This window comes from Diplotaxodon limnothrissa, linkage group LG7, assembly GCF_057381915.1.
Source record: "Diplotaxodon limnothrissa isolate DT_005_m linkage group LG7, D_limnothrissa_male_GT1.1, whole genome shotgun sequence".
Lineage (NCBI taxonomy): Eukaryota > Metazoa > Chordata > Actinopteri > Cichliformes > Cichlidae > Diplotaxodon > Diplotaxodon limnothrissa.
Genome location: NC_140602.1, coordinates 40,880,976 through 41,025,154, shown reverse-complemented (window position 1 = coordinate 41,025,154; position 144,179 = coordinate 40,880,976). Strand labels below are relative to the sequence as shown.

General features: G+C 40.5%; 2 protein-coding genes across 2 annotated transcripts; one reads left to right on the top strand and one right to left on the bottom strand.

The window, feature by feature from the left end:
• Positions 1-2,748: 2,748 nt before the first annotated feature.
• Positions 2,749-12,668, bottom strand: dusp4 (dual specificity phosphatase 4). Its single transcript, XM_085359701.1, has 4 exons — positions 12,039-12,668; positions 10,641-10,768; positions 8,697-8,916; positions 2,749-5,312 (listed from the first exon to the last, which is right to left on the bottom strand). Exons 1-4 carry the CDS (start codon positions 12,406-12,408, stop codon positions 4,924-4,926), a joined length of 1,107 nt encoding a protein of 368 aa, XP_085215827.1. The 5' UTR covers positions 12,409-12,668; the 3' UTR covers positions 2,749-4,923.
• Positions 12,669-72,536: 59,868 nt separating this feature from the next.
• On the top strand, positions 72,537-136,459 carry LOC146628785 (5-hydroxytryptamine receptor 4). The gene is made up of 7 exons (XM_085359700.1): positions 72,537-72,600; positions 88,488-88,569; positions 92,110-92,286; positions 92,967-93,167; positions 94,268-94,421; positions 97,980-98,644; positions 136,366-136,459. The coding sequence occupies exons 2-7, from the start codon at positions 88,547-88,549 to the stop codon at positions 136,457-136,459; spliced, it is 1,314 nt and encodes a 437-aa protein (XP_085215826.1). The 5' UTR covers positions 72,537-72,600; positions 88,488-88,546.
• Positions 136,460-144,179: the final 7,720 nt, after the last annotated feature.

The following is a 144,179-nucleotide window of genomic DNA, read 5'->3' as shown; positions in this document are numbered from 1 at the left end:
TCTGATTTGGGCAGTAATGCTCTCAGGGACAATAATTAGATAGTACTGTCTTTTCTGAGTTAAGCTGAAAAAAGTTATAGGCCGAGCTTATAGACCAACAGGTATCAGGCCTAACATTGGTCCAAAGGAAATTGCATTATTTGACAGGGTTTTCGTGGAGTGATTGGAACCATTAAATGTCTAACCTTTGAGGTCTGATTGTATATATTTTGTATAGATGGGTACTAGTCCCAGCAGTTTTACCTCCATAACCTGTTTGTGTCCCGTCACTGGTTCATAATCTTTCACAGTGTACTGCATCCCGTCAGTGTGAATCAGTGTTTTTAGCAGTAGGTGGCACTGCAAGATCATTTTCACACCAGTTGAACAAGTGAAGGGGTAAACAATGAAGAATACAGGCAGCTCTCATTTATTGCTCTCATTTTTTATACATTTAGACAAGTTTACTGACTAAACTTGATCTGAGTTTAACTGATCCTCATCATGTCTCATTAACAGAAGAATTTAAACACCATGGCAGTAACAATGGACTGTATCACATTAGATTTACAAGAACCTACTAATGTTCTGGTTCCCTTTCACTTTCTCACTCTAATAGTTTAAAGCAAGTTTAGAGGTTCAACAGTGTCATCAATATGTGTTTATGACAATTAGTTACTGATATCACCCCTTTGCTAAGTCATTGCTGCCCTTACACCTGTGTATATGCATTCATTCCTGTTCTTACATACTCTAGAGTGCTTCCCAACTTTTTTCATCTGACCAACATCTAAAGCCCTCTGGAATCAAAAATCCCTTCATCAACACCCTCTTTCATGTTCAGATGTGTTCATTTGAGCCCATTTTAAAGCGTTTTGCTTTTGCTCTTAATGGTTTTCATTTAGCTTAATCAGTCAGTGTCACTGAACCTTCTCGGTCATTTAGCCGTAACCACTGGCAACCATTTGTCCACTAATGACTTACTACTAGATTTAACAGCTATGCATTCAGTTAAATGTATATAGCACCACATAACAACAACAAGTCGAGGTGCTTTATGCAATAATAGAGAGAAAACCCCAATAATCAGACGACCCCCTGTGAGCAAGCGCTTGCCAGCTGTGGGAAAGTACTGATATGGCACCATGAGGTCTTTAATGATACGATGGAGCCTGGTTATTCAAGACCTTGTATGTAGGGAGAAGGATTTTCAATTTCATTTTGAATTTAACAGTGAAGAAAAGACAGCATGTGAGAAATATGCTCTCGCTTTCTAGTGCCTGTCAGTAATCTCGCTGCAGCATTTCGGATTAACTGAAAGGTAAGCCTGATAAAAGTCCAGTCCAATCTAGAAGTAATAAATGCTTGAACTAGATTTTTTAGCATCACTCTGAGAAAGGATGTTTTCTAATTTTAGAGATATTCCACAAATGCAGGAAAGTAGTCCTACATATTCGTTTGATATGTGTACTAAAGGAATTATGCTTGTCAAAAATGACTCCAACGTTCCTCATGTTCAAAGTAATCTCCCTGTGCACCTTTCAACCTCTTAGTGGAAATCTCAATATGCCCCCTGGCACCAACATGAGCTGTCTTGCCCATCCAGGCAGTGGAAAAAGATCATCTCTAACGTCGGATTTGGTGGGCAGCCCACCTCCAAAGTCTTCCACTGCCCACCGTCTCAATACGCCGAGGCTGAAGAAACTGACTGCTCTGTCTCCATGAACACACCAATGAGTCAATATGTTGTTCAGGGCATTTTCTGTGTGTAAGTCTCTCTCCCTCCCTGTTTGGCTAACAAGTCTCTTAAAAATAAGCAATTAAAAAACTCCTGTGTTTTTAGTATGAGAGTTCAGATCATTCTCTTTGACTGTTCACAGCCGGACTTTACAATCTCATCTGAAAACTGCTCGTTTTGATCGCAAAACTGTGTTCTCGTCACCAGAAATGATCCTTCACACAAAATTTGCTGATGTTTCCTCTCTGAACAAGCGTGAAGGGCCGTGGTGAAATCGCAGAGCTAAACACTGTCGGGACAGGACGCAGAAGTTGACTTCAAATGTGAGATCAGTCAAACACATGAAAATATTTTGACGGCTCCTTTTTTTCTATTTTTTAAAATCATCTGTAAATTTGCTTTTACATGCCTGTTTCTACTTTTTATCCATTATTTTTAATCAAGTTTTAACTTTTCTGCTCAAGCCTGTTCCGGTCCACTTAATTCCTAGATTACATTATAATTTCTGCCTTTTCTGAACACTAATTAACTAAGATAATCTCTCAACCTGCATCCTCTGGAGTATAACCTTTGGGTGGGAATTAACACACTAAAATGCCAAGTACAGTAAGGTTGTTATAATTAACCTAAACTAAAAACTAAAACTAGATGTGAAAAAGCATTTTACCCATGTAAAATATTTATAAAACTACAGTTTGGGGAAAACTAATTATATATTTCCTCTATTTTAAATTTTTTTTAAATTAGTTTTCAGTTTTAGTATTGCTAATTTGGTCGAATTTATAATCCCAATTTGCCTTATGAAGCTCTGATGGACATGTTTTCAAGTCAAAGTCAAAATGAAATAAAAATGAAAACCAACTACAAAATATAAAACACAAACCAATAATAAATTTCACCATAAGCTGCTACAAATGCTAAGTGGCAAATTGTATGCTTTAATAGATTGGAGATTATAGTAGTCAATCCCATCATTAAAAAACCCACAAAACTTTAATTAAGAACATTATTTATTCAACAGTGAAGCTTCAGTAATAAATAAATGCACAGATCATTTATTCCACAATAAAACCAAAGGAAATTTGTTTTGCTTTATATATGAGGATTGATATTGCCATTATGAGTGAACAGCACTGACCAGAGACAATCAAGACGAGACACTTAACACAGAGAGGCGTACAGACAGACAGATGTGTATGGATTACACAGATGTGTACAAAGTATTGCATTTTTCACTGATTGGCTGTTTTCTTTCTCTCTCTCTTTCTCTCTCTTCACAGTCTAGTCAGTTGAGCATCGCCATGACGTGCAAATCAGTCAAAGATTACAAATACAGTATTGCATCATTTCAAAGTGCTACAGAGATAAGTGTCGACAATCTTTTGAAACAGTCCAAATTTTCTTTTTTTTTTTGGTTTCTTCTGGTGAATGTAGTTGGATTTGGATTTTTTTTTTGCCTTTGCTTGTCTGGCACAGTGTAGAGCTCAGCCTGGTCAGAAGCAAACATAATATAAAATATTATCTCAAATTGTGATATAATAAAGCTCAAATTTTTTTAAAAAAAGAGGTAAATTTTATGTTTATTATAAAATATATAAATAAATCAAACGAATAAGTAATTTTTTAAAAACCTGGATTCTACTTTTTATGATCTTCAATGGTGAGTGGAAAAAGCACCCATGGTTTAATGTCCTACCTTTAACATTTCTCCCATTGTCATCATTGTGTTGTCCATTCAAGCATGTTTGCGTGTTTTCGTGGATTGGGAAATCTTTTGCACATATAAATCTACTTGTGTGTTTTTGTGTGTGTGCTTGTGTGAGTCTGGCAAATGATGAACGGAGACAGTTTTGCTCTTTCGATGCTGCGGCGTAAGAGTGAACAGAAAACAATGCTCCACTGGCAAATCCATAGGATACCCTTGTGAACAAGGCACAAACATCTCAAAGGACCATTTGGTGATGATGCACATTTTAGCCTGTTATATAAACAAACGACAGCTTCCCAAAATACCTCATATGAGGCGGTGTTCGCTTTATTTCAGTACTCTATAAAAAAAAATACTGAGAAGATTCGAAGCCAGTGTCTTGTGTATGTTTTGGAACATTATCAGTAGTAAAAAATTCATGACAAATGATGGTTTAAAAAAGTACAAAACCACCACGATGGCCCTTTAAATGTCTGTCGTCCAAAACTACTATGCTCTAAAATCTGCACTCTGATCTAAAAGGAGACTCCAGGAAATTTGGAAGATGTTGCCACAAAATGTCCCAAAAAGCGTGTATGTATGACACCAGTAGAGGGGTTTCCCCAGTCTATTGACACAGACCCTGGCCTATTCATTTATTTGGCATCTTATTACATTTATTTAGCCTCTCCAGTGTTAAGATAAAGGGCGGATGAGGGGGGTGGGGGCAGACGGGAGAGGGCGAGATGAGAGAGGAGAAGGATGGAAGGAGTGGGCAATATAAAAGGATGAAAAGGAAAGGAGAGGAAGGTGTGGGGAGGGGGAGAGACAGGGAGAGGAAGAGGACGTATGAAAGACAGGAAGCTCCGGTCGGAACGCCGGCAGAGCACCTGTCACTGAAGAGGCTCCTGCTTTCTATCACCGTCTCCTCCCCTCGTTTTTTTCATCTATCTCTTTTGTCTGGCAGAAGGAGGGACACCCAAAGGGGGAAAGAGCGGGTGCTTAAAATTCTTCCTTCCTTCCTGTGTCCATCTCCTCTCCTAAAGACCTGTCGTCTCCATAGCAACAGATCCTGTCTTCATACTGAGCTTATTCAGTTGGCAGTCATGAATGTGTGTGTGTGTGGGAGAGACGTAGAGAGAGGGGCAGAAAAAGAGAGAGAAAGACAGTTTTGCTGCTGTTCATGCCTCTCTGTGTCAGGGTTGTGTGTCAGTGTGCCTCTGTCGGCGTGATTGTTTTGTTTTTTTTCTTTTCCAAGGAAGAGTTTGTATCTTTAGTAAACATCAGTCCAACACTCCATCTGAACTCAAAAGCCAGTTCATTTTTGGTTGATTTAAATAAATGTCAATGACATGAAAGGAGCATTGGCTGGTTTTTAAACTGTAAAAAGTGTTTCAGTCTTTGAGTTCTGAATCAGGCACCATGACGCTTCTCACCTCCGTGCTCTAAAGCATACTACCAGCGGCAGCCCCAGTCTGTGCTCGCTTTGTATTGAGGGAAGGCTTGGATTGTCTGTCTATCAGCAGCCGGGGGAGGTCGTGATGGGGCTGTGGTGCAGGTAAGCAGGGTTCACAACAGAAACTGGGAAGTTGAAAATGAACGGCGAGGTGGGCGTGGCTGCCGTTGAGGTGGTGGTTGTCGTGGTCTTGGGTCCGAGCAGCGGGCTTGCCGTGGCGGCGGCTTCGGCGGCGCACGAGGTGGCGAGGAGCTGCGACTCGAACTGCAGCAGTTGGCCCATGAAGCTGAAGTTGGGGGAGATGATGCTGCGGCGCCGCCGTACAAACTCGAACGCTTCGTCCAAACGTACCCGCTTTCGCTTCATCAGGTAGGCCAGGCAGATGGTGGCAGAGCGGGAGATGCCTGCTTGACAGTGCACCAGCACTCGCCCACTGGAGTCCCGTACTGAATCTGAGAAGACAGAGGAGAGCGGGTCGGCAAGGTCAGTAAAAAATAAAAGATTATTTTTTAAGTGAATACATAAAAGACTGAAATCTCTTGACAACTGTGAGAGGGATTGCCATGGAATCTGTGAAGATGTCCATAGTTTTCATAGAATGACTGTTATGGACCCAGTTAAATGTCTCAACAAGTACTGAATGAATTGGAAACATCCAGCAAACAGTTCAATGTTGACTAATCACTGGCCGGTGGACTTTTATCAACATCTATTCATGGTTGAAAAATAGTTGCAAATGGCAAGGACAATTCCCTGGATATTCTTGTAAGCTTTCTACTAAGATAAAGTATGTGTTCAACAATTATTTTTTTTACTGTCTTGAGGCTTTCTGGTCCAACTTTATTTTGAGGCAACGTTTATATTAGTCTGACACTTTAACTATGCTCAAATAAGACAGAAATTAGACAGAAACATAAGTGGCTTAAAAATTGTATTTTTTGTACAAAAAAAAAAAATGCGGCTGTCTATTCAATATCATGTTCTAACCAGATTAGTCATTGTTTAAAAAAAATTTAATTTCTTCATTGTCACAATATGATTAATATGTCTCACTTTGTAAAGAAATATTGCTTAGACCTCTATTCTACATGGAGATAATGTCAACATCTGTTCCTCTACAAATTAGTTTTCACAGTCTTACCATTGTCAGTTTTGACCGGGGATATGATGCCAGAGTTTCAGGCATGTTTGCTGGGTACGTTTATACAGGCCTAAATAATTAACAAGCATGTACCCTAAGATGAAGCATCAGTCTCTGAACCCTTTTTTAGTGTAAGCATGAGGTCATGTTTGATTTGTTTTTATTGAATTGGTATTTAGGAAAACTAACTAAATGTTAACAATGTTTTCAATATTTTGTAATCTGCACATGCTAGCATGCTATCACCAAGCTAGCTTAGTAGCACACTTTTTATTTTGTTTTGTTTTATTTTGTTTTGGGGGATTGCTATAAATTCAAATACCTAGATTGTTCTGTTTTTATTTTTCTCTGAGCACTAAGCTTGTGTAATTTGTTGTAGTTAATTTAAGTTTGAGCTTTCCATCTTTATATTTAGTTTACTGGCCCCAATTAGCATTCAAGAGTCAAATAACGTAGTTTTAAATAAGCTACATTTACATTTTATAACATATTAACATTATGCCATGTTTGATGTAACATAATACTTACATTGTCACTAATGTAACCATGATTTTCTATAGTAATTTTGTATTTATCTGGAAAAGTTAGTTACCAAGTTATGACCAAATACAGCACTGTCTTTATCTATAGCTAAACTTGCTTGTTTCTGTTGTAATGACACTTTTATAATTTTAAGTTGTAAGTGTTTGTGGAATCTGTAGCACTTTATTTAAGAGTGAGCTTTCCATCCTATTATTTAGGTGACTGGTTAGCAATGAGATAATGTAAATCTAATTTTACATTAAAAATAAATGAAATGTCACTAGTTCCTTCTGAATAGAATTAGCACTTTCAACATAAAGTTTATCAGCAACAATTTGATATTTTAATAATTTTTTAAAGAAAAATTGGAAAAATCAAAAGGTCTCCAATTCTCAAATACACATTTTTTTCTCTCTCTCATTACTGTAAAAACAATATATTTTGGTTTTAAACAAGACAGAAGAGGAAATTATGACATGTTGTGCTTTTTTGTAAGCTGAATTATTATCAACTGATTAGAAAAAAATATTTTATTCATGATTTATAATGAAGAAAATGAAATAACTATCAGTCACCAATCATCACTTAGTACATACACTGTGAACAAAGTGTCACATGAATCTACAGTTTGTTTACAGCCACCAAGTATTTTTAAACACAGCAGATGTACAGTGAGGCTTTGCCTGTTTTCATTTCCTGTCCTCCACACTTTAACGCCTTCTCCTCGCTGCACAGTCAAACCGATAACTAACCTCAAAGTGAGAAAGCAGCGAATCACATTTTACTGACACGCACAAGTGCAAAATTTGAGTCATCAGCCTTTCTTTCACACTTCCTCCCCCAACCTATTTCTGCTTCTACTTCTTGAAGTATGTTTAGATGCATGCCATTACTCCATTAAGGAGAATAACCAGATTTAGGTAACAATTTAAGCCAAGCATTTACAGTTTCTCCTCTCCCCTAAAGCCTCAGTTAGTGTGAATAGTGGGACATCGTGTTAATTCTTGTATAATGTGTATGGCTACCTCCAGGAAGTCAGATGCACAGTATGAGAAGAAAACAGAGTGAATTTATGTAATGTGTTGTCCTGAGTTCTCACTCCACAACCTCTTGGGCACATGAGCAGAATTACACAACATCAGATGTTTACTGGCCTTTCTTTAAATGCATAGATTGCCTGATTGCTAACAACCAGCTTCCTGATCTCTCACATCAAATATCTGTAATTTTTCTCCCTCAGTTATTCACACACAGACAGACTTCAGGTAACTCCACCACAGTGCCTGTTCACTCAGTAACACTGGATGAGTCAGACTCGACTCTGGTCCCACAGCATCTAACTATGACGCATACCAGCACCTACACAAACACACGCTCACAACACAGAAATCACACACACCGTGCCTTATGCACAGCATGGATATTCCAAGGAAAAGCAAAGCTTAGACTCGCCTAGAACACACACACACACACACACACACACACACACACACACACACACACACACACACACAAAATAAGATTATGGCGCAGAGAAATTACTGATGGTAATATTTCATCATTCCAAATAATCTGTCTTATCTCTCAGTGCTTCTGCAGTGTCTGCTGAGATGTATACGATTAACCTGGAAATAACAATTGGTGACAGAGTCCCATGAATAAATGTCTGAATTGTCATCATCATCATCATCATCATCGCTGGAGCTTAAAAGCTTTTCCATGACAGGTCTCTGAACAAATAAAAGCTCCTTTATGGGAAAAAATTCTCAAACTCTAGACAAGAAGTGATGTTTTAGATAAAGAGGAAAGGAGAACTGCATCAGCATGAACAGTGAAAAGCCACCATTTTCCGGATACTCGAAACTACTGAATCCACAAAGAAAGAAGGAACATCGCAGTCCAACCCACGCTGCTCGATGGAGGAGGCATACTGGTTAAAAATGCCAGCTCAGTCTACTTAAAGTAGACATGTAATATGTTGACCTGCAACTATTCTGATGTTCTATTAGTCTTTTCCTATAGCTTTAGACACATTATCAGAAAAATAATAAGTGCATTAATCAATAATGAGAACAAATCTTTAACGTGTATCAGCAAACACTGCAAAAACTCAAAATATTCACCCAAAATAAACAAAACTCTTCTCATGCATACGACACACTTACACACTGACCTATGAACTCGATAGCCTCCAGGAACCAGGAGCTGATTTCTTCCTTGTGGTTGTCCTCCACAGGGATACATTTGTACTGGTAAGCCCCCTCGAAGTGGTTGGGACAGTCAGCTGACACGTTCAGCAAGGCAGAGATCCCTATACTATCCAAAACCTCCTTCTTCGAGGCGTGAAGGGCGCTGCCAAGGTAAAGGAAGGGGAGGATCTCAACCGGGCCACCCTGGGAAAAAAGGACAACGGCAAGTTGATCATTTATTATCCATCCATCCATGCGTTTTCTTCCGCTTATTCAATTCAGGGTCGCAGGAGGGTGCTGGAGCCTATCCCAGCTGTTCTAGGGCGAGAAGCGGGGTACACCCTGGATAGGGCCATCATTTATTATTATATTTTAATAATCAGCAGTAAAGGCAAAGATTTACTGTTATGAGGCAGCTTGTAGGAACATTTCCTGACCCGAGCAGCATGTGGAGCTACACTGAAGAATTGTCCTTAGGTGAAAGCCAGTGTGCATGGCAAGACAAAGAATTCATTGTCTCGGTAAGTCGCAGAGGCCAGATACCAGATGACTTCAGTATAAGCGTGACCGCCCTTAAATATTTTGTTAATCACATTAGCCATGCTTCTCAGCTTAATATCTGTGTGAATAATGCGAAACTCATTTGATATGGGCCATTTAGTTTGTCACTTTCTCTCTTCAGCTGATTTATATTTTCACATCTGGAGACAGAGTTTACTGTTGGAGCTGAGCGTCTCATCGACTGGCTTATAATTATGAGCACAAAACCACCGTATTCAGCGTGAATATCTGTGCGTCTTTATTGTATCAGCATATGGAAAACCTTCTTTCAGAAGCTCTACTGGGGAAAAACATCCTCCGCGACAGCATTTTCACAGAATGTGATTCTGTAAGCACACGAAAAAATCGTTCAAGGAAAACAGGCAATTTCGCTGTGATTGACACTGCACTGGTGCAAGTTACATGCACGCATATCGCACATTTAATAACACGTATATTCCCAGTTTAGAGCCAGATTATGTCACTGCTCAGCCACATCTCAGAGGACATGTTAAAGTAAGAGCTGACGTGCCGTTTCCCCTTTTACTGGATCTGAAAGGTCAGCTGATCAGCAGTCTATACCGGCGCTTATTGACAAGAGCTGCGGCTGTTTGTGTCAGTGCTGCTGACGAACTCGGTAGTGACACAGCGTCAGGAAATGATCGATACTGCTAAGAGGTGTAATGTGAGGAGGGGGATGTTTGTGGTGGTGGCGAGCAGCCCGCTAAATCTATACTGCCGCTGCTGCTCGTGCAGGAAGTGGAAGCATTTCTTGAATTAAAAATGCATCTGATGGTTGAGCAGAGACAATCAGACGTTTTTCTTATAAAACACACAGAGGCTGGCTTGTCTGTGCCGCTCCCCTCGTGGGTTCCAGGGGAATTAAACCCTGACCACATGTGACTGTGAGCATTGCGTAAACTCTGCAGACTCGAACAACAGCTTACTAACCAGCAAAACAAGGCCAACCAGGTCACAGGAAGTGCTACAGAGGTGAATCAATGCCCATCTATGACATCCAGGCCAGCGTGTTATTATGCACCAAAAGACTTATAAATTGAATATCTTCTTGTTATTTAAATGTGTTCATAATTATTATTTTCTCTTGTGTTGTTTTCTGGCAGTCAGAATGGCAGCTGACTTGCCCCTGAGCAAAGCAAATAACTGTCAGGGTGCTCTGTGTCAGTGTGATACATAAAAAAGGACGTTTTCTTTTGCATGTTTTTATAAACTGAATGCTGAAACACATTAACATGCACACTACTTGCAGCACAGAGAGGACTTCCATCAGTCTGACACTGGCGGATGTTAATCATGTTATTACAGGCAGATGTTATTTTAAAGGTGAGGTGCGTTTAACACTTTTTCTGTGTCGCGTTGCATTTTACCTGGTCATTGTGCGGCGTTCCACACGACGAGCAGGCAGAGTCGATGCTCGACTGGCTGGTGAGGGACGGTAAGGACTTGGCCTTTAAACAAAACTCTGGATACTCTGTGAAAAATTTGTCATATCCCCCTATAACACACAAAAACAACAAAATACATGTCACAATCACATATGCAGTGCTTTGCTGTAGGACATTAATAAGTGGTGCAAAATAGCACGCAAAACATGCAAGAATGAGTACCACGGGAAAATATTACAGAAATACCAGCTTCCTTTTTTAGGGGTGGGGGTGGGGGGTTGTTTACTTCTCAAAACACACCACAGATGCACATATGAGGACAAAAGAAGCCTGCATTCACATCGCAGCACAATCTACAACAGGATTTCTAGTCTGCATTCAGGTAGCTTGACGCAAAGTCTATTAAACCCCTGACGGGCTGTCCTGTGTCTGCTTGCTGTGGATTTGAAAACAGTTTCATAAGTTTTGTTTTTTTCATATATCTGTAGGCAGTATGTTGCTCTCTGCACCTCAAGGATCAAATCAGATCAACTGAAATGTGTCAGATTTACAATCTGCAAGCATACATTTATGTTATTCGAGGCATCAGCATCAAGAGGATGCACAAAAAAAGAAAGAGTGAAAAAAGGAATACGCCACAGCTTGCAACAGCCTCGAGATTTTTCAGCAGTCTATATATAGGGTGTGTAAATCAACTGCTGATTTTAATATTTCGCTGCTTCCTGTGGGTGATTTACCCGAAGCAGACTCTGTGTAAAAAGATTATGTGTGTGTCCTGTAAGTCCCTCCGGTTTGATGTGGCTTCTACGCATCAGCATTACCTCATTCACTCAGCTCACAGCCATTGGTCTGTGTGTGAATGTGTGTAGATGTGAATGAGTGAGTGAGAGTGTGTGTTGTTTAAAAAAAAAAACACCAGTGCATTTGAAGGGAGAACACACTGAGCAGGATATTTCTAGTTTATTGAATAACAAATAGTTACACACATAAAATTTTTAAATATCCAATATCTCTAAGAACTGGTGAAAAATAAAATATCTGGTGGCCTAGAGAGGATTGTAGGTTAGCCACTGGAAAATAGCAATTCATTAAAATGTGGTCATTATTATTATTAATGGATGTCAGTACATATATTCCAATTCTTATCTTATTTTACTGTTTTTTAAAAATTAATTGTTAAAAAAAATATAATTTATTGCTAAGCATAATGCCTACTGCTTACACATGTATCAGTTATTATAATTATACCCAGCCATTCATCAGTTACATTACATTTACTGCTCTAATTGAAATAATTAATGTCAGTCATTAAACTTTTTGATGTAACTGGCGCTGCTACACATCACAGGCTAGGATTAAAGAGTAAACGACATAATTTACCTTTGAGCAGATATATGCGCGTGTCGGAGGCGTCCCTGCACAGCGCGTGGAGCACCAGCGTCAAGGTGCTGTCCTCCTTCACCGTTTCCGAGTCCGGCGTCCTCTCGTCGTACAGCACTGCGGCGGAGTACATCCCGGAACGCAGGCGGACTCGGACCTCCTCGTCCCCGGCCAGGATCTGGTCCAGGCTCAGCACGGAGCCCCTCGCCCTGCGGCGGACGATGGTGTTGCAGCGGGCGTTGACGGCGCCCCGTATGTGCCCCGCGCTGAACGCGAGGAAAGAGCGGCAGTCCAGCAGCAGGCACTTGGCACTGTCCTCCTTCAGGAGCCGCTTCAGCACCGTGCAGTCCATCTCGTATAGCTCCTCCATTGGCACGTCGTTTCGGGCTGTTAGGCTGTGCTTCACGGTCGTTAAATCTCCTCTCTCGCTCTTTCTAAGCCCCCTCACGATCACCGGACCCCTCGGAACTCGGAGAAGGCGCACGGATCCTGCGGTGGATTCCCCTTGCGCTTCTCCTCTATCTGCGCATCAACACCGTCATGATCATCATCATCATCATCGTTGTAACCGCACTACTTCTTAAGCTCAGTCCGGTCACTTCTGTCTCTTTCTCCTCTCTGCCTCTCCGAGTATTTTCTCCACAGGACTCTTTCTCTTTTTTCCTGTTTTTATGAATGGGTGCATCGCGTCACGGCGGAGGTGACGTCAACCAACCAGCAGCCTATCGCAACGCGTCCAGTTTCCCGTGCCCTTTCCTCCTCTACCGTTCATTCATAAAAAAACACACACACACACACACACACACACACATCAATGAAACGAGAGGCCATGGGACCGAAGATTAAGCGCAGGAGAGCTTGGCTTCATACCATAACAAGCTCTTCTTCATAACTTAAGGATCATTTTTTAGATAAAAAATAAATAAATAGGAAATTAAAGATATTTTAAAAGTCGTGTCAAAGTAAGCAAAGCAGTGCAAATAAATGTAAGTGTTATAGAAGTAAATTTGAACTATAAATTTTTTTATATCTTACTGATATTTTACAGTTTAAACTTACAAATGATTTTTTTTTCATAATCAAATGAACCAAATAAGACTCATAATTTGTAAAGGATATCATTTGTCATCACAAATGTAGGCTACTATAAACTGTATTATATTCAGTCTACAAGTTTAAGGTCATAAAATAAATTAATCTAAATTTCAGGTTTTCGCATGTGTTGGAATTCAACTGACTGCATATGTAGCTCAGCTTAGCTCAGTTTCATATCATTCAAGGCTCAGTGTTAGAAATGCTGCTGGTGGACTGCAGGTGGGTGTGCGCTTACGTACAAGGGTCCGTGTGTGCGTGTGCATACGTCTGGGTGTGCATCTGTGTGTGTGGGTGTGTGTAATCCTACAAGCGGATGCAATTTGCATCTTCTATCGCACAGCCTTGGCGAGCGTGCTCAGGTATTTGCATGTTGATCTCATTTCCATGGTTACGAGAGGAAAGAGAGCAGCACGGCAGCGGATGACAGGAGGAAAATGCAGACACCCTGACACAAACAGGTGGAGAGAAGACATCTGAAAGAGACAAACAAACAGACAGCAGGGAAAAATGTTTAACACTTTTATGGGTGGGCTGCTGTGGGAGAAAATAATATGTTTGAGTTCCCGTGAGTGTTTGGATCTATGTTGTGGAGGCTGTCTCTTTCATTTTCATGACTTCATGTGTTCACTATAAGTAAAATCTGATGGTAAAGTTGAACAAACCCTTGAAATATCCTTACTCCTATACTGCTTGTTAAAAAAATGAGGCTGTCTTGGTGCAGCACCATAGCAATTTGGTACTATGGCAACTTCCTCAAGAGACAGAAAGGTATAGGCAGTGATGGAGCAAAGGCTGACTTTTATCCATAAACTGATGCCCACATTTCCCACAATGCAGCTGAACATGACTCCCTTTTTTAGTACAACAGGAAGAATAGTAATGCCCGGGATTACAAAAATGATCTGTAATTGCCTCACTGGGTGATGTTGGAAAATCCCAAAACTGTGCCTTTAAAGATGGATGACAGGAAGCAAATAATTAAGACAAATGGACTTCAGGCCTCACTCATTATTTCTGTAGTGATTATATGATAGAATAAGGTCATTCTCACTCCTGGTATTTGCTGTAGTTGCTCTTTAGTATTCACCTGACAAGGGATATATCCTTGGTTTGATTCCAGGAGAAGACAGAAATCCCTTTGGGGTTGCACGAGGAAGGCCATCTGATGTAAAATTGTGACAAACGTCATTGTTTGCCAATTTTCTACCAAGGTTTTTCCTCTTTATTTGTCACCTTATCAGACTTGATACTTTACATCTGATTTGCCCATTTTATATATAAAAAGAAACCGAGAGTTGGAACACCATGTTTAGCGTATGTGTATGGACTGCAATGGGCAAACAGCAGGAAAAAAATGAATGAAAGGACTGTGACTGTGAGCCGGAGAGTTGACAGAAGGTGAGATGGAAGCCGACACAAAGAAAGGCAGGGTGGGAAGGAAAACGGAGAAGGTGAGGAAGAGGAGGAGGAGGGCGGGAGGTAGAAGAACAAAAGAAGAGGTGTCTACTTGTGCTGGACTGCAGCCTCTGGCATCCCATATAAACACAGACACACACGCACAACACCGCACATTACTATCAAGCCTAAACAATGCCTCCAACAGACGGGATGGTGCTGCTGCCGTAGCAACAAGGGAGAGGTGTGGGAAGGCGGAGACAGAAGCCAGGGGGGCTGCGAGGGGATTGGCCGGAAATCAGTTCTGTGCTGATGTCATCCTCCCTCCCTTTGCGCTCTCATGTCCACCCATTCATCCCCTCACATCACATCCCTCGCTGGCATGCCGTCATCTGTCAATACAGCAGACGGGAGAGAGACAGAAACACAAAGAGGGAGGATATCTCCCGCTTCTGTTTACTCCGTTTCCATCTCACACATCTGACTCTGCCCATTCCACGTTTAATTTTTGCTTATTCACAAGCTCTCCTTGTGAATAAGCTCAGGAGGACAACAGGGCTGTGAATGCAGCAGAGGCAACCAAAGGGTTATTTATTTACCCTTGTTTTTAATTGTGCACTAATGAAAGTAACAACAATGCAATAATAATAAATGTCAGTGTAAATTATATATTCACATACACAGCACAAGTATACTGTTGACTGATAGCAAGATTACAACAGCATATAAGAACAAGGCACAAAAAAGGTCGCCTCTCACAGGCCCAGCTCCTTATGCCTGGATATCAAAGTGCCTTTGAGCAAAACACTGATTCCTTCTTTAGTGACAGTTTAGGTTCTGGAAAATTACTCATGGTCTTTCCTTGTCAATTCTGTGTGATATAATAAACTGGAATGTAGAGACCAGAAAATGAAGGAACACAGAAAAGAGTTTACATAAGAATGAAATAACTGAGTGTTTCAGAACAAACAAGTGGATAATGGCAATAAGACCTGTGACATTAGAGGAAAAAAAGAGTAGGAAAATTGTGGAATCTAAGATTTACAGAGTCTGTCTATGTGTGCAGCAAGCATTTTGTCACTGAGGAGTCAAATATCCAAATGTCAAAGGCCACTATGTATCTGTAAAATACACAAAAGCATTTGTGTTATAGTGCAGATCATTCAGAAAGTTGTTTGCAATTCTAGTCTTGTAGCAAAACGTTTTGGTGTTTAATAATTATCACCGAAATTCAAAATGATGCTTTAAGTTCACGGTTGGTTCAAGTTTTAATTTTAAGCTACCATGTACAGTACATCCTGAGACCAAAAGTTCTTTGGTTTGGTTGTGGAGACTTGCACAGACAGACATGCAGCTAAGTGATGAAACCAACATATCTACATGTCATAGTATTCAGGGTAACTGATGAAACTCCACACTACAGGTGAAATGTTATCATATCGAGCGACCATACACAGGTGTAGAATGTAAATATCTTGGAAATCAGTTATTGTAATTGACACATATTTGAAATCCAGAAAAACTAGCACATTTTTAGCAAATTTGTGAGCAGTGTAATTAATTGCATGAATGGACAAAAAAAAACAAAAAACGCTCTGTCTGGAAACAAAAATGACACAAAGCTTTCCAAATATCTGTGAACCTAGCATGCTAACCACTTTTATACACAATCTATGACCCTAACACAAAGCTAGCAGACAAAGAACTCTGGACCTAACATGACGGGTGCGCAACCAAGCAGCTAGAACTCAATTTACAACAACAGCAGAAATGAAAAAGGCTTGTGGGATTGTACATGTCCGCCTGTAGTCTTTCCTACACTAGAATCACTATCACCAAATTTGTTGTGACTTGCACCATGGCTTGTTTTTCTCTGACTTTGTGCCCAAACGATATTGTGCGACGTATCGAGTGATTTAAAAGTGTCGCTATTTTGAGATTACATTTTTTTATTGCATGTACATGCATGCTATGAGTAGTCAGCCATCGATGAGAGTGTGCTGAATTTCCCCATATATAGAATACAAAGTCCAAGATATGAGATAACTTAAACACCAGCATACTATAATAAAACAACACACACACACACACACACACACACACACACACACACACACACACACACACACACACACACACACACACACACGTATAGCCAAATCCATGCCTCCCTTTAATCCCATAATCCAGTGGTTAAGCCTTGACTGAGTGCTGCTACACTCTCATGAATGAGTTCGTGTTTTGTCATGTGTGACTTTGACAGAGGCAGAGAGGCAGATGTGTGTGCTTTTTTGAGAGTGAAAGTAACATGTAAGAAAAAAAATGTCCAAAATAAAGCACGAGGAAGCAATAAAGAAAGCAAAAGAATAAAGTAAAGAGAAAGGGTGAGGGAGAGAGGTGGCATGATTTAAGCAGCGGAAGTGGGCAAGCGATGAGGTGGGGGTTGTTCCTGTTTGCAGCTGATCTATTTTTTCTCTCAGAGACATGTTGATGCTTATGCAGTGGAGATATCGCTTTTTTTTAGCTACTAAGAAATTTAACCTTGCCAGAGGAATGCTTAAAAATGCTGATTTTTAAATCAGTCATAAAGTAGTGCCCCACCAAATAATGGCAGCAGTTTCAGAGGCCTAAAGGGGTAAATTATTTACTCCTCACAAGAGCAAATGGAAACCGTCTTGCTACGTAGGAGAATATTTCTTCTCTTTTGTAACCAGTAGTACCAACTCTGGCCTGAGTTTGTGATCAGCAATGAGTGAAGTGAGGAATTATCTCCAAATCTACATTTTAGTATTTAGAAAAGCTAAAAATGCAGTCTTGATTTTAAGGAACTGTTCTAATAAACTCATATTTTATAAGTTTGAACTATTTTAAGAAAAATAGTGAGCGTATTTTAAATTTGATGGCAGCAACAAGTCTCAAAAAAATCAAGATGGGGCAACAAAAAGTTGGAAAAGTAAGCGGTACTAAAACGAAACAGCAGGTGGAACTGGCAAAAGGTAAGTAAAATGATTGGGTATAACAATTTCACAATAATGTTTCACAATTAATAGATGCAGTAGTTTTTTTTTAAGCTTATTTAATTGCAAAGACTTTGAATATCTCATCCTCTACAGCACAAGGTTCAGAAAGTCTGGAGAAATCTTTGTGCGCAAGACAAAAAGCCAAAAATCAATACTGGACAATGGATCTCCCCGGGCCCTCAGGTGGCACTGCATTAAAACAGGCATGATTCTGTCATTGAACTCACTGCATAGACTCAGGAACACTTTCAGAAATCATTTTTTGTGATGCCGTGCCATCCACAACTGCAGGTTACAGCTCTATCATGCACAGAAGAAGGCATATGTGAACATGATCCAGAAACATCATCATCTTCTCGGGCTCATCAAAGCTCATTCAACATGAAATGAGGCAAAGTGGGAAACTGACCTATGGTCAGATGAACCAACATGGATGCCACTTTCCCCACAATGAAGAAGAGAGGGACCATCCAGCTCGTTCACAGTTTTCAGTTCAAAACACTGCATGGTATGGAGGTGCGTTAGTGCCTATGAAATTGGCATCTACATATCTAAAAGGCACATCAATGCTGGGAAGTATATACAGGTTTTAAAGCCACATATGTTCCTATCTTTTAGGCCATATTTTATTACTGCATCTATTCCAACAGCATGCGTCACAGTGGAAGAGTCCAGATGCTGAAGTTGCGTGACTGCAGTCCAGACCTTTCATCAGCTGAAAATATTCGGTAAATCATGAAATGAAAACATAACAAAGAAGACCAGAACTGTTGGAAAAGAAAACTTTTGTGAAAAGAATGTGAATAAGATGTTGGGTTTATGAGATTTACAAATGGTTGGATTCTGTTTGTATTTGCATTTTACACAGCAACCCAACTTTCTCAGGGTTGGGTTTGTATATTATAGATTTATCTGCATTTCTCTTGCTTGTCTGTCACAGACAACAAATGTTGCTTTTATACCTTCATTCTTCGTGATTGAGTTCAATGGCAAAATGCTTTGGGCTTTCGTGCCAGTGTAATGTTTGCCCAGCCCTGTTTGTGGAGACTGCATGCGTTAATGAGTAATACATCTAACAGGTCACCAGCTACTTATCCCCATTTCAATGCAACTTAGCAGGGACACACACACACACACACACACACACACACACACACACAGACACACTCCCACCAGTTTCCTTATTTGTTTTTTTTCTTGCCCACTTCCTTCTTAGCCTTAAGCACAAACAGCCTGACTTCTCCCATGAATGAGCCTCAGTTTGTGGAAACTATTTGTGCAATTTTCAGTTTTATCCTAAAGGCTGTTACTTTTAATTGAATGCAAACCCCCCCCAAACAATAAATACGATAACCACAGAAAATATAATAGAAGTAAAATTGTAGTTTTCAAAAGATTCATATAGAAATTGAACCCTTTTTGTAAAGTATCTTTGGACAGAGACTAGCTTTGTTTAGCTGCTGAGCACACTATCTCTGGTCATTGCTCCAGATTCACTGACAAGATGAGAAAGTGGTGACAAACAACTAAATGTTTTTTTCTAAGACGCTAAATAAATTAACCTCTGTGAGGAGCACTATGAATACCTACAATCCACATTACAGTGTGAATCAGCTTGGTTTCCCCTTTGCCTCTATCTCTTTCTCTCTCTGTCTTTCTCACACACACACACACACACACACAGAAAAACTCACTCGTCATTCAAATATCACTGCATATTTTGAATAGTCAAAGCAGCACAGGATGAAACAGTGAGATATATTCAAAGCTATTCACATTGTGTATGACTACAGCATTCAAACTACGTTTTTTAAATTACCGCATTAAGACAAATATTGTTTCAGTTGATGTGAACACGATTACGATCGTGGCCAAGATGAAGCTATTGCTCTTTTGTGGTACCTTCCTGTCATAAATACTGTCTCACAGCCTGGGCATGAGTCCAGAATGCTTTAATATTTGGCATTTGGCATAATATAAACAGTCTAGTGCGGAGGGGTGTACAGACAGTTGGACTGCCAAAGAGCAATGACGATAGGCAGTCATCATGTAGTGGAAGATATTAAACAGTGCCCACCAGAGTTTTGCATCACTTACTGTTAATGCTTACGTTCTATTGGAAGCTTTTCTCCTGTACTGAATACTTGTACTTGGTGTGTGTGAATGGGCTGTTACCTGACGTCAAAACTGAAGCCTTCTCCCACACCGAACAGTCCATTTGACTGTTTTTATATGAATAGCTTGGGTTAAATGCACCAACAGAGACATTAATGAATGCCCCGGTGACACTAGAGTGAAAACAGGAAAATCTATGGTTGCCTGTGGATTGCATTGATTTATTTTGCTAATGGAGAACAATTAAAAATAGTTGTGGTAACCAACTGGTTGCTCAGAGGTTGGCCATGCAAGACCCTCAACCTCTAAGCAACCATCTTTTGATCGTAATACGATTGCACAGGTCGCCTGGTGGGGGGCAGCCTATTTCCAAGCCTATTTGGAAGAGAGTTCCAACAGATTGTTCTGATTCAACTGGATGACAAATATTGCATGATACTAACCCCAGGTTGTTCTGCGGTGCATCCTTCTGAGTGTGAACATTAGATAGAAAGCACTTACGTGGAAAGAGCATAGAAAAAAAGTGCTTGGGTGAATGAGGCAAGTTGTGTAAAGCACTTTGAGTGCTCAGAGTAGAAAAGCACTATGTAAGAACCAGTCCATTTACCATTTAATTGTCAGCTTGAACCAAACTGATAGCAGACTGACTCTGTCTGACTGATAGACCAAAATTGCCCTGAAGATGATAAGTGGTCACAGACCTAGTCCCTGTCTTTGAAGCAACCATTTCAAAGACAAAGACACAGCAAGTTCATGGCGGCCATAGCTTTTATTGTGCCATAGTCTCTAACCATTATTTTCCCCAAAGTGACTGCAGCATAATTTTACGAGTAACTTTAATGGCGGCAACTATTCACTAGCGTTAAACTCAGACACACAGTTCACACAACAAGCTAACTGCAAGTTGTTTGTCAGCTAGCTGCTAAGCTAGGAAGCTTGTCTGCTTATGCGCCACATAAGCAGACAAGCTTCCCTTTGCTAAAATTTGCCAGAAGAACGAGTTAGGTCATGTTACATCTAGCGATGCCGGAATGTGACCAAAAAATGCAAAAAATCAAGTTCAACATCCGCAGGTCATTCAGTTCATGGAGGAAGCTTTATTTTGGTCTGCAGATCAAAAGAGTTCCCATAATCTTAAGTCAAATAATAAGGGATAAATAAACACTCACTGTCAACATGCCTTACTATTGGTACACAGCATGAGTTTGCCATTCAAAGTTCACCAGTCTTGATTGAGTCAATCCACTGGAATAAACGGCCTTTTACCTAGATTTGCAACTTGATATCCACCTATTTAAGACAATAAAACAAAATGAAACGAAATATACAGCATACAATAAACACTTGAATGTGTGCACAAAGTAAACCGTTTAATAACCGTTAAAAACCTTTACATTTTAATGGGTCATCTTCTTCTTCTTCTTTTTGTGACTGGCTCATCCACAGTGTATTTGTGAATGAATGACTGTGAGGATTATCTGCAGGTCAAAAAACAGGGAGGACTAACGCGTGACAGGCCGCATGTGTGTATGTGAGTGTGTGTGTGTCTGACATGTGGCAGTGTAAGCAGAACACAGACGCAGGGATTAAAGACAGGAAACAGCTTGCTGTTGAAACCCTTTCCACATCTGCACAACAACACACACACACACACACACACACACACACGCACACACACACACACACTGTTGGCTGTTTACGTGTCACTCTCTTGTAGTTTGTTTGTAAACGGTGCAATTAATTTGGAAATCTGTATGCAAAAGTTGTAAATTTTCCTACTGCACACAAACAAAGACACACACAACCAGGCACCACTCTCTGTGTTATGTGGCAGAGGTGCATCCGACCTGACACAGGTTGACGTCATTAGTCTGTCATATTTTTTTGTCTGAGAGTGTGACAGAGCAACAAACTGTGGTTACTAAGGCAACGACTGGGTGTGGTAGCAAGTATGACCAGAAATGACAGGTAGAGACGCAAAAATACGTATTTGTACATAGGTCCTCAAATGCATTTATAAAGAAAAGCAAACTACGCTGAACTCACGCTGACCTGTGTCTCCTATGACGTCCTGTTTATTTTCCTAGAAAACAACAAGAAGGCCAGCTGACCATGATACAGGATATAGGAGGAGGGGAGACAGGGGTAGGACGGGAGATTAATAGGGGAGGAACAGGAGGAAGTGGAGTGTCCTTGTTAATGTGACATTGTCACATTTAAGTGACTAGATTTCCTGTGTGTGACTGTGTGTGTTTGTGTATGAGTGCATTGAGTCAACTGCCCAATTGCTTGACAGCCAACATTACCAACACACAAGTGAAAATCTCCCTCCCCGCCTCCCTGGTGGCTCCTTGGTGGCTCAGAATGAAACTCTGGGTTTGAGGTGTTATCACAATCTGCCGCAGTACAGCATCGCTGAATCACTCTATGTACTGTCTGTGGTAAGATTTGACAAGCTATCATTTCCTGTCTGTTTCCTACAGTACTCATGTGTCTCCCTCAGCAGTAAAAATAAGCACCAACAAAGTCACGATGAAATGTAAGGTTTTAGTTGTTTCCACCCTTTTATTCAAACTCTGTGGTGCCCCATGAGATTTAAATAATAAAGCCGTTAACTGTTAAAACTAATGTTGCTTTTTAACTGTTTTTTGTTTTTTTTTGTTTTTTGTTTTTGTTTTTTTTTGCTATAGTCTGCAGTGTGGGAAGATTTCTTTTCACCTACGCTTCTTCAAAATGAATTCAAGACATGCAGATTTGAAAATTTGGTTGTATTATGCAATCATGTCAAAGTTTGGTTTAGTTCCAGTTAGTTTCCACTGTGGGTTTGTTTGGAACAATTATCACATTACAGACACAACATATAATCTGTAGCCAGTCACAAAAATACATATACATCAATGGATCCTAGAACATGTTGGGTTAAAAGATTTAACAACACTGACAAACACATGATTTTTAATAAACATGTTTCTCAGCAACTCTGTACTACACTGTAAGAAATTGTTAACTGTTACGAACTAACTACTTCTGTCAACTTTTCTATTTCAGCTAATTTAGTGACTCATATATGGTATATTTTTACATTAAAACCTTGGATAGTGCAACTCAAGATCAGAAAAAAGCAGTGAGAATTGGACTGGCTGCTAAAGACGACCAATTTAAATTCACGGAACGATAAAAATACTAAGTAGATGGAGGCGAGAGCAGTGCAATCATGACTCTGATGCATGCGTTTTATTTTTAATTCTATGAGTCAACGTTTCAGCAAATACTGCCCCGGAAAAACCCACAGTAGTGTATAGGGCATATTCACCTACAACTTGAATCACCACATAGGAAAAAACAAAAATCTAAACAGAGGTCATTAACAGCCAGACTTTTCAGTTCATATTGATGTTTATGCTCGGATAAATGAAAAACATAAAGGAAAAGATTTATTCCAATTAGTCAGTGATTTGCCCATACTGCATGACTACTATTATTGTTTGCACTGAAGCACCGCAGCAAATTCCTAATGTTGTAAACCTCAACATCTGGCAATAAACCCATTCTGATTCTGATTCTGATTCTAAATATAGACGATGGAGAAACTAACAACCAACACCACACTATCCAGTGGCCCTACCGATGAGGGCACTGCTGTTCTGAAAATGACTAATCACATTAGGATAGAAATGTTTATCTGCAACAATACAACTTTGTATGGAATCATGTGGGTCTAAATCACGACACCAAATGACTCCACGGCACAGCAGAGCCACTCATTCCTCACTGTAAGTCAAGGATTAAGATTTTTGTTTCATTTAACCCCATGATTATCATTTGGTATTTTACTGCTCAAACTTAGCAGCTTTTTAATTTAAATAACACGAACTTTTTCATGCTCTTTTGCCTAAGTTTGTTGTAACAACTGGCTAGTATAGTTACTGTTACCTTCCTATTCCATTTTCTCTGACCTCCGCAACACTTTTTTATTTTGCTCAAAGATTTATTCAAAACTTTTTTCCACACCTTAGCACTTTCACACACATTCACACTCCAATGAAAGAGAGCTGCTCATTGGATTCTTTCTTTTTTTTAGACAACTCTCTGTAAACGTAAAGATGGTTGTGCAGTGAAATCCCAGTAGATCAGCATTTTCTGACATACTCAACAACCAACAACAATACAAATGTGTATTCCCTTTCATGTGATTGGCTGATTAGATATTTGTCTTAATGAACAGTTGAACAAGTACACTTAATAAAGTCTGTGAGTGTATGTATCATAAAACCATGAGGGTAAACAAAGGCATAATTGATCTGAGTAAGTTAACCTCCATTAAGCTGTGTCATGTTCCTCATCACATGGGAAATTGTTAACACTATAACACATGTGCTTTTGTGTTTTTTCTTCAAATTTCTCTTTATGAGCAGGACCTGAAAACTTTGAAGTTTTAGTGACAAGCTTTTCTTAAAAGTTGCTGAACTTCCCGAGTCACCTGTAATGGTCAAACTGCTCTCTGCTGTAACAGGTTAGTGCAACTTCACATGGTTCTCATTCTGCTTAATCTAATCTGACGTATCCTTTTTTAGGATTAACTTCCAAGCAGGCCACAAAATAGCATTATATTTCAGAAGTGAGGGTCGAGTCACATTTACTGGACCTCTCCGCTGACCTTATTGTGTTGTGGCTGATATGACATGATATTTTGCTCTTTAAAAGCACACTCCATTATCCACTTTGACTTTGCCATGGATACCAATTGTATGTTTTCGCTGCAAGCCATTTTGCCTGTGCCCTTTGCTTTAACGTGTTGTCTATAAATACCTACCCCTTGGTAAGGGCAACTTTTGAACAATATTTATCGTGTTTTGCTGTGAGAATGTGAGGACCTTACGTAATTGGACCAGAGATTGGACCAAATTCAGGGAACCAAAGATAGTTAAAGGGATTTTCTTTAAAAAAAAAAAAAAAAAAAAAAAGATGACAGCATTGCTTGTTTCAGATACGTCCTACTAATCAGTGCCCACTCTCACCGCAGGGGAAATGCTTCCATACTGAAAATGTTTCCCATGAATTAAGCCTTGAGCAGCGTCACACAAATGCCTCAGGATTGTGCTTTAAAGGAACTGAAACTTGTGGTTGCCAGAAAACACTTGATAATATTTTAGGCCACTTCTCTCATTTGCTGTCTCCGGCTGGGAATTCTTCCCATCTGTGCTGCTCTTGAAATTCACCTTGTTTATCATATTCAGCAAAGACACTATTGTGGGTAGTTTACTTAATTATATCTTTAACTCTTGAAACCATTGAAACCCCAAGAGGGAAATACACTGAAGGTTTTGTTGGAAGTCAGTCCTACATCCACACAGAGGCCATCCTTCAGTCTCTAAAAATATATATTTTTGTGCAAGTATTTTCCCAGTGTTGAAACGGCTGTTATCCTTTCTAATTATCCAAAGACAAACATCTCCTCCTAAGCTCCCAATGGGATACATTTCCAAGGAAAAACAGGATGGGGAACACAGGGATGACACAATTAAAATAAGTCTAAATGTGTCTTATTCTGTCCAAAGACAGTTCTTACATAATAAAAACACAAATATTACATTTCACCACATGTGCTCAGATTGGACATTTTTAGATGGGCTAAACTAAAATCGAACTAAAAACTTGAAGAATTACTCTATGAGAGTTTGTTGTTTTTGATCTTCTGTATTTATCCCCTTTGTCGTGGTGGTGTTAAGTACTATTTTTGTTTGCTTCATTTTTTCTTAGCTTTTTTAATCTATAAAGTAAGTATGTCCACTTTCAGTCCTCTGATTATTATTACAGTGTATTTCTGCACTATAATGGCATATTTCTATATGTCATATAATGGTAAATTGTACTGTTCGTTTCTTGTGACCTTGCTTTGCTGCTTGTGGTCAATAGTGTGGTTAGACTCACTGCATTAGTCTAAAAACAAAATGTTGAAACAAGGAAACTGACCCTCCAAAAGTTGATTCTGTTCATCTGGACGTAGCGTTTTGTGGGAGAAACGTTTCGTCACGGAAACTGACATATTATTATCAATTTCCTAATAATATTGTATCAGTTCTGTGTTCCTGTTGACAACGCACTTCTTTAGGCAGTTAAATCACTGTACTTAACAGGGACATTGTGTTCATTCACATTACTTTAGTCTGCATGAACACATTTGCATGCCGATATTTTCACCTACTATGTGAAATACAATAGAGGCTCTTTCCAAAAAGAAAGAGTGCTGTCATTGGTCAGCTGTCTTTAGCACTAGGAGTGCAACTAAAGAAGATTTAGACGCCTACATGCTTAAGTTTTACATAATTTGCAATGCTTTCATCTTATGGATATGAACTTACTTATTAAACTGTGAAAACACTCAATTATCAACACAGCTCCAGTTCGATCTCTTCACATATTTATGTATATTGTTACAAACCCCCATTTTCTCACTTTTTTCATTATCAGTTGTGGACATCAGCTTAAAAATTTAAATTAACACTAACATAAACAGAATATTTGTAGGACGAACGCCAAGGTGTGAGGAAAAAAATGTGTATTCCCTATTCGTTTAGTAAGCGGTTGCTGGTAGTTTCTAAAATTGAAATTGGTTGCGAGATATTTGTGGTCTTGCAGGGTCTTTCTGTGTGGAGTGCATGTCCTCCCCGTGTTTGCGTGGGTTCTCCCCGGGTACTCCGGCTTCCTCCCACAGTCCAAAGACATGCACTTTGTGGGGATAGGTTAATTGAAAAATCTAAATTGTCCATAGGTGTGAATGCGGGAGTGAATGTGAGTGCGACTGGTTGTCTGTCCTGTGTGTTGGCCCTGCGACAGACTGGTGACCTGTCCAGGGCGTACCCCGCCTCTCGCCCTATGACAGCAGGGATAGGCTCCTGCGACCCTGAAAAGGATAAGCGGAAGCGAATGGATGGATATTTGTGGTCTTACACTGAAACCCTCCTAATTTCTTTGATTACTAGCAGAATATCGCAGTTGCCTGTTGCATGGAAGATGTCAAATTTTCTCTTAACCCTTACCAACTGTTCACTAAGCAGTACTGAAACAGTCAAAACTGCAACACAAACTGGAAACTGAGACAAATTCCCATCAAAGTAAAAGCTGTGCTTTCTGAAAGCTGTTGGCTGCAGCAGTAAGGCACAACTTCTACTTTGAAGATGAACATTCTTCATTTCTGGTTTCTGTTCTAACCCTTTTTTCAAGTTAGTTAGTAGCTGGCAAGTGTTTGCAAGACAAGTTAGCATTTTCAGTGGACACTGTTACTTTCCCCTATAAAAGGTCCAGGTGATGAGGGAAAGTAACAAACGGTGTCCAGGTTGAAAAAAGGAGACAGGGAGGCAAAATGGTTAGATTTAAAAAAAAAAAAGAAAAGAAAAGGATTTTATAAATGTTTCTATTACTAACTAAACGAAATGAGACGGAAAAGCCGCTAACACATTTTAAAGAAAGAAAACAACAAAGCTCAGATGTTGGTCAATAAAATGAAAAAAGGGGTTAGTACCAAAACACACTCCTCTCCACAGAGTCAGAGCAATCAACCACCATACACACAGCTAACTAGCTGCAACCCAACAAGGCTCTCTGGCAGTAAAGCTCACCTTTCTGTGGCCTTAAGTATTCTTAACTGCTGATGGGAGTCAGCTGTACAAAAAAATGTGGCAAAAAGGCAGGAGAGATGTCCATTTTTTTAAAACCTGTATCGCTTAACATCCATCAGGTCACTGGCAAAATGCTTTGATTAAACCCCGCACCCTTTTTCAGCCTCACAATTTACGTGTCACTTACACTACAGTGAGCTAAGCTGGCACTCTATAGTTTCCCCCTTTTAAAGAATTTACACTTTTTGCAATACCTAAATAGAACAACTTTTTGTGCAAACATTTTAATGCTAAAATGTACGAGACTTCATTTTAAATGTAACATTTTGTAATTTCTTACAATTTGCCTTTTCAGTATGCAGCTATAACAAAACCCAAGCCTGTCATGTGAGGCTGTATGCAGGAAGGAGTGGTGGTAAGGAGGACTCAATGTGCAGACGCTCGGAGGCAGAAAGTAAAGTCAAACTTAGATTTATTGCTAGATGGCAAATAGAGAACTGGTAAGAGCGAGCGGGCGGGCAGGCGGGCACAGCATGAAATGAGGGTAGATCACAACACAGACCAAAGAAAACACAGGGTTTAAATCCACAGAGGGAGCAATCGTGGAATGAGAGACAGGAGGGAAACACAGCTGGGGCAAATCAGGGCTAACGAGACAAAGGAAGCAAAACCAGACGCATTAACATGAGATACGGACTTTCAAAGTAAAACAGGAACCACAGACTGAACTCACAGACACAGACTCACAAGCAGGCACTGCAACAGAGGGAAGAGAGACGTGGGACCGGGGCAGGCACAGACACTGACTGGACACAGAATAGGGGGAGTATGGAAACCAAAACGTAAGAACTGCATAATCACACACCAAGAAGAACTGGGGAAAACAGAAATGCAAAACAGAAACCAAAACCATCGCAATAATAAACTAAGATCAGAACACAAATAAAGGTACAAAACTGAACGCTGAACGGAATGCTGTTGTTATTTGACACTATATAAATAATATTTAATTTACTTTAAATTTAGCAAGAGAAACTGCTCTGGCAATTACAAAAAGGTCAGACTATAATGCAGCTTCTCATTCTTTTTGTGAGGCATACCAAAGTACCTGTATGTTACATAGTGATGTGAATAAGTCACAGAAATAAAAGCTGGACTTCAAATGAGGTGGGTATTGGATAACTGGATACTGGGTTTTGCAACTACAGAATTTTTATCACGTGCAAAATAAACAGAAGTGAAAGTTGGACTCTTAGTGTCAGTGTCCTGACATTTTAATCTGAACTGTGTGAGCATGGTTAAAGCTGTAAAACAAACAAGCCTGGTATTGCTGTCTCTGTAACTCAGCGTGTTAGCAGGCGACTTTCCTAATGGCTAAGGATAAACATGCTTTTCAGAGGTGTAACTCCAAGGAAAACTGCACTGCACTGAGGGTAAAAAAACAGCAGTATTTGTGGATGCTGTTTCCTTGTTTCTTTTTACTCCTTGTCTGCTCAATTGCGTGCACACTGAGGGGAATGGGGCATGATCTGTTTTTTAAATATGAATATATATATCTCATATATATATATATATATATATATATATATCACTGTCTGAGCAAAAACATGGCTCTTTTCCTGGACAAATATCTTATTTTATGTAAAATGTTAACTCTAACTAACAACACAAAGGAACATATTTACCGTTAAACATGCATATCATTACCAAAATCCCAAACTTAAGCAAAAATTTCATTTTAGTAGCAATACTTAAGAGATTTTATATTCTTAGTAGACTCCCGTACACTTTCTCTGGCATCACAGATTCATGTTTTAGTGACAGTTTTAAAAGGTGGATCATTATAAATGATTATATAAGTATCTGCAACACCACATTGGAACATTTTGCCCTTTGCAACACTGTATAGCTCCTGGATGTTTTTAACAGTCCCCTCCAATTCCGCCTCCTCCTCTTTTTTCTTCTCGAGCGGACGTCACCAGAGACATAACTATTACCCCGGCAGCTAAAAACAGGTCAAGTGTTGCTCCGTGATGTTGGCTGCAGTCCCAAGGAGAGGAAAAGGTGGTGAGATGGAGGGCAGCGATATGGGAGCAGTAGAAAGTGTTTAAAAGACAGAGTGAGTACATGTCACAGAGAGAGCGAGGGGGGAGTCTAGAGAGCGATGCTTTTACTCAACTGTGTTCCCGGCCTGCAACTCCCCTGTTTCCTCTCTGGCTCTCCCACTCTCCCTCTCACATTACGACCGGAACATCATGGAACGACACTTTGATTTTGAAATCATAATGACAGTCACAACAGGATAGTGAGTCTTAAAATAGTCTCCATGCACAGTAGCCTACGATTTTCAAGGTCAAGGTATTGCCTATGCAAAGACTAAAAGCAGCAGGGCAGATTGGTTTAATTAATTCCTATCCACACATCAGAGTGATCATTTCAGTTCAATTTTGTTGATGCCAGAGGTCACAGGAGGATGGCCAGATTGATTCGTGCTGATAGGAAGGCAACAATAGCCCAAATACCCACTTGTTCCAACCAATGTATGCTGAATGCACAACACATGGGACCTTAAAGCAGATGGGCTACAGCGGCAGAAGACCACACTGTGTGTCACTCCTGTCAGCTAAGAACTGGAAATTGAGGCTACAGTTCACACTGGCTCACCAAAACTGGGCAACAGATGACTGGAACAATGTTGCCTGGTCTGATAAGTCTTGATTTCTGATGCAATATTCAGATGGTATGGTTCAAATCTGCCATAATATACATGAAAGCATGGACCTATCCTGCATTGTATTAATGGTTCAGGCTGCTGGTAGTCATGTAGTGGGATGTGGGGGATGTTTTCTTGGAACATTTTGGCCCCTTAGTACCAAATGAGCATTGTTTAAGCACCACAGCCTGCTTCCAACAGGATAAGACATCATGTCACAAAGCTCAAATCATCTCAGACTGGTTTCTTGAATATGACAATGAGTTCACTGTACTCCTCCGCAGTCACCAGATGTCAGTTTTATAGAGCACCTTTGGGATGGGGAGGTGTGAGGAGATTCGCATCATGGATGTGCAGCTGACAAATCTGCAGCAGCTGTGTGATATTGTCATTTCAGTATAGACAACAATCTCAGAGGAAGGCTGCAAACCACCTTATGGAATCTGGGCCACTAAGAATTAAGGCTAAAAGGGCATTTAAACCAGTCACAGGAAGATATACTTAATGAAGTGGCCAGTGGGCTTATTTGTAGTACACAGACATTGCAGACCTTTGGCTTTCTAGCTTTTTAGTTTGTTGAAGAATTTGAAGAAATACGACTACATGCTTTCCAAATCTCTTCACACAAGTTGGACTGGAATGATGGCAGGGTCACGTCAAGAGTAGGGCCTGGCCTTGGATAAGCCCCTCCACCAATGCCAATAAACTAGAATACTGTTAACCTTACAATGCGCAACTCTACTGGTCGAGAGCATGGGTAGGACCAGTGGTGAGTGTCACTGACTAAATTTGTTTGAGTAAAAGTACTAAAGTAGAGATTTAATATAGCTTATTTAAATATATCTATTTTATGCTTACTCCTAATTCTACTACACATTTGAAAGCAAATGTTATACTTTGTACTCTGTACCATTCATTTGAAAGCTTTAGGCACTTATTGTTTTGCAGATTTTAAAATATAATTCTGCTTTGGTTCTGTATTAGTATAAAGATACCCAGCAGTCTATAAGAAATTACAATCTCCAGCAGTTACCTTAGAGTGAGTACATTTACTTTAGATACTAATAATATTTAATAAATAATATAATCACATTCAGCACGGTGGCACGGTGGTTAGCACTGTTGCCGCACAGCAAGAAGGTCCTGAGTTCAATTCCAACATCAGGCCGGGGTCTTTCTGTGTGGAGTTTGCATGTTCTCCCCGTGTTTGCGTGGGTTCCCTCCGGGTACTCAGGCTTCCTCCCACCGTCCAAAGACATGCAGCTTGTGGGGATAGGTTAATTGGATAATCCAAATTGTCACTAGGTGTGAATGTGAGTGTGAATGGTTGTCTGTCCCTGTGTGTTGGCCCTGCGACAGACTGGCGACCTGTCCAGGGTGTACCCCGCCTTTCGCCCTATGACAGCTGGGATAGGCTCCAGCGCCCCCCGCGACCCTGAAAAGGATAAGCGGAAGCGGATGGATGGATAATCACATTCTGAATAAAGTTGGGGGGCTATGCCACAGGGCAGTTAGTAGGTCTGGGCCTGAATTCTTCTGAACGTCGAATCATCAGCAGAGCTCCTTTTTCATTTCATAAACATAACATATTAACTTGTGGACACGCCATTTAGAGTCAGGAAAAGGTGAGTCAATACCATGGAACTTGGCTTTTTGACATATTTGCACATGTATTTGCATATTTGCAAATCCATGACCCCTTGGAGGCAGTATGTGCAGATATAGGGGATGCACTGATGACAAACTGATCACACGAAAGTTCACTTTTCATAATCATTTTCATAAATACAACAAAACTGCATTCCCAAACAAAGCTGGTTTTGTGCTTTTGTTGACGGAGTGAAAAAGTCTGGCCGCAGTTACAGTAGACGGCTTTTCAGAGGAACCTTAAACCATCTGTGAATTGGTCGGGGTTTGGAGTTGCTTCGCTGCCTCAGGCACAACGCAGCTTGCAGTTATTGATCAACAATGAGTTGTACATCATGTGAAAGATTACTTGAAGATAAGGTGAGGACATCTGCCTGACAGTGAACCTGAATCAGAAGTGGACCTTTTGGCTCATATTCCTTCTTGAAAATTAGCAGAGAGTTACGTCCCGGTCAAAGCTTACATCTGAATCCCACTGACACTTTATGGAGTGATTTGAAACAGACATAAAAGACAAAAAAGCCCTCAAAACATCATTGAAATGAAGGAATTTTGCATGGGAGCAAATCAGAGACTGGTTGAATATTCCATCTGTAAATATTGAGTATACATATCAAGAAATGTCCAAATATGTCAAAAAAGCAAAAAGGTTTTCTACTGGACGTGCTAACTTTTTCTGCGTAGCTTGAACTAGTTAGATTACTTCTACACATGTTCAGCATAAAAGCTAAATATGAGCTTTTCCTCTTAATTAAAGAAAACATAATATAGGCACAATTTTAAATTCATACAGCTAAATCCTCTCATGAAGGCTTTCATTCTTTGAGCAACCTGAAACTACCACCTCAGTTTCTATCAGACACAGACTGGGATATTATATGAACAATTTTCTGTAATAAATGATGATCTACTTGTATCTGCTCCTGAGGCCTCCCAGGGTGAATTCGAGCGGCAGTGCAAGGTTTAGCAGCAAAGGGAAGATAAATGAGACAATTAAACAGGGCTCGATGGCACCTCTGTGACTAAAGGCTTTTCCTTCCTGCCTGCTTAAGTACAGACAAACAATAGTAAGCAGCAAAGGACAGTGTGTCCAACACTGACGGGCACACACTTAGGTGTTTATGTGCATGAGAGTGTGACTTCTCAGGTTTGCTGTAGGAATTCAGTCAGCAAACAGGCAAAGACCTGTAGACACCTAACAACACTGTGGCTGTACTGAAACATATCATCAGTAATGTATCAATTGATAATTTCTTACACATAGTATTACTGTGACAGAGCTCAGTCTTATCATTTTGTACTGAAGAACATTTGTTATTTTTGAATTCATCCAGAAGTTTGTTTTCAGTCTTTTCAAATATTATAAATAAAGCACCGAGAAATTCTATACTGAACTGCTTCAAGGACTGCCTGGTCCTTGATGGTGCTGTTTTTTAAAAACCCTCACAGAAGTAAACTGTTTTCAAAGCTTTGCAGCTAAGCGGCAACCGGAGAGCAAACAAAGTCAATGTTTTTTTCTCAATTTTTAGCAATTAAAGTCCTTACTAATGGCACTGCATCTGACAGGCTAGTAAATATGTTAGTTTACCTATGAATGTGCAGCCTAGAATGTACTCTATCAACCGCTATCAGCTTCAGAGTGATGCTGCCACTTGATCACGTCTTCACTGCACAGAAAGCCAATTTACGACCCTGACTTTTTCTCTATAGATCCACACTGTTGTTGCAGTGTGTAGTTTGGCATTTTCTTGGTCCAATAAGCAATGCATTACCTGAAAAATACGCTGAACCATTTTTGGCACCTCCACAGACGTTCTTGTTATCTGTGGCATGTGCACTGATCCATCCCCGCACCTCTCAGATGTTGAGTTTTGAACTGTCATAGCTGAAAATGGGTGCTTTTGGATAATCTTTATGTATGTATTATCTTTGCAAGTGGCAACTTTTGCAAAAAAGCAAAAAACTTGTTCAGCCTTCTTCTACTCGAACTTTAGCATTTAGCTAACTCGGGCCTGTACAGCCTGAGATGTGAGATGTGTTTTTTGCAGTTTCTCTGAGTGTTGCATTGCCTGACCTTGGGGTGAATCTGCTGGGATGTCCACTCCTGGGAAGACTGGAAACTGTCGACGTAGAATGATGGACTTAAAAATGTATGGAAAAGGCTTAATAACCCTTCCCAGATTGATGGGCAGCAACAGTTTTTTCTCTGAGATCAATTATTTCTGAGATCATTGCTGATGTCTTTCCTTCTTGGCATTGTGCTATCAAATACCTGAATTCTCCATGTCTTTCATAGAGGTGCTGATGCTCAATTAATCACTTGCACTTGATTAGAGTCCTATGAAAGCAGTAAGGGGCTAATTCGTTTTTTCACACACTGCTTCTGTTTTTGGTTTCTGTTATTGAAATAATGACACTGGTAATGTGTCATGTGTTGTTAATTTTAGAACCTGCTAACGACCAGCTGATCTTTATTATGTCCTGTTACATAAAATCTTGGGATTGAAAGAGGGTATACTTTCTTTGTTACCATGTACTCAGTTGCAAGATGTTTCAACAAACCTTTTTTTTAAATATTAAATGGCCTTCGAGCCTTTTAGTTTCTCTGTGCCAGCTTTAGTGAAATATTTTTGCAGCACCATATTCAAAATAAGAAAGAAAACTCTTAGTTTTGACATTGCTTATATTGCATTTCAATAAAATACTGAGTTTAAATGGTTCGCATATTTTCACATTCTCTTTAATTTCACACATCGGGTCAAATCTTATCATCTGACCATTTTATAATACATAACATGTCAGAGACAATGGAAACACTCTGTCTTTGGACAACAATAAGCCCTTAGTTTTAACTCTACAATCTGTGGATGTGATCTATCTGTTAGGACCTCCTTCACTCCAGTGTGCATGACAAACAGTGTACATTGTACTGCAAGATCCTTTCTACATAATGAACACTAGAGCTTTCACCTACTTCTGGATGAACTGAATGAACTTATCATTATCTAGCACATTCCTGAAAGTCACTCAATGCTGAATTCACAAAAACAGCTTAGAAGATCATTGTTTAAACTAGACCTAATTTTTAAATCACGTTTTAAAATATGATTATGTGGGCAACAAGACAGAGTGGTATGCAATAAAACTGCAGATATCTCAATAAGGCAAGTTAAAGGGTACACAAAGGTTGAATGACGAGAGAATTTCACCAATTTATTTTTCAGGCTATGAACTTTTATTTCTGTACAGACGGAAACATCAAGAAAATGACAAGTCTCTCTAAGTATATTTTCTACCATAATGACGTAAATTTAAAATAAGCCAGTGAAAGAATCTTTAGACTAACTGAGCATACTCTGAAAAATAAACTGCTGGACTTAAACAGGGAGCATTTTACCCAGCGCACTTGAACACTTTAGTCTGCCAGTATCTCGACGGTGTTTTAAACTAGAAGCAGAAAGTGGACGGTTAAATGACGAGGAAAAAAAAGCTCCAATAAATAAAACAGAGCCATATGTCCTTATGCATAAGAGGATACACTCTAAGTCGCTTTTGCCTGTCATAAACTGCGAGTAGGAGCGTCAGCTAATGGACAAGTGCAGGCAGAAGAGTGAGTCATACCAGTCTGCTCACAAGAACCTCATTTTCTGCCAGATCCTGTGTGATGTATGTCTGCAAGTGTGCGCGTTAGAGAGAAACAGTGAAAAACACGGAGACGAGCAACATGCATGGCGGCAGCTTAGCCGAGTGCGTGCGAGAGAGAGAGAGAGGAGTGCAGCAAAGAGAACAGTAGGTTTGTTGAGCAGCTCCCACAGGACAAGAACATCTTTCCGAGACGTGCTTTTAGCTGATTATGCAGACAGCGCAGCTTACATTCCACATGTTAGACAGCTTAGGTGTTACTTCACTGACAAATCTTTATTGGAACAAAACAAAACAAAAAAACAGAAAAAAGAGTGCTCTTGCAGCACCTCCAACACTTCATAAATTACAGCATTAATAACTTGTTTTTAAATTGGGACATTTTAACTGTATGTGTTTTTAATACACTTCAAAATGCTTTTAAAAATACTGGCCTGTAAACAGTCTTTTCCCTGTCACCATTTTTTGCTTGACGACCTCTTAGAACCATCCTGTGGAAAATCACTGCACAGTAAAACCTAAAATCTTGAGGTCAGAAAAATAAATACTAATATTTACTAATATAATGCATAAAAATACTACAAGAATTAAATTTTAAAGTTTTTTTCAGCCAATAAGATAACATTCAGATATTCAGAACATTGCATGAATCCTCTGTCAAACCTTACGATAACATAAAAACACTACTAAAGGCAAAATGCAAGTAACAACAAGGTATCTAAGTGATACAGCACAAGATGATGCATGTATACTTCAGCTGCACATTAATAAATATGACATTAAACTGATTCTTATAAATGTAGGAGGCACAGAATCGTTTCCATTTATGACTCAAATCATTCATGGTGCTTAAAATTCAGACGCGTGCTCTGAATTGCCTTCTGGCGTCATTTACATGGAATTCAGATGGCGTGCCAAGTGAACGCTTTCAAAAATAACCAGGTTAGTGTGTGTATGTGTGCGCGTGTGAGACTTGCATACTAAAAGGAGGCAAGTCGGTATGACGAACTGTTGCTAAGCACTGTTGGTTGCTAGGTGGTGGTGGTGGGGGAGACAGGTTTGCAGTCAGTGATGGAATCTGAGGGTTTACCTCGATTTTCATCCGTGCACGTGTCCCCCCTGGATGGATTTTTATTTTTTGGAGCTTTTTCACATTCTGCTCTCATATATACAAACACATAAATGAGCACAAGGGAATTTTAAGCAAGAGGCAATGTTCATATAAAGATTTTCTCGTCAAAAATCTGGTCAATGTTTTTAAAATGTTGCATATTACTCATTAAAAAAGGCAGAACACAAACATCCGTTTGGCAGTTTCAGAGTCAACAACTGAAGAATGACTCATTTATCTCGTCTCCCATTGCAGTCATCAAGGAAAGCTGCAGAATATCTGGCAGAGGAACAGACAGAGGGAAAACCAGCACTCTCTCCGGCTTTCCCCGGGATGATTACTGTATTATATACAGCGGGGGAAAGCCTCACAGTTTGCTGGCTTCCCTCGGCGTGTCTTAAGATATTCTCCAGCGTTTTCTGCACAGGCATGTGTGACTTTTAGTAGAGTTTTTAGGTGCATCATGGAGCATACTGTGCATCCCTAGCTGGTGTCACTTCTGCCAGATAGGGTGTGATCCCGCTGGGTAAAGGTGACGGTGGGGGGGTTGGCAGGGCGAGACACGGGCAGCCATTTGTACTCGAGGTTCTGCACTGGAGGGTCCAAACACCAGTCAAAGTTGTTTAACAGGTACACGCACGCTTCCTGGCAGCGAAACACAAAAATACTGTTTTCTGGTTGTGCTTGCTCCATTTTACATAAACGAAACTTATGTAGAGTGAAGAGCTACATGGGTGTAAGTGACAATTTTCTATTTTAAAGCCGAGCGAAAACAAAATGTTAAAACTGAAGGCACTTGGCAGACCTAGAGCATCCACCAACGCTGAATAAGTCTCCAACTTGCAAAGCTACAGCCTCCACATCACTTCAAGCCTGTTTTTGTGTGTTCCTTTCCAGGTTTGAAAATAGCAATGCAACAACTTTTACCAGGCAAGCTGTAATGGAACATTTGGTCCTTTAGACCTGGAATCAACAATGCTTACATTCAGACACAAAATCGTACAGTTAGAAACACATTTTCCTTTGAGCAACACAGAAATTTGCATAATTTGAGGAGAAGACCTTTATTTCATTCCATATCATTTCTCTCAGTGTCACTCCTTTGTATTCCCTTCTCTTTCACTCATTCAATATATTGTTCTAGTCATCATTCTGTTTTATATATAACTATTATTCCATTCTATTACTCTATTTTAATATTTTCCAAATAACTCTATTCTATTTTGTTTAATTACTTTTTGTGCTATTTGTATTATTTTCTATTTTACTGTATTTCAATTTTCACTTCTGTTCAGTTCGTCTAGATTCTTTGCTTTCCCTCCAATACCCCATCATTCTATTGTATTATATTTGTTGTATTTATTCTATTCTATTTCATTACTTTCTATTTTATTATGTTTTTTCTACTGTGTTTCATAGCATTTCACATAATTCTATTCTCTTGTATTCAATTCTATTACTTTTTTCATGTAATTATATATATTCCTATTTTAATCTATTTTCTTCTATTCCACATAATTCTACATTCTATTCTATTATTGCCAGTCTATTATTCTATATTATCCTATATTATGAAGCATTACTTTCCATTCTCGATTCTATTTCATTTTCCCCATACATATACTATTTTATTTTAGTGAGAGCACTGAGAGCTCAGAACTGGTGATGTCATAGACAACACTCCTTACCGGCTTATCCTCAGCCATGGACCTGTCTAACCAACACATATTTCCCCTGCGTCTCTCCACTTTATGAATGAAGATTTTCCTTGTGAGGGGGAGGATGAATGAACGGGGAAGGATCAAGGGAGTAACGGAGAGGAGAGGAGAGGGAATGAAGGGAGAATTATGAGAGGGGGGTGGGTAGCGAGGACGACAGGGGGAAGGATGAAGTGAGGCGATGAGTCACATCTCTGACCTAGATCCCTGCAGTCTACTTTTTACTCTGGTCATGCCCTCATCCTTCTGTGTGTCTGTGTGTGTGTGTGTGTGTGTATGTCTGTGTGTGTGTGTGTGCAAATGGTCACCCTGCTGAAAGCCAAGCAGATGTACTTTAATCTGCCAGTCTGATCTTTTCTGTAATTAAGCACGGTAAGAGACGTAATCAAACACATGCATCATTAAAGCAAAGCAGATAGCTCTGTTATAAATTTATCATAATTAACTATTTAAAGACAGGATTAACAACTTAAAAACTGAGATAAGGGAAGATTCTGTTTGAGCAGCAAAATAAAAGCAGTAAAAATATAGTGTACATTTGTGTTGTGAAGCAGCATCAAACACTGATTCAGTCCTCTCTAAACTAAGAGGCAACGCTGCTGATGGATGCCAGTCTGTATCATTTAATTTAGAATGTACTTAAAAATATCCAGTAAAGTCAAATAAAAGAAATTTTATTAAAACTGTACACATCAAAAGTAGAATAATTTTTATAAATGTAAATTAAATATATAAAAGTGTAAATAGTAAAACAGGAAGAGAACACCTGTGCGATCTATTCCGAGCTCTACATCTATACAGCTTTAATAAACTACATCATTTCTTAAGCATCTGCATTTAACACTTTTTCATTTTTTTAAGTATCAGAGAGGTGGTAATTCTACTTTGTGTATTCACTACTGTGGCCAAATATATCGATATCTCCAGAGACAGAGACAAATCATGACAATCGTAAATAATCCAAAACAAGCAACTGATTATCTATGATGAGTAATCCAATTTGAAACAATAACTGTCCTGCTGAAGAGGGACAATAGCCGAACGAGGAGAGACATTAAACTGCTTTGAACTACACCTGAGCTCCACTCAATCACACCCAACATTTTCAGTGACTCATAAGTGTGAGTGCAGGGTTGAGTCATCCCTCACTGTTGCATTTTAGATAGCGTGCATTAACACCCCCATGTATCTTGCTGTTTTTACTGTTAAATAATCTGAGAACAAAAACATATAAATGATGTCTTAGTGCAGTGGTTCCCAATCTTTTTTTGCTGGGCCCCCCTTTGTTTTACAAGAAAAATGTTTGCACATCCTCCAACCACACACACCCATATTTTGCTCCATTGCGGGTTTTTTTTCACACCTCAAACATTTAGTAAACAATTAAACAAATACAAGTAATCTGCAATAAATTACAGGTAGTAATAAAATAAACTACTAACTCTTTTAGGCTACGTCCGGACCTACACGGGTATTTTTGAAAATCACCGAAAATGGAGATTTTTTAAAACTCATTTTTTTGCTTTTACGTGTGGACGAGGAATACAGAGTTCGTCACGCAACATCAAAGGTATGTGCCTTTTTTCACGTCACGCTGTGCGCCCCGTTTACATGAGATGAATTGCAGAATGGCAGATAGAGACAAAATACTGTCAATCTTACTATCTTTAGGTTTTACACGCTTACATTTACACACGAAGTTACTGTCCCTCCATTTAGAAAGGCAGAGTCACGGTGTAATTATTTTTTTTTTTTTTTTTTTGAAACGATGATTTATTGATTTTGTCAGAACAACACGAACATCAACAAGTCAGCACAGCCAAGCACAAAAAAAAAGAAGAAAAAAAAAAAAAAAAAAAAAAGGGGGGGAAAACACAGACATTAATCAGTGTGTTTAAAAACAAACTGCGAGTCCCCTTTATGTAATAGCACAGTAAGGTCATGAGGTAGGTGATCGAGCAGAGGCTGCCATATGCTACAGAATGCATTACAATTGCCCTTTATGATGGCACTGAGGCGCTCCATCGGCAGCACCCTGAGCAGTTCTCTGTACCACTGTGTAACAGTAGGAGGCCGTCTCTGGATCCATTGAAACAGTACACATCGCCTCGCCAAATGTAAAAGTTTACTTAACAAAAGCATCTGTACAGAAGACAGAGAGAGCCCTTCTATAGATAGACCCAGAACGAACAGCATAGGGTTCAGTGGGATCGTTCGGTGGAAAATAGAGCAAAGCTCTATAGCAATATTCTTCCAAAATCTAGTAATTAAAGGACATTGCCATATGCAGTGGTAATAGGTCCCTACAGCCGTATTGCACTTCACACAAAGAGCAGAAATCTGAGGGTGAATTTTATTTAGGAACTCCGGCGTACGCTGTAGTCTATGTAAGATTCTGTACTGGCTTTCCTTTAGTCTGTTACAGGGAAACAATTTCATGGCAGATCTGAAAGTTTTGGACCATGCTTCCGCACCAACCTGAGCTTCGAGGTCGGTTTCCCACCGAACCCTGGCCTTATCAGTGGTTATAAAGTTCAAAGACAACAATTTCCCATAACAAAGAGAAATAAATTTCTTTTTTGTAGTCATTTCCTCGTTAACTTTGAGAAGAAAGCTTTCAACAGGGTTCAAAACTGGTTGATTGGCTGGAAATTTAAGGGAGTTCACATAATGCCTTACTTGCAGGAATCCAAAGAAGTGTTTCTGTGGTAAATTATACTTAACTTGAACTTGATTAAAGGCCATAAAACTACCCCTTTCGAACAGATCACAAATAAATCTTATACCTTTGGAATACCAATCATCAAATATATTAATGCCAATACCCGGGGGGAAAGCTTTATTCCTAGTTAGAGGCTGCAGTGCACTAGAGAAACCTCTTCTTCCGACGTGGGCAGTAATATCACGCCAAACCTTTAAAGTGGGCATCAAGACGGAATTAGTTCTGACACCAAGAGGGAGGTCCGCCAGGTCAGTGGATAAGAGACTAAGAGGTGAGAGAGGGTCACAGCACCAGGCATCTACCGATGGTTCGCCCCGGTGAAGGAAGGAATGTAACCACCCTGAGATTATTTGTGCATGGCAAGCCCAGTAGTAATATAAAAAGTTAGGCAGTGCCTGACCCCCCTCATCCGTGGGCAGTTGTAAAATCTGTATCTTTAGTCTAGATTTCTTCCCACGCCATATGAATTTAGAAAGACATCCCTCAATCTCTATGAATGTTTTTCTGTTGATCCTGAGAGGCAACATTTGAATGGGGTATAATATTCTGGGTAGCACATTCATCTTGATTAAACTTATTCTACCCGTCCAAGACAGGAGGAGGTCAAACCACCTATTGAGGTCATTCTTGATTGAGGCCACAATCGGCTTGAAGTTCAACTTGTACAACTCCGCTGTGTCTGCGGACACCCTGATACCTAAATATGTGAAACCCGTGGTCGACGACCTGAAAGGGAAATTAGGAGGAGCGTCCCACCTCCCCCCGTCACCCAGTGGCAAAGCTTCAGATTTATCATAATTTATCTTATACCCTGAGAAGAGGCCAAATTGGTTGATGATATGTGTCAGTGCAGGAATAGAAGTTTCTGGCTTAGTGAGAAAGAGCAACACGTCATCTGCATAAAGGGAAATCCTGTATTCAGTATTCGACAAGGTCACCCCACAGATCTCAGGATCAGTTCTTATAGCCTCTGCCAGTGGCTCCAAAGCAAGTGCAAACAACAGGGGAGAGAGGGGGCATCCTTGCCGCGTTCCCCTACCCAGTGGGAAGACATCCGAGACCGAGCCATTAACCAAGACCCTTGCAGCTGGGGCCCCATACAGCAGTTTGACCCACTTGACAAATTCAGATCCCAAACCAAACCTGTCCAAAACATCAAATAGATATTCCCACTCCACCCGATCAAATGCTTTCTCAGCATCCAAAGAGATCGCAAGAGCCCTATAATTGGTGTTCTGAGAGAACTGCGCAACATTTATGAGTCGGTGGACATTGGAGCGGGAGTATCTATTCTTGACGAATCCCGTCTGGTCAGGCTTTATCAGAACCGGCAGAACCTCCTCCAAACGTCTGGATAAAATTTTGGACAGAATCTTACAATCCACACTAAGTAGACTTATAGGTCTGTAGGATGTACACAGATCCGCGGGTTTATCCTTCTTTAAGATCAGGGATATATGGGCAAGGTTTAGGGTGGGTGGAAGCACGCCCCTCTCAAGAGATTCTGTATACATTCCCAACAAAGGACCCGCCACATGTTTGGCCATTTTTTTATAAAACTCTGGCCCAAACCCATCAGGGCCCGGAGCCTTCCCGCTCTGTAAGGATTTAATTGCATCCAAGACCTCCTGCACCCTGATAGGGCTGCAAAGATCCAATCGACTTTCCTCTGACAGTATAGGGAGGTTAACAGTGTCAAGAAACAGTTTCCTGGCGTCTACAGTATTTTGACACTCAGGGGAATATAAGTCTTGATAGAACTCTTTCATTATTTTGCTGATAAGTTTAGCCTCAAACTGTAAGACACCTGCCTTATCTTTTAGAGAGGGTATTGCATAAGAGCCCCGTTTCCCTTGGGCAAGTCGGGCGAGCAAGCGTCCAGGTTTGTTGCCTGATTCAAATAATCTATGCTTCGCATAGAATATTGCAGTTTCCGCTTTCTGAGTTAACAGTTGGTCCAGGGCCGATCTAGCTGCATCCAACTTCCGAAGCACAGAAATAGACGAGGATTTCTTAAACTCCCTCTCCAAGTCAGTGATATCGCGTTCAAGCACTAATTGTTTGGCTAAGTTGCTCTTCTTTTTTGCCGAGGTAAAAGAGATAACGGAGCCCCTGAGAAATGCCTTACCCGCCTCCCATAGAGTAGAAGCACTAACCCCCGGTAAGTCATTTGTAGAAAGATAGAGTTCCCACTGATCTTCTAAATACTTTACAAATTTAGGGTCACTAAGGAGAGCTGGGTTTAGCCGCCAATGTCTAGACGAAGGGTCATAATAAGGTGGTGATAGCTCCATTGAAACTGATGAGTGGTCCGAAAGCGCACATGTGCGGATCAAACAGCCCCGAGTTCTGTCAAGGACAGATCCAGAAACAAACATGTAGTCAATTCTGGAAAAGGAAAAATGGGGGCGTGAGAAAAATGTGAAGTCCTTCACATGTGGATTACAAACTCTCCAAGCATCAAAGAGACCAAGATCTGAACAGAGGTCCGTTGTAGCCTTTGCCATTTTTGAAGATGGTTGAGATTTTGGTGGATTATAATCAGTTTCAGGATCCAAGCCACAGTTAAAATCCCCACCAATTATTACGTGGTTCGGACACACAGGGGAGGTTTTTGCCAGAAAATTTGAATAGAACGATCTATCAAAAGTATTTGGTGCATAAACACTTCCCAATAGAATTAATTCCCCATATAGAAGCCCAGTAATCAAAATAAATCGTCCGTCCGTATCCCTTACAATAGTATGTAGCGTGAATGGTAGATTTTTATGGACCAATATTGCGACGCCTCTACTTTTAGAGTTAAAGGAGGAATAATAAATTTGTCCCACCCAATCACGTTTGAGTTTTAGGTGTTCGGAATCTGTGAGGTGAGTCTCTTGCAGTAATGCAATCTGCACTCTATCTTTTTTGAGTAAGGAAATTATCTTGCGCCTCTTAATGACGTGGTTAATTCCCTTGACATTAAGAGTAATAATTTTAGTGTTACTCATTGCAAAAGTAATCTGTCATTGGACAAGAATCGTCAACCCAAGGCAAACAGAAAGAGCCATCATAATAAAAGACATGTGAAAGACTTAACCCATGGCCTGAACCGGCCGTGCTGACATGAACAAAACCATCACAAAAAGATGGCAAAGGAACCTTCACCCACACAACAAATTGCATACAATAACAGAATTAAGATAAACGTCAAGGTATCACGGACTAAAAACAGACAAACAAGAAACAAACAAAAATGAAAATGCCACCCACCGGGTGGTGTCACAAGCCCAGTGCAGCCAAAAGAAGTTTCACTCCACGGGAGAGAAGGAGAGAGAAGACAAGAAAAAGAGAAAAAAAAAACCAAAGCAAAACCCCGCCCCCGCTCCCCAAACCTGAATGGAATCGGGTTACTGTCAGTTGTGAATCAAAATTAGAGACTGAGTAAACAATTAGGCTATTTTCCCCGTTAAACCGTCTCTGCCTCCTCAAACTGCGTTAAACGCTGCGGACTCAGGCGTCCAATGACACGGTCCCAGTTAAGTCCGGCAGTGCCACAGTTTGTACGGGGCAAGCATCTATTAATCCAGCGCATTGATGAAACTTTGTGCATCTTTAGGCGATTCAAACTTGTGCTCATTGCCATTGTAAGTCAGCACAAGCGTCGCTGGATAGCGCATCCTAAAGCGGATGCCCTTGTCGATTAAGGCACGGCAAGAAGCATTAAATCCCCGTCGTTTCTCACGGATCGCGTAGGAGAAATCCTGATGTATGAAGATCCGCTGCCCGTCGTGGTGGAGTTCGGGGGCCGCTTTCACTGCAGCCATAATCCGCTGTTTATCTCCGGAGTTGTGGAGCTTGATGATCACCGGCCTGGGGTGAGCACCCCGCGGGCCGAGGCCCCGGTGTGCGCGGTCAACTTTAATGCGGGCTTTACCCGCGGAGCTGTGTCTCAGCCCGAGTGTGGCAGGCAGCCAAGCCTCAAAAAACTGAGTAGGGCTCTCACCCTCCGCACCTTCTTTCAGGTTAATGATGCGAATATTGTCGCGCCTGCTGCGGTTCTCTAAGTCGTCCAAACCTTTTGCCATAACCTTAATCCTCCCCTCCGCTTCAGCCAGCCTCCCCGCGAGGTCAGTCACCCCATCTTCCATATCTGAGATTCTCTGCTCTGCCTCCGTGACGCGTTTGGAGACGTTTTCCAGCGAGGACGAAATTTTCTCCAGTGTCCCCGACAGTGCAGACAGTTTTTGGTCAATTACCTCACTGATGCTATCGGTCACCTCACGGACGAGAGTTGCGGTGTCCACCGGGGGCGAGGGCTGGTCGCCCATTGCTACTAGCATGTCAGTTTGGCTAGCATTGTTCATCACGACGGCCGTGGTCTTTCGAGATTGTATCTTCGTCTGCTTCGACATTATTTAACTTCCAAAAAGCGTATTTAGGACTGCTGAGTATTCCCAAAGCTCTCAGTCACTAGTTTAGGTAAAAATATAGACAGTAGTGCGCATTACACTGTGATAAGTACAGGTGGGAGCGGGAGCACAGTGAAAGCACGTCTTCTAGCCTACCATATTCACCGGAACTCCACGGTGTAATTATTTTACATGTAGTTTTTTTTTTCATGTGTAATAATATTCAACGTTGCTATCAATGCATTTTTCAAAAAATGCCTCTCTGTGCAAAATGGGTTTAAAAATATAAACAACTTTAGGATACTGTTAGTCCATGATTTGAACAGCCCAGCGCTGCTCGAGACACAGGGAAAACCAATTCTGCAGGGAGACCTACCTCGGCACTTGTGCAGGTGAAACCAAAGGGAAGACCTGCTTCACCATATTTTCTAGTCTTTGGCTTAGAATGAAGTTGGTTTGGAAGCATATTCAGCGATGCTTCATCTCCTGCTTTGCGTTTCTGTGGGCGCCCTGTGCTAGCAATGTCTTTCAGTGAAGAAAACAGGACAGCTCTTGACCTTGGGAGACTGCTGCCCACTGGCTAACAATAAAATGCAAAATATGAGCCCTGTCACCCATCCAAAGATTTTTCTTTTTTTCAGAAATGTGCTTGCTCTTTTAGATGTTTACTGGCAAAGTCTATTATTTTTGTTTGTTGGTTGGTTATAGACTTTGACAATGATGCACCTGCCTCCTCAAGAGCAGCGGTCCAAACCCCCGGGCCATGGATCGGTACTGGGCCGTGAGAGCTGAGGCTCGGGTGTGAAATTTATGGTTTTCATGTTTTTTACCATTAACTCGGTTTCCCTGGATCTTTTCCTGTGTTGCAGTTGTGTGTCTTATTTTGAAAGAAATATTTACGTGTTACCATTGCGACCAGAAAGCATTAAGGGGCAGAGAGGAGGATGTTACTCTTAATGTTGTTGGCACATTTCAGGAGGACGCTGCTAATAAAGTTACACAATTACACAGTGAATTCGCATTTATTATTATAGTTACAAAATACCACCGTTTTTGTCTTGGTGATATCATTTTATTTTGTTGTATTTATCCGCGACACCTTAAAGGCTGGCCCATGAAAATATTGTCTGACATTAAACTGGTCCATGGCACAAAAAGGTTGGGGACCGCTGCCCAAGAGGGTTCCTCACTTGGTGAGGTGTTGTGAAGCAGTTTTTCTCAACCATGAAAATAATTCTGTGATCATCCACATCAGTTGTCTTCTGTGGTCTTTCACTGAAGCAGTTTTTCTTTTTTGGTTTTTAGCCACTCCTGAAATTTTTGCTATCACTTTGATACGTTTGCTTTTCATCCTTTACTTGCATTCGATATATTTTTAGATTTTATATTGCCAGTACCAGCAAAAAGCTACCAAATGCAAGTTAAACAACTCCAAGGCTTAAATGTCCATGAAAATGCCGATCAGTCAATTGCACAATAAGTTTTCAGCCTCTGAAAATGGGCGATTATATCTATAAAGAATTTCCCCTAGGGATCAATAAAGTATTCTGATTCTGATTCTATAAAAATCGCTGTAATTCCTAAACAGTTAATGCAATACTTACTTTAAACCCCTTGAAATAAAGCTGAAAGCCTGCACATCAATAACATCCTGATTATTTAATTAAAAATAAACTGAGTAGGTGAACTAGTTTAACTAATTAGTTTTAGTAGATTTTAGTCTAAGTAGATTTATTAGCCAACTACATTTTGTACAGATATAGTTAAATACTAATCACACATATATGCTCTGCTTTTCCTGGGTGTGTGGGAGATATTCCTGTGTGTCCTTCATTGCGGTAATGTTAGCATCTGAGTACCTCTTTTGAGGAGGTTTAGAAAAAACTGAAACACCGTTCTAACAGTGCTCTGAGAATCCAGACTGAGTTATTACAGTCACACTAATATATGACAGAGCAATACAAGAACAAAAACGCTCCTTTACTTCAAAGTCTTGTACACAAGTAAGCGTTGTTGTCTTGTGAGCAAGGGGATTTTCTTTTCCTGAGGCATGCATGCATGCAGCTAGGCTTTTCATGGCCATCGAAACATTTAATTCATATTTATGAGTAATTTAACAGGACTCTTGTTTTGAAAAGAAACATTGTAATACATAAAAATTCATGGTGCTAACGTTATCAAATGACCTACTGGATAAAATCTGTAGCCATTTCAACCAAATCTTTGGCAAATATGCAGAAATAAGAAGCCTGCTTTCATCTACCACAGCCTAAAAACAAAGCTGGTCACAGATAAATCTGTAAATCAGTGACAACTGAAAGTCTGTAATATTTCCTGGAAATCCACTGGCTCACAGTATTTGTTGTTGACTTGGTGTCACCACTTTGACTTTCCAGTGTCAAGCTGACAACACATATGCACACGTTTATTTACGTGCCCTCCTCTTTCTAGAAGGAATGCCCCCACATGGGAAATTAAATCTCTTTGCTTCCTGTTGTCACACCTGTAACACACCTGTCTTGTTCTCATGGCTGCATGTGTATATGCGTGTGCCCAGTATATAGGCAACGGCAGCTATGGTGAATATGCCTTTGGGATTGTGAGGTGGTTAAAAGGGGACAGTCAGTGCCCGGATCTTTCCCTCTGGTATATCTAATAAACACACAGCCAGCCAAGCATTTCGTCATTCCCATGAGCAGTGCTCTATTTACTGAATGGTTGGGGGATGGTTTCCTTCTCTGACTGGTTTTTCCACTGTGTGTGTGGGCATGTGTGTTGGGGGGGTTGCACAGCCACAATCAGTTGAGCCGCAGCTGTCATCCACAGCTGGCTCGCTGTGAGCGTTTTTCCCAGTGCACTTCAGAGAAAGGTAAAGTAGTTGACCTGTTCTGCTAATGAAGCTCTGCTAACTCTGTGTTAAACTGTAGGCTATAAAAGAAAGATGCGGCCACCAGGTCTAAAAAAACCCCAAAACAATGAAGCCAATACAGAAGTGCTGCAAACCTGGACTCTAATGTCTAATGGCCAGCCGGGGGTTGAGTTCTTTGATTACCCAAGGAAAGAGGCCAGTTACATATCAGTCAATTACCTTTCTGCTCACATGGCATGCAATCTCAGTGGACTCTTTATTGGTAACTCTGTGGGCTCAATCACTGGTTTCACGTCTTAATATATATGTCATGATGTCTATGTTGTAACTTGTGGTCCTTGCTAGTATAGGGTTGGACCGTAGCCACAGTTTCTTGTTCTTAGCAGACAAAGTTCAATGTGTTGTGTGTTCAATACACATTAGTTGGAGCAAGTAGGTATTTAAGCTACTGCTACCTTTCTATCATCTTGAAGCAGTCTGGCCGGACTCTAGTCTTTTTTGGACGGTTCTCTATAAAACCTAGAGATGGTTGTGTGTGAAAATCCCAGCAGATCAGCAGTTTCTGGATTACTCAGACCAGCCCATCTGACGCCAACAACCTTACCACATTCAAAGTCACTTAAATCACCTTTCTTCCCCATTCTGATGCTCTGTCTGATCTAAGGAAGGTCATATTGACCATGTCCATACATTAATGAGTGTTTGAACAGGTATACCAAAATAAGTGGCCCCATGGTGTGGAGGTTTACACATTCGCTTAGCAAGCAATTCTCCTTTTGAATTGCGTCAGAAAGGAGATCCAACATAAAACTTTGCCAACTTTGCATGTGGAGCAACTTGCTGTGGTGACCCCTTGTCATTAAGGAGCAGCTTATCAAAGTAGCTTGATAAACTGCTATGCACAAGGTAGCATTATCCTCTGTTTCTCTGTTCTGACTCACACGTTTCATCTACGTTATATTTCCTCTAACTTTGAACAATAACAGCATCTGTCAGTTTACTAGCTTAAGCTATTACTGTAACCGCTACAAATAGCAACCTCTTTACAAATGACAGATATGGTTAGTTTAGACCCCCCTCCCCCATTTACATACACAATTAATTACAGTTAAAATAATATCTAAACATACAACAATAACTGAACCCTTTAATCACACTTAACACAGATGCAGTAAACAGGTTCACGCTTAGCTGTTTTTGCATTAAAGGATTGACATGAGAAGCTCGAATCAGATCTCAGTGCAGGAAAATTTAGTAAAGATGCTGTTATAGGTGCCGTATCTCTGTGGTTTGCATAACGTTTTAACGCATATGGCCTACATATTCCCCAAAAAACCCCAAACAAGACACTGAATTTTTGTTTGACTGCGGCAAACACAAATATCTTTTTAAGAGGATTATGAAGTTTCTATTTTTACATTTAATGATAACTCTTTAACTAATTTAACTAAACGTTTAAGACTTGTTTACACAACATCTAGAAATTATATTGCTGATGTTCAGCATCCGGAGTGTGAAAATCTAAATTAAGAACTTCTTGTCAATTCTTTTTTGAAAGATATTAGTTTTGTTAGTCAAATTATTGGGGACAACTACAGACAACCTAACTGGATGCCTCAGTCTCACATCAGTAATATTTCGCTCAACTGAGACCTTACTTCACATCTGATCAGCTGCATCGCTTGCTTCGTCTCTAAAGAGGATAAATCCATTGCAAGTAAACTTTCCATCGACTTTTCAGCCGATTTCCCTCCACATGTAACCCAGAAGCCCAAAATATAAAATGCAGAGCTGAGGCTCAGAGACCACAAATCTTTCAACAAGCCATTAAATGCACCAGAGTCTCAGAGAGGAAGTAAAAAAAAAACCCCAAACCCCCCCAGAACCCACATAAAAAACCTTTTATGTTAAAGAAGTCACTTTTACAGTGATAATTAAAGAGTGTGTGTCGATGTATTCTTTGTCACGCTTGTGTGTGAAGGTCACCTTCAGAAAGACGTTGGTAAGTTTAGCTCCGATGCAGCTCCTGGGCCCGTTGCCAAAGGAACACAGGAAGTGCTCATGGCCTTCGTTCCTGCATATGCAAAACACAAGAGCTACAATTAAATTTTGCATAGGGTAGACAAATCAGAGATGCAAAAATCAATCAATAATCTATCTTGAACAGACTTCACAAACGTCAATCAAAAGGTATATCTTGAAAAAATGATTTTAAAAAAAGATGCACGTTATGCAAACTTATCCCAAATGGTATTTGAGGTTGTTTAAAAAAAATAGCTATTTAAAGTTGTGTTTCATCCATGAGAAATTCACAGCATGGCATATGACCATATTTAAATCTGATATAGACCAACCAGAGATGTATCTTGTAGATTTTTTTGTCAATACAAAGTATTTTTTAAGTTAGTTGTTCAAACTAAAACACCCTGACTGTTTTTTTCAGGTCATTGTTTCACTTTATGTTTCACTTTACTAATGACAAAAAAAAGGGCACTAAGAGAAAGCAGGTCTCCCACCAAAGCCAATTCTCTCATCTCTCACTTTTAAAGACAATGAACTGCAGCTTCTCTGTGGGCTCTTCTTTTGCCCACACTCCACCTCTGCACCAAGTTTTATGGCTTTGTAGTTGTTTGTCTATCTGATAGAAATGCTGACAAATGGCACCAATCGCTTGCCTCCATCTCAGCTCTTGGCTGGGTGAAGAAAAAATGTGTACAAAGAATAAGGAGAGCATTGCTGCACGGTGATGCTCATCATCAAAAACTCTACAATGCATCATATAAAACACCCAGAATTCTCGATCAATCCAGCTGACCCCTCTCTCTTTGGCACAAAAGACAAATAAATTAGACCTCAAAGGAAACCAACCAAGAGTGCAGCTTAGAATGAAGTTCCACAAGACAAATGAACAAAAATCAGGGACCCAACTTTACTTCATCATGCCTGCTTTCTAATATTTCTTAAAAATATACTTAAGAAAGCAGGTCCTTTCCAACCATTACTCAATATCCATCTGATGCAGGCCGTGTCTTGCCTCTAATGGATCCTGTCTTCCTGAAACCTGAGCTCTGATTAAAAGCAAACAGGAAGCATTAGTGGTGCGTATAGTCTGGGTCCACTGTGTCAGATGGTTTGTGTGTGAGAGAAGTGTTATTATTAGTGTCCTCGCTAGCATCTGACTAATGGTTTAATGTACTATTAGGTACATCCTGAAACAGTAAGATGTGCGGCGTACACTATAGGAAGGGAAAGGAAGTCTTACCAAGCACTCCATCGTAATGCTATATCAAATATGTTGAGTGGATAGGAAGTGAATCAGAGCAGTATACTCTTGTGTGAAGTATAATTCATTTTTCTGCAATAAAGTATAATGAGAAAGCTCTGTGAGAGATCATGACTGAGGCCAAGAGGGCATCATCAGATTAATTATTAGATAGGGAAGACAGGGAAGAGGACGAACAAATAGCTGCAGATCACTTAAAAACTCTCATCATTTATTTTCATTTGCATCTTGTTGCATTTAAAGTTCAATGGCAAAAAAAACCCTACATCAAAGTTGCACTCACCAGTCACTTCATTAGGTACACCTGTTCAACTGCTTATTAACACAAATATTAACAGCATTAATGACCTGCTGAAGTTCTAAGTGAGAATCAGAATGAGGAAGAAAGGTGATTTAAGTGACTTAGAAGGTAGGATGGTCGTCGGCACCAGATGGGCTGGTCTGAGGATTTCAGAAACTCATGATCTACTGGGATTTTCCCACATAACCATCTCTAGGGTTTACAGAGAATGGACCAGAAATGAAAATATCCAATCCAAGAAGGCAGAGCAATGGTTCTCTGCCTTGTTGATGCCAGAGGTCAGAGGAGAATGGCCAGACTGGTTTGAGCTGACAGGGAGGCAACAGTAACCTTGCAACAGCAGAATAAGACCATGACAGATGCTACTTCTGTTGGCTAAAAACAGTAAATGTAGGCTACAGTTCACGCAAGCTCACCAAAACTGGACAACAGAAGACTGTAAACAGCAACAGTTCGGGCTGGTGGTGTGGGGAATATTTTTTTAGCACACTTTGCGCACCTTAGTACTAACTGAGCATTGTTTAATGTCCATCCCTTTATGACCAACACACCCATCTTCTGATGGCTGTTTCCAGCTTGATAACATGACAATGCAATTACTGTACTCAAATGGCTTCCAACACATCTCAATCCAATAGAGAACCTTTGGGATGTGGTGGAACGGGAGGGTCACATCATGGATGTGCAGCTGACAAATCTGCAGCAACTGTGTAAAACTATCATGTCAACATGGACCAAAATCTCTGAGGAATGTTTCCAGCACCTTGTTGCATCTACGCCATGAAGAATTAAAGCAGCTCTGAAAGCAAAAGTGGTCCAACACAGTACTAGCAAGGTGCATCTAAGAAAGTGAAGTGTGAGTTTATAGCCTAGCTCACGTGCCAAACTTGAGGCTTAGGAACACTAGTGCACAAACTAATGGGCAGCATCTTGAATTCTATGTGTCATTTATATGCAGTCTATTATTTTAAAACGTAAAGCCTATTATCAAAACTGTTATACTTAGTTCAACTAGACTATGACAAACTCCTGGCATTATCTTTATGAACTGGTGACTCTGGTTTGTGTCGTTTCTAAGAATTCATACAGTGGCTGACGTACGCAAACACAGACATTTCAGATAATTTCTACTTCAAATTAAAAAAAAGATGTCTCTCACTATTTTTGGAGACAAGAAGAAAAGTCCCTATTCTCGGATTTATGTGAAACTAGCAACACAGCCCACTGCAATAGCTAAGATTTTTATCTGTGCTTGGTAGCATTTCTGATTCACTTATCTAGGGCCAGAGTCTGTGTGGGCGTTGAGCTGATAGGATGTTAACTTGCCAGCTCCAATATTTGCCTCCAACAGGAAAAGCACACATACACAATATACGACGAGTATGAACGGGAACACACACGGTAGATAATACACCCAGCTACTGCCCAAAAAAATAAAAAATAAACAGATGAAACTGTGGTGATTGTAGGTGGGCTTGTTATGTAACAGGACTGCAGTCATTAAATTAAACAGCCAGGTGGCAAGAAAATGAGCTGGGCAACTATCAAGAGAGACAGGAAACCGGTCACCAGGAAGACTGGCAGATGGAAAACCAGAGACAGGAACAGTTGGGAGGAAAGGGAAACAAACACGGTGATAAATGAAAAATAAAGACAAGCAAAGACAGGCAGCAGAGGTTTGCACGGCAAGGATGAAAGATATATCAGCTTTGGTCGCACAGATCGCTTCTCAGGGTTCAATAAAATTTACTGACAGTAAGAAATATCAAAAAGGTGACCAGAATCATCCATACAAATATACACATCTTCTTAATGTGGATGACTCACACCTTTATTGAGGTATAGTCAAACTTCTAGCGCCTACACTCCACGTTTCATCTTTGTCTTTTGGTTTTTTTTGTGCAGTTTCTTATTAATGACTTTTCTAGAGTTTTCTTTTACATCAGACTATCTCAAGGAAAATCTCCTCTGACTCACTCCTTAACCCTGCACCATCTTACCTGATGCTCACACACGCACACACAAAGCATGCCATCTATTCATTCATAGATTTCTCTTCTCAGCTGAGTGCTCTGTTCACACACTTCAGAGTATTTAAAATGGTGTCCATTTCCAGGCTAAAAGTATCTGCCTGTTAGGCAGACTGAACAGATTTTTGACTCTTTTTTTTTTTTTTTTTGCGCTATAAGTATCTAGTTGGATCTACGTCTTAAGTTATTAAGCTGTTTTAGGATAATTTCTTTTTTGAGTTTGTGTACCATCTTCCATCTGTGTCTCCTTACTTCACAGATGGAAGACCCCCAGTTCGAGACCAGAAAGAAGCACAAACCCAGCCTCAGGGGGTAAGAAGCTAGTGTGCTCCCAGTGCTGGTTCCCAGCTCCGATAAATGGAAGGGCTGCATTAAGAGGGGCGTCTGGCATAAAATCTGTACCAAACCAAATATGTGGAATCGTCTGGTGTGACGACCCCTTGGGAAAAGGTAGAAAGTACCTTCTACCTTCTAATACCTGAGAGAGTTAATCTATGCTGTAAATGCAAACCCCTCTGAAATCCAATGCCGTAACCTGACTAAAGCTCGCACTGTGACTGTTGAATTCAGCACCATCAATTCCTCCTGAGCTTTTCCGGCTATTTCTTCTGCTTCCATTTTTCAAACCGATCGGAAGATAATGGATCAGCTCAAAGAGAGAAACTCCAAACTGCCAACTGTAACATTAGATTGCTTCATTTGGTGTGATGGTTTTATCTGGTTTAAAATAAAAGTCAACACGTAATTAGGTTAGTTTTAACAAGATAAGAGTGAAGAAGAGGTCTCTACACACACCTTCAAAAATGACAACTGATGGCAGTAGATTTCTCTGCTCAACAAAAAAGTAAATAAAGTAAATATATGCAGTATATATAAGAAATTCAACATTATTACTGTTTCATCGCAAAAAGGATGGGAGCTTCTCTGACTCATTCTTCTGTAACCCATCACACTCTTTCCCAGGGCATCATGGGAGAGAAAAAAGCTTCTCCCCCCACTCTACACACAGACACACACTCACAGAAATACACACAGGGGAATCCCTATTGGTGAAGATACTGACAGGTGACCAGTTTCCATGGCAGCAGCTTCCTTCCTACATACATACATTCATAGTTTTTTTCTCCACTCTCTGTCACATGAGAGAGAGAGCATGAATGACAATAAACAGTTGAATGAAGGAAGTGAATGAACAGATGAATGGCTGACAGAGAATGAGCCAGCTTGGGTTTCATTTTACCAGAGCAGGTAACAGACAGAGAGTCTTTATGCATCTCCTTTTGTATTCAGAAGGCTTTTTTATTTTACTTTCCCAGCAGACAGTCTGAGCAAGTACATGTAAAAGCGATGCAGTCAGACTTGTGTGCTCAGGCGCTGTTATCTATCTGCATTGGTTGCTATAGTAAAGACGTGGGCGTATGTATATAAAGTACTAACCAGCACTCTTTTCTGCTTTGCGGTCATAAAACAAGTTGTAGAACAGACTATTGATTTAATCTTGCTGTCATCTATTTTAAGAGTGCATTTCTATCCAGTAAAACTGTGCATTTTAGTCTGACCGCAGCAAATGTGGCCTAAACCCCCTCAGCTATTCTTAAAGTTATCATTGAAACAGGAAGTTATTGTGTGGTACCTGCTGCAATTAGTAATCCATTATCTGTGCCTATGTTAATACAGTATAACTTTGTCATTTAGTCACGTCATCAACAGCTTCAGAACCTCTTCAGCTGTTCATACTTTCTGTATAAGCATAATACTGTGCTATAAAGACTGAACATGGTGCATTTCCAACGGGGTGAAGAACCCAACACAGAGATAGTTTTTACAAGGTGCTGAACTGAAAATATAATCGACAACACAGGTATTCACCCTGCCTGCGCAGCAAGCCATTTGGCCATTATATAATGAAGCTAAAGCATTTTGGGGATATGTAAATTGTGACTAGCATTATATTTGCCATATGTGCACCCATCAGGTATAACATTATGACCACCTGCCTAACCGTGTGTTGGTCCCACTCCCAAAAAAGCCCTGACCCATCAAAGCATGGACTCCACCAGACCCCTGAGAGTGTGCTTTGCTATCTGGCACCAAGATGTTAGCAACAGATCCTTTACAGTCCTGTAAGCTCCGAGGTGGGGCCTCTGTGGGTCAGATTTGTTTGTCCTGCACATCCACAGATGCTCGATTGGACTTAGCTGGCGTTTGGGGTGGCTGAAGCTCGAGAGGTAGAGCAGATCATCTACTATTTGGAAGTCCATTTAACTCAACTCATTTTACTCAAACTATTCCCGAATCATTTTTGCTTTGTGGCATGCCTCAAAGCAGGGTCCATTACTATAATTCTTTCTTTTCAGATTTTATCGAGTGCCTTATAAATCACTATACGTATAAATGCACACGGAAGAAAATGCTCTATTATTTATTCTTTTATCTTTTTCTTTGTGTTTTTTTAAACATCTTTTTGTGACGCATTTCCTCGATCCCTGATGTGTCACAGCACTAAAAGCTTCCTCCCACTTACTCTTTCTAATGCTGATTGTGTTTGACTGTGCAAATGTGGCGTGTTTGTAAGTATGTATCAGTAAGGGAGTATAAACAGAACTGCCCGTTTGCTTCCTTCTTGTTTGATCTAAGAAATTTTCAGAATAACAAACAAAACAAAAAAAATTCACCATTTTTTTTAATTTTACCATTTTTTCCATTGGTCCACAAAGTCCTGTCCGTTCTTGAAGCTATTTTGTCAGTTTACAATTTTTTACTCTTTGGCTGTGTGTCAGTCACATTTATTTAATGTGCAGGTCAATCCAGCAACATCAAGAAAACCTATGTTTGAAAAAAAAGCCCATGAAATTAACACCTCATTTGAGGCACAACTCATATATTTTAAGTCTGTGGGAAAGCCTTGATTAATAATGTTTTTCCCTGAAAGACTGATACATTACCTTTTCAAGGCTGAAGTTCTAGGCATAATTGATTGCTTTTTCTAAAGACATTAATGACTAAATACTGCATGGTTTGCGACTTTCGGTGATGCTGGGAATGACTAGAAACCTTCGTTTTAACCCTCGTGCTTTTTCATGTTCTTGTACAATACTCCTCTTCATTGGTGCTAGGATACCAGAGACACTTTGGTCTATATCTGTAAAGAGCTGTTAACTCGATAATAGTGTTGTCAAAAAAGAAAGGAAAAGATACTAACTGGTCCTCAAAATTACTGTTGGATTATATACTCGTTTGCAACAGTACTGTTACCATTAGTGCTCTCCTCGTGCCCTCCAGTTGACACACAACTTCACACTGCACTGCTGTACTTTCACACTCTATGAGGAATTTTGAGAGGTCAGTAGCGCTCCTGTTTCATCAGCACTGAAGTATTAAACCGTTATCATAAATGTTTACCTGGCTGGCGCGTACATTAACATTTGCTGTTTAACTATTAGCAATTGACCATTTACTACTTAGTTAGCAGTTACAACTAAATAAAAAAACGATAACATTAATGTTGGAGTAAGTAGCAAAACATTATCTAATTTCCCTGACTGTAGTTTTAAAAGACAGCATAAGTTTTACAGTATAACATAATTATTTGGGTTTGAAAAGAGTTATTTTTCTCTTAAAGGCAGTCAGCAGATTGAATGTGAGAAAAGTTCATCAGCAACTACACAGAAACAATAGCAGTCTACTTTAACTGCTCTGTTTCATCAGCAACAAAAATATGGTACCAAGTCACCAGAAGCGCGGCACTACCTCACTGCCCCTCGTCCTTTTGTGTTTATGTGTTGGGTTTTTTTCACTACCATTTTACAATCTTTAAACATTTGTCATATCTACACTTTGCATTAGTGATGCAATTTTTTGCACCATATCAGGCAACTTAAAAAAATCGTGTTGTCATTGATGTTATTGTTTGCATTGTTCTAATTTCTGTTTTGTAATGACTCTATTTTCCCCCATAGTATTGACAATGGTATCAAGTATTTCCAAGGTGTCGACATCGAGTTTGAAATTCTACTACCACGATGACACTCCTTGACAACTAGAAAATAAAATAAAAGAATGAGAGAAAAGATCCTCACCTTCCGCTCCATCTCTCTGGCAGGAAGGCATCAGGCTCCTGAAACACCTCTGGGTCGCGATGGACGGCATGGCTGATATAAATCACACCAAAATCTTTAGGAACATGAAACCCCATGAGCGTGGAGTCCTACACAAACATACAGAGAGACATATTCACATTATTTTCATATTATTAAATATCATGTGGGTAACAAACTTGGCTTTGAAATGCTTTCCTGGTCTTTTACTGAACGCTTGTGTTACTTTACACTGCATTTTACATGTGTACATATGCACCTGACCTGCAGTGAAAATGGCACAATTGTAAGAAAGAAACTTTTGACTCTTTCCCCCATAAAGACAACATTTGGCAAAAAGGGGAAAGGGTTAAAAACCCTTTTAAACCACAGTGAATAGGCCCCACTTTTAATTCTGAATAAAAACTCAATTTTAAACAAAATATCCCGGGCCCAGTTTTCCATTAAGCCCTGGTGAAAAGAGCCACCTTGGGGCAAAAAGACCAATTGTTGCCCTTTTAAATCACCTTTTTCACTACATCCATTAGCAGCCGCACTAATGGACTGCCGGAGAACATGATCACTGTTTCTCTTTCCTGTGCACACTCATTTTTCTCTCTGCCTCTCTCTGGTGGAGTGGAAAATCTCTTTCATTCTCCCTCTTCTCATTGAGAAATGCCTCAGCACTTGGTTTCATTCTTTCTCCCTCCTCCCCTTTCTCTCATTCACTCTTGCACACAGGTTGTAAAACACCACTGCATATCTTAGTTCCACCTGATGGGAGGATCCACTTTTTTCCACCTGATTGTGAATACTAATGACCACTCATTCTCCTACACACTTCCCTGCACACATAAACATCTCATCAGTCCTTTCAGAGCAGGCACAGCACTTGCCTCTTGCATTTTCTGGCAGGGCATCAGCTATGGCACTGGCAATATGTCATTATTAACAGCCAGTTGTCTTCAAAGTACTGCTTTTCAAACTTTAGCTGGAGTATCTTTAAGTATACAAATATTCTCACAGCTGCTCGAGTCACTGTAGATATTCTAGCGCCCAGTCCTGTAAGTCTTGCTCGTGCATTTGTGTTTATCTTATTTATATCTCTGTATAAACCACTGACGCTGGCAAGAATGGTGCACTGGTATGTTTCACAGGAGTGACAAAACTTTCCACTCCGCTTCAGAGCATCACCAGTTCACTTTACCCTCACTCGAAAACACTGGCACCACCGTCCCCTCCCACACTCGCTTCCTTCCGGAGGGGAAGCGGAGGAAATCGATCACAGAGAGAGATCAATGTCTCTGATTGGACTGTTGCATAAGCCTGTTTGCTGAAGTCACAGGGTTCAAAGACTGCCACGGAGGGAAGAGGCGGACACACTGTTGAATTCCTCATCCTTGGGGTAAAAGCAGTCAGTAGGCGGTAAGTCGAGACGACGTGGGCTTTGACTATCAGGCAGATGTCTGATCAGTGTACAGATTACATTTTACTAGACTTTTCTCAGCAAACACGCCTACAAAATATCAGTTTACATAATCACATGAGAACCAACGGACCATGCACAGCAAACAGGGTGAAAGGAAAAATAATAATACAATTAAACTTTAAGATATTATAATAACTGACACGTGGAGTGGTTTACCTGTGGTAAACCTCACAGCTGGGCGAACCTTCACAGCTGTAGTTGTAAAAGCACACAAATAAAGGTTTCAAGAGGACTTTCACTAACACTGACTGCTACTGTGAGAGAACAGAAGAAGTCTCGAAACGACTGTAAAGTTGAATTACCGCATTTGAAGATATACAATATTTATTTACTAAGTCCTTCTGCAGGACAGCATACACAGACAACGCTCTTAGAAAAGTCTTTCATCTACAGTCAGCTGTCGCCATCTAGAGGAAGGCAGAGCAAGACAAAACAACTAATGCTTACTACAAGTACTACTACAACTACTTCTACCTCAGGATTAAAATTATAAACACAAATACAAACCATAAAATATCTGAAAACACAGGTTTGCTGGGAGGTATTTCAATAGCAACCTGTTCACATGCTGCTAGATTTATTTCCTTTGAATTCAGCAAGTTTTTATTGAAGTGCAAATTGTGCTGACCGGTGATGTCTGAGCAGGCTTTGGTTTCATGCAGGTGAAGAGTTCATGTGGACCAAAAACAGGAAAAGGATTTGCCAAAATGCAATCCACTGAAACTACTGGTCATCTGACAATGACTAGGCTTTTTAAAAATGCAACAATCCGCAACAGTAAACAATCTGTCCCAAAGATTAGTCATTACCCTAAAGGCTAAGTCACCAGACTAACCAATAAGTTCCCAATTTAAGTCATTACTGCTGCAGGGTTGTATTTTTTCAGTTGTTAAATATTCTCATGATGATGTTCACTTCCGCACTCATAAACTTTGGACCTCTGAATAGAACTAAATAGATTCTGCAAAAAGTTTTCTAACTGACCAGATGAGTGGTGGAAAAATCAGACGTGTTTGACATGGATACGAAATTAAAATCTTCATTCTCTTTCACTTTTAAGACATTACTCACGGTATAATTGTGCTAGATGAGGAGCACTGGCTCATTCACTGAAATTTACATAAAAACTACCTGATCAGCTATTCTGCGTCCACCAATGAAAGGAGGCCATAGCCTCTGCACCTCCAGCAGCACCCGGCACAGGTAATCAGGGTCTTCTGCTGCTTGACGACGGGCTTTCTCCTGAACATGGAGACAGAGACAACGAGCTGTATGTCAGAGCACAAAGATTTTTACTGAAAACTGAAACATTTTACATATAGAGCCTACATGAATCTCAAGTCCTGCTGATGCTGACGTTTGAGTTATACTGGTAAGGCTCAAAATTAGAGGCGTGGGATGACAGCTTTGATTGCTTTAGTTTTTTGTGTCTTTAAAAAAAAAAAAAAGTAATCAGGTAATGGCATGGTGGATGTCCATCGTTTATTTTCTTTAAGTTTCCTTGAAGACGTTTCACCTCTCATCCGCGAAGCTTCTTCAGCTCTTCAGAATTGAAGAAGCTTCTCGGATGAGAGGTGAAACCTCTTCAAGGACTCTTAAAGAAGTCCAAACATTTTCTTTCCAAGCTCCTTAGACCACTGCATGTTGATGTGTACAAATGGCTAGCAAACATCGCAGCTAGCTGGCTAACCGTAGCTTCAGGTTTGTTTTTTTGTCCCTGTGTAAACTGCATTTTTGAGTATGTTGAGCATTTTTGAGTCCTTCTTGACAGTATGATTGGTGGACTCCATTTCTACCTTAACACTGGCTTGTTTTGATCACTGTTAGTATTTTATGAGGCACTAAGACAATCAGCTTAACGGGGATTTTATACTTCAGTGTTAAATCTACGCCGTAGGAACACTGTAACCAGAAACCCTTCTGAAACACTACACTGTAACGTACTGTAATGCTATCCCTGACCTGACACACACCTCCCTGGAAAAGTAGCTAAATGTTGAGTCAATGCTATCTACAGCTTTTGTGACTGGCCTGTTTACTACCGTGGATTCCTCCTGCGCATTCATGGCTGCTTTTCCTGCAGTTGTTGAATAAACGTGAAAGAACAATAATCACTGCCTTTACAAAAAGATATAACAAGTTGGGTAACACTAATGTTCCCTCTTTTTATTGTAAACTCTTCTCCTGTATTTGTGTACCTGTCCATTCCCACCGAGTGCCAATGTGAAGGAGGTGAGCAGTGATGCCAGGGCTTTCGGGATCAGCGCTGAAATGAACAACAGGAGGTGCTGGGCTGCAGAACTTGAGTCAGGCAGCGGCAAAGAACCGAGAGAGCCAACAAAACTGGAGAGGGCCGCAGAGACAGAAAAGAAAGAGAAAGGATCCTTAATCAAGGGCCACTTATACAAATCAGAGCATCAGTATAGACCCAAGGCCTCCACTAGAGTCTGATTTATGTTTGAAAGGAGAGATTTATACATCATTTAACTTCAGTCAAGTCAAGTTTATTTGCGTAGCATTATTCAGACACAAGAGGAACAGAAAGTGGAATACAAAACATATAAAACATATCTGTCTTGATATAAAACGTGCACAAACAATCCGGATAGAAATGTAACTATTTAATTGAGAAAAACTTGTTTTTGTGAAAGCAGCAGTGGCAGATGAACTGAGGTGTGTGCAGTCTCACCCCTCTTTGTCATTCTCCAGTTTATCTTTGATGATGTCCATCAGTTTGTTCCTGGCATCGAGGGCAATGGAGAAACCCGACGACCACATAGGAACCTTCACATTTACTGGAGCAGAGATCAGGCCTGCAGGGTGAGGGGGAGGAGGGCAGAAGGCGCAGAACAAAAGAGTCAGAAACACACAGATGAATGTGTGCGGTCCCAGAATGAAAGAGGAAGTTGGAGATGTTGCAATAGTCTATTGCACAAAACTTGAAGTTGCCAAAAAAAGACAAAAGAAAAAATTGTCATGTTTTAACATTACCAGAGGTGTTAAGATTGATCACTTCTTAGTGTTATATTTAAATAAAAATACGTTGCAGAAAGAACATCAATGCAAAAGGCTGCAAAAAAATTAAAATAAAAAATTAGCACGAGGGTTTTTTTTTGTGTGTGTGTGTGTGTATGATTTATCTGTATGGCCCTACCGTGCCAGTGCTGGGTGCACAGCTGACTGATTTCCTGGAAAAGTTCAGGTTGCTTCTCAGCTCGTACGTTCAGAAAAAGGCCCAACACCAGCTCTGTCCCCAGAGACTTAAAAGCAGTGTATACACTCTCTGGCTGACCACTACACAGACACACACAAGTATACAATCGGAGACACATTGATGAGTTTATTCAATTAAATTATTCAATTCAACTTATTTATACAGCACCAAAACACGATAACAGTTTCCTCAAGGTGCCTCTATATTGTAAGGTGGACCCTACAGTAATACAACAGAGAACTGAACGATCAGATGAGCCCTTATGAGCAAGGACCTTGGTGTCAGTGGGAAGGAAAAACTCCCATTTAACAGGAAGAAACCTCCAGCAGAACCAGGCTCAGGGAGAGACTGTAATTTAAGCAAGTGACTTCAAGAAATACTGATAGAAACACACCATAAAGCTGTATATTCATATTTTCATACATACATATTATGTATGTATGAAAATATGAATATTATAAACATTGGACGTTTATATTTTAGTGTCCTAACAACTACATTTAAAAAGCTTCTGTACTTTTTTCACATGGTGATATTCATCTTCACAGCTTTGGTTTCAAAGTTAGGTTGGGTGTGTTTGGACAAAATATTGTCATTGTGGTTGTGTGAATTACATCTGCGGTGGGTGGTGTACACTGTATCTGTACATCAGCACAGTGTGTTTGTAGTGAAACAATCAGGATGTGACTGAAGTGCAGACCTTCAGCTTTACTTCAAGGGGTTCAAGGCGGTTACTTGTTTAGTTATTGCAGACATTGTTACACACAGTCTCCCATTTTCAGAGGCTAAAATAATCGGATACACTAACACATTTTTTATTCCAAGGATTCTTCTTCCTTTCTTTGTCTTTCAGTGACTTGGCCTTGATAAACTCTTGAGTTGCTTTTGCAGTTGGCTTTGAGTAATTATCCATTTGTACTGTAAAGCGCTGTCTGATCAGTTCTGCATCATTGCTCTGTGCCCTTCATAATTCATCCTGCTCCTTCTATAAACGTCATCAACAAACACGCGTGACCTGGTTACACTGGCAGCCATTCACGCCCGTGCCACAACATCATCTCCACCATGTTGACGGTGATGTCTCCTTCAGATCAGGAGATGTTTCTCTCCTTCTCTATAATTTCCTCTTCCCTTCAAGTTAATCTGGATTTCATCTGTCCAAAGACTTTTTTCCCTAGAACTGTACAGGCTCTTTTAGTTTTCTGGCAAACTCTACTTTGATCTTCTTGTTCCTGAGTGTAACCAGTGGTTTGCACCTTATGGTGAACCCTCTGTATTTATATTCATGATGGCATCCACCAAATGCACACATTAGACTGATACACCTATCTTCTACAGATTTCTTATTTCTTAAGTGATTTTTTTTCTTAAACAAGGTAAGAATCTGTGATGCTACACCTGAGTTCTTTTTTAAGATCTCTTAGTGCAGCTGAGCTGTGTGATCCTTTTGATCACACAGCTCATGAAACTGCTTGTCAGTAATTTGTCTGATTAATTTTGAGCCTCTGAAATAAAGGACTACATACACAGTAAAAATACTTATGGACCTAACTTTACTCTTGCTTATCAAAGAGTATCACTTTTTACTTATTCGGACTGTGAAACAATACTTGTTGTAAATCTCATTGTATTCTTTGAGCTACATTAATACATATAAATATATCCGTGAAAAAGGTAAATATGTGTGGATATAACTGGTGTAAGTGTTACCTGACAGAGAGGTCCTTCAGACAGCGCTCACATACACTACACAGACACAAACAGACAAGCACAGACATATTTTAGTCTTAAGTAAAAGTACAACTGTTTTTTTTGGAAAGAACTGTTGTTTCTCAAACAAACAGGGACTCAGCTCTTGCAAGAGAAACCTTTGACATGGATGGACACATTTCAACTGCTGCAGCAGTGAAAGGTTTGCAGTTGCGTCACATATATCTATGCAATTATTTCTGCCGCCAAATACTGCTGCAAACATTGTTGAGTGTGTTTAAGATGCCATTTATGTTTATTAGAGGACTATAAATAAAGTTTTGAGTTGCCGTAGTGGATGTATAGTAATTGACTGAGTTTGGATGTAGATATATAAATATATTGAGTGCACTGTATATACTTAAGACTAACACATTACTTTCAGTAGTAACTTTTCTCCAGCATTAGTTGCTGGTGTGGTTTATTTTTTCAATTTCTTGTGTGTGCGGTGAGGATTAATGGAGGTTTCAATTTTTCGTTTGTTTGTTTTTGACTTGCTCTTTCTGATTATGACAAGCATGTCTAAAATACTCTTAGGAAAGTGTGTTTTGAGTTATATTCCTCAACTCTGGTCACAGTTTAAGTGTGTGAATGCGGTGACTAGAAGGTTTTGAATGATGAATAAAGGTGTGAGAGGTATTTCTTTGGTGATGTAAAGTAGGATGTTTTAAAGTTTGAAAGTGTTTTTAATTTGAGAGAGGCATGAGTGATGTTATAAGAGTTTGAGTTTCTTTTTCTTTCAGTTTAAAAACACATAAGTACATACACTTGGTACACCTGTTTACTCTTTTACTTTATTAAAACAGACGGTGTATTTGAGTTTGAATTTCAGTAATTGTATGTTGATATGGTAATTTAGTTTTATGTTAGGTGAAGGAGATGTCCATCTCTGCGTCTTGCAGGATTGAAAGTGAAAGTTGAAGGTTGTGATGTGAATGCTGTGAGTACTCGATTTGAATGATTCTGTGTGAGGTGTACAAAATACTAAATAATAATAACACTATGAAAGTTGATAGTAGAGTGAGTGCAAGGTGGTGTGTGAACAGAGGAAGTCTGAGAGAGAAGTGTGTGCGTAGGCAAAATGCAGAGTGTGTGCGTGAAAGAAGGGAGTATTGTTTTTACATCAAGGTTTAGTAGAACGTTACAAACAGATAAAGAAGGTAAAATGAAGAGAGAAAATAACTGACAATTACATTAATGAATAGAAAACACACATACACAAAGTGCCATATGTGAAATTATTCTAGGAAGGAATCAGAAGTGAGATAGTTTAATATAAGATGCAATGAAGGAAGCAGCTTACACTCCTTTAATTTCCAGAGCCAGTGTGTTCCCTCCCCTGCCCACTTGGGCCCCGTATCAGGCGGGTATGGAAGGCTGGATAGCCCATGACGGGTAAGATCCCACCTCGAAACCCTGGGACAACCTAAGGCAGGCACAGTCACGATTACTCGGCCTCACTCAGTCCCTGTGAGCTCAGACTCACTGGTGAGATGAAGTGAAGAAGACGGGACCTTAAGGGTAAAGCCGCTGGGCTAAGGCGGAGGGGGTACGTGGCAAGTGGAGCCCTACCTTCTGGCTGAGGACAAGGAATGCTGCTATTTAAGGTAGGAATTCAGAATTTGGGTTAGTAAATTTGGGAAGGAGAAAATTGACTGTTTAAAGGCAAAATTATGAAGGAGTCTGACACACTGCAAAAGCAACATATGCAAATTCACACACACAAACAGAAAATGCATTAACCTTATAAAGACAAGACAAGCTCATGATGATTATTTGTATAGATACTGATTAAACCTGGCTTAGAACACAAAGATACGCAATGAAGATCAGCTTGCTACTTGTATGAGTGGTACAATGGTGTGAATGGTTAATGAAATACACTTGAGTTTGAAGCTGAGGAATAACTCAAAGAAGTTATATGACAAAGGGAGTGGGTTATGAAAACAAAAAAGTGTTTAAAGTAGTTTTAAAAGAGTGACTTAGGAGTGCTCTCGTACTGAGTGATCAACACTAGTGATCACTGTAGAAAGAAATAAAATAATTTAATAAGGAGATAATGTTTAAACATATGTTTCTCTTGTTACAGCAACTTCTTGAGATATGACTCAGTATGCAAATTAGTTGGAGTGAGTGGTGACGAAGGAGTTTCCTGTATGTGTGTGACTGAGGAAGTGACTTTCAGAAGAGGAAGCATGGCAGACAAGAGAAGTGCAGATTTGGGTAGGAAATTTATAGTTTAGTGATATGTTGTTGTGAGGGGGTCTTATGCTGAATGTAAGTATGTTACAGAGCATAAGGGGGTGATTTTTGTGTGCAAATTGTGTGGTTTTAATGAGACTTTCGGTGTATTGAGGAGGTGAAATTATGTGGTGGCAAGACTTGTGTGTTTAAGGTTGTTGAGGTTGTTGTGGTGATGGGTTGATTTTGTCAGTTAGGTTTGGGTTGTTGTTTTTGTTTTTAATAGAGGGAGTTTTAGGAAACATGGACATGTCTAAAATTGGGCCCATTATTTTGTAACAGTGCACTTAAAGAAAACCTGTCAGGTGATTTTGATTTTATGAGCTAACAATCAGCTCTATTTTTTCATTTCTGTTTTAAGGAGGCCTGCAACAGTGAATAACGGCGCTGAAAATTCTCGGGAAGAGCAAATATAAGGGGGCTTTCCAGATTACAATTGGCTGAGGAGAAAGCTACCTGTGGGGACTATTCATAGTCCCTGTAAAAAGGATTTTATGCGAGTCAATCCAGTCCAAAAGCATAAAGAAATATTTTCCTATGGAAAATAAAAAATGACTGAGCTCATTTTGCTGAGGGTGGAGAATCTGATCACTTGCTCCACTATTAGCAAATATATGGTGTGACTGCATGTGAATGTGTGACTGGATGAAGGTGTGGATGAATACATGTGGACAAACAATTTGCTTTTACCAGAGAAAATTTCTGTTTTGTTGACTGGGGTTAGATTATGGGATTATGGTATATTGTTGGGAGAAGGCCAAATGTTACGGGGGAGGCATTTTCTGATATAACTCAGTTACCATTAATTGTAGAAACACATGACTGATAATTGTTCTGTGTTAAGTTTATTTTTATGATATAGATTGGAACATGAGTGGGGAAAACTGAGCATTTTTAGTTTTGTATAGTAGTTTGACACATTTCATGTGTCAAGATAAAGGGGGGTTTAGGGTGTATTAATTTAATTGTTTAATAATTTAGGATCATTTTAGGACTTTTGGGGTTTTTGATCATTTGGATATGGTAAAACTGAAACTGTTATTTTTAAGTTAAGGTTAAAGGATTAAAGAACTGAATCCTGTTTAGAAGATACAATGCCAGTGTTTTAAAGCTGTGTACAAATCTTAGAGGGAAATTGTGGGACACGTTGACAAAAAGATATCCTTTGGGGAAAATTAGTGAGGGTTGAAGGAGGAGAACAGGTTTGATTTCTTTTGATTTCTAGAAGTAGTGGTTATAATGTAGGCTTACACAGACAGATATTACACAGAAACACACATGACAGTATTGATTCCAGGCAAAAGGCCTCAAATTCATTTAGCTTTTAACTGAATTTAAAGAAGGACCAAAGAGGAAGGAAAGCATATATTTTGGTTAAGTCTGATAAACTAGAATTAGAAGGTATTGTTAAATTAAAAGGAGCAAGAGGCTATACCAAAAACGGGTTATAACATAGGAAATGTGAGGTTAAAATGAAGTTAGTGTTAACACACAGGAGTTGTTTCAAGGCAGCATTTAGCTATGATGAAATGTATGCAGGAGTAATTGCTTATATGCTTAAACTTAATTGATTAAAGTGGTTGTTTTCTTTTGGATCTTTTAGTAGAATAGGCGTTTACGATGATTTTCTTGTTAAAAAGGTGACTTAAGATTAGAGTAGAGGCATTTGCAGCAGCGACAGTTTGTGCACAGGATGTTGATGATCATATAGGGAAAAATAGAGCGAGCAACCGGACGTGAAACCAGCGCTTAAAGAATTTTAAAGTGATGAGGAACGTTGAAGAATATATATAAATACAAGTCAATAAGTTAAGAGCATAATTAGGATCAGGCTTTTGATTACAGAGTCCCAAAAAGGATAAGTTAGGGAGATGCAGGAAAAGGTGTTTTGTTTCCTTTGCAGAAGATCTCGGCGACCACAGGAGGGGCGAGGATCCTGGAGATCTCGAGGCCTGCTGAACCACCAGAGAGGGACCGAGAAAACCTAAGCTTACACATGGAGTGTTCTCGAATGGGAGCTGGTTGAGCCAGAGGACGGCTAGAGAGGGTCTGAGCGAGGACACAATGTATTGCGACCTCTGGTGTTCCAGAGGTCGAGAGAGGGAGTGTGGAGCAGGGAAATTATTTTACTGCTATTGTTAAATAATCATCATTATTACCATTGCATTAATAATATAATCTGGAGTTTATATTGCATTCAGGGGTTGAACAGTGTGTGTCTTTCAGAAAGGCTAAAAGTCACAGGCTGACAGGAAACAGGCTTGCAGAGAGTTTGCAGAAGCAGGAAGTTATTTTGAGCAGCAGGCTAAGACGAGGCTTTAACAATGTAACAGATAGCTTTAAGATGGCCTTAAGATGTTTATGATGATGTTAATTTTGTATTTCAGATGCAGTTATAACTATTGTGTACACAATGCATATCTGTGCTTATTTGAGTTGATGTTCAGGTTCTTTAAAGGTCTTAAGCTTCACTGACGTGACTGTTCAGGTGATACATGCTGAGGGAAAACTAGAACATAGAAGGAATTGCAGTACATGCTTACAAAACACTTATATATCAGGTCATTTCATATTAAGGTTTTAGTAGAAGTTCTTGGTTAAAACATTTATTTAGTAGAAGACATACATATAGTCTCAGTGAGCCTCTGGTCTGGTGAAAGGTCAGAAGTGCAACAGGTGAATTGAGAAAGAGCATTTGAGGACGAGACACAGACAGTTAGTAGGTGAAGAGGTGACACAAAGAGCATGTGAGGTCAACACATACACACACATGAGTTAGATTTATTTAGAGGAGAGATTAGTCATGTCTCGGTAAGAAAGAGGAACAATTCACTTTAAGACAAGAACGGAAAGTACCAGCCATGAAAATAGAAGATGATCTTCTGGGTTAAAAGTCATTGTGGTGTTGATCTGATCTATGTATAAAATGTATCTGTGACGCATGAAGGGGCGTCAGTAAATCAAACCCTGATGCTATAAAATATCTGTTTATGCTTTGAGGAAGTCGAAGATTAATTCCTGTCTGTGTACAGATTATTCTTCCCACACGTGTGTATTCATTAAAAATCATTGTTTGACCAAGAGCTTCTGGACCAAGGGTGGTTTGTACTCTCCCTCCTCAATTTTTGAACCTTAACACCTGACAGAGAGGTCCTTCAGACAGCGCTCACATACACTACACAGACACAAACAGACAAGCACAGACATATTTTAGTCTTAAGTAAAAGTACAACTGTTTTTTTTGGAAAGAACTGTTGTTTCTCAAACAAACAGGGACTCAGCTCTTGCAAGAGAAACCTTTGACATGGATGGACACATTTCAACTGCTGCAGCAGTGAAAGGTTTGCAGTTGCGTCACATATATCTATGCAATTATTTCTGCCGCCACAACCCAAACTTCAGTCAGAGGCATCCCCCAGCTATCAAATACATGAATTACTGTTGTAACAATATTATGATTACCTTGCGATATAATCACTCCACGATCCCAAACAGCTTCCTGTAAAGAGGCTGGTAAGTGACAGGCGGAGAAGGCATGCCTCCTCACCTAAAATATACCAATGCAAGTCACTGTTTGCAAAGTTTTTTGCTTGTATTTAAAGCATGTGGAGTAGGGAAGGGAAAATTGATACTCAAATTGAATATACTTTAAGTGTGGGCCATCTTGTATGTGTGTGAGTGTTTACCATTAGTAGTAACAATGGTGTCACCATACATGTTTGTCATCAAGTCAGTTGGATCCTTAAGAAACAAACTGGACTTCTCTGAAACACATCACATAACATCTCTGCATACTCTTCAATCAAACGTCCACGTCACACTTTGCTTCATTTGTACTAAACACAACATGCATGGAAAATCTCTGCTTTTTCTCATGAGTGCTTCTGTGATCTCATTCCTATTTTACAGCATAACAAAAATATCATCACATCACGATGCATAAGTTGAATAAATCATGCCATGGGATATTTAAACTGTTTAAATGTGAGAGGCAGAAACGACTAAATTAAGGTTGGAGATATTTGTATTTAGGGGACTAAATTTGTTTACACAAATTCCTACCGCTAGCATGTGCTTTAAAATTTAAATTATAAAACTTTAATGTCCAGTAAGTCATGTATTAAAAAAAATCAAAATCACAAATAAATACAGTGTGTTAACATTAACGCTTTAAAAAAATCTATTTTCTCTCTCGGTATATTTTGGTCACTGAATAGGCCCTATCCTCATTTTAAGTGTGCAATATAATATGAGTAATTTATTAAAGTGCAAGTATTTAAATCATTTGTAAAAGTAAAAACAATTAAACTTCTATAATAATAATATTTTCCCCCAATACTATCCCGAGTCTCTCCCATGGACTACTCGAGGAAATTTTTTCCATATATCCCTTTGACTGTGGAAGCAAAGTTTAACTATGTGTCGTAAAAGAGAAAGTGTTCACTATACCACACAGCAGCTCTCTCATCCCTTGCACGGAGCAGATAAAGGCTGTCGGTCTGTTCATTAGGCGGCAGAGAAACATTCTGCTCCGGTGTTTTTCGATCCTCTGCTGGCAGAAGCTCACCGGGTCCCGGTAGAACTCCAGGGACTTGTCCCCGAGCAGCGATACACCTGCATTTCCTGGTAGTTTAGTCATTCAGAATCTGAGTGCAACGACGTTTATCTTCTGTTTGGCTTGTAAATGGCACTGTCAGAACACCAGGAACTCTCAACTTTTTAAAACCAGGTCCAGGTCCGAACTAATTCCTTATTTATCTGTGACTATCCACACGAGCGACCTTGCGAACTCTTGCCAGCTTAATGTTGTTTCTGTTTTCTCTGAGGTACCGTAAAGTGCCCACCTGCACCAGAGAGTGATGCGTTGAGGTGTTGCCCGTAATTTAGATTGACGTTGTAAAGACGGATTAGTCCAGGGATGTCAAACTCGTTTTACATCAGGGGCAGTCACCAAGTTCAGCTAACTGGTCAACATTAAATTTGGATCAGGTGTAGTGAAGAGGGAGGGTCACAGGGAGAACCTCTGTGTTCACATTTTGAGAGTGTGGAGTAGTGGGATATATAAGCAGGCAAACCACTGACTAACATGGGCACAAGAACTTTTTATGGGATGAAAAAATGTAATGGGACAGTTAGGGTCATTCAAGTTCATTCAGTGAACTTGATGAGAGAAACGGTGAGCAATATCCACAGTAAGGAGACCAGGGATCAGTTAATGGTTGTGTGTGTGTCGTTAAGCAATAGTGTGTATGTAAATGATGACATGTGTGCAAGTTTGTGTGTGTGAGAGAGGGTAAAGGGAAATGTAAGGTACCAGGATGCAATGATGCACCAAAAATCAGCTGACAAAAATGTGATATATAACCCTAACCCAGACACAACACAGAATCACTTTTTTCATTTGAATCTGAAAAACTTTAGGTAAAAGTCAGTGCTGAGGTGTTTGATTAAATATTTTCATCAAACACCTCAGCACTGAGCTGCACAAGACTGTAAACTTTACTGCATTTTGTCATCCACTTTGAAAAACATATATCCAAGTATGTTTCGTATATTTGCTGCACTACTGTTTTTTTTCCCACGTCTGATTTTGTTTTGATTAAATATTCTCGTTCTTGCCCCCCTCCCCGCCCCGTGCCACCCGGTCAAAAAAGAAAAATCTTAGAAACGCCCCTTCCCGTCGGGTGTGAAAACAGGTTAACCTTCTTTCGTCACATCAGCTGCGTAAAAAGCCTGACTTTAGAAGCATTCATATCCTACAGTGAAGGCTTTTGACCACTGCAAATGTGAAGTATCTTCTAATTATGTGGGATAGAGAGGTAAAATATGATGTCCACTCTCACATAAAGTGGGCCAGTTGGTCACCCGCAGCTGTACTATAGCATGCAGTTCCCCCCTTTGCCACGCGATGGCGGCAACGATCACCCCGCCTCTCTCTCTCTCTCTCTCTCTCTCTCTCTCTTGGTGGGACGGTCACTCCTCTGCAGCCCGTGCGTATCAGACTCGCCGGGCTCGCGGCAGCTTTCACACTTCTGTCATGTCAGTAGGAATATAAGGGGAATACACGCGCAGGGGGGAATATTTGACTGTGCGCAAGGGAGGCGTGGAGCCCGACACAGGTAAGAGCCTTACATGAACATTTTTTAAAAGTTTGGCAAAGAGAAACAGGGATACCGTGTGCTCACTGCAACTTCACACACACCTACTATCGAGAGCAAGCAAACACGACGAAATCAATAATAATAACAAAGAGAACAACGCAAATGTAAACTTTTTTTTTCTTATTTTGATGTTCTTTTTTTTGAGTTTCTTATCATCGTTATCACACTGACTGACATCTTGCAGGATTGCTTGACCAGCCAAGTAGCCTAATCCTGTCTCCAGCCTTAAAATTGATTTTAATTTGAATCTAAGCCTCTCTATAAGTGCTTGACTCTTGTGTGAATACCACTGCTTATCATCAATTATAATTTTCCCACACATTTGTTAGCCAAAAAGAATGAACAACTTGTGCCTCCACAGCTGTTTGTTTTAGTTTTTTGTTTAGTTTTTTTTTTACATGTATTACATACCTTCAGCTGCTTTTTTTCCCTCGTATTTTTCCACTCATGCACCCAAAGGAGAGACTTACCTCATCAACTTGTATTTTCTTATCCGTACTGTCAAGCTGAGTGATTGGCACATTGTGGGAATAGACTATGTGAGTGACAAAGTAACCAGTCCTGTCTCCATCATGAAAGAAGATGCATTTATGATTTCAGTAGCCTGTCTTTCACTCCTTGATTCATGCCTGATCACCATGCAGTGTCATGAATTATAATTTTTTTGCAGCTTATCACCTGCTTGTGAGCAAAAAAAAAGATGAGGCCACAGCTATTTTTTCCCATCTTGATTCTTTACCCATGCACATGCTCTAAGAATCTATTTGTTTTCTCAACTTGCTGTGTACTATTTTCTTGTGAATTAGCTTCTAACATTTAGTATGCCACCCTTCTTCTTCTTCTTCATTTTGCTGTAAGTTCATGCAGGGGAACTTCTTCTTCTTGGTCACCGCCGATCGCATGTTTTATGACCTAACATCTATTATTTGACTTAGAGGTGCGTCAGCTTTAGTGTATGGATGAGTAAACATGCACTCGATGTGCTTAATGAGGGGACATTGAAGCTTCAGTGCCTGTGTCGGGACACATGAAAAGGTCAAATGTTGTTCAGTTACTAAGGAACAGGGTGCTAATCAGTGACATTTCATCACAGAGGTGATGCACTAATTTCTCCTTTGCTGCTATATAACAACATGAGCCATGCACACATATAGATCTACTTGAGGCTGGACTCAAATACACACACCATCTACTGAATGCACTTTAGCATGCCAAGCAGCTGCTGGAGGCTGTTCTTCACTTGATTAAGCTTTTAATTGACTGTAAACAATGTAATAGTGCTCTACAGTAAAATGAGTGTTCTGATACACTGCGCTGGTTACACAAAGTGTGTGTCTGTGTGCCTTTGTTAACGAGAGTATTAAGAACAGGATTTTTTTTAAAGACATGAAAAGCTGACTTTCTAAAAGCCTCCCAGGCAGTAATTTAAAACAAAAGCAGATTATGTGCTTATGTAAATGACGAACATTCAGCCCAGTATCTACAGAAAATAGATCTGATGTGGTGTGAGGTGGTAGGAAGGTCTGGGTGGTGGAGGCAGGTCTAACTTTCATAAAGACCAGAGCCTACCTACTTTCACAGATGTGTGATCAACAATAGTCATAACCATAACATAACCTAGTGGGCAGTTTGTGTAGAAATGTTGAAAGGAAGAGTTTTAAAAATGCTGACACTGAGTGTAATCAAATTTCTTGCTTGGTGAAAAAATTATTTTGATTAACTACGTAAAACCTAACCAACAGCTACTGCTACTATAAAAGTTTTGTGAGGGTGTTTAATCATGTTTATGTGCCTTTTATTGTGGGAAAGTCTTTGTCAGCGGAGTATGTTGGATGCAGTTTAGTAAATCACTTTGTGACTTTTTATGAGGGCATAATGTTGCACTGGATTTGCCAAGCGGGGTTTTGTTTGATGAACTCACTTGAGGTATTTCCCGATTTGAGTGAGGGGATGTGTTTGATAATGTGGGTCAGTATAAAGAGTCATAATGCTCCACACTTCCTGAAAGTAGGGGTGTCAGATACATCTTCACTGAGTCCACACTGGGAACTGATATTCATATCAAGGTGGCAAACATTGACGTGGTTTATTGTCATGCCTTTATTTATTGTAAAATGCCAAGATCCAGTAGATTGTACTGTAGAACCACCCTGAGTATAGTTTCTTAATAGTTTTCTGTGTGACTTCAGTCTCTTATATTGTGGGGGCCATTGCAACACCATGATTCTCCCATTTTTCAGCCATTCTGCTATAGAGTTGCTGTTGTGCTTGGGATCATTGCCCTGTTGCATGACTTGGTTTCAGCCAACCTTTAGCTCTCGGAGAGATGGCCTTAGATTTGACTCTAGAATGTCGACATGGTCGACTGCAGTGACTGCAAGATGCTCAGATCCCGTGGCTGCTAAACAAGCCCAAATCAAATGTCAACTGACTTTGTTAATTGTTGTGTGGGGTTGGAAAAAGAGCTACCACTGACTGTACTTGAACTAGCATCTCAGTGAGTGCAAGTAGGGCTCCAAAGGTCGATCAAAGAACTTCTTTGAGAACTTTTCCAAACCCAAAAAATGTTGACAGTTTGGTATAAGGTATTTATGATAATGTAGTGTGCTTATGATAATGCAGCCTCCCTGGGAAAGTCTATGCCAGGGTGCTGGAAAGGAGAGTTCGTCCGCTAGTCGAACCTCGGATACAGGAGGAACAATGCGGTTTTCGTCCTGGTCGCGGAACACTGGACCAGCTCTTTATCCTCTCGAGGATACTTGAGGGTGCATGGGAGTTTGCCCAACCAGTCTACATGTGTTTTGTGGACTTGGAGAAGGCATTCGACCGAGTCCCTCGGGGTGTCCTGTGGGAGGTGTTGCGGGAGTATGGGGTGTCTGGCCCATTGCTACGGGCCATTCGATCCCTGTACAACCATTGTAAGAGCTTGGTTCGCATTGCCGGCAATAAGTCGGACTCGTTCCCGGTGGGTGATGGGCTCCGCCAGGGCTGCCCTTTGTCTCCGGTTCTGTTCATAATTTTTATGGACAGGATTTCTAGGCGCAGCCAAGTGGCGGAGGGCTTTCGCTTTGGTGGCCTCAGAATCTCATCTCTGATTTTTGCGGATGATGTGGTTCTGTTGGCTTCATCGGGTGAGGGCCTCCAGCTCGCACTGGAACGGTTCGCAGCCGAGTGTGAAGCAGCGGGAATGAGGATCAGCACCTCCAAATCTGAGGCCATCTTTCTCAGCCGGAAAAGGGTGGAGTGCCCACTCCGGGTCGGGGATGAGTTCCTGCCCCAAGTGGAGGAGTTCAAGTATCTCGGGGTCTTGTTCGCGAGTGATGGGAGAAGGGAGCCGGAGATCGACAGACGGATTGGGGCTGCGGCTGCAGTAATGCAATAAGATACGATAAGATAAGATAGAATAACATACTATACAAAATAGAATAAAATATTATATACAATAGATACAAATAGAATAAAATACTTTGTTATATTGGGAAAATTGCACTTGGTACTATTGCACATCAGGGAGACAGGGCAAAAGTGTGTGTGTCTGTGTGTGTGTTTCCAAGAAAAATTGAATGAGACTTTTTATTCTGTAGAGAGATGCAAAGTTACTCGGAAACAGCTTGTCACATGCTTCTATTCTTGGTGATATATACAGTTGATGGTATCGGTTTTTTAGTTAAATATTATCGCAGTAAAATTTCGTGAAAGAAGAACTTCAAATGGACCATCAGATAGGAGTTCAGCTTCAATAAATGGACCTTTGTTAAAAAGGAGGCCATGCAAAGCAAAGTGAAACATTAAACATCCTTGAATTAATGTCATTCAGCATGACTTTTAAATAGTTGTTTCCTTTATCACTTCTAATTTTAATTTGGTCTAATTTTTTTCTTGGTATTGTTATTCCTTTTATTGCATAATAGTTTCCTTGAGTGTCTTGTAAGTGTGAAGTCGACACTAGCGCTCTGAGAAAAACTAAGGTCCAAAGTAGGTGATAGCACTTGGTTGATCTTTGATTTCCATAGCCTGCCTGCCTTTTCCACACAGCCTCTGTGCATGCATGCTTATATGCTGCACATTGTACTGTATTATTTACTCATTGTCCATTCTTCCCCTTTTCATTTCTGAGCTTGCATGCTGATTGTGACGAGCACGCTCGATTACTCGCTCACAACCCATTACCCACATAGCTTTATCCACAATACACACTCCATGTGCTTAGACTTGCAGCTTGTTCCAGTCATGCATGTAGCACACTAGTGTGTGATTTAGGGGATCGCTGTGAGGACAGGGTTTGAATATTAGAATATTACTAGAATATCAGAATCGCATATAGATGTTAATTTGAGTGTTGTAACTGTGCTCCACAGATGATCAAAGAGTTTTTTTTCTTTATAGTATACCTCTGAAATCAAAGAGAGGAACTATGTACTCTCAAATGAATGTAAATCAATTGAGAACTGGAAGTTGACTGAGAGCTTAGTTTTTGTGAAACATGTAATTATAGTTATCAGTGGAGTTCATCTGTTTTCAGCTGTAGTTGATATTCTAACAATTTAGCGATCCTCTTATTTTTGGCTGCTAAGTGCGATGTTAAATTAAAAAAAAAAGCAAAAAGCGAATTGTTTGTAGATGTCAGCTGGTTATAAAAATACCAGACCAACTGTCCTGTTCTGACATCAGTGCTACATCTTTAGAGCTTTTGTTAACAGAGAAAGAAGCTTGTGAGTGGAGTATGCGTTGGATTTGATTTACTGCAGTCATCTCTAAATTGCTACCTAACACTGGAGCCTAGTTTGAGATGTTTTTCCTGTTTGACTGGTGTCAGTTGCTTTAGGTGACTAATACAGCAAAAGTAATTAATCTGTTTGTGTAAAAGTGAAATATTATACAGATTTTTGTTTCTTTCTGAATTTCTGAAGAACTGGGTACTGTATACTAGTGCTGTATAGCATGGTAAGTTATAGTTTAAAAATCAGGTGGTCCATTTAGTTTATAGCTCTCTAACAAAAGGAAAATTGTGGCTCTTGAAAATCTGACAATTCAACAGTCTATTAAAAGCCAGTAGTTCTGGAGTTCTAGAGAAACAATTGTCTCAGGAGGTAGAGCAGGTTGGTGGTTTGATCCCTTTGATCTTGGGTACGATACTGAACTCAGAGATGCTGTTGTTAGATAGAAAGCACGGGTAGGAAAAAGTGCTTGTGTGTATGTTGTATAAATCGCTTTCAGTGCTCACTTAGTTACAATAGTAAAACGCAATATAAGAACCAGTTCATTCTGAGTAGTTAATGTGATTTTCTGTGTATGTAAATGGCAACAGATTTGCGATTTTCATCTGTTTATCACAGTTAATCATTCTGTGGTCACAAACAGATTGCGTGTGATTGCCACCTTGAGCACATTCAATCACAAAGGAGCTTGCAAAGAAAAGCGTCTGGACTTCTTTAAGTTGCTTGAAGACGTTTCACCTCTCATCCGAGAAGCTTCTTCAGTTCTAAGGTCAAATGGTGGAGAGTCCCAGATATAAACCTAGTGGGAGTTTCCCCCCACAGAGGGACAAAAGGACCCCCTGATGTTCCTCTAATTGCCTGAGCCAAGGTGTGAAACTGGGTGTGGGTCCCAATCAGCCAAGGTTTCGGGTGAGCTCATTGTGAAATCTGGCCCCACCTTATCATGCGAATTTTTCTTTGCAAGCTCCTTTGACTACGATGACCTGGATGACTGAGAACCTTCACAGACATTCAATCACAAACTGATTTCAGATTGGTTCCATTTCGTTGCCATTTCACCATCTGACTGTGACAGGTCACAGACCTGATTCCTGTCTCTAAAACAACCGTTTTAACGGAAACCGGACTGCAAACTCATTGCACACCGATGCAATAATTTCGTTCTGCTGCGGTCCCCATTCACTGTTTTGCATAGCGTGACTATAGCGTTAGATGACAGGATTTATGAAGATCCGCTTGTAGTCACTGAAGCTGCCACAAGCTTTTCACAATGATTGTGTATAAAGTATGTGTACTAGTCATAATTCAGCTGAAAATTGTCCAGTAAACCACAGACTATGCCTCCTGCCTGCTTGCATGATGATACCAGTGCAGAAGTAGTTTTGTTTTGAAACAGTTTATAGCCTGTAAAAGCTAATGTCCTCAAAGCAAATGGCACAGTGACTCATAACAAAAGAAGTGCAACGAAACAGGGAAACAAAAGCAAGTTGGTACACTGGAATTTCTTTATTGCCATCAGTTAGCCCTAAACCACAGAATCAGAATGTAGAATCAGTATGTAGATCTCTCAGTGTCTTATTTCCTCCCATCAGCCCAAAGTTAATTAGTTTCCTAAAGCTTGCCATTATTGTATGCTTTTATTTTGAAAAAAAGAAAACTAGGGTAAATCTGAGGAATTCATTTATATGGTAGTGCTAAATTGGGTCACCAGAATCAGAGTTACCAGGTCCCAAAGCCACTCAATACCCAGAGTAACTGCTAATAAAACACCAAAGTACTAATTAACTAGCACAAATGGATCTACCGTGGATTTGCACCATTCATCCAAAAATATATTCACTTTTCATCTGTCATTTTTTGTCATTTTTTGTGTAAAATGCCTGTTATCCTGACTGGGTGTGAATTTATCCAGTTTACATTTCATTTCCAATTATTATGACACACACAAGTAGTATTGAGAGGGGGGAGCTGGGTGGCTCGGAGGATTACAGCACAGTGTGTGAGTGTGTGTGTAGGTGGCTGGCATGTTGGCGTTTATACTGTAAGCGCTGTTCTAGAATCACTTTGGTTGGATTTGGATACAGGCAAATGACTTAATTGGGAAAGATGAAACAAAATGATCTTTTTATAGATTTATGGATGTGTAATATGGAACTGAATTAATATAATGAATGCCAGAGCTGATATTTTCTTGCTATCGTTAGTATTAACTTGCACTCCACAGCTTCAGGTGGTGAGAAAAGCCTCCCCAGCAGCAGTTTGCTTACTCAGACCTTACTCTCAAACAATTAAAACTGCAGGATGAAGGACTGAAGATCATGATACGTGTCCTCGGCAATGGAGCGAGAGGCTGCTCCTCCACATGCAAGCAAGCAAACAAATGTGCATATGGGCACACACAAACGACTCAACAAGCTCACAATCAGAGGTGTGAGAATATGTGAGAAGTATTTAGGTCCCACCTGACAAGAGACAAGTGAGAATTAAGGAGGAATTAATTAGTTGCCTTTACTTCTTTATAAGCAGTACAATGGTCTCCACACACTGCTGTTGCTGTTTAGCAGAAAAAGAACATTTGCATCTTTCATATGTTTGACAAATAATAGCATTAGCTCACATTTGTCAGAACAAATTATTTGAATTTTATTACACATGCTGGGAAACCTTCACTTTTACAGAGTTTGTAAGTGTAGCATGAAGTAAATTTTACAGCTTACAGTGACAAAAGTGATTGCTTGATAAAGAAGACTATAGTTGTACATTGATTGTTCTAGATTGTCTTTACCTTACTGTCTTCCCATTGATATAGAGTTAGAGTTAGTTAACAAGCACATTTCCAAAAGTCTAATGAACCGCTAATTGTTTGTTGCATTTCTTATCTGTGCAGTCCCGTATTCTGGCCTTTGAAGAGGTGTTTTAGTATTTACACACATTTAATAGTGACTGTCAGCGTAAATCAAGAATCACAGAAGTGATTCTGTGTCTTTTAAGGCAGCGGTCCCCAACCTTTTTTGCGCCACGGACCGGTTTATGCCCGACAATATTGTCACGGACCGGCCTTTAAGGTGTCGCGGATAAATACAACAAAATAAAACTAGTACCGGCACCGAAAAAAAGAAAATTTATTCATAACACACATGAAAAGACCCAGGAAAACCGAGTAAACGATAAAAACGATAACAAAATAACACTGAAAACCGATAAAAACCCTGAAAACTATACATTTCACACCTGAGCCTCAACTCTCGCGGCCTGGTACCAAACGACTCACGGACCGGTACCGGTCCGAGGCCCGGGGGTTGGGGACCGCTGTTTTAAGGGATATCTTTGACTGGGGCACAAACCTGGTGGAAATTAATATCCACATATTCATTTTTTTTTCACTTTGTGCAGCCCAGCAGATCAGGAAGATGCCCAGATGGCGAGTGAGCATCTTCTAAATGCAGCTCAGTTCAGATGAGTCTGTCAGTTCTCCTGCATCATCTGACTGCCTGTTTGTTTTTGTTTGTCACTCAGCCTCTGTCTGCATCTATACAGTCTACATCTATTAAGACATAAAGGTCCTTGGCGGCCGCTTGTCGGGGCCTGGGGCCTGGGGCTCGCTCGGGCCCCTTTGGAGGTGGGGTGCCCCCGGCCTCTCGGCCTGGGGCTCGGTCACTCAGGCACAGCTGGGGGCCGGCGGAGCTCACGGGCGCGTCACTGCAACTCCCCCTGACTTCTGCTCCGCGGCTGCTGGGCGAGCCCTCATCTGGGACTCTCCTCAGCTCTTACTGGAACAGTGGCGCGGCTGCCCCTCTGTTGGTCTTCCATGGTCTCTTGTGTTCTGGGGGCCTCTGGATGTCTGGAGTTTTGATCTCCTCCATACCCGCTTCACACCCTGGAGGACGGGGCTGTGGCCCCCCCACACTCCCTAGCAGATCATTACATGGAGAAACCTTTGGAATGCAAGCATGCTGATCCACACAGGTATGCACACATGGGTATTCACAGACGCGGACTAAAGCTTTCTTGGCTGCTACCTCAAAGCACACTGTGCGCTGTCTATCTTGCGTGCTGCACAATATCGTTTATTATTTAGTAAATATTGATATCTATGACTAGCTAGTTTATTGTGATGGTGCTTTGTTTTCTCTATTATTATGTTGCTCTTTGTTGTTTGCTGTCTCCTCTGTTTGTTTTTTTTGTTTGTTTTTTTTTTTCTCCATACAGGTGACCCAGGAGTTCTTTTTTTTTTTTTCTCTCTCTTCCCCCCCCTTCTCACCGTCTCTTCTCCCCTTTGGTTTTCTTTCTTTCTCTCCCCCTCTTTCTCTCATTCATTCCCCCTGTCCTATTTATTAAAAAAAAAAAAAAAAAAAAAATGACAAAGGATGAACTGAAGCTCTGCCATCACGTAATGTCGCATACTGCTGTTTCTGATGTCATTTAGAAAAAAAAAAAAAAAAAAAAAAAAAAAAAAAAGACATAAAGGTGTTTGTATCGAGAAGATACGTGGATCTGTTTGAAGTTGTGCGTGTATATGATGTGATATTTATTTATCTTCATTTTCTACTGTATAGCTGTGCTATGATGTTGTAGGCCACACAGTGCTTGCATCTCAAAACCACCTGTGGGTACTGGGTTGATTTTTGAGTTAATTTTCCTTTTCTCTCACATTATTTTTTTTTTTCCGATTATTTCTTCTTCCATTTCAGCACAAATCTGTCTGTCTCAATCCTTCACTTTGAACTATCCAACAGAGTTTTGTCTGTTGATAACTACCTATATATTATCTAGTACACTACGGCACATAGTAGGCCTATTTCCACAGAACAGTTTGGTACTGTTACTACAACAAGTCTGGTCTACCAGTCCCTGGCTCGTCTAATGCACATGTTTAAGATAGGCTCTGAATTGTGCATCCATTACTGTCAGAGTGTAGACAGATAAAGCAATTAAAGTTCATGGAACAAAGTGTGAGTGTCAGAATAGTTGAACGTGGGCTGTAATATAAAAGTGCTTTGAGTGCTCTCATAAACAGCCCACTTCACTTCGAGTCCGAGTGACGCAAATTTTGTCTGCGCAGACATCTGTGGACCCTCCAACTTTTTTGTTTCTGTGTGGACTTTTCAGCTTGAGCACTACACTACAAAATACCGACTCATCGTACGCTCTCAACATGATGCTCTGAGTTCCGACACATGTAGCACTGTGCATCTCAGAAGTGGCTTTTCTCCCTTAAAAATAAAAAAAGTGTTTTGTTTTGGGGGGTTTTAAACAGAAGCTACATCGAGTTTCACAAAGCAATTGGGGGTGCCAGGAAGTTAAAAGCAGGAACAGCATACAGACAGTATAAAAGATGAGTGCCAGTCATTGGTTTTAAACTGTCAATTTTGGCTATAATTACCTTGTTTGGATGAAACGGTGGAGTGCTAATTTGTCAGCTAATGCTAGCTGGTTTGGTTAGCAAGCTGCACTCATAAATTGCCTAGGGGAACACACAACGCTCATACTGGCTAATTAGTGCTACTAAATGGACTAATAAAATGATAGCATTTTATATAGATAATCCATTAAAAATGCTGATGAAAACTCACTCTAATCAGAGTTTTTATCAGGGGTAAATTACCCATAAAGGTCAAAACTATATATTTCTTACTGCGCTGTAAATATGCCTTTTAGTGCTGTAAATTTAGACATTTTAACATGAGTCAGCTGACTGCCTTTTGGAGCCGGCTTCAAGCGGCACCCCAAGGAACAGTAGCTTTTTGTTTCTGCTTCCACCTTTTTCAACTCTGGAGTTTGCTCTGTGGAACTGCATAAAGAAGCTTTCTTTATTTTTTTTTAAAAAAAAGATCACATGTAGATCTAAACACTCTGCAGCTAAAACGCTCCTGGTGTATTTTGAAACCATGTGCAGGATAAAAAAATTGTATTGACATTCAAAGACATCCATTTATTCTGCTCTTATCGTTACTTGTCTATCTATTTAGGAGGATGTCCAGCAGATCCACATAACATTGCTCTTGTAAATCACAAACAGCTGCACTAAGTCAAGTCAGTTGCCCAGTTACTCCAGAACAAATGGAAAAATGAGAATGAGAAATGCTCTTTCTTTTGTGCACCATCTAGCCATCCATCTTCTACTACTTATCTAAGTCTGGGGCACAATTTAAGGTGTTCCCAAGTCAGCCAAGAGGTGTAATCCCTCCAGTGTGTCCTCGGTTTGCCTCAGGAAGTCCTCCTGGTTTGACATGCCTGGAACACCTGATCTAGAAGGTGCCCAGTAGGCATCCTGGTCAGATGCCCGAACCAGAGTAAACCAACGGGTCTACTCTATATTTCTATATTCTGTCTTTCTCTAACACATCCTCACTCTTCTTCCTTTTCCACTGATAAGTTGTTGGGGGTCATCAAATGTTGACCCTTGCAGCTCCTTCGTGTCCATGAATTGAACATATTTTAAAATGCTCAGTCTCCTGGCTTCACCTGTGTTGACCACAAAGAATCACGTGCATTACATTTCCTCAAATGTAGGAATGACACATTTTTTGTTATTGAGCCAAAGCAACTGAGATAAAGAGACATGGCGCACTGGTTTCCTGCCTTATTCCTTTTATTTAGGCTCAGAGCCTATGATGGCAGTGACGGTGATATTAACATTAAATAAATGTTAACATTGTCAACTGTTGAGTATGCTGCAGATAAAAAGGAGACATAAAAGCAATCTAGTGCCTTCGTGCTCTCTGCTTTCCAGAGTTCATCCTGTTCTGTTTGGCTGTCAGTCAGATGTGAAATGGACACGGTGAGCTGTGAAAACACACCCCCCTGGACTCACATCATACAAGAAAATTGCAGTCAGAAATATGGCTCATCTCTCCTCTCCCTTTCCTCCCTTTGTAGGAAATTCCAGATTAAGCAACTATTTTTCTCATTTCCGACATGTGAGTAACTGAGTGAGCAACGACTAGCAGGGTGGGTTGTGTTTGTTTTGTTGTTGTGGCGTTGATAGCGTATGAGTGTGTTTGTGGCTGAAAGAGGAAAAAATGCTGATTAGTTTGCTGTGAACACCATTTAAGATGCAAACAATAATCAGTAAATTTCAGCTGACTATTGAACACGGGCTGAATGTAAAGCTGAACACCATCCAATCTGTGCACCATTGTTTAGCTGAATTATTCCTTCAGGAACGTCACATTCACCTATTTTTACTGTGTTTGTAATCAGTGGTTTTGTGTTGTAATTGCTACAGATTACGGACAATCGGCTTAGCTAGAACGTGCTCAGATGTCTAATGAGCCGGGGGCCAGCTAAAGGTGTTAGTATACTTGTTTGAGCCTGTTGAATTGGCCAGGTGTGTGATTGTGAGCAAAGAAGCAGGGTTATAGGTATTTTCTCTTGAAAAGCTACGCTTTACAGGGCCTCTAAAGTTGACTTTTATTTCATTATTTATGCTTTATGGCCTGAAATGCCGCAGTTTTGATTTACACTGGCCATTTTGTTAGGTACAGCTGTTCAACTGCTCATATCTAACCAGCCAACCACATTGCAGCACCATGACCCAAACTCAAAAATACAATTTGTTGCAATCAAGGTATGCAGAAAAACGTCTCTGAACCCACAACACATCAGTTGTGAAGCAAATTGCCCAAAGCAGCAGAAGAGCACACTGGGTGCCGCTCTTGTAAGCTAAGAACGGGAAACTGAGGCTAAAATTAACGCAGGCACGCCAAAATGGACAAACAGAAGATTGAAAAAAAAAGGCTTCCTGTTTTGACAAGTCTCAATTTCTGCTGCGACCGTCAGATGGTAGCGTCAAGCACCATGAAAGCATGAATCCATCCTGCCTTGTATCAATGGTTCAGGCTGCCGGTGAAGCTATGATGTGGGGGATATTTAGTGGGCACACTTTCAGCTGATTAAAATGAATAAGCGTAGCTGTAGTTGTTGACCATGTCTATCTCTTTATGAGCCCCCAGAAGATTTACCTATCTTCTGATGTCAGAAATCTCAACTAATCTCAAACTGGTTTATTGAACATGTCCAGATGGGCTTTACAGTTACAAGATCTCACTGCAATAGAGCACCTTTGGGATGTGATGGAGGGGAGGTGCATTCTATGCATGATAGAGACAATCTGCAGCAACTGTGTGATGCTGTCATGTTAATATGGACCAAAAGATCTGAGGAATGTTTCCAGCGCCTGTGTCATGAAGAATTAAGGCAATGTTGAAGGCAACAGGGGGTCCAACCCCATACTAGCAAGGTACTTCAAATCAATGCCTGTATTTTTTTTTTAATAAAGACACAGTGATCGTGGAATCGTGGATTTAAAAAAATGCCTGTGAATACTGCCCAATATGGTGAACAACCCATTCAGGAACATTATGTTTTTAATAATCTATCCTCACGAGTCCCTTATGTGTTTGAAAAAAACCCTAAAACTTCTCGGCTCTTGTAAGTACAAATGGTATGCACTGTATGCTCTTAAGCAGGATGCAGCGGAGGTGGTGTACTCTACCTGGGTCATGTTATTTCTCTAATTGCTTTAAGGAAGTGGAGCATTTGATAAAAGACAGATTGAACTTTCTCTGTTTTGTTTCAGCCCACTTGTTCAGCGCCACTATATTTTTCATGTCTAGTAAATGTTATGTACAAGTACATACGTAAGTCTGGACAGGTCAGAGCGAGAAAAGCATTGCTTACTTTTTAAGCCAGGATTAAGACTCATTATGAATCAGAGGAAATAAATTAATATTAATTTTAAAATCTACACTATGTGTCTTATTATAGTCAACACAGGAACAGACACGAGTTCAAATTCAACTTAAAGCTGGATAATACACAGATATCGCATGCAGTAAACTGTAATCTGTCCACAGGAAGTAAGTACTGTTGACAGGAGCGTTGGCTTTCACAGTCTGTCAGGTAATGATACTGACCCTCAAGTGCAATAAGCTTGGACAGGGATCATAAAACGGCAGAAAAGCACATGTTGAAATAGGTGCTTAAAGCTGATAAGGCATCGGCAACTGTGCCAATGAAAGGTTGTTCCTCATGAACAGATGCTTAATGTCACATGTGAGAGCATATTCTCCAAGTATTTTTAGAGTTTTTTTTTGTCATTTCCAGTCAAATAGTATGCAAACACTATACAAACAAATAGTATGTACTTTTGTCCTGAGTTGGTGTAATATATTTATGAATCCTAACCTTAACATCAGCTGATAAGTCTGCCTCTTTGGTTTGACATGAAAAAGATTTCAATGGGAATCCAGTCACAAGAAAAAAATGTCTAATGTATCACATTTAGCTGTAGCTATGCTCCATGGTGTATTAGTTTTAAGTAACAGCTGTGAGACTCAGAGATTCCTCCTCTTTCTTTACTATATTTTTAACCCAGGGCTTGTGACTCTGGTATCCTAGCCAAACGTAAAATGGAACTCTAACATGCGCTTCATGTTGCAGAAGCATCATTTCCTAAACTTAACCAAGCAGTTCTGAATAGTAACACAAAACAGTGACTGAAAACAAAAAGAAATGTGACAGAGAAAGAAACTAAAATCTAAAATAATGATACAGCACTGGATACAGACCCCAGACCTTGTAGAACTTGTTAGTTTTTTTTTAAGGCAAATCACAATTTTCTTTGATGTAAAAGTGGTATATTTCTCACCAGCAGTAGGGAGTTGATACTGAGTTTTGTTGGGATTGCAGACACTGAGCCCAAAAATAAATTGGCCATCCCCAGAATTTTTCCATGGCCATAAAGTTGATATTTGTTGTCCAGAATGCATGTAGCCATCCATGCATCCATCCATCCATGCATCTATCCATGCATCTATCCATGCATCCATGCATGCATCCATCTATCCATGCATCCATCCATCTATGCATCTATCCATCCATCCATCCATCTATCCATGCATCCATGCATGCATCCATCTATCCATGCATCCATGCATGCATGCATGCATCCATCCATCTATCCATGCATCTATCCATCCATCCATCTATCCATCCTCTTCACCTTATCTGGGGTTCAGGGTTGTGGTTGTGCGCGAGTCTATCCCATCCCATATCTGTCATACACACTGGAGAGTTTGCCAATCTATCACAGATGCAGTAACATGAAAGATGTAACTATGACTACACTGATTTTTTTTCTGAAATCATTCTCTCATTCAGTCCTTCTTACTTCTTCTTTAGAGAGTTCAGGGTGTGTTAAAAGCACAATTCATTTAGCCTTTTATCAAAGTGTTTAAAGTGAACAGACGTTTTTTTCCCAAAATGAATACTTTTATGGCTGTTTATGCACTCTTTTCTCTCGTCCATCTGTTATTTCTCTTCCAGTGCCAAGCATGATTGTATACAGTGCTCGGATAGGGATAGTGCGGCCCTCATGGTACACTGCAGATTTACTACTTATTTGCACTACTACTGCTACAGAACTTTGGGTTGCATTAAGTGCGCTATATAAGGAAAAGGAGTAAGAACCATACATATGCAAAACACGAGAAAATGGCAAACTCACTATCTAATAGCAAGTGAAGAGCAATTTCTGACTCAGATGTTCAAAAAACATCCAAGATTCATGCTCGATAACTCTAAACCTTGATAATTCTTTGACTTTTAAAGTGGTCTCACTAGGATTGCTTTCTTCATTGGCATAATTAAGAGCAGCAAACGTAAACAGCATTTCTTTCAACGGGAGAAACAAAGGTTTTGATCTTTACCAGTCCCGGCAGTCCATCAGTAGATGGAATCCGACTTTTGACATTCATGAAAAGGAAGTAAGAAAGGAGAATTTCCCCTTGTGGTACTCACTCATGTATGATATTATTATTTCATTACCAAGATAAACTAACATGCTGATTTAATCTGGCAGCAACAGCTGCTGCCTGCCCGCTGCAGACTGTTTGCCCTATAAATATCACACGTTTTCAAGCTGTGATCTAATTACTTATTTGAGGTACAAGTACCACATTTTTGGCTCCTTAATGGGTGCCACAAGATGGACAAACAAGAATGTGAAATCCAGTCAGTTCAGATTCAAGAAGGTCAACTACCGTACTATTTTCAGAAAAATGCAGACTTACTTTAGGAGCCAGTAACATTACATCATGGTTGTGTGTGTGTGTGTTTCAACAGGGCTGTAGCATGGGGTGATGAGGACTCTCCTTTGCTAATCTCAATGCAGATGACTAGTGATGGCCACAGCATCACCTCAACAGTAAGTCATAACAATCATAAGCCAAGTATGTTAAGTCCCTGCTAACTTTAGCATGAATTTCACAGTTTGGGGCTTTTTGTGGTTTATTTCAATTGTTCTTTTTCCAGGATAGAATTACTGAATAGCATGCGACTTTAATTACTTTAAAGAACAAGAATTGAATGCACAAGTTTGAATATGTTTTGGATTTTTCTCTAATCCGAAGAGGATCAAAAGTATACACAGAGGTTCAAATATATACATACACCTCCACTAATATTTAGTTAAATGTTCCTTAGCAAGCTGCACCGCAACTAGATGCTTCAATATCCACTGGTCAGATGATTGAGCATTATTTCTGGCAGAATTAATAGAGTTCATTTAAATTGGTTTTTATGGCATGGACCTGAGTTTTTAGCACTAATTTTCAGTAGGGTTGAGGTTAGGGCTTTGGGAAAGCTGTTCCAGAAGCTTAATGTTAGCCTCCTTTATGTATTCCCAAGCCAGTGTTGTTGTGGTGAAGTCTAGAGTTTGAAGGTAGTCTTTCCTTTTCATTACTGCATCCACTTTGTGTACCAGTACAACTGGTAGTAAAACATCTCCAGAGCATGATGCTACCACCACCATGCTTGATAGTTGGCACAGTGTTTTTACCTTTACGTCTCCAAACCTGTGGCCAAAAAGCTCAGTTGTTTTCTAGTCTGACCATAAAGCTTTTCCCAAGAATGCATTTCGAACTTGAAGGTGTTCATTTTGGAGCAGGGGCTTCTTTCTTGGTTGGCACTCTCTCAGTCCATTAGTGAAGTAGTACCTGTGTTGATCCTGAACATCCTAACCAATTTCCTTTCATTTGAGGGGGGCAGTTTGGGTCTTCTTCCAGACCGTGTTTAAAGATGGCTCCAAGAGACCTTCCTAACTTGTGTAAACCTACAATTCTTCTTCTTAGATCTTCACTGACTTTTCCATTGTCAAACAAACACTTTTTCTGCTGCCAAAAAGAAACTACCAGTTGTTGCACTAATGAGCAGTGTTGGGACTAACGCGTTATTAAGTAACGCGTTACAGTAACTACGTTATTATTGTGGTAACGAGCACGGTAACTAGTTATTATGCCAAAACCGGGAACGCGTTACTCGTTACTGGGATTTAGATAGGGTCGTTACTCGTTACTTCGTGTGGCGGCTATCGCGGAGCTTCCACAGATTCAATAACATTAGCAAGTGGTGGAGGCCAGCAGGTGGATGAAGGAAAAGGGAGGCAGGAGGAGAGACCCGAAGCGGCCGCTGGTCCGAGTGTCAGGTGACCTGAACTTCAGGTAAGAAGTTATGACCTGCAGTCCATCTGGGTCAGATATGAACCAAGTTTAGTTGGAGTTTATTTTCGTTATGCTGACTTTTTCGTACTGCGTGCTAGCTAGCATGACGGGGTTTCTATACAGCTGGGTGGGTGCTATGTTACTGATGTTGAACTTTATTTTGTTCATAAGGTTAATTATTAGAGTTGCCAACCGTCTCGTAAAAAACTGAATCGTCTGGTATTCAGAGAAAATATTACGCGTTTCGTATTGAGGTGAAAAGGAACAGTTTGTCCCGGACTTCAGCTACAATGAAAAAGGCACAAAGCTGGAGTTATTCTGTGTTTACGCTGCACAGCTGCCTCTTCTTCTCTCATCCTCTCACCCTCCCTGTCCTGTTTCTACTTCAATCATGAAACTGATCAGTGATCAGCTGATCGGCTTTTCTCTCTTGTTTGTTTATCGCCCACTTTGCGCCAGAAAGAGGAAACCAGCGGATGTCGCGGTAAACAACAGCAGCACGTTTGATCAGCTGTTGTTAGAATTTATTTAATATTAATTTCTAGTATCAGCTGATGTTTGCTGGAGCCACAGCTGTAAAAGCTGCTGGTCATGATATCGGTTTGGTTATCTGGTGAGAGGGAAACATGAAGATGAAACCAGGAGATGTCCTGATGTTACTGAATCATCAGAGCTGAACAGGTGATGGAGAAACAGGTTTACCTTTTAGGTGACATGAATGAGTTGAAGGGAAGTTATGAACTGTTTCTGAGAGACAAATAACACCAGGATCCTTTTCTAAGTAGCTGACAGCTGGTAACTGTGCAGGGGCGGATCTAGTAAAGTGTTGCCAGGGGTCCATGTAGGGCATTAAAAGGGAAAGGGGGGCACAAGGAAATACTTTCTTATTCTCATTTAAAATGTCTCACTTTTAAAAAAAATTATTATCTGAGTCTTGCAACAAACAATTGATAGATTGATACATATATACCATCAGAACAGTGTACATCACTGTCACAACAGTGTTTATTTTCATTCAAAGGCTTTATGATTTTTCCTATAATTTTTCCTATCCAAAATGCCCGGGACGATTTTTTTGTCCCAGTCCAGCCCTGTATGCAGCTCATCTGCAGTCTGGTGTTACCTACATCTTCCTATTCAGAAGGCAGAATTTCCGAGTTCTGAGTACAATCGAACGCACCACGACTGCAGTTTTTGTGTTGGATGTAAAAAGCAGGCTAGGATAGAATCAGGTGTGGGATTTCTCTCGTGGAAATGTGCACATTATTTTTTCCTTTCTATTGGTAGGTGGCACAGTGCACTTGTGGCAAGTAAGCAAGCTAGAAGACTGGCAATCTTGCTGGGTATCCAGTTACGGAAGCAACACATTAACAAGAGAATTCTGAGTAAAACCAAAGTTACTTTCCCTAGTAACTAGTTACTCTGAAAGTAACGAGTAACTTGAAGTAACTGAGTTACTTTTGATAGAAGTAACTAGTAATGTAACTAAGTTACTAATTTAAAGTAACTTACCCAACACTGCTAATGAGAAGTATTTAATAGGCCTTGGCTTTATGAAGTTAAAAAACAATGTAGAAACTTCACTCATTACAACATCACTTATTAAAAGATTAATTGCGAGTATGTATGTATAATTTTGACCCTGTGTGGATTCAAGAAAGTACTAAATAAATTCAAATTTGTTGAAGTCATTAAAGATGTATGCTGTACCATCTTTACACACTGGAAAAAAAACAGTGCCTCTGTGATTAATACAATTTGATTCTGGTTCTGATTATCTGAATTGTCATGACAACCATGAGTGATTATAACCTTCTGATCACACTTACAGGTGTCAGCCCAACTATAATTACACAGTGTGCTAAATGAAAGCACCCCACAGCCATTTGATTGATTTTTTTTTTTTAATTTTCTGAGGGAACATGCACAAAAAGAAACATTTATCACATTTGGGGGAAAAATGTCTCGTCCCAGCTTAAGCTGTTAGCTGATTTTCATCTGCATTGTCTTGGTAGCTACATATAATATCAGTTGACCCATAAAATTCAGATACATGTCAGAGAGACAACATACAAGTAACATAATATAAAATAATCAAATTTGCATGCAAAGATAAACTAAGATAAATCTATCCATACCCATTGTAAAACTTACATCATGCATATCCCATTCAATAACCAGACTATAGCATATGCAACTAATAACTGATTTATTGGTCGGTTACTTGTTTTATTTTTCTCTTGCAGTTTGTTGGATGATATAAAAAACTCTGAAGAACAACAGCCAGGCCAACAGGAGCAGCAGGAATTCTTGAGCTCCCTGGAGACCATCGCTCTCTCTATCTTTCTCTCGCTCATCATTATCATGACAGTTTTTGGCAACCTGTTGGTCATGGTGGCGCTCTGCAAGGACCGACACTTGCGGTGAGCACTGTTGTCTTTCTCAGCAGCAGCTGTGTTTTTTGTGACTTCAGCAGAGAAGAAGGTTTAAATCTTCTGTCTGCAAATGCTCCCTAAAATCTTTTTTGAGAACGTCCAGAAAAGCCAAAATAAAAATCTAGTAATCTTAAAAATAAATACAATAAACCTGACATAATGTAGCAAAGTTTTTTTGAGTGAGATAATGACTTTCAGAATTTCTTTTTCCGTCTTTTAAAATTAAACCAGCATTTGAAGATCTGTTTTTTCTCAAACTACATGGTTCTCATTTTGGCAGTAATATTTAAACAAACCCATCAAATGTCAGAGCACTCAAATTTCATTCAGCCTGTCATGACAAACCCCGTCAGGTAGACAGAAAGATGGGCATTAATTTGTTTTGACATTTGGTAACTTCCCCAAAAATACATTTTTTGGATCTGTGCCTCAAAAGTTTTGAGACCTTATTAAAGACCTTTATTTAAGATAGACTTTACTGCAGGAATGGAAGTTAATACTATTTATTTATAAAACTATACTCAAAAACATGCCTGTCTTTCATATTTTTACAGAGTTGCGCCGACTAAGCCGCTTCCCTTTTTAAAGACAGAACATTTAGAGTAAATCAAACTTTTTCTGGATCTTTTTTTTTCTCCAACTTCTATATGGTTGTCTTCTTCTCCCAGAAAGAAAAAGACAAACTACTTTATTGTCTCGCTGGCGTTTGCTGACTTGCTGGTTGCTCTGGTTGTGATGCCCTTTGCTGCCATCGAACTGACTACTGGCCAGTGGCGCTATGGAGAGATTTTCTGCCTGGTGCGAACATCTCTGGACGTCCTGTTGACCACAGCATCCATCCTGCACCTCTGCTGCATTGCACTGGATAGGTTTGTGTTTGTGTAAAAAAGGCATATATTGATGGCACAATGTGTTTCCCCACTGAAAACATTTTTTTAAAATAGGGTTTGATTTAATGTTGAAGACAGTCAGTTACTTACGTTGCACACCTAACAAATGATCCGTCTGTATTTTTCTACCACTTATTTGGGTCGTAGGGGCTGCCCTCTAAGCAGGTACCCCAGACTATACTCTCTTCATCCAGAGCCTCCCACTCTTTGAGAAGAATACAAAACATTATCAAACTGGCAGAGACCTAATCTTTCGTGTGTGTCCAGGTCGGCCCTCGGGTAGTCCTCTTGGTAGGACATGCCCATGCAGTGCTGTTTGTAGATTTCAAACAGAGAATAATCATTTCTACTATTCTCACAATCCTCTTCAGCTTATGGCTATCCTCAGACCTGCTGTTTGCAAACCAAGAAGTGATCCAGTATGTAATAATGTTTTTGATGGCCCATCTGTATGAGACTGTCAGTGCTGAAGTGAGGAGGTCCGCTGTCTTCCTTCTGCAGAGGAGGGAGAGAAGCTGCTGTGCCTTCTTGATGACAGCTGTGGTGTTGTCGCTGGAGGTCAGCCCTCCAAAACTCAATGCCCTTTACCCTCTTTACCGCAAATTCGCTGACTGTCGGTGGTGGGAGATAACTGAAGGTAGCCCTCCTAAAATCTATGAGATCTCAGCAAAGGCTTCTGATGTCCCTTAGAGAGTCACAAACAAAAATACGACTTTGACAGGCAAAGCTAGCTGTTGCCTTATATTGCCTTTACTGGTGTAAGCAGATCCTGCAGCAAGCATTGGTCATGCCACCATGTTGAACCTAGTATTTCTGTCAGAAAAAGTGAACAGAATCAGCTATGAAGAGCAGCCAAACAGTTTAATATCACAGAAAGTCAGTAAGGTTTCCTACAAAAGTAGGAAAAAGTCTGATTTATTTCACAGCAATGGCTGCTCTACCGTCATACAGGGATCAAATAAGCCAGAATAGAGTATGGGCCCAATACCCCATACCTCTGAAGCACAACCCCCCATTCATTTTTAAATCTGTATGTTAGTGTAAAGTATGTGTGTGCTAGTGTCTGTGTCTTATTTCAGGTATTATGCCATCTGCTGCCAGCCATTGGTGTATCGACACAAGATGACCCCGATGAGAGTGGCAGTCATGCTCAGTGGCTGTTGGCTCATTCCCACATTTATCTCCTTTCTACCCATCATGCAAAGCTGGAACGCCATCGGGATCGAGGATATTGTAAGTCCTCATTAGCTCAGATCAGAAACCATCACTAATGAGATCAAAACAAGTGGCTACATAGTTCTAATGCTTACATTTCTTTACTACGACCCCTGAATCAAACCAAACAGACAGTATGTTTAAACAAAGTATCACAAAGAAAAGTTCATACCGCTCTCAAATGCCTAAAGAGAGGTATGTTCTTTCTTTGAGGGCAAAAGCGGCATTAACCTCTCCAGTCTAATATTCTTTGTTTCTTTTTTTTTTTTTTTTTTTTTTTTTTTGGCCTGTCCCGTTTGGCTCTTTTGCCATCAGAATTGTTGTCTAAAGGCAAAGAAAGATGCCCAACGGATTTACTTTACCAAACTGACCATCCCAGCCTTGCCGTAATGGTCCATTTGATTCACCTTTTATTGTTTATTTTATTTTCACTTACTGAATACGGGACAGACTTGACTGGGGGAAAGAAGGGGAGAAAGAAAGAGGGAAAGAGAAACAGCTGAGAAGAGGGACGGGGGAGAAGGGCAAAAGACAAAAACCAACAGAACGGGCAGAGAAAAAAATGCATATATCGATCACCTGGATCACCTGCTGAGAAAGAAAAAAGAAAGCAAGCAGAAGAGAACAAGAGTAATAGAATAAACAACATCACAATGATATATGGGAATATGACAGTAAATACTAAATGTTAAACATTATTGTGCAGCACATAAGATCAACAGAACACAGTGTGCTTTGAGGTAGGAGCCAAAAAGGGTGTAGTTTGTGGGTGTGATCACCCGTGTGTACACCTGTGAGCATGGACGCGCTTGTTTTTTGTTTTTTTAAAAGGTTCCTTCATGTAATAATCTGCTAGAGGGTGTGGGGGGGCCACAGCCCCGTCCTCCAGGGCGTGAAGCAGGTGTGGAGGAGATCAAAACTCCAGACATCCAGAGGCCCCCAGAACACAAGAGACCAAGGAAGACCAACAGAGGGGCAGCTGCGCCACTGTCCCGGAAAGAGCTGAGGAGAGTCCCAGATGAGAGCTCACTCAGCAGCCGCGGAGCAGAAGCCGGGGGGGGGGGGGGTTGCAGTGACGCGCCCGTGAGCTCCGCCGGCAGCCAGCTGCGCCTGAGTGTTTCTAATAACATTTTCAATCCCTGAAACAATGGCACAGTAAAAGAATGATCACAAAACAATTCCAGTCCCTGTGGAGGCTTTCTCGCTGCGAGCAAAGACAACACTTCAACAAGCATTTTCTTCTGGTTTAGGTATGTTCTGGCATGAGCTTGTTTCAGAGCTGCCTTGAAATGAGCAGCAGGACTCCCAGAGGCAGGCAGGGACAGATGAATTTATTCATCCAGACTTAATGAAAAGCTCTTTTCTCTTATCTTTCTGTCTGGCAGCGTACAAAGCCAGTGTTACTTTTTTAACGGCTGTCTCAATGGCTAGAAGTCATACACGGTATACAAAATTGCATAGGATTATTTTAAATGCTGTCTGTGTGTGTGCCGATGTGTTTTTCATTACGCTTCTGTTCTGTTTCAGAGGGATTGTTTGAAACTGAAATTTCTTCTCACTAAGCACAAGCTAAACCAAACAGTATTTGTCTGGTTGGTTTTAAAGGTGTCTGCTCAGGGATAGTGATCTGAAACTGATCTCTGTCTTGAAATGCTCAATTTGGGAGATACCGTCTGCAGCAAAGTTTTCTGTCAGTAGAATAAAATCTAATTAAATTGAGCTGGCCAAGTTGATTTCAGATAGAAATTTACCTTAGGGACTGGTTATCACCGTGGTCTATGCCATAAGCTACACGGAGCTTATACCTCAAGCACTTCTATGGAATAATAAACAACTCCCGAGCAGAGACAAACCAGATAACTGGGCAATGTGGCAGAAAGCTGGAAGTACTTATATTATTAATTTATTTGACATCAACTAGTAGAAATCTGTAAATTATTACAGTTCTAGAGGTTTGTCCAAATGAGTAGTGCTCTGTTTAAACGGTTGGGCCGTCCTTTCAACTATTCCACAGGTAGTCCACTCAAACAGCTACTAAAAAAATTACAATCAGGCAAAGGAAACACTTCCAAAATTTAGAATTAATTCCAGGATTCACATATCTCAGGTATGCGACCCTTTGCTCGAAGCTAAGAGGCAATGGATAGAGGATCTCTCAGTGCATATATCTGCCGATGGTCTGCATAATATTGAGGCATTGTACAAAGAAATGTATAATAAATGTATACGGCTGAAAATAAAACACAGTTGGCAACAGACAGCAAAACAATTACACAGATGAAAGTTACCTTTCGTGGACTTTTGCTGTAAGTGTGAGGCTCCTGTTCTGCATGTACTTGGACTTGTTGCAATCACAAGGCTGGAGGAATAATATCAAAAAGGCTAATTTTTTAAAGTATTAAAATAAAAATTTCACATCTCCGCAAAGTCAAGATTCAACTTCAAGACTCTGACATCTCATCCTTTGAAAAAAGCTAGATTATTCTGGCTCTTATCGCGACTAAGTGACACTGTGCTGTGGGAGTAAGCACCCACCTCCATATGGAGAATGGACAACAACAGCGGCACAGTTGGCTGTCTGTGACACGGTTACTTACAGTTTATTCAGTAGGCTTTGTGAATACATGTTTACCATGTGGCTGTTGTCAGCTTAAAGAACTTTTTGGTTACCTAGTAAATGTAACACAAAGATGAACGTCACATTCAATAATTAGGGAGGAAATCGATGTGATGGACTTCCTTTCTTTACTTTCTTTTGATAATTATGTAAGTGTGAAGCTTTGATTAAACCTAAATCTTTTTCCAATTAACACCCAGTTGCTCAAAAAGTATACAAACCTTATTGTGTGTAGTTTCATTTACAGGTAGGAACGATTATTGTTTTCATTTTTCACCAAACTATCAAATCAGAAACGTGTGACAAGAGGCTCGTGCTTCTTCCATCATTACTGAAATCTCCCCTCAGCTGAGTTTCTGCTAACTCTTGGATGTAGACAGTAGAAAGAATAATTATTCCTACATTAAACAGCTCACAACTGCAATTGTAGCAAGGTTGTCTTTTTTGGATAGAGACATTGCTATTTAGCTTTTCAAATGCATTATTTTGGCACTTTAAACACTAAAAGTCCATTAAGAGTGCATTTTCAATTCAAGATGAGTCACGCATTACTTTTTGTTCTGCTTTGACAATAGTTTGGTTTTATTCTAGTGTCCCAGGGTGCAGCATTACCTTACTGCACCCAAATGCTACATAGAGGGATGAGATAAAATTAATCTTTCAGCTCATTTTTAATTTACTTTGACCTACTCATGGTTTATATAGAGGACAAAGATATGGGCAACTGGCCAGACAAAGGATATTCCAAAGTACTTTATTATTACAATATGTAGCATTTACCTCTTTCTTTAGCCCGCCTTAACTAAAAGGCAGGAAGCAGAGGGAAACAGCTGGCCTAAGTCTTTCCATAGTTCCAGTTTTTTTTTGAATGTTTTTGTTTTTTGTTAAGTTAAACTAATCCCCTCCTGGGAGCCCCATATTTCACTTGTTTTTTCTTCCTGTGTCTTCTCTCTTTGCAGATTGAAGAGCGGCGAGCCTTGGCGGGAGGCTCGAACGACACAAGTTGTGTGTTTCTAGTTAACCGGCCGTACGCCCTGATCTGCTCTGCAGTGGCCTTCTACGTGCCGCTGGGCCTCATGGTCCTAGCCTACCAGCGTATCTATGTTACTGCCATGACCCACGTGCGGCAGATAGAGACACTTCAACGTGCCGGCTCTGCTCCAGTCACCGGCACAATTCCAGTCATTACCGTGAGGACATCCACTTCCTCAGATCCTTTGGAGCATTACCGCCTTAGGACACCAACAGGTTCCTCCTCCTCAGAGCAGGCTCCTGTAGGTCACAGCCGCATGCGCATTGAGACCAAGGCAGCAAAGACGTTGGCGGTTATAATGGGTTGTTTCTGCCTGTGCTGGGCTCCATTCTTTATCACCAACATAGTGGACCCTTTCATCCACTACTCGGTACCCTGGCAGCTGTGGACAGCCTGGTTGTGGCTTGGGTACATTAACTCAGGGCTAAACCCTTTCCTGTACGCCTTCCTAAACCGGGCTTTTCGGAGGGCGTTTCTGGTCATTCTCTGCTGCGGGGATGAGCGGTACGCACGGCAGGGGAGCTGCTCCTATGGACCAACCCACAGAGCATGCTCAGCTGCATCAGTCAATGGGACATCCATGGCACTGAGGTAAACACACAGGCAGGCACAAGTCACATTTGTACCAGTCTATCTATAACCAGTGGCCTAAGACATATTTGATCATGTAAGACTGATGGCAGACGTCCCTTAATGTTAATGTGAAGGGAAGTAATTTCAGTGAGTGAAGGGGTGTAAGTGGATCTGAGTGAGAGAGTGTATGTTTTTTTTGCTCAGCGATCAAGGCTTTGATTGTTCACAATAAACAAGAACCTGTTTCAGGTTAACATTAAGGTCACATTTGTCATTTTTCAGGGCAATAACTTGTGGATTGTAATAAATACCTAAGCCGGATGCGCTACTACGTCACTGATGTTCTGTTTTTGTCCTCACTGATTCAAAAAGAATTGAAGGCCTTGGGCAAGAATGAACTTTAATTTGTCATTTCCCGCGAAAAGACCTACACCTAAACCTTTCTGTGTCATCTGACTGAAAGATTGTTTGTTTTCCTTAGTCTTTGCCTGAAAAAAACTGAGACGAGGACGACACACTGGACTTTTATTAGTTCATTACTCCATCTATTTGACACACCAAAAAGATAATTTTTAATGTTTTTAATTAACTAGCAGCTGTTAAGAAGAAGAAGAAGAAGACCAGCAGATTAAAGATGTTCATCATCTTGAAAAGTGGAAAACTGGAATTGTCCCTTTGTTGACCTCCTCGGAGTGATCAGTTGCAATTAAGAAACACAGTTATGGTCCTACATGACACAGAAGAGACACTCACATCAGTCCCTGATGAATGTCAGGGACATTTTGAACATTTTGGACGATTACCTCAGTGCCCTTCACAAGAGAAATTTATTGCCACTAAGTCTCATTTGGAGTGTTATACTCGTGCACCTGGACGAAGATAATCCTGTGGCCTATTGTGAGCTGCCAAACTTTATTTTGTTGCATTATGTTGAGCCACATAACTCCTGCAGTTTTATGAAGGTAAAACAGGACTGCATCGCAAATCTGTAGAAGAGGGGGAACATAGTGAGTGTAGTTTGACATTGCTTCATGGAGCTGTGGAGGGAGAGAGGGAGTGCCAGCCAAGGACTTTAATCTGAGCAGTAAGAAGAAAAGTGGAGAAATCGCACTAATTGTGATAGAAAAGGGTTGTAGCTGCAGACATGTAACTGTGGGGAAGATTTTCATGGCCCGAATATTGCTAGCTGGCAAGGTATTACTCACTGAGGGAAATGGACATTTCTGTTGCTGTTTGAATCCAGTTTTATTCATCACACTGTTTGGATTCCTGCATCAGCTGACACAGAGATCATCCAAAGGACTGTGGCTGAATGAGCATGGACAAAAATGGATCTTGGTCAACCTTTGCACCACTTGCTGGACAAGCAGCTGAAGACTTTCTCTAACATCTGTTTCAGCTTTACCACCACAAGGATAAAACACAATTCCACATACCACAATCCATGTATCCACTGTGGATTTAAGCTCCTGAGTAAATCACATTTACATTTTGATTTATTGAGTGATTGTTTTGCACTGTGATATTTATTTAATCACAGTTCTTTTTCACATTTTGAGTACTGTAGCATTTCCCAACTTTGGGGATAAATAAGGTATTTCTTATTGGATCATATATCATTTTATCACATACTGTGTGCAGCTAGTTGCTATCCTAGGCTCACATTTGTGATAAAATGAATTTAATAATCATCCCTTCTTTTAATCCCTTGTTTTCTGATCATGAGATGTGTCAGATGCTTTTCATGGAACCGTTTGGGAAATTTTGAAAGAGAACATTCAGACTTTGACCCACACTTGCACTTGTGCTGTGTTTTTCTGCAGAAACTTCTTTAATGTTTAATCATGCCATTTAATGCAGCACGTGCACAGCAGCAGCTGGGGAGAATGATGAGGAGATAAACTTGTATGGACAGCAATAACAGAATGTAGCAACAGCAATATGAAGATCAGCCATTGTGTTTTTTCTCTTGGTAGTCACTGAAATAGAATTTACCACTAAAAGTTTTTTATTTGTAGTTTTTATTCATCATAAAGTGTAGTAAATAGAAAAAACTAGAGTCAAATCAATATTTACTGTGACTCACCTGCTGGTCTTAGTAAATTACAAGTTGTCCTTAATGTCTCCATCACAATAGGCTAAAAGTAGGATGACAACCACTCATTGATTTTTTTTTTTCCTTTTAATGATCACAATTAGTTTCAGTGATCGGTTTTGAGCCCAAAGAAATTGCAGTCTGACTGCAGTCACTCTCAGACAGATTGACGAAGGCTTGCAAATAATTGGCTTCCAATTTATGCAAAGCCTTTTGTCAATCCTTTTGCTGTCCTGCAAAAGGACATCACTATTTTTGGAGGAATTTCTATTTCAAATCTATGATTTCACCTGGCTATACTCTGAATATATTCTGGCTATACTGTGAATATATTAGTTCATGTAAATTTCTATAGAAGGCCAAATCTTTGCAGGTTGAATTTAATTACCAACTTCAGCTAATTCAGTGGTAAAATGAGAGCAGATAGACTCCATTTCTGTGACTGTCTTGATGCGCTAAAGTTGCTTTGACTATAGCATTTTGCACTTGGACAGTTCTTAAGATACTTGGCAGGCAGGTTACTTCAAGCATCTTGGAGAATTTCTCTCACTGTCTTCTTCATGTAATCTGAGACGGAGTCAGGCAATAGAGGCCCCCAGGGGACCAAACCATCTTCCTGTTGCTGGAGAATTTGTCTGGGTTTTGTTTAGGCAAACTAGCACCAATCTAACATGGTGAACTTTGTAAGTATTAAATTATAGAAAAGTGGAGCAAAAAGCACCCTTCAAAGAGCAGCTAAAATGCCCAAATCTGGCTAAATCTTGGTTCTTAGTGGTTAAATAGCACGGACAGTGGACAGTTTCATATTTGTCTTTTTTACAGATTGGATCTTCAATGTAATTATAATATATAATAACACTAAAAGTCCAGAAGGCTTTTCACACCAGGACATCTGTTGATGTTATGGTGCTGATTTAGTTGACGGCTGTGTTTGTGCTCTCAGCTTCCGCGAGCTGGGAGAAAGATGGAGGAGACCTGCTTGTGTCTGCACTGTTTAACTCTAATACAAGTACTTCACTGCTGAAGAGAAACAGTGAGAGTGCGTGTGCACTCATGCACACGTGTGACAAATGAATTCATACAAAATACATGCAAGCACAGGCAGTCACACCTTCTGAACGTGTCGAGAAACCTTCTGCGTGTGCATCATCTGTGCGTGTCTGTTATATGAAATAAGAAAAATGAAACACGCTTTCCTGATATCTCAGCTTATGGCATACTAGTTTTAGCTTTCACGTGTTTCCATGGATTTCTGCACGTCGGTGTGTAGGAAACAGAAAGGCAAACAGTGTTAACTCCAATCTGATGTCCTGTCTTAAATCTGTCTCCGATGGAAAACAGACTCGGACAATCAGATTAAGGCCGGCAGGATACTAGAAGCTGAAATTACTGGAGAAATCCTGTCGAATCTCATTTTTATTTCAGTGAGATGACGGCCTTTAAGGAAACTGTTTTTCAAAGTTACATTTAAGTGTCCTCTGCCTTTTTAAAATGTCTTTGTCCATGTGTGATGGCACATATGGAAAATGTTGGCAGAGTAGTAGGATATGAATCCAATGGAAAGCAGAATTGCTTTACAACAGATTCTAACATTGGTATTTCTTTGCTTTGGCCTGCTTTTAATGACATGCTTTATATTTTAAACACTTTAAACTGTTTGTTGTTGTGAATTGGTGCCATAAAAATCAAACTGACTTGAATTGAATTGGTGTTATTTAGAATACAGTCCATTCTTTTCTTACTTTGCCTAATTACTTTCTCCACCAGTCATTTCTTTAAATGTGCCACCGTCTTTTGTTTTTCTAAAATTGAAAACAAAAAAACAAAAAAAAAACATCCTAACAATTAATATTTCGTGCATATTTTTTGGTCATTTGGATTTTCCCTTACCCAGTATTTTTGTCCATCAGTAAAGCTTTAAATACTTCTGTAGAAAGAATAAAGTTACGTTGAAACCAAGCACACCATTGTTTTTCTTATGACATTACGAATAAGTTTGATGTGTCACATGGCCCTCTTCCTATTAAAAAAACAAAAGTTGTATCCAAGATGGCCGACTTCTAAATGGCCACCATGGTCACCACCCATCTTGAGGAGTTTGCCCTCTCACATATACTAATGTGCCACAAACAGGACTTTAATATCACCAACCATTCCCATGTTATTACGGTGTATGCATATAAATGACCCACCCTGTGGAGACAAAAGCATCTGGAGATTTGAAACAGGTTAAAAATGTTGAGTTGCTCCTTGTCTTGTGTCCTTGCGCCAGTATGGTGTTTACAGCATTTTATAAAGTATGTCTTTCTATAGACACACAATATGGACACGAGTATTGGGCCACAGTCCCATTACCACGGCTCCTTGCCATGCAGTTGGGAATGAATGGGTTGTTCGAAAAACTGTGCACTAGGAGACTCGTGGCATGGGTTTCCTTGGATGAGCTGTTCCTGCTTTTTTTTCCACAATTTTGCTTATATAGTATAATTTAAGTGTTGTTTTATTCGACCGGCACGTCAGTTGTCACAGCCAGATAACAGTTAACTTGAGCTAGCATAGCACGAGTGGATGCAGCTAAGCAGTCTGTTTTCAAGGACAGATTAACTGTCAGGACAGAAATTATTATTATTAATAATAAGTAATAGTTTTACTAGAAGTACGTATTTGAAATATATATATATATATATATATTGCATAGATATATTTGATTATTCAGTGTTTGTAGTTAAAGTGTTATGGTAAGCAATTTTTTTTAGCATATCACATACTATCTTCTTCTTATTATTATTATTCTTTCAACTTCAGGGGCCACCACAATGGGTCATGTGCCTCCATTTCACTGCATCCCTAGCATCCTGTCACACCAACCCTCTGCATGTCCTCTCTTCCTCTCCATATTCAACATCTCTTTGTCCAATATATCCCTCCTGTGCACATGACTGAACCATCTCAGCCTTACTACTACTCAGCCTGAGCTGTCCGTCATCTGTCCCTCTGATGTACTCAGATCTAATCTTTCCCATTCTGGTGACTCTCTTGTAAAACCTTAACATCTTCAGCTTTGTTAGGCCAAACAGGTGACGGTACTGTCTTGCTCCCCCCAACACTCACCTCAACTGCACGCTCTTCTTCGTGTAGTCTCTGTTACTTTGGATGGTGACCCAGGGAATTCAAACTCATATACCTTCACTGTCTCCACTCTTTGATTGTTACCCTTTCCACCCGTCTCAGTCTAATTCACACATATGTATTCTGTCTTATTTCCATTGATTTTCATTCTTCTTTTTTCCACCTCCACCTCTCCAGGCTCTCTTCCACTTGATCCTTACTCTCACTGAAGATCACAATGTCATCTTCAAACATCATGGTCCACAGTGACTCCTACCTGACCTCACCTGTCAACTAGCAAAAACCAGCTCAGAGCTAATCCCTGATGTAATCCCACCCCTACCTTGAACCCAAATGTCACTCCTATCGCACATCTCGCTACTGTCCTGCACCACCATCACATACATCTCTGTCGTACTTCCTCAAACAGTACCACAGTTCCTCTCTTGTCACCCTACTATATGCTTTCTCAAAATAAAGCCATACTGCAGCTTCCTAATCATGACCTTTCTTCTTAACCTATGTTTGTGATATGTCTTTTATTATTTCCCCCTTCTGTAAAACTACAGTATTGAGCTAGCCAGGAGTTGAACCTAAAATATTTTGATCTGTAATCAGATGTGTTTTCCATTGCCCCACTAGCCCTGTGGGTCATGTCACACTATGGGGTTCTCGTCACTGGTGATCTTTGATATTTTTTTCTATTCTGACCCATTGATACATGAAACACAGTGGACACGGGTAAATGGTCAAGTTTGTTTTGCTACAGTTGTAGGATAATGATACGTTTTCCAAGTTGAATCTCACCTCTCCTCTGCTCTTCTGTCATTCGCTCAGCTCTATCATCTTTACCTCCCTCAGAGCAGCTGTCATCAGTACTTAAAACAGTGTGGGCTGGATGTGTGAGCTTGAGTTAAAAAAGTAAAAGAAAAATAAAAGAAACAGAGTTAAACAAGAGTGAAAGGTGCAAGATGATGATGATGCATAGTGTGGTGAAGCCGCAGTCCAAGCTGCACATTATCCTCGGACATTTTACTGGAAGAAAAGAAGAAGAGAAAGTGTACATACTGAAGTACTGTGTAGTTTGATATTTTGGGGAAGCCAGATTCTTGTTCCCTTAAGTGTTGAATGTCTGGTATGAGAAATAACCAACAACTCAGAATATCATACCATTCCCGTAACACATAATCAGTTTGAGTGTGATGTAGCGATGATGTACTGTTGAATTCTGTTAATTCCGCTAAGTAGCGGATACTGTTATCAGCTGTGTGATTGTTATTGAGACTGAGCAGGATGATCTGCTGTAGCAGAGCACTTCTGTTTAGCCACTGAAAAACAGTAGAATTTGAAATCTCTCCGGAATGGAAGACATCTGGGACGAAAGATAGATCACTCTTTGGGTCAAAGCCACGCTGGCATGCCCTGCTGATATATGACTCTCTTATGTTGAGATAAGATGAAACTTTAGATTAGATTAGATTAGATTAGATTAGATAGAACTTTATTAATCACTCGGGTGGGTTCCTCTGGGAAATTCGATTTCCAAAAAAGCACAGCACCGACAGAAGTTACAGAGTTACAGAATATTATATATATATATACACACACACACACACACACACATATATAAATACAGAGACAAATATAAATAAAATATACAAAGGGGATAAATAGAATAAATAGGAATAAAAAATAAAAATACAAGTGAATTGCACATTTCAAGTATTGAGTCTATTGCACTGTTGACTATTTACAAAAAGTATTGCACAAAAGGTATTGCACAGTGAGGTGAAGAGGCACTACAGCTTAGTTGTTCCCCCCTCCTTTGTCCTCCTGTTTCCCCTCCCTCTCCCCTCCAGAGAGGAGTTAAACAGTCTGATGGCGTGTGGGACAAAGGAGTTTTTAAGTCTGTTAGTTCTTGTCTTTGGGAGAAGCAACCTGTCACTGAACAGACTCTTCTGGTTGTTAATGGCCGTGTGCAGAGGATGCCTGGCATTGTCCATAATGTCCATCAGTTTCTTTAATGTCCTTTTCTCTGCCACTGTCACCAGAGTGTCCAGCTTCATGCCGACCACAGAGCTAGCCCTCCTGATCAGTTTCTCCAGCCTGGATGAGTCCTTCTTTGCTGTGCTGCTCCCCCAGCACACCACAGCATAGAAAAGTACTCCAGCAACCACCGACTGGTAAAACATCCTCAGGAGCTTCCTGCAGATGTTAAAAGCTCTATATTGGAAAATGAAGTCTATTCCCAAGGATTTAGAAGACAAATAAGGAACGAGTGCAAAATGCAACACACAAATTCTACGATAATGACACCAGGAAGGTATTGAAAACAATTGTTAGGAATATTAAGGGGGAATTCCAGATTTTGTTTAACTTTTTTTTTTACATTCACAAGATGTATTTTGCAGTCAAGAGAAGTACCTCTCAGCCTATCAAAACACATGTATATCTTCCCCTGTGGGGCTTGTGTCAGATCACCCACAGTGATTACTTCTTTTAGATGCTATCATTATTAGCTCTGGCGGGTCTTAAAGACAGAAAGAAAAATGTAAAAAATAAAAGAAGCTGTGTTGGAAACTGGCACTTGTAGTGTTTGGAAGCACTCTCAAGCAGGGAAAGTTTAGCAAAGGGTTTTTTATTAATCCCTAAGAGCAAAGAACTAGACACTAGTGAGCAACTGTCTAGCAACCACTGGTTGCTAGTGCCATAAACTGGCTCAAAGTGGGTGACAAAGATGGAGGTGTACTAAAAGAAATGATGAGACAGAGAAGTTTATCTGGGCCTGCTTGTGTAGTTTGGAAGACTATCTATAATTGCAGGTCAGGACTTCTTTGAGGCAGTGAGAGGGTCTCGTCACACTAGGGAACAGTGAGTAATCCCCAGCTGATTGCAACAGGTTGCTAGCAGTCACTCTGGAATCAATCTCTAAAGCTCCAGTAACACAAGCCTAGACCCCCTGGCGACCACTATCGCTAGGGAAAAATCTGTGTTCCCCAACCGGTTGGCAAGTGTTTGCAAGAAGTGGGTAACTGTTGCCAGTTGAAACTTGTTGTGGAGAGATATGGTAAGAACAGGATTAAAGCATACCTGTCTTCAGGGATGTATTCAACTTTTGCACTCCATCCTGGCTGAAGAACTGTGAAATATTATTATTATTACTATACCCAGTAACATCAGGTGTATCGAATATGCATACATGAGTTTTTAAACCTGCATATAGGTTTAAAATATTATTAGTTAAAACTTTGAGGCCGAAACATTGAGGCTTTTTCTGGTTTTAAACATTCTTTGAAAAGATGATGTAATCACATCATCATTTCAAGAGAAAATGTGCCCTCCATCGCTGCAGACAATCAGACATTTCAAAACATAAGTGTTACATATTATGCATTGAACTCATTTTGAATGATCCCAACTTAAGTAACAGGGTTTGTTAAACATCTTCCCATCTTGTAGGCAAGTTGTGATTTCACCGTCTAGGACTGCATAAGATTTGGTATTTTCATGGATGAGCTTTTGTCAGTCTCTCACGGTTTTCTTTCATGTCATTAGAAGACTATAAAGCATGTTAAAATGTATTAAAGTCAAAGCATGATCACGAAAGTGTAAGAAACTTGTGGTTGTCAGTGTAATCCCCAGCTCCTCCTGCTTTGATATAAAACTTTCTCCAGGTGTGTCACTGTGAGGATGAGAAGAAGGTCAGTGGTGAAAGTGAGCGTGTTATGACTAACCACAGACAGTTTAGACAGGCGAGGCAGGACAGTATAAACACTCCAGTCTGTGATTTATTATGAGACTAGTATGATTTATTATTGTTTGATCGAAACGTCAGATCCTCCAGCAGCTCCTCTCTGTGTCTCACTGCTCTCGCTCTGGGTTCCTTACTCAGATTTCTATCTTTTCCTTTGTTCCTTCGTCTTGTTAAACATAACAATGTAAAAATGTTGGACTGTGTTGCGATTATCACCTCTTTTATCTAATCTCCAGCCGCAGCCTACTACTTCCTATTCTATTTTGTTATCCTTGACTTCTGCATTTATCTAAACGGATCGTTTCCCTTAAATTGAGAGTGAAGGAGGGAAAAGTACGAGAAAGACAAATTACATGCAGTGCACTATTTGTGCCGTTTGTTATGATACATGTAATTGAAAAGCAAGACACTGGGTGAGTAAAACACAAACTGACTGCATGAAAAATAATTAGACAGTAACTAAAAGAACAAAACTACTAACATCTCTTGGTTTTATTGCTTCATTCGTTCTCTTTGGGTGAGGTATATCAGTCGCTTGGGCCAGACTTTCTGAACCTCACTGGAGACTCTTAAAGACACTCATAAAGCCCTTAGAGCCAATTTCCATCTCTGTCTCTGCGCTTCTGTGCTGTAATTGTGACAAGTCGGACAGTAAAATTGACCCACACTGGCTAATCAGGTCTTTGAAATCTCATTTAATCAGCCTATTTTCTGAGAGGGACAAAAGATGTGGGTTGTTTTTTATTTGCTTTCTTTAAATACAATTTAGGACTTTTTGAAACCTTTCGCTGCCTTCGGCTCATCATATTTAGTCAGCATCCTAAACAAGAGCTGAACAAGTTTTTAAATATCTATACAGCAGGTCATGTAGCATTATCCTTTAGGCGGCTATTCTTAGATTCTTGACACTTAGCAGTGTTCTGGTAAATAAAGAATAAGAGTTCAAATATTTCAATTAATATCTTTATGTTTAAATAAGTTAAAATTTTGTATTAAAGTAAATAGTTATGGTGAGGATGACTGTAGACACTCACTGTTATACCTCTCGCTTCACCTCCTCTGTAAACACTGACATATATTTCACTAGAAATTCAAATTTGCATTCATCGCTCCGTAAGACCTGTTGCCACTGATTTTCAGACCGGTTCTTGTGTAAGTCAGCATAGCTCAGCCTTTTCTTCCGGCTTCCCTTCCTTAAGGTTGACTTATGACATGAGATGGATCAACTGATGGCCCTGATGAATTCCTGCTTCAGATCTTTTACTGGATTTTTTCCTATTTCTTCTGGACATGACTTTCAGATGCTGTTCATCTGCAATAGATAGATTATTAGGATCACTTCTTTTGTCCTTCTCTTGTCCAGTTTCCTCAAATGTTTAAGGACACACTGCTCAGTATGCTGAGAAGTTTTTGGCAAATAGCACTTTGGGAATTTGTTGGTGCAAAAGTAATATTTTATTCTTCTCAAACTTTGTTATTGTTGGAATTTTTCCATAAATTCAACTCAGGAAATCAGAACAGAATGTGTTTTTGCAACAGGCACTTAAAAAAATTACAATCTGGCTTAGTTAATCTGTTTGAATAAAAGCCAACTTTGGAGTTTTGCTATCAAAAAGAAGGGTGTAACCAATGTAAGAAATACTGGTTCAAAATCCCTCCTGATCAGAAACAGGAAATGCTTGTTCAAAGTCAGTCCTGTCAGCAGAGCTCTGGCCACTTTTTATATTAAATCCAAGAGTTTCACCAGCATGGTGTGTTTAATTGATTTTTACAGTGATTTCTTTTCAGTAATGACATAAAGTATGCTATTAGCTTAAGTGAATAGTTTGTAACAAAAACAATGCTAAAAACACATGTAGCAAAATATTCCGATACTTCTTTCCTCTCTGAATGCTCAGTTTTATACATTACATTTGTGTGTCTGTGTTGCTTGGCAGAAGTCTTCAACTACTTATTTTAGCTTCAGGTGAATCACATACTTTACATTTCTCAGTCTGCCCAAAAGAGTGAAGAATAACGGACTCATGTCCGATACAAATGATGGGAAAGTTTAAATCTGACATAAACTCAAGCCACGAATATGTGCACCGCACAAAGCTTAAATTAACTTTGGGGTTGAGATTGAGATGTTCAAGGATTTGTGTGCTCATTTCATGTTTCCATTGCTCTGCTTGTGTGTTTTTATTCCAGACTGACTGCAGAGCAGTAAAGATGTCATTCAGCTCTCTTGAGTTAAATTGTTTTTGAGGAAACTAGTTGTTCTGATGTCAAGTAGGACTTCAGAGGCCTCTCCCTGCATGCCTGACAATAAATATGACTTTACTGCCCCTTGTTGCATGAGGGACTATAAACTGATTCCTGTGTCACTTTCTGTTTTATGTAAGTGTGTGTAGACAAGATCTGACATTTTATTTATGTGTTTTATAGGTTGTAAAATGTACAGCAAGCTAAATACAGATATTGTTCTGAGAAAGACTGATACAATGAAAGCACAACAAAACTCTGGATTTAAACATGCAGCAAAAACTATAATTCCAAAAATATAATAAAGTGTGTGGGAGGTGTTGCGGGAGTATGGGGTGTCTGGCCCATTGCTACGGGCCATTCGATCCCTATACAACCGTTGCAAGAGCTTGGTTCGCATTGCCGGCAATAAGTCGGACTCGTTCCCGGTGGGTGATGGGCTCCGCCAGGGCTGCCCTCTGTCACCGGTTCTGTTCATAATTTTTATGGACAGGATTTCTAGGCGCAGCCAAGTGGCGGAGGGCTTTCGCTTTGGTGGCCTCAGAATCTCATCTCTGATTTTTGCAGATGATGTGGTTCTGTTGGCTTCATCGGGTGAGGGCCTCCAGCTCGCACTGGAACGGTTCGCAGCCGAGTGTGAAGCAGCGGGAATGAGGATCAGCACCTCCAAATCTGAGGCCATGGTTCTCAGCCGGAAAAGGGTGGAGTGCCCACTCCGGGTCGGGGATGAGTTCCTGCCCCAAGTGGAGGAGTTCAAGTATCTCGGGGTCTTGTTCGCGAGTGATGGGAGAAGGGAGCCGGAGATCGACAGACGGATTGGGGCTGCAGCTGCAGTAATGCGGACGCTGCACCGGTCCGTCGTGGTGAAGAGGGAGCTGAGTGTAAAAGCAAAGCTCTCAATTTACCGGTCGGTCTACGTCCCTACCCTCACCTATGGCCACGAGCTGTGGGTAGTGACCGAAAGAACGAGATCGCGGATACAAGCGGCAGAAATGAGCTTCCTCCGAAGGGTGGCTGGCCTCTCCCTTAGAGATAGGGTGAGAAGTTCGGCCATCCGGGAGGGGCTCAGAGTAGAGCAGCTGCTGCTCCACATCGAAAGGAGCCAGCTGAGGTGGTTCGGGCATCTGACAAGGATGCCCCCTGGGCGCCTCCTGGGTGAGGTGTTCCAGGCATGTCCCATCGGGAGGAGGCCCCGGGGCAGACCCAGGACACGCTGGAGAGATTATATCTCTCGGCTGGCCTGGGAACGCCTTGGTATTCCCCCGGATAAGCTGGAGGAGGTGGCTGGGGAGAGGGAGGTCTGGGCCTCTTTGCTTAGGCTGCTGCCCCTGCGACCCGGCCCCGGACAAAGCGGATGAGGATGGATGGATAATAAAGTGCTTCAGTATGAAAAAAACAAAAGAGACAAACGTGACCAGTGTTTTTATTACTTTTTTATTTTTGACTTGTGTGGTAACATTTTTTTTTGTTGAAGTTTAGCCAAGAGGTCAGTGAGTTTTAATTTGTATCATTTAGACAAGAGGCCAAGAGGTCCAAAGAGATATGGATGTAAGTGAAGGAGGTCATGATTAGGCTGAAAAATCTGAAGGTAGCGAAAACTTTAACCTCATCAACGATCTGGTAGATTCTTAAAAAGAAGTGTTACCCTGATCAGCTCAGCGACACCAAAAGGTCTGAAAGATCACATAAGACATCAAAAGTTCATGATTCCAGAATTATTTCCAAAGTCAAGAAAACAGCTTCCACAACATCTAACCAAGTTGAGAACACTCTTATAAGGTCTGCATCTCACTGTAATCCAGAGATGCCTTCATGGGTCTAACTACAGATGGTTTACATGCAACAAGGTGGAAACCACGGGCTGTTTTCCAGAGCAGAAGTACAACCCATCCCTTCCATTCACTTTCGCCTGTCCAATTTAGGATCTATGGATCAGCTGCTAGCTACACCATGGACAGCTCAATGGTTTGTTAATACTTTGATGGATTTCTGTTGCTGGAAAACAAAGGCCACATTTGGGAAGCTATAAATAAAAATAACTGTAATTCCTAAAAAGTTAATGCAATACTGTCGTTAAATCCTTTGATTTAAATGAAGGTTGATATGCAGCACACAGTTTACTTATTCCCCCAGTTAGCTATTAAATGTCTAAAACCACTGTATATAATCATAATCTCAGCGAGAACTTTGATTTTTGTTTTGCTTAAAGCTTGTTAATATTTTGAATGAGACTGTCAGGCTGATATTGAACTAAAAATAAGATGACACAGTTCTGCAGGCTGTAGACAGACTGCAGCAGAGGCTAAACAAGGTCACTTCCCAATCTGATTAGCACTACTTCCTTCAGTACCTCAGTATCAGCACATGCTCACTATGTAATTGATTTTCAGTTTTTCTTTTGTTGTCGTTGTTGTTTTTTTGCTTTGTTTATTCAGACAAGCCTTACTGTGTATTTTTAGAAAATCCTGGTTCTCAGCGAGTCACACATATCCACACAGCTCGGTTTAGCCTCAAGGCTGCTAAGCTGCTCCATGAGCTTTGCTTTGAGCCCAGATTTTTGTGTCTTGGCATAAGCTCTCCAACAAATCACACATTTTAAATGTTGTATTAAGCTAAAAGAGACAGAATTTGAGAGAAAAAACAATTAATTTTAACTGACCTGTTAGTCATCAAACTGATTTAACTCCTGGTGGATGACAGAATTAAGTCTGACTTGCAGAAACCTGGAGATTCGTGGCATGAGACCTATCTGTAAAGAGTCTGATGGACTGAAGAGAGGAAAGAGCTCTCAGAGCTACCATCATCCATCAGTTCTGATGTTTTTCTGCTGCTGCTTTTGAGTTGGACTTTTCACTTTAATTATTACATTTTGCCAGAAGATGGATGGTGGGGGTTTTTTTTGTCTTGGAAGCTACGTCCATCTTTTATATAAAGTGCATGATGCACTCAGGCAACTGTAGCCAGGAACTATCTGCTTCAACTCCACCAGTTAAAGTCACTGAACTGAACTTCTTGGTCCCTGTGTGTTCCAGCTTTAGCCAAAAGATTCTATCTGTGAGACTCGTTTTAAATATTCCACTTACCATGACCCATCAGCATGGCCGTGAGTTCGATCGACAGAAAGATAGTCGCCTGTTCTTTTGTCTGAGGTGAACAATTTCCATAGTTTTCAAGTCCTCACAGCTTCTTCCAACATTTCTGGTGATGCCAAATAAAACTCAGTGTAGATCGCTCCTTTTATTTTAACCAGTTTTTAGAAAGAAAGAAGAAGAAAGTGTACTTTATTGAATAATAACAACTTTCTCTCTTGGCCACAGATAGATGTACTGTAGCAAATCTCTTAGGTAGAAAAACGTTATTAGCAGAATTGATCCTCAAAAACACACACACACACACACACACACACACACACACACACACACACACACACACACACACACACACACACTGCACACATGTCAGAAAGGACAAGAAGGAATCCCAGTGGCAAATGGGAACCACTAGGAAAGCCGCAATCATGAACATGACAAGCCTGGGAAGTCAGCTGAATGGGAAGACCAAGATCCAGGCAATCAACAATGACAAAAAAAGTGCTTGTGTAAATCGATGAATGTACAAGTTGTGTAAAGCACTTTGAGTGCTCAGATAGAGTAGAAAAGTGCTATATAAGAACCAGTCCATTTACCAACACCTACCCCCTGCTGGTCATCAGATACTTTACTGGGACAGCTGGCCAAAAGTTTAGATAGAATTCACTGATATCAAGAAAATGCATGCAAGCACAGCATCCTTAGACTGCGTGCTAAGGAGAAGGAAGGAGGCTGAGGACTAGTGAGTGTTAGAACCACTGTCCAGGAAACAAAAAAAGATCCATGAATACATTAGGAAGATAGCCATAACTAATCACGTTTTGTGAATATCTCAGGCAGCAAAAACACAAGAAAGAAGAAGAGCAAGAAGAGAGCCATCATGAAAAGACAGGTCTCTTCACAGCATGTACCAGATAGAAGGAGTGGCTGGTGTTGAAATAATCTATAAATGGCTGGACAAAGCTGGGCTAAAAGACAGCAGAGAGACAATAATCATGGCAGCACAGGAACAAGCTCTAAGCACAAGCTCGATAGAGGCTGGGGTCTACCACATCAGGCAAGACCCCAAGTTCAGGTTGTCCAAAGATGCCCCTGAGATGATCCAGCACATAAAAGCAGGGTGCAAGATGCTAGCAGGGATGGCATACATGGAACGCCATAATCGAGTGGCTGGCATAGGAACATCTGTGCCGAGTATGGCCTGGAAGTCCCAGGTCAACATGGGATACGCCTCCTAGGGTGGTTGGGAATGACTGAGCTAAGATCCTGTGGATACTTCCAGATAGAGACCAGCCGGACAAAGTAGTGGCGGACACTCAAGGTCCCAGGCCTCTGGTAGAGGATCCGGTTTTGAAGGATAAAGACCTCCTGTTACAGCTAAAATCAAGACTATATCCATCTTTGATATTACTCTGTCAAAGGGAGGTTGCTTTGAAAACTTGTGGAGGGTGGCACAAGGTGTTTGAAACTTGTAAAGAATTCACTTTAACTAGTAGTTGCCTCACATTTAAAACCCAAATCGTAGTTGTGTTCCATTATTAGTTTGATAACTCAGTGATAGCTGGGATCTCAAGAAAACTATGGGTCCCAGAAAATGGTGCGAAGCTCACTGTAGTATTCATAAATAACTAGCTCTGAGTCACAAGGTTCAGTTACGTTTGGCAAGGCTTCACGAAACCCAAAGATAAAACGACTTTTAAAAAATGCAAATGAAAGACCAACGTCAAAAATACATGTAGGAGCAGCACCTCATTATCAGCAGCTAACTTCTATTGAGCAGGAAGTTAGTTGACTTAACTTCAGTGGGAACGAATCAGGACCAAATGTCAGTCAGATGAAATCATTTTCATACTTCTCTAACAAAACAAGGTCTGTTTGGAGAAAGGAGGGGATTTACCCTTTGTTTTCTTAAAGTTAGTGCTGGATATATGAAGGGAGCCTCCGCAGACACAGCTGCACAGCACTGAGGCAGAGCGATATGGTGAGAATTAATCTGTTCACATACGAAGAAATTTAAGATAATGATACACCCAGAACCAGATTAAATATTTAAACTGATTTAATCACGCTGTGCTATGTAACCACATAACATCAAATTTAATCAATGCTTCTAAAAACCTCCCCATGATAATTTAGGACATCATAGCGTAGTGGTCTGTGATGGAAAGGAAAATAAAGTCAATAAAAATTGTCATGTTATGAATTTGTAATCACGCCTGTGCTCATCATAGTTTCTCTTGAGTAATGTCTTGAGCTCAGCCTTCAGTCAGAATGGCCTCACATTCATCCATAGCAAACACTCAGAGGATTTTCTGTCCTAGAAAAGCAGCACAGATTAATGGTACCGTTTGTGGTTTGCTGGTTATTATTAAAGTTTGTTTTCAAAGCTTATTTTAGCTGTTACTATCATTTTTATTTCTTTTTTTGGCCTCAGTGTTGCCACTTTTGAGTGCAGAACATGTTTGTTTTTTTTTATCGAGAAAATCATTCTGACTCGGGGCCCTTGTCTACTGTTGTCTTTAGCATGAGGGCTCGCATATTATAACACCAAGGTAATTAGGCATAAACTCTCATCATAAATATATGTGCACTGCCTCTCCAGTAGCTGATCCTTAATGTGGAACATTTCACTTTGAATAACGTAGCCCTTCAGCTTGGAATTGCTTGGCTTTTGTGAAGAAACTCTTAAATTAAGTTGGCTTACATGCAGCCATGAGACATCTCATGCATTTACTACCAGTGCCAAAACAAATCTCGGGGAAACGGGTGGAAGTGCACAAGGTGCTGGGAAAGAAAGAGGAAATTTTTATCAGTTATTGTTAAAATGGCCATGTATGCTGAATTAGATTCTCAACTTCATGCACGGTTCCCATGTACAGATCACATGTAATGCATGAACTGTAGTGTTCGGGCATAAATCTGCTAATAGCGGAGATAATTGTCCAAATAAGCAAGTGGATGCTGTGTGGCTACACACTCCTCTGAGGCACCGCTACTGGTGTGCAATACTGCAGATTTTAGTATCAATCTGAGAGCAAGTAAATTCAGAGCCAGTACAGCCAAAATTATAAAGGCAGCTTATGCAGGGGAGAGCAGTGTGTCATGATTTATGAGATGAATCATCATCAATTTGCAAATTCTGAATACATCTTAATGACAACTAAATCACCGTTATTGTTACATGAGCTACCTGGTTATTCTTTGCCTCTCTGAAAGGACTGTGACAATGAGCTCTGACGCCGTGCTGACAGTCTGGGTATGACTGAGGAATTTCCTTCACCTTCTCATTTCTTTTGCTGCTTGTTCTGGGACCGAGTTCTATTTTTTGTGGTCTCTCATGTCTTTATATAAGTTGCCAGTGTTGCCACTGTGTAGACTTATCTTCCAACATGCATGATGTTTGCAGTGTTTTCATTTACAGCTGTAAAGTAGTTCCACGCGTTGCTCCGCTTTCTCACTTACTGCCGCATGGCTCTTCTTGGTGTCACCGAGTCACATGATCGCTGGACAACTAAACACAGCAGAGCAGGGAGGAGGGAGCAGATCAAAGTGTGCCCGCGTGAGAGGTCATGTGTAAGCAAACTAAAGCAACAATCGGTCACACTAGTATCGATCCAATACCAGCAGTGGCATCGATAACGGGCATAAGCGCTGTAACATCATCATAAGCTGGTTTATTAAAATATGAATATGAGCATGGTCATCAAGGAGGGGCTATAGACTATATGGCTGCGTAACACAAATGCGCATAATTAGTTTAGTTTACTATATTAGTTAATAATTAGTGCTCATAATTAGTTTAAAAAAACCTGCATATTAGAAACTAGAATTTGACTCACCCAAAGCAAATCAGAGGCTTCTTCAAAAGTTGTAATGGTCAAAATGCACACAAACAGTCACAGATCCACAGATAAAGCTCAGCGAATCTAATCAGTGGAGGTGAAGCCTAAAAAACGGCCACCTGTTTTTAGGCTTCACAGCCTATACAGATGAGAAAGAAAAGCTTTCTCAGGACTCTCTGCAGTCCTGTGAAAGACCAAGTACACTCCACAATTCAGTAGCTTTTAGACCATCTTTAGCAGAAAACTTAAAATAATAATTTCACTGAAGTTTGCAGACATATGGTTCTGTCTGATTATCCTGCCACAGCATTTCAATCGTTCACGATGCTCTTTTGTAGAAATCCTGCTGTGTTGGGATCATTGTCTTGCTGCACCTTGAGACAACTTTAGCTGTCCAACAGTTGGCCTCACATTTTACTCATGTCACCGATTCATTGTCAAATATTGATTTGATTTGATCTGCAAGCTGTCGTGTCATGTGGCTGCAATGTAAGCCCAAATCATTATCCCCCCACCGCCATGCTTAGCAGCTGAGGTATCAGGTTTTTGTGCTGATATGCTGTGATATACTTTGATTTGCTGTGATATCATATGCCGTCTCCATTTTTGTATCATCAATCTAAAGAAAATTGCTCATGTGGTCTGTTCTGATGCAGCTTTGCACATCTAAGCTTTGCAGCAACGTTCTTTTTATAGGCTAGAGGATTTCTCCTGACAAACCTTCCAAACATTCCATACTTGTTCAGTCTTTCTCTTGCTGTACTATCATAACATGATAACTGAGGCCTGTAGAGTAGTAGTTCTGTTTCCAATTTTAGCTTTCAAGTCATGTTTTGTTCAGAGGACTTTGTGTCAGTGCAGTTCAGGTCAGGTCCCATGCTACTAAATTATAAAAACCACTTCTAGCCAACTGTAACTACTCACTGATTAAGGCCAGAATTTACATTCACCTTAAGTCATGCTTGGATTTGAGGTCATTGCATCCTTTGACTCCCAGCTGATCTGTCTGTTGACCTCGAAACACTAAAGCCTTACTGGCCCAGAATCTGGGGTATCAGTTCAGTTCATACCGTACAGTCAATTAGTTTGTGAATTTTCTGGTGCAGAGTCTTAGCCTGTACTTGATGTTCTATCTGTGTGTGTGTTTATGTTTGAGAATGGATGATGAATTGCAAATGTAAACACAAATGAGGACAGAGAAATAAATATACTGAATTTATTTATTTGTTTTTGTCACGGTCTGGCTGGCAGACCGTGGGGATGTGGGGAGGAGGACCCAGGCGCGGAGCTCAAAGTTCAAGCAGTGTGTTTATTTACAGAGTGGAACAAAAACAACAATAAATCCCCGTGTTCTCCCAGACTCCCGTGCCGTGTCTCTGCGTGAATAGTTCGTGTCTCTGTGCTCTCCGCTCCCGTGTCAGCACCCCCCGGTGCTCGCTGCTCTTCGTGCCTTCCACGCTCCTCCTGCGGGAAACAATAGACGCAGCCGTCAGGACACAAATAACCGCGGGCATACACTTACACACATTAACTCAATTCAATGGGACGACTAACGTGGAGTCTCAAGGAATGATCCCGCGTCGGTGGGAGCTCCAAGACTCTCTTAAGTAGCTCCCCCGACGAGGCCTGATCAGCAGCAGGTGTGTGGCTTCGGGTGTGGCCAGTCCCCTTGCAGGGCCACACCCTCCAGGCCTGACGCCGCCTATAAACAAGTGCTCAGCCACCCACACACACATATACACAAGCACAGGGAAGGGGGAGCAACACCAAAATACACAACAATAATAATAATAATAATATAATACATGACTGCTCAGGGATCCTGGGTCGCCCAGTCCCAGGACCCTGACAGTTTTTTTAATAAAGTCTCTTTTGAGCATTTATTAGTTTCTTGTGACTTTGTTTTCTGGCCTAAATACAGTGGATCTAAATGCTTTGCTTAATGGTAATGGTTATGTCAATTACACACACTTATTGAGCCCAAACGCCTCACATGGACAACTCATTAACACCTTTAACACATCCAACTTGTAACGTTGAGGCTGGCGTCCCCACTTTATCTCGCTAACCTACTTCTTGGTGTTCCTGTGGGAAAACTTGTCTTTTTTTCCTCTATCAGCGCTCTCTCTGTCTCACACACACAGAGTGAAATTTGATTATTTAATGTCCTCAAAAGATATTAGGACAAAATTAAAGGAACGCAAACCTCTCCTCTATCTCGTCTTGATCTATTCTAAGGTCACGTTGTGGATCAGATGATGTTTTCATGCAAGCGACTCGGTGTCTGTAGTTTAGAACGCTGATGTTGTCTTGCGGTTGAGAAGGAGATGAGGAATTATTGAAGACCAAGCAAGAGGAAGTGGAAATATGTGGGAAAAACAGTGGAAATTTGAGAAGCTACGTGGAGTATAGGTAGTCTGGCTTATTGAAATGTGCACACTGCAGGCAGCTACTAATTGGATAAAGTTGCTCTAAGAATATGTACAGTAGTGTTCATGTGAATCATTTCCTGGCACAAAGCTGAACTATATATGAACCTGAATGTTTCCCTTGTAGTGCCGTCCATCTGTCTAGATTGAGCTGTGGTGTAACTGAAACGCTCCTCAAGCTGCGTAGATACGACACCTCCAAAAATGTATTTGTGAAGCAGTGGAAGTTGCTGCCCCTTGATTGCGTTCAATAATTAACTGTTCTCTGCCCTCTGGCTGTGTCCCAGAATACTTGAAGACAGCCTGTGTGCGCAACCACTCAGTCAAAAACCTGGCCTTGACCCATCAGATTAGAGAGGACTGTCAGTCTACGAGCATTACATCAGAACATCTCTAAGAAACTTCACTCAGGTTTTGGACAGCATCACAGTACAGAGACTGCAGTTTCAGGACCTTAAAATTTGGGGGCAAATATCTGGTACTATGAATATGGAGCTCAAGTTGACATAAAATGATTGATGCTTGAAAGATATCCCGATGTCTGATCTCTGACAGCAGATTTGGAGGCCTGTAGGAACCACAGTTTTTCGTGCAGGGGGCTGAGATTTTGTTTACAGCCTCTCGTGAACAAGGCACATGATACTCTTTCAAACTGTCCAAATCAGTCAAAGGGCTTCACAGAAGGTAGAGCTTTTTAAAAATGGACACACTTTCATCTGAGTTTGATGTGTTAATCTCCAGATATGACACCGTTCCATTCATATGGATTCCAACATTCAAGCTTCAGATATTTTCCCGAGAAAATGTAGGGACTTTGCTCAAGTATTTTTTAAAACAATCCTTCAAAAAGTAAAAGATGCTAGATAAAAATGTACATTTTTACTGGTATCTTCAAAACTCATTTTGGGGTCTTTAAAAGTTCAGAAAGTTACACTGATGCTGTCGGTAAGTTTTCAAACTTTACTTAAGCATCAGAGTAAATTTTCCAGAAGAAAAATGGAGCAAATGTTGACACTGCAAAGAAACAGAGGAAATCACCATCGCACACAAAAAGCAGCGTGAAGAAAAAATAAAGCTCATGCGAACTGCCTGCTCGCCTTTTTAACTTCCTCTTTACCAAAACAACCACAGTCTCTTTAAACATTTGTTCAAGGAGACCAAGTTCCCTCCTTTATTCTTGAGTGACGGTTTGATCTACAGCCTCGATTTGTCAGACTGGATTTGAGCCACAGATCAAACTGACAGATAAGATCAAAGCTGGCAGCTCATAGATGCCAGATGCAGTTATGAAATGTGCTGCATTTGGTTGTTTTCAACCTTCTGACTGAGAACTGCTGCTCAGTATCTAAGAAATGTTTCCATTTGTTTTTAATAAAGTTGTTAACAGTTATTTTCTTTAGAATCTGATGCAGCACAGCTGAAGAGTGCTGTTTTCCATAATTGGCAGATCAGTTAATTTATTATTTCCTATTTAATTTAATTATTTATATGAGTTCCTAAAATTTCACCAAATGAAACCTTTCTGATATGTAATTTAAAATAGCACCATATCTCTTACTTGGTGTAAAACTCGAAAGTGTCACGGTTTGGCATGGCAGACCGTGGGGGGTGTAGGGAAGGAGGACCCAGGCGCGGTGCTCTGTGTGCGAACAGGGCGTTTATTTACAGTGTGTGGTACAAAACAACAATAAATCCCCGTGTTTTTTCCCCAGACTCCCGTGTCGTGTCCTCCTAGTGCTCTCTGCTCCCCTGTCTGCACTCCCGGTGCTCGCTGCTCTTCAGGCCTTCCACGCTCCTCCTGCGGGAAACAATAGCGGCAGCTGTCAGGACACTAAACAATGGCAGGCATGCACTTAACGACAAAACCTAAACTGGGTGACTAACGTGGCGTCTCAAGCAATGATCCCGCACCGGTGGGAGCTCCAAGGCAAGGCAAGGCAAGGCAAGGCAAGTTTATTTGTATAGCACAATTCAACAACAAGGTGATTCAAAGTGCTTTACAGAGACATTAGAAACAAGAACAAATAAAAAGCATGATTTAAAATTGAATAAAACAAGCAAATAAACTAACTAACTAATTAACAAACAAACAAACAACAGTATATAAAATCAAAACAGATAAAATCAGAACAGTAGATAAAATCAGTAGTTAAATGTAAGTTTTGAAATTTAAGCTTAAAGTGTGGATTTGGTGCTTTATTCAAATGCAGCTGAGAACAGGTGAGTCTTCAACCTGGATTTAAATAAACTGAGTGTTTCAGCTGATCTGAGGCTTTCTGGGAGTTTGTTCCAGATATAAGGAGCATAAAAGCTGAATGCAGCTTCTCCGTGTCTGGTTCTGACTCTGGGAACTGATAAAAGACCGGATCCAGATGACCTGAGGGATCTGGATGGTTCATACTGGGTCAGGAGGTCATTGATGTATTTTGGTCCTAAACCATTCAGAGCTTTATAGGCCAGCATCAGAACTTTAAAGTCTATCCTCTGACGGACAGGCAGCCAGTGTAAGGACCTCAGAGCTGGACTGATGTGGTCCACTTTTTTGGTCTTAGTGAGGACTCGAGCAGCAGAGTTCTGAATGAGCTGTAGTTGTCTGACTGATTTTTTAGGTAGACCTGTAAAGATGCTGTTACAGTAATCAAGCCTACTAAAGATGAATGCATGGACTAGTTTTTCCAGGTCCTGTTGAGACATCAGATCTTTTATCCTTGATATATTCTTGAGGTGATAGTAAGCTGACTTTGTTATTGTCTTAATGTGTTTTTCTAAGTTTAGGTCTGCATCCATCACTACACCCAAATTTCTCGCCTGGTTTGTGGTTTTTAGATGTATAGATTGAAGTTCTCTGGTGACCTGTAATCGTTTTTCTTTGGCGCCAAAGACTATTACCTCAGTTTTGTTTTTGTTTAGCTGGAGAAAATTGTGGCACAACCAGTCATTGATTTCCTCAATGCATTTACCAAGAGCCTGTACAGGGCCTCGGTCTCCTGGTGACATTGTGATATATATTTGTGTGTCATCTGCATAGCTGTGATAGTTTATTTTGTTGTTGTTTATAATCTGTGCCAGTGGGAGCATGTAGATGTTAAACAGAAGGGGTCCCAAGATGGAACCTTGGGGAACTCCACATGTGATACTTGTCTGCTCAGATGTGAAGTTACCTATTGATACAAAGTATTTCCTGTTTTCTACGTATGTTTTGAACCAGTTTAGTACAGTTCCTGAAAGACCTGTCCAGTTCTCCAGTCGTTTGAGTAATATGTTGTGGTCAACTGTATCAAATGCTGCACTGAGATCCAGTAAAACTAGGACTGACATTTTTCCACTGTCTGTGTTCAGACATATGTCATTAAACACTTTGGTCAGAGCGGTTTCAGTGCTGTGGTTCTGTCTAAAACCTGACTGGAAGGCATCGTAGCAATTATTCTGTTTTAAGAAGTAACTGAGCTGTTGGGAAACTGCTTTTTCAATGATCTTACTTAAAAACGGGAGATTTGAGATCGGCCTGTAGTTGTTCATTTGTGTCTTGTCAAGATTGTCCTTTTTCAGTATAGGTTTGATTACAGCAGTTTTTAGTGATTCTGGAAACACACCTGATAATAAAGAAAAGTTGACGATCTGTAACAGGTCTGACTCTAAAGTCTTTGAGACCTTTTTGAAAAAACTTGTTGGCAGGACATCTAAACAGCAGGAGGAGGAGTTCAGTTTACCTAAGATGTCCTCCAGGTCTTTGCTGTTAATAGGTTGAAACTGTTTCATGGTGTTTAAACAGTTTTTTGGTGGACACAGTACATATCCTGGATCTGCTGTTGATGTACCAATTGCTTGTCTAATTTTTTGGATTTTTTCAGTGAAGAATTTGGCAAAGTCATTGCAGGCCATGGTCGAATGAAGTTCAGCTGCCACTGACACAGGAGGGTTTGTTAGCGTGTCAACTGTAGAAAATAAGACCCGAGCATTATGGCTGTTTTTAGTGATGATGTCAGAGAAGTAGGACCTCCTTGCACTCCTCAGTTGTAAATTATAATTGTGAAGTTTCTCTTTATAGATGTCATAATGAACCTGGAGGTTTGTTTTTCTCCATCTGCGCTCAGCTTTCCTACACTCTCTTTTTTCATTTTTCACCAGTGTGGAGTTTCTCCATGGAGACTTTTTCCTTCCAGAGATAACCTTCACCTTAATGGGAGCAATAGTGTCCATTACATTTAACATGTTAGCATTGAAGCTATTGACGAGCTCATTGACTGACCCTCTGGGCAGGTCAGGTGTTAATGGGAAGACCTGGTTAAAAATTGCACTACTGTGTTCAGTTATACACCGTTTTGTGATCACTGTTGTTGATATATTTGTGTGGGCTGAGATTTTACTTTCAAAGAAAACACAGTAATGATCAAACAGGCCCACATCAGACACAGTAACCTTTGAAATGCTCAGGCCTTTGGAGATCAGTAGGTCAAGAGTGTGTCCTCTATTATGTGTGGCCTCTGTTACATGCTGAGTCAGCCCAAAGTTGCCCAGAGTGTTACTCAGGTCTTTAGTCCCTTTGTCCTGAGGGTTGTCCACATGAATGTTAAAATCCCCAGCAATAATTACACAGTCAAAATCAACACAGATCACAGACAGCAGTTCACTGAGGTCATTAAAAAAGTCTGTGCAGTATTTGGGAGGCCTGTAAACATTAAGAAACACAACTTTGGATGGAGCCTTCAGCTGTAAAGCCACATATTCAAAAGACTGAAAACTTCCAGGAGATAGCTGCTTACATTGAAATGATTCATTAAATAAGACCGCAACCCCTCCTCCTCTCCTGCTCGCCCTGACCTCACTGATAAAACTGTAGTTAGGAGGGGTCGTCTCGATGAGAACAGCTCCACTGTTACTTTGGTCCAACCAAGTTTCAGTTAAAAACATAAAATCAAGGCTGTGCTCAGTGATTAAATCATTAATTAAAAATGTTTTCCCAGCTAGAGATCTAATGTTTAATAAAGCCAACTTAAGTGTTTTAGAGGTATTACTTGTCCCCTCGTGTTTGGGAGCAGTCTGTGGCACACAAGGTATGTTTACTATGTTTAAAGATCTTTTAGAGTGCAGCTCTCTGTGTTTTGACCAGGCCACATGTCTCCTGTCACCTAAAAGTACAGAAATTTTAAAACCTTCTAGTAAACAGGGTCCCAGCTTCTCCTGGGAAAAGTCATCACTGCCATAATCCTCACAGCCCGGACCCTCCACACATCACACATCAGACTGCGGAGACAGGGCATGAAGAGGAACTAAGGGGGGCGAGGCTGGGCAATGTGACTTCGATTGCTCTGTTGAGGGTGGGGCTCGATGGCGAACCTTTGGCCGCTCTGGTGGGGGGTTTATGGGGGACAAAAAGGGATTGGGACGGGGGGTAGATCTGAGCCCAGCATTGACCCGCTCCATCATCTCCTCAGTGAATTTCAGGTGTGGGGAGGAGGGAGAAAGGGAGGGGGAGGAGGGTGATGGCCTGTCAGGGGTTTGGGGGACTGGGGAAGGTCGTGGTCCCTTGTCCTGACTCTCTAAAGTGCTCCTCAAAGGATATCGTACCATGATGATATAAACATGAGATGGCGCCAGTATGTTCGGCTCGCCGTCACTCCTCCTCCTGTTTTTTGGTTTTTTGTTTGCTGTTCTTTGCCTTAACTGTGGAAATCAACTCGCTCCGGACTTATGACCGGCAAACTCTCTTTATTATTCGAGACTCAGCAGTGTCAGCACCTTTGTCCTCTGTCTTTGATGGACAAACAAGCGGTGTGCCTCCACTGTTCGATGGTATTCCACCTTACCTACGTCGCACCTGGTTCCTCCCTCCCAAGCTACACCGGAAAAAACGTTGGAGAAGACGAGGGAAGCGAAGTGGTCTCCTGGCTCGCACAAAGGCATTTCTATCACTCTCCTGCCTGGCTGATCCTCCCCTCGCTCAGATGGGTTTCTGCTACTCTGCTGCGGTGAGGGGCTCACTCCAGCCCAGAGGACCCTGGGTGAAAACCGTCTCTCCAACTCCGCCTGCTGTTGCTCCGGCTTTACCGGTAGGCCCGCTTCTTGGCCCGCGCCTCCCTCGGTCATCTGGCTCACTCCTCGCCATGCCGGCGGCGGCGTTCTCCTCTGGTAGGCGACTCTCTGCCATCTCCGGCCCACGCCTGGTGTTTGCTCCCTTCCTGTGTGACTCTCCGGGTCCGTCGCTCGCTGTTTCCGTTCCGGGTCCTCGGTCATCGGCTCTCCTACAGCCACGGATCCGCAGATTTGGTGCTATAAACTCTAACCTACGCCCACTCACCCGCATATCAACCCCGATGACAGCTACTGATCTCACCTTATCTATGGCTTTGATCAACACTCGATCCCTCTCCAATAAGACGTTTCTGCTCAAGGATTTTTTCTCTTCTTACGACTTGGATTTTATGTTCCTGACGGAGACCTGGTTACGCGCTGGTGAGACTGTGGCTTTCTCTGAGCTTCTTCCTCCAGACTGTTGTTTTTTAAACACTCCCAGGTCCTCTGGCAAAGGCGGAGGCCTCGCCTGTGTTTTTAAATCTGTTTATGACTGCCATCAGATTTCTTTTTCCTCTTTTTCCAGCTTTGAACTACAGCTTTTTAAACTAAACTCATCCACTCCGTTACTGATTGCAGTGGTATATCGTCCTCCCAAATTTAACAAGGACTTTATCAGTGAGTTTGGGGAATTCCTTTCAGGGCTTTCAGTAGATTTCGATCATTTTCTTGTTGTTGGTGACCTGAATATTCATGTGTGCTGTCCATCTAAACCCCTGGTTAGAGACTTTGTTTCACTGTTGGATTCCTTCAACCTTACTCAGTGTGTGTCTGGCTCCACACATGAGAAGGGTCACACTTTGGACCTTGTCATGTCTCACGGCTTGGGTATCCACATCTCTGAAATTTGTGAGAGTGCGTGTATCTCCGATCATTTTCCTGTTCTATTTTCTGCCACTGCACATTGTTCTGATGCTGCAGTTAAACCTCCTTCACGCCGTCACCGGATCATCAATACCCATGTACCATCTCAGTTTTCTGCTGCTTTTAGCAACTCTGAGCTCTCCACGGTGGACTGGATTGATTCCTTGTGTGCAGAAGATTTAACTGCTCTTTTCAACTCAACATGTACTTCTATTTTGGACCTCATCGCTCCCCTAAAAACACTCCGTCCCAAAGCTCACGCTGAACCCTGGATTACAGACTCTGTTCGTGCTCTCAGGCGCACCTGTAGGTGTGCTGAGAGAAAATGGAAAAAGGACAAGCTGCACATTTCTTTTAATATCCTCAGAGACTCTCTTTCAACCTATCAGAAAGCCGTTAAAGAGGCCAAGTCCTCCTACATATCAAACCTGGTTAGCAGTAGTGTCCATAAACCTCAGACTCTGTTTCGTGTTTTAAATTCCATTGTAAATCCTTACACATCCACCAGCCTCACACCTTCTGCCACCCTCTGTAATGACTTTCTAAAGTTCTTTGTAAACAAGATTTCCTCCCTGCAGTCTGTCATTCCATCTTCACCTTCCAATCCCTGTGTTTTGTCTTTGTGCCATTCTGCCTTTAATCAGTTCGAACCAATCTCTCTCTCTCAGCTGCATGAAATAGTCTGCAAGGTTAAGACTACCAACTGTTCCACCGATGCTATCCCCTCTCGGCTTCTGAAGCAGGTTCTGGACTCAGTCGGACCTTTCCTTCTGGTCCTGATCAATGCCTGCCTCAGTTCTGGTTGTTTTCCAACACCCTTCAAGCACGCTGTTGTTCAACCTCTCCTTAAAAAGCCTAATCTAGATCCATCCCTACTCTCTAACTATAGGCCCATTTCCAACCTCCCTTTTCTGTCTAAAGTACTGGAACGAGCCGCCCTCACGCAGCTCCAGCTATTTCTTGACAATAACAATCTCTATGAGAAGTTCCAGTCTGGTTTTAGAGCTCGGCATAGCACAGAAACCGCCCTTCTGAGAGTTTTTAATGATTTGCTTTTAACTGTTGACTCTGGTTGTGCTGCTGTCTTAGTAACCCTGGACCTGACAGCAGCCTTCGACACTGTTGATCACAACATACTGCTATCCCGCCTTCAACATTGTGTCGGTTTAAAGGGCACTGTCTTAAAGTTTTTCCAGTCCTATTTGAATAATAGGAGTTTTTCTGTTCACCTTGGTGAACTGTCATCTCCCAGAGCTCCTTTAACCTGTGGCGTACCTCAGGGGTCCATACTAGGCCCCCTGTTGTTTATTCTGTACTTGCTCCCTCTGGGCGATGTGCTCCGTAAACATAATGTGTCCTTCCACATCTTTGCCGATGATATTCAGATCTACCTCCCTCTGAGGTTGAACTGCAATGTTTCTTTGCAGCCGCTACTCTCCTGCTTGTCTGACATTAAGACTTGGATGACTCTTAACTTCTTACACCTTAATGAAAGCAAAACTGAAGTCATTGTGTTTGGGCTTCCTAAAGATCCCAACTTCTCTCTTGACTTTTTGGGACCCCTAACCTCCGATTGCACTTCTTCCATTAAGAGTCTTGGTGTTATTTTTGACAATGCTTTTAAACTTGATAAACAAATCAGCTCTGTAGTTAAGGGATCTTTTTATCATTTGCGGATTTTAGCCAAAGTCAAGTCTTACCTTTGCAGGAACGATCTAGAAAGAGTGGTCCATGCTTTTATTACTTCACGGCTAGACTACTGTAATTCCCTCTATGCTGGCCTAGATCGTTCCTGTCTACATCGCCTTCAACTGGTGCAGAACGCTGCCGCTCGCCTGTTGACCGGTTCAAAAAAAAGAGACCACATCACTCCGGTTCTCTGCTCTCTCCACTGGCTCCCAGTTGCCTTTAGGATTGATTTTAAAATCTTATTGCTGGCTTTTAAGGTTTTAAATGGCACTGCACCTTCTTACCTGTCAGAACTCCTTAGAACTTATCGCCCCAGGAGATCTTTGAGGTCAGCCGACCTGATGCTTTTAGATGTTCCCAGGTATAAATTAAAGACAAAGGGAGAGAGGGCGTTTGCTGTGGCTGCACCCAGACTGTGGAACAGTTTACCTCCTCACGTCAGACTCTCCAAAAGCCTAGAAACTTTTAAAACCGCTCTTAAAACTCACCTCTTTTCATTGGCTTTTAGAAAGGTTTAATTTATTTGTTTTATATATTTTTATTTTATTTTTATCAGCGAGGTGTTATTACGAAATTGTGTTCTATTGTATTTTTATCTGTATTTACTGTACAGCACTTTGGTCAGCCTTGGTTGTTTTTAAATGTGCTCTATAAATAAACTTGACTTGACTTGACTTGACTAAAGTAGCTCCCCCGACAAGGCCTGATCAGCAGCAGGTGTGTGGCTTCGGGTGTGGCCAGTCCCCTAGCAGGGCCACACCCACCAGGCCTGACGGCGCCTATAAACGAGTGCTCAGACACACAGCCACCCACACACACATATGTACAAGCATAGAGAAGAAGGGGGAGCAACACCAAAAATACATAATAATATAACAGGTCCATGACTGCCCAGGAGTCCTGGGTCGCCCAGTCCCAGGACCCTGACAGAAACATTCAGTTCCTGGTCGTCACTGTGGTATAAACATATCCAGTTTAGTACTGTAAAGTAAAATACAGTCCGCAAATACTGCTAACGGTTTGGCTTCAAGTCATAAAACTCTTCCAGAGTTTAAAATTTCTGTGTGTATGATCTTTGCTACCCTTTCCCCGTTTGTTCAGTTCAGCCTCATTACCTGCTGTTAGGGACTTAGGCAGAAATAGGCATCTTCCCTTGAGACAAATTAGTAAAATGCCACAGAACATTTTTGTCCAGAAAAGCCTCCAGAAAGCCTGGAGAACTATCGCTCATGACTAGGGATGGGTATTGATAAGACTTTCACGATTCCGATTCCATTTTCGATTCTGTTTAACGATTCGATTCTTTATCGATTCTTTTTAAAAAAGATGAATTGACAACAACAAGAACCGGTTTTCGATACCCATCCCTACTCATGACCAGATAAAAATTACTTGGAAAATAAATAAATAAATAAATAAATCGTCAAATTCCATGTTGTAGCGACACAAACAAGGCGTCTAAGGCGTCGTAGCAACCACGCCCAGCATGAGAAAGTTGTGATAGATGTGGCAATCCCAGCCAACAGTGATATCAGAAAGAAGGAGCATGAGAAAATCAAAAAGTACCAGGGGTTGGAAGAACAACTGAAGGAGCTGCTGAAAGTAAAGTCCAAAGTGGTCCCAGAGGTACTAGGAGCTTTTGGAGCTTTGACCCCCAAACTGAAAGAGTGGCTCGATCCAATCCAGCAGAACCCGCAAACTCCCAGGCCTCTAGTAGAGAGTCCAAGCTTGAGGAACGCACACATGTATACACAACCCCCACAAGAGGGAAAAGAGGGGAAATTACTATTCATAGATATGACAGAAAATAAGACAACACATACTAGGTCTCTTTTAATCGGAGAGGGGAGACTCCATTAAATGCCTGTCATCACTTACTGTAAGTATAATAAGTGACCTCATCCATGACTTTCAGCCAAGAAAAATTGATTCAAACTTTTCATTTTGAGTCACATTATATTGGTTTTAGGCTAAAAAACAGAATTGCTAGGATTAGGCAACAAAAGTTAAGTTTAAAAGGTTAAAATCTATCTTCCCATGACAATTGAGAGTTTACACGAGAGAGTACATTCACTTGTTCACACGACTGCTGCTAATGGGCTGAGGACTGTGTGTGCTAATATTTTTTGTGAATGTGTCTGACACTAACTGACTGCAGTCAGAGAACATGCTTCATGTTCATGTTTTGCTCTTGAACAATACCATATATGTAAGCACAGGAAGTGAGCTTTTCTTTGTAGTGATAAGCAGCATAAACGACATGTTTGTGAACCATTCTTAAGATGCAGAATGAAACCAAATCCAAGTCAGATCAAGGAAGGAGTTTATATGCAGTTGTAGAACTAGGCTTGGATTTGTTTATCATGGCATTAATAGGGATTAGATAGTGTGTGTAGCTTTCACATTCAGAGTACTGGGATTAGCAGGGTTTTATTTTGAATCAGAAAGAGCAATGAGATAAATTTCTGTTGGACGGAGAGCTATTGAAGGATTTAAACAAAACAATAGAATTAAAATAAACTTAATGAATGTCTAAACTTCCTCAAAGACAGTAGGGACAGCTTTGTGTGCCAGAACATGAGAAATTTATTTTTTGAAGAGACAAAAGTTAAAATTATTTTTATGATATTGTTTTTCTACCTACTTGCAAAAAATGAGTGTGCTCAGAGGAAAGCCCAAGAGCGACACCACAGACTCTTTAGCACGTTAAATATTAAAGTCCATGAAAGTAAGTTATAAAAAGACTGAACAACTACGGCTTTCCAGGAAGAGAGACAGTTTTCTCTAAAAAGAAGATGGCAGCACTTCTTACATTTGCTAAGTTGAATCCGAACAAATCACAAGACTTCTGGAACAATGTTATTTGGACAGTTGAGACCAAAATGCCACAATGTATATCTTCACGTCTGGTAAAAACCAGACATGGCAGCGCCTTCAACACCTCAAATCAAATGTCAAGCACGGTGGTGGAGCGGTGGTGATGATTTGGGCTTGTTTTGTAAACACAAGACTTCGGGCACCTTGCAGTCACTGATTCAACCATAAACACCTCTTCCTATTGGACAATAATCCCAAGCACGTGAAACCTAAAAGATAATCTGTTCACCTGAGCCTCAGGTACCTTGGTGTGATCTTTGATTCTGCCATGTCCCTAGAACAACACTCTCGCCAGTTGATTAGGAACTGCCCTTTTCAGCTAAGAAACATCTCCAAACTGCGAACTTTGCTGTCTAAGTCTGAGTTAGAGATGGTTATTTATGCTTTTATTTCATCTCGCTTAGATTATTGTAACAGCCTTTTTCTTTGTTTGAGCAAAAGGAATCTTGACCGTCTCCAGTTAGTCCAGAATGCTGCTGCAAGGCTTTTAACTAAGGCACGAAAAAGAGAGCACATTACACCAGTGTTACGTTCATTACACTGGCTTCCAGTACATTTTAGAATTCATTTTAAAATCTTGGTTCTGACTTTTAAAGCTTTGAATTGTGATGCCCCTGCTTACATTTCTGATCTTTTAGAACCCCACGCTCCCTCTCGCAGCCTGAGATCATCTAATCAAAGGCTGTTGGTAGTCCCACGAACTCGTTTTAAGACCAGAGGTGATAGATCTTTTAGAGCGGTGGCCCCCAGGTTGTGGAATGCTCTCCCTCCATCATTACATTGCCTTGATTGTATTTATTCTTTTAAAAAGCAGCTTAAGACTCATTTATTTAGATTGGCTTTTAATTAGATTTGTGCTGTGTGTTTTATTATTAATGTATTTTATGTATTTCTGTTTTATATTACTGTGAAGCACTTTGTGGTTTTTATCCTGTGAAAAGTGCTATATAAATAAATTGATTTGATTTGATTTGATAATGTTCCAGTCCAGAACTCAGCCCGAGTGAAATGCTTTTTGGGGACCTTTTCTGGGACCTTAAGAGAGATGTCCCGAAGTAAATTCCCACAGTCCTCAATGAACTAAAGCAAAGAAGAGTGGGACAAAACAAAAAAATGTAAGAGATTAAAAGTTTTACAGAAAGTGGCAATTCGATCCTCATAAAGTGTTCCATTTTTATGTAAGATTGTGACTTTTTTCACGTCTTTTTTCAAAGGTTTTAGTATCCTAAACTGTAATTTTACCACTGATCCTGGTCTTTGTTGCCTTTTTGGCACCAAACTGTTCCTCCTGAGCTTTAGACTAACACAAAAGCAAATTGTTGCTACAGTTGCCTTTCCTCAGATGCATATTTGCCAGTGACAATTAATTGTTTATAAGTGTAGATTTTGAGGATATGTTAATAGTTTGTTTTTTACCCCACACACTGTCAGTATGTATTTATTTGTATGCCCGTTTCCTTGAGTCAGATCCTCAGAGCTTGAGCGTGGTTTTGCCAGATACTCACGCTGATCCCTCTACTGGCTTCTGAGTGATAGGCATCTCTTCCATGACTGTGTGACAGACGGACAGAGATAGAGCTGTGTTTGAACAGTAAACAAACTTGCTGTACCGAAAACACACAAAAAAGAGAAGAGCAGAAGCTAACAGAACATTTCTGTTTGTCTTTCTCCCATTGCCTCCTCACCCGGGGCATGCCTCCACATTGGACTCAGTGTATGCCTCTGTGTGTGTGTGTGTGTGTGTGTGTGTGTGTGTGTGTGTGTGTGTGTGTGTGTGTGTGTGTGTGTGTGTGGTCATTGTGGCGAATGATCTGATAAGAAGGAGCTAATCCTGTTGAACCTCTGTGGTCGGTCACCAGTCTTCACTCAAAAGGGAAAATTAGATGTTGTGCCTCTCCAACTGCATGTTTTTGGGTTTGTGACTCGTACTGTGTTTGAATGGAAATGATAATTTACTCTTTAACTACAAGCAAACTGATATTTAGATGTATACTCATCTGAGACTTTATTAGGTTGACCTTGCTGGTACTGGGTTGGAGCTTTTTACCTTTAGAGCTAGCTTAAATTCTTAATGGAATAGATTCAACAAGGTGCTGGAAACATCCCTCAGAGATTTTGGTCCATATTGAAATGATAACATCAAATAGTTGCTCCAGATTTCCTAACTGCACATCCGTGATGCAAACCTCCCATTCCACTACATCCCAAACATGCTCTATTGGATCGTGATCCAGTGACTGTGGCAGTCATTTGAGTATGTTGTATTCAAGAAACCAGTTTGAGAAGATCTGAGCATGACATAACAAATTGTCCTCCTGGAAGCAGCCATTGCAAATTGAGTACTCTGTAGACACAATGGGATGTACATTGTCAGCAATAATACTCAGATAGGCTGTGGTGGTTAAATAATGCTCAGTTGGTACTAAGGAGCCCAAAGTGTCCCAAGAAAATACCCCCCCACACCAATACACCACCAGCACCTGAACTGTGTATGCAAGCCAGGATGTGGCTCATGTGGCTCACACCTAATTTTGACCCTACTGTCTTAATGTTGTTGTGACTCAATGAATTAGAGGTGGTTGGGCAGAAAATTCCCATTAGATCAGCGTTCTCCAAAATGATCAAAATAGCACAACATAACAACCGTGCCACATTTAGGTCACTAAAATCTTTTTTTTTTCTCGATTCCGATACTCCGTTTGAACTTCACCAGGCTCTCTCCAATGCATTTAGGCGTCTACATGCCTAAATGCATTGACTTGCTATCATGTGGTTGGCTGATTGGATAGTTGGGTTAGTGAACAGTTGAAAAAAGTGGCCTGTGCGTACATGATGCAGCTCATGTCCACTGCCTGAACTAGCTTTCAGAACAAAAGAAGAGAAAACAATCCAATACACAATGTGTTTGGGATCCTGTATCATCACTCTGCCTCTCGTTGTCAGCCACAGCTCCAGTTGACTGATACTGCTGACAATTATCAGACTCACCATTATGACTCATGTGAAAAGGTTGGATAATCGTCACCCCTGGACGGACTTGCTTTGGGTACTCAATTAGAAATATTTTCTCTCTGAGCTGCAGAGACATTAGTAAATACCATTAGCTGAGTTCAGAGATAAAAACCAGGACATCACATCAGTTCTAAACTTAGGCAAACTGGTTTTCATCATATAGAAACTAAGTACCTGAAAACTGGGACTTTTCATTTAATTCTTTCAAAAAATATTTTGCTGTTTTAGTTACTTTGAGAAGCAGGATGAGAATGTAATTTCATTTTATATATGTGAGAGTATCCACACTATATATCCATAATAATATACCAAAGGTTTCTATTAACACAAGGCTGGTTAATGAGGAAATGTCAATTGAGCGGCAGTTTTTAATGTTACTGCATTATCTTTCAACTACAATCTTTGGGAACTTAATCATCAAATGCCAAAAATGACTTGATGATGCTCTTTAAGTAGGTTTCTTTAGGCTGTACGAAGTATTCACTCTGACAATATTTCCAAAAGCACCACAATGTGCTTTATAAATGGACTGGCTTTGTGATTATAAGTAATCTTTACATGTGTTGGTTGATATCTACAGTTAAAAGCCTGATAAATGTATGTTTCTACATAATTTGGAAACAGTAGAAGTATCCCAGCTGCCTTCATTTGGAATATAAACATATAAATGTTGCTGCTGTTTTGTTCGGTTTGCTTCAGTGGGTTGCAAACACACCAGTGGAGCCAGACATGCACACTAAATCACAAAATATCTTCACTTGTGCTATGTAGAGCTTTTTTTTTTATTTTAATTTTGATTTGTACTCTAAATAAACGGTCCTTGCAAAAACAAATGCTACAATTCTCCCTTTTCCATTTTGAAGTATTTTCTCTGTTTGCTCCCTTTCTCCCATTCCCCCGTCCTCCCTCTTTTCCAGGGGAACTTTGTGCCTTGCTTTGACAGCAGTTCCCCTTTTTTCTGATTTCCCATGCCTTCTTCCTCTCATATTCCCACCGACTTTTCCACAAAAGCTCTCCTCTGGTGGTTTCTGCCAGCAGAGCTATGATACATTTGTGTTTGCCTTGACCTCAACTCATCCTTCAAACATGGAACTTAAAATTTCACTCTATATGACATACAGTAAGTGACATTAGCCGTTAGAAACAGAAGCACATTTACAGTGGGGTGAAAAAGAAAGTACTCCATCTTTCACTTCTAAGGTTTTATGTATCTGAGCATAATTAAAAAAAAGAATCGCTGACCTCAGATGACCAGAATGACATGATATATTTCATCATATCAGTGTTTATTTAAAAAAAAAAAAAAGTAAGGCAAAATGCAGAAGCAGTGTGTGAAAAACTAACTACACCTTTACTGCTTCCACAGGAATTAAGAGAGTAATCATCATCAGCAAGTGTGGCCATCTCTATTAAAGCAGAAGTTTTGGCAGTTTGCTGTTCTGGTGTGCGTTAACACAATGCCAAGTAGGAAAGACATCAGCAGTGATGAATGAGAAGCCATTGGAGCTCAGTCAGGGAATGGTTATATGGCCATTTCTTCCATTACTCTATTGTGAGTTGCATTCTTCCTAGAAGTGGACATTCCAGCAAATTCACACCATGGTCAGATTGTGCAGTGCTCAAAGAAACTCCCAAAAAAGTTTTTGATAATACAATTGGAAAATATTGCACAAGTATGTCTTGTTTGCCAGGAGAAAGCCTCTTTTCTCTAAAAAGAACTAGACAGAGCTTAGGTTTGCAAAGTTACATCTGAACAAATCACAAGCCTTCTGTCCTTTGGACATACAAGACCAGTGTATAGATGTCTGTATATAACGCAACTAAAACCCAGAATATCAAGACAAATACCTCATACCACCACCATGCACAGTGGTGCTGGGGTGACTACAGGACCTGGGCTCCTTGCAGTCATTGAATCGACCAAGAACTCGTCTGTATACCAACGTATTCTAGAGTCAAACGTGAGGCAATCTGTCTGACAGCTGAAGCTTGGCGTACCTTGAGCTATGCAGCAGAACAATGACCCAAAGCACAGCAGCAAATCTGCGAGAGACAGTCCAGACCAGCTGAAATGCTGTGGCAGGACAGCACAGCATGTCCACAAACCTCAATGAACTGGAGCAATGCAGTAAAGAAGAGTGGGCCAAAATTCCTCCTGAACGAGAGACTGATAAAGTCGTACAGCAAATTATTACTTCAAGTTTATGCTGCTGATCTACTGAATCACGGGGTAGACTTAGTTTTTCAGACACTGCTTCTGGCTTTTTGGGTCAGTGTTTTTTAAATAAATAATGACACGTGTGTTGTTGTGCATCCAAGGTGCTAAATAATTTTAGATATGTATACATATAAACACACATAAAACCTTAGAGTTAAAAGAGGGATACTTTCTTTTTCACATGACTGTATGTACTGTATGTACAGGCTGGGGTGCTTCCCTTTGACCTCTGCTGAAGGGAGAAAAATCGCTAAAAAGAATTCATCTTCCATGATTAGCATGAAAAAAAAAATAGGGCTTTTAAATGACCTCATTTAACATGTCAGCTTTCTTTCTGCCTCTGCCTATAGCATTGTAGATGTGAAGTGTATATGAAGTTTACTTTAAGACTGTCTGACTTAAGGCTTAACTAACGTGTACTAAAGGCACCTCTGTCTAATTTTCAGATTGTCCTTCCTGCCAAACCGGAGCTACAGCGACAATGGACGGACAATTCTGGCCAATGAGCAGGAATCCCAGGACTCTCTTGGACCTCTATGAGGATGACTATTTTAAAAACAGAACTGTGATGAACCTTGAGGTGGACTTCCTCAAATAATAGTGATCGTGTCCCTTCTGGATATTCGAGCTATGATAATGCATCATCATTGTCTGATTTACTTTACTTACTGGTCCTGTCCATGGATCTCTAAAGATGTTCATTACTCAAGTGTGGAGCATCAGAACGGACTTGTTTGTTATAAAATAGTTGGATCAAGGAACTGTGCAAATGTTTCCAGGCATGCTCTTATTATGAAGCCCAAAGAACTAGTCTGGATCCTGGGATCAGCGAACTGCAAGCCCATCCATGTTAACATAATGTGAGACTCATTAACCTAACTTAAAACAACAAGCTGTGGCAGAGCTACCTGCCTGCTGCTCATACAAATGTTTGTTCATATAAGAATACGGCTTCTTTTACAGTACTGCTTTCTTTTCCTGTCTTTTACCAGCATAAACTAAACAGCTAAGGTGGCACTGGAGTCTGACACAGAGTTTTTAAAAAGGACTTCATAATTTCTGTTTTTCATTTCTAATCCTGCTGTGAACAAAAACACCAAAGACTGAAGACATGGACATTTTGATTTGATTTCTCCCAGGAAAGGCATCAGCGGCATCATGCAGTTCAAACAGTGCTGAAGCACCTGCATAACGTTTTCATGGAACATAAAACATGGCCGGACTTTTGTATGCAGGCCAGCCGCAAAGTTGAAGTGTAGCTTTACGCCAATGTGAAAAAATGTATGTCAAAACATTTATCGTGGTTTTCATCGTTCTGCAGAGAATGACGGTGATCTGTGTTGGAGAATATGCTTTACTTTTGTAAATTTATAAGATAAACTTCTGTAACAAAGCACTGAAAGTTCAGGCGCATTGCCATAAATGTGTCTGAAAAAGTGAAGGTTTCAGGAATGTGAAGAAAAATCCGCTCTGGTGTTTGTGCTTGTGAACGAGTCCAGTTTCCTGTATTCTTTCATGTAAATAAGGCTGCTGTGAAACATGAAGAGAAATCACTGGCGCATACAGTCACCGGCCACTTTGTTAGGTACATCTGTGAAACCACCTGTAGGTGCAAACATTCAGTTAGTTAATCACATGGCAGCAATTTACATTTACACATAGTCAAGACAAACTGCTGAGCTCTGGAGGAAAAAGAGGGTCCAACCTTGTACTAACAAGGCATAACTAATCAAGTGGCCAGTGACTGTAGTTGGATGAATAAGACACTTTGAAACAAGAAGCAGTCTCACATATCAAAAAATAGATACAACAGCAATATATTAGAACACCAGAAGTAATTTCTAGTAGCCAAAGCTTAGTGTATACAGGTCAATGTACAATTTACAAACTGAACCAGCTGTACATGGATCAGGATCAGGAAATACCTGCAACCTTCTGTCACATATTCAGTTTATCTCAGAGTTGGGCCTTAAATCCTGCAAACCTTTCTCAGTCATGTATTTCATTATGTGTGACTTAAGGAAAGTAATAGGTATTACACTGCCAGTGCTGGGTTGGACCCCCTTTGCCTTCAAAATTGCCCTAATTCTGTGTCAAAGATTCAACAAGGTGGTGGAAACATTCCTCAGAGAAATTTGGCCCGTATTGACATGATGAAGTTGCTGGAGATTTGTTGGCTGCAAATCTGTTATGTTGTAAGGTAAAGACCTACAATAATACAGAGAAAAACCCAACCAGGTGACCCCCTGTGAGGAAACAATTGGCATCAGTTGGAAGGAAAAAACACAGAGGAATACATACACATAGCATATCAGACTTGAATACACTCACTGGAACAAAGTCTGACAATTGCTCATATAATCAATTGCCCTCCCTGTTAGATGTCATGTTTCACAACATGAAAAAAATATCAGCAGCCTCGTGCTTGCATTTACAGAAGCACTGCATCTGCTGTAGATTGTAATAAATTCAGGATCGGGTTTATTTTGCACAAAGGCAGTTTTCAGCTGAGGTGGGTATGAAGGTGTGGAATTTCACAAATGAAGAATAACAGACTTGGAGCTTTTGAGTTGCTTGATCAGTGGACTGATCAAGTGGACTGTTTTAAAGGCAAATTAGGTGACATTTGACCACTAGAGGGCAGAAACACTGTAAAACAACCTCAAAGAGCCCTTCAGTGGGATTTACAACTCAATGTTAAATCTACGCTGTAACTTACTTACCTAGGTATGTGCTAATGCAGCTTGTAATGACTGTAATTTGCCTATTCCAGCACCATCTAGTGTTTCATTAGAGAAACTGCAGAACAGCTGCACAGCCTGCAGCCCAGGCTCTACATAAATTCATTGCATAAGCCTAAATCAGACTTTAAGGGAGTACCTGTAATTACCTATTAGTACTAATTTTGTCTAATTGAACATATGAAAACAAGTTGATGTGACATAGTGCCTACATTTAAAAACAACAACTAAAAGCAGTACAGTTTGGCACCACTGGTGACTCCTTTACATTTTCCAGACTCCTTTGATTCCCAGGTTTATTCTAAGTTTAGCCCACATGTTGTCTGTCTAAGTTGGTCTCCATCTATCACAGCGCGTTTTGAGTTTGACTTACAAAGGCGTGAAGCTATTATCCGCCTACTGTCTGTCATCACTAATATCTGCGTTATATTGTCCTTCTGCATTTAAAGCATCAGTTAACACCTCTTCTTTCTTTTTCTTCTCAGTTCACAGCCTCCATGTATTTCATGTTTATTAGACGTGATAAAGATGCCAAGAAATGAAAGCATTGTAAACATTTTGACTTCCAATCTGCAACAAGGTGTAAACAAAAATTTATAGATTTGTCATATAAGGCTCATATGTTGCACATGTTAACAAAGAGCGGTTTATTTACACATTGACTCTGCACCAGGCAACATTAGCGTTTTTGGCCACCTAACAGAATAACATCCAATAGACAAGCTCCTTTTAGCTCTGTTTCTTTAATATAGTCCATCTGATTGCTGAAATCATTAAGATCCATCTTCTGCTGGAAAGAAAATACACATATATGGTCCTTAGAGTCTGTATTTTAAGCAGATTGTCCTCTTTCCCCCAGATTTTGGCAGGGGGAAGCCTATTGTAGTATTTGTGCCTTCTATTGAACGTTCACTTGTCTCAAATTGAGCTCTGTGATGTGATCCTTTCTTCAGCAAGCCGGCATGAGAAAGCAGGCTCTCTGTGAGGCTGAAGCATTTTTAACAAGCTTTCATTATTGTTGGAGGTGGTAGGCAGTAATTACACACAAAGCCCCTCATCAGAATCCTGTTTGGTAACAGCAAACCTGAATATCTCCAATCATTCCCAGTGCTGCTAAAAAAAGAAAAAAGAAAACAAATGACTTAGGTTGGGAGTTTGCTGGCCGTTAACTAAACGGTGAATTCATTATATTGTGAGCCTTCTCACAACTCTCTGACTCCGCTGCAATCCTTCTGGGATTATAGCCTGTCCAAGACCTCGAGATCTCAAGGCTCTGGCTCATATAGCACCACAGTGCCAGAGCTGGACCCGGTCTTCTAAAAACATTTGGCTCGAGGATTAATCTGAAGCTAACACAGGAACAGAACATCATTTTTAACCTAACAAGACATAGATTTATACTTCCATCTATGGTACTGAAAAAAAATAATGTTGACTGCAATGGAGATGTTTTTGTTTCAGGGTCTGATCTCTTATAGCAAACAGGCCTGCACAACGCAAAACAATTTGTTTGAGGATATAAAATGTGGTACCTCATCATGGGGGTTTATCATTCTTTCCACATGGAGGCAAGATCTTAGAGTTAACTTCAAAGCACGGCCCCAAGAGCCACTTTTAGGTGTGTCTCATTCATTGGGAAGCAGTCCCACATGGTTCCTATTGGAAAAACTTAAATAAGCTAGCTGTAAGCAGTTCATTAAGCTTATTAGACATGCTCCTGCTCAACCAACCTGTTAGTCTCAACCAACAAGTATTTTCTTTCATAACACCAAAAAAAAAAAGAATTTGAAAATTCCTTCAGTGAAGCACAAATCTTACTTTAACATGCAGCAAGTTTTACTCATCGTGTACATCGAGTTGTAGCGGGCTCTCTACTGCCCCCTGTTATCAGAGCTCAAAACAAATCCCACTGGTTGGGCAAATTTGTAGGTAATTTCTATTGGGAAAACTGCGCTAAAGAACAGTGCATAGCCACAACCAGCACCACCCGGGCCTGTCTCAAACGCAAACAGTTGTTTCTTCAAGCCAAGTAAAAGATGAGCAGAAGACATCCAGCTGCGCAGCAAAAACTAGTACCGACACACGGTGCTACTTGGAATACAACAGATGAGCCAGTTCAGGTGAGGGGGTTTGTTTTTCCCCATTAGTCTTATAAAGCGACGGAGTATAGATGTCTTTAATGGATTTGAAAGTTTAGAAAATGACTGGTGCAGTGCAGAGAAAAATTGGATGGGGATAAAGAAAGCAGAAATCAGAGACTCTCATAGACTTCCTGCTTAATACCACCAGATGTCGTCGCAACACTACTAACTGTGATGGGCTTTTCTATTCAGCGGGTAGAGTAGGCGTTCATATTACTGAGGGGGGGGGGAGGCTTCTGTTTGTTTGTTCAGATTTTGACAGGAAAAGCATCATGCCTGTTATAAGTGTCAGCTTTCCAACACAGGAAAGCCTCCATCACTATGATAAGTGCTATGAGCTACAAGTCTACCGCTGGAACTTAAGCTAAACTATCTTTTTATGATTGCTTTGTTGTTATTATTATTACTATTATAATTAAGGTATAAAATGGAAATCTCACAGGAGTGTAATCCAAATTCAACGATTGTTAAATAATTTTTAAGTCTATATTTAATCCAAAACAATAGTAATAGTAAGTAATAAGTGACCAAATGCTGAAAAATCTATATACACACAACTGATAAAGCTGAAAATCAGTTTTGACTGTGCTCTTCAGGCCATTACGCCACATTGTATTAAACACAAATATCACTTTATAAAATATACCTGACAATGTATTAGGTACAGATTGCTCTTAATGCTCCCCCCCAGGGTTTTTGAGTTTATTATATTATTTATAATTTCTAGTCTTTGGTTTCTTTGAGTTCTGTCTTATGGTTTATGTCTCTGTCTTGTCTAGTTGCTCTGTCTCCCCTGTCAGCTGTATCCCCTTGTCTAGTTCGCGTCTCTGTGTATCCTTAGTTGCTATATCCCCGTGTCCAGTCAGTGTCTGTGTTTGCCCTGGTCCCACGTCTCTGTTCCCTCTGTTGTAGTGCCTGCGTGTGAGTCTGTGTCTTTTGTTCAGTCTGTGTTATGGGTTGCCTGTTTTACTTTGAAAGTCCATGTCCGATGTTAATGTGTCTGGTTTTGCTTCCTTTGTCTCGTTAGGCCTGATTTGCCCCAGCTGTGTTTCCCTCCTGTTACACATTCCCTGATTGCTCCCTCTGTGTATTTGAGCCCTGTGTTTCTTTGTGTCTGGGTCGTGATCTACTGTTTACCTAGCTGTGTGTTCTGTCAGTCCTTCGGTTTAAGTTTATTTTTGATTTTTTCCAGTTATGTTATATTTTAAGTTTTACATTAAAGCTGTTTTGAGTTCACGACTGTCTCCGGAGTCTGCACCTTGGGTCCTATTCCTGTCTGCACACAGCCACTCATAACACTAAATTCTTTGTGATTCAAGATGCAGGAAACACTCCTTAGAGATGTTGTCCATGCCATCCTGCTGGAAGAGCCATTAGATGCTGTGATCATAAAGGGATGAGCATGGTCAGCAACATTGCTAAGGAAGACTGTGGCATTTAAAGCACAGTTGATACTACGGGACAGGAACCATTGGTACAAGTCAGGAGGGATCCACGCCTTTATCTTCTCACTGTACCATCCAATTGTCACAGCAGAAATCAAGATTAGCCAGACCAGGTGATGTTTTTCCATTTTCCTGTTTGTTTCCCATGATCTTGTGTAAGTTTCCTTTCTTAGCACACAAGAGTGGAACCTGGTGTAGTCTTCTGCTGCTGTAGTCCACATTCTTCAGTTTGGCATGTTGTGCATTCACAGATCCTTTTATGCATATCTTGTTTGTAACAAATGGTTATTTGAGTTACTTGCCTTTCATCAGCTGCAGTCTGACCCTTTTCCTCTGACATCATAAAGACATTTTCACACAGAGAAAGGCTTGCTATCAATGCACAGCTGCACTCGTTATAATAGCATGGTTCTGCAGCAAAGCCCAAACTGCAAAGTCACTTCATGCATCCCAAAAGGTTGATTCTGTTCATCTGGACATAGCATTTTCAGTGGGAGAAACATTTTGTCACTCATCCAAGTGACTTCTTTAGTCTCAGCTGACTGCAGGTTTCCCCAACCTTATAAACAGTCATTTTAACCAACATTTTAAGTCACTTCATGCATGTTTCCCAGTGTTTGCAAACAGGCTTTTATGCTCCATGTTCTGTATCGTGTCTTCTTTCACGCTGCACAAATGTCTTTCATACTGAAAGAAAGTAGCAAACATTTCTTTCCGTCTGATGTACATCAGTGGTTGTAGATTCTTGTTTGCATTCATTTAAATCTAAAAGGTACAAGTGCAATCAGTGAGCCAAGAGGTAAATTAATGGGAATGAGGAACTTCTACCAAAGAGCATTTTTTTTTTAAATGAATGAATTAATGCAAGAAAGGAAAAAAAGAAAAAGAAATGAGCTTATTAAGACTTTTGTGATATTGTTTAGGCATGTATTTCTTTCTTTATGCATATTTCAGTTATTATTCATTGATGACGTGTTTTGGTGTATGTCTCTTTTCTGCATGCTCCACTTTATAAACAGTGTAAACAACATGCTTAGAGTTCACCTTTTGCCTGTGTAGAATAAATAACTAGGTCTTTTGGTTATCGGTTGATATGTTAGTGCTTTGTCAATAAACAGCTGTTTTGGGTAACTTTTTAACCGAAACATTATTATCATCATTCAAGGGAAGTTTGAATGGTAAATGGCCTGCATTTGTATAGCGCTTTTCTAGTCCCTAAGGACCCCAAAGCGCTTCACACTACATTCAGTCATTCACCCATTCACACACACATTGGCGATGACAAGCTACATTGTAGCCACAGCTGACCTGGGGCGCACCGACAGAGGCGAGGCTGCCGGACACTGGCGCCACCGGGCCCTCTGACCCCCACCAGTAGGCAAACACAGGGTTAGTGTCTTGCCCAAGGATATTTGGCATGCAGTCAGGAGGCAGCCTGGGATCGAACCACCGACCTTCTGATTAGTGGCTGACCTGCTCTGCCACCTGAGCTACAGCCACCAGAAGGGTTGTACTGGAGCACCACAATGGCTCTTTGTGCATGGGGCTCTAAAACTCAAGTTACTTTCCATAAACTGCTAATCTTCCCTAAACATTTACATCCCAGGACAATGGCTAATTCTAGACAAATGGAGTTAAAATGTAGTTGACGGAGCCTTTGCATGAATCCATCAGTGTCTTCTGTGGGATCCATTCAACTGTTGAGAAATCCTGAAGATGCAGAGAAGGTGATGTCGTGCCATGAGGTTGTCAAGATGTAACTTTGGACTTGTGGCAAATTACTGTTTAACGTTTTGACAGGGCAGTTAAGCAGTTAAATGTGGCTGCTCTCGTTAGCAACCCAGATGGAACAACTACAGTTAGGAACACTTGGATTAAATGCTTTAAAAATTAAAAAAATAAAAATAAAAAAATTAACCTGATTACAGAAATC

Coding starts and splice junctions, on each gene's coding strand:
- dusp4 (XM_085359701.1), bottom strand. CDS start 12,408: ATGGAGGAGCTATACGAGATGGACTGCACGGTGCTGAAGCGGCTCCTG. Junction 10,769..12,038: donor GCGCATATATCTGCTCAAAG/GTAAATTATGTC, acceptor TGTGTGTTATAG/GGGGATATGACAAATTTTTC. Junction 5,313..8,696: donor GGAGGCTATCGAGTTCATAG/GTCAGTGTGTAA, acceptor CTGTCTTCTCAG/ATTCAGTACGGGACTCCAGT.
- LOC146628785 (XM_085359700.1), top strand. CDS start 88,547: ATGGCCACAGCATCACCTCAACA. Junction 93,168..94,267: donor TGCTGCATTGCACTGGATAG/GTTTGTGTTTGT, acceptor GTCTTATTTCAG/GTATTATGCCATCTGCTGCC. Junction 94,422..97,979: donor CCATCGGGATCGAGGATATT/GTAAGTCCTCAT, acceptor CTCTCTTTGCAG/ATTGAAGAGCGGCGAGCCTT.